Source organism: Enhydra lutris, unplaced genomic scaffold (genome assembly GCF_002288905.1).
Source record: "Enhydra lutris kenyoni isolate GAN:26980312 unplaced genomic scaffold, ASM228890v2 scaffoldscaffold21, whole genome shotgun sequence".
Taxonomy (NCBI): domain Eukaryota; kingdom Metazoa; phylum Chordata; class Mammalia; order Carnivora; family Mustelidae; genus Enhydra; species Enhydra lutris.
Window position 1 is genome coordinate 28,862,815 of NW_019154105.1, and position 144,179 is coordinate 29,006,993.

The following is a 144,179-nucleotide window of genomic DNA, read 5'->3' on the forward strand; positions in this document are numbered from 1 at the left end:
CTTCTGTTAAGGTCTAGAAATCATGTTAAGGTCTAGAAATCCTGGGGATCAATACTGAAGCCAAGCCTAAACTTTGTCCGAAAGCCCAATATTACGAAAAGGGGACCGGAAAAGAGCGAAATGTGCCCTTTCCTGTATTCTCCGTTGCATTCGAATTGCTTCTTCCTCCCCTTTTTGCACCTGACAAACGTCTATTTGTCTTATGAGGCCTCGCTCAAAACTCACACCTTGGGAAGCTACTTTTCGCTCCCCCTCCAGCAGGCCGTAATCCCTCATTCCTCTGACGACTCCTTTGTGTACTGGCCCTTGGACCTGGCTTTCAAGTAGAGTTATGCTTCTTACCCAAGCAGACTTTTGGTCACTCAGAGACAAAAAATCCTGTCTCCGTCATCTTCATAGATCCTACAGACTCTAGCAAAGAGTAAATGCCAAGCAATTATTTGGCTTAAATCTTAATCTGGAAGTATAGAGATGCTGACCTGTACACGTCCTGTTTTGTTTTTTTAAGTGCTAGTTACATTTATTTTTATTGACAATGTCTCTCAGTATACGGAATTCCCAAGTTACCATGTGCCCCTTTCCCATTCTCCTCTCTGAAGAGCCTTTTTTTTTTTTTTTTTGAAGAGCCTTCTTTTTTGAGAGGCAACATAGGTCCCATTTGAATCACTCTCTGGCATAATAAACAGCTCAATGTCAGTCAGCATCTTAGCATTCCTTTTATATGAGGGGAGGTGAAAAAAATCGTGGAATATGTCTAATAAAATGTTTTTAGTAAATTTTGCTTTTAAAAACTCAACTAGGCTTTCAGGCACTCATTCAACCCCTTCTGAGGACCATCATTATTTAGGCTTATGGCGTTGGTCAGCCATACACATAAAGATGGCTGTTTCCACAGAGGCACACAGCACAGTCAAAAATCTCATTTTGCTCGAATAGCGGTGGTATCTTCTCACACTTCTGAGAGGAGAGCCCAGTAGTTACAGAGTCAGAGTCACGGTCATGGACCGCGTGGGTCTAATTCGAGCACTGCCCATGAACAGGGTACACACCTGTGCCGCAGTCTCATCACATGGATATTGTAATAATTCTTAGCAACTCATAGGGATCTCCTGAGCAGTAAATGAGCAAATCCAAGGGAAAGTGTTTAGAGGAGCATTGATAAACCTAATTACCATTTTTCTCCAACATGACCAGGGGGACAAGACCAGCTATGGAATTCCAAGTTTGACATCCTTATAGGGCAGGAGTCTGTGTAAATTCCCACCATGAATTCATATACTTACTTCCTTATTTTTCTAGGCTATCGATCCCTCTCTTTTGAGGCCATGCGGAACACACCTAATCTCTGATCTTTTCAGATGTAACCAATATTCATGCTTAGAATGCTGAAGGGTCTCACTGCTTATCCCATGTGGGCGAAAGAACAGCCCGCCTGAAATGTCAAGAATGAAAATCTCCGTGCACATGAGATAGAACCAGAGGTGACAAAGAGAATACTTTGCTGTAAATAGTTCGATGTGCTCTTTAACATTCACGTGCACTAACTGAAAAAAATCCCAAGAACTGTTAAGAAACGCAGCAAGTTGCCAGTGTCTTTTACTAAATGCACTCATTCACAAAGCAAGAATCTTGAAAACAAAGTTATTCTGGAATATTTTTCTAGTACTATTGTGTGGAGAAAAGAAAATCTTTGATTTGAATGTTCCATTTTGGGTACTTTCAACATTCATAAAGTGGCGCAGTTAGAAGAATGAGATCAATTAGGAGAGAATTTGTTCTGATACACTAAATTTAAAAAAAATTATGACCTATTTTGATAAGCACAGGAAATGGCTGAGAAGTCTGATTTCATGGAAATAAGAATGTAGTCCTTTTCCAAGGGACCCCCATTCTTTTAAAGATCGGGGTTTAAAATGTGCATTTGAACGTTCATCTATGTAGTGGAAAGCGTACTCCCTCCAGTTGGCAATGAAAACTTTGGTTAAACTTTCCAAGAAGTTGGCTAAGCTGGGTTTGGTTTCATTGTATCCCAGGCAGGCTCTAACATACCAGTGACTAATGTCCACTGCTGTTCATTACAGGGTGACAGCGGTGGGCCCCTCGTTTGCGAGCGGTCTGGAGGACAGTGGACATTATTTGGTTTAACGTCGTGGGGCTCCATCTGCTTTTCCAAAGTCCTGGGGCCTGGAGTTTATAGCAATGTGTCCTACTTCATCGAATGGATTGAAAGACAAATATACATCCACACCTTTCTCCTGAACTAATTCCAAAGATGATGCGAGACTTTTGCCAGCTGCACTCAAAGAAAATGGCCTTGTCGACTGTGGAGAGCTTCCTGCAGAGAGCTGTCCAGAAGCACTTTTCACGGACAGGGATGCTCAGCGGTACACTGCAAATGTTCATATTTGTTTTGGTCTAATTTTATTCAGTTTTTTTCAACTTCAGTTTTCTCTTGTTTCAAGTTTAATGACAGTCTTTAAAAAAAAAAAAAAAAAAAGCAGATTTTGTTCTTTTGCCAAACCTAATCTTGACCATAGCACAAAATAATCAGCTCTGGAATAAGGCAGGTGGCAGGGTAGGAGGTTCTAGAAAATTCTCTTTATTCCAGTGACAAAGAGGACATCGAGATCCAGGCTGACTAATCTTTGCCAGCTTTTGTTTCTCAAGCACAACAGCATAGTGGCAAATTTCAATATTAATATTGGAGACTTGCTTCTGATTAAGAGCCAAGACAATTTACATGCTTAAATTATTTACTATTACTCAAGTCTGCATAATTCTGAAAACCAATGAAAGACAGTCCGAGGTAGAAGACGAGCAGCATCCATTTAGGTGGCTAAAATGGTTAAGACGTACTGAACACAATGCTGCTTAGATACCAGCACTAGCATTTAAGATGATAGGACTGCACGTTCTGAACTTAACTCAAGGATGTAACTTTACAGAGGAGTCTTTGTAGAACCTTCCCTATAGCTGGGATTCCTTCAGCGTGTATCACTTGGCTGACTGAGACCTCAGTAGCTAGAATATTCCTGGGAAGCATTTTGTTTCACCTGTGTGACAATGAATGGAGATTGAACTTTGCCCAAGGAGAACTTGCTTTAGTCTGGAGAGATTCAATTTTTGAAAACAAAAATTAAATTGCACCCAACCTCCAATTCAGTATTTTCCAACTTTCCTGTGTTCGCCCATAATGATAAAGTCACGGAAATGCCTCTCAAAGCGCAGTTCAAGCTGGCATGGAGTAAAACATTTTATAATTTGCCTTGAAATGTGTTTAATGTCTGATGTTCTCACATGCTTTTAAGCGCTAGGCCTCTTTATGCCCAACAATTTCCGATGGGCATTCCATAAAAGTGGTTAAAAGTATTTTCCTTCCCACTAAAAAGCTTCAAAATATAACTTGTCGCACTAGGTAATTTAATTAGGCATCCATTTTGCAACATCTAAATGCCTTGGGAACAAGGAGGATTCCCCACTTAACTTCACCAGCACCGGGGACTGCCTCAGCATCCCACACAGAGACTTACTGCAATTTTATACCTGTGTTTTTGTACTCTTTTCTATGTTTGCACATATTTCAAATTCGAGAAGTTGCCTTGACACTTCCCATGTTCTTCATCTCCTGTTCTGGAGTTTGTATAAGCCTCCTAAGAATGTGAAATCCAGCAATGGAATTAGGGTCAGGATTGTGTGAAAGTGTAAGAACACATGTCCGTTCTGTTATAGTTCTGTTAAGTCTGTACCCATACTTCACGTAAAACTGTCAGCCTTGCTCCACTTATGTTCAGGCAAGTATACCTACTGTACTTATTCTAAATAACCCTAATACAGGGTGCCTGGGTGGCTCAGTTGGTCAAGCGACTGCCTTCGGCTCAGGTCATGATCCCGGGGTCCTGGGATCGAGTCCCATATCCGGCTCTCCCTGCTCTGCGGGAAGCCTGCTTCTCCTTCTCTCTCTGCCTGCCGCCGCTCCCCCTGCTTGTGCTCTCTCTCTGTCAAATAAATAAATAAAATCTTTAAAAAAAAAACAACCCCTTAATAAAAATAAAATGGTACAGTCCTTTTTTTTTTTTTTTTTTTTTTAATGGACATGGAGCATGGATAATAGCAAGTCCCAGAAAACCAGGCCTCCCCCTCTAATAGCTGGCTGGCCTCCAGCCACCGACCAATCCAAATTTACCTGTCGTGTCTCACTGTCACAGGAACACGCTCTTTTACTTTAGGTGATGGACGGCTCTCTGAATGAGAGGTTCCTAATAGTTTCAAGTCCCTTAAGTGTCCAAAGAAGACTTTAATCCTGGTAAGAATGCAAGGAATCTTTCATGTCTAGAGTACATTTTGGGAGCCTGATACAATAATTCTTTCACAGGTCTTTTGGGGTAAAATTACGGCAAAATGTAAACTATTAATCAACAAATATAATCAATCAATAAAATGTAAACTATTAATAAACCATGAATCAATAGGAACAATGATACTATGCTTGTCCCCCAAAATTCGGTAAAATACACGGAATACCAAAACACTATAGACCCCATCAGCTTGGGTAACTGCGTAAAAGTTATTTACTTGTGAATGAGATCATTTAAAGGCTTGATACAGATCTCAAATCTCTTTCACCCAAGGGCCAGATATGTTTCAGAATCCAGAATATTTCAGAGTTTAAAAAATACAATTTAGCACCCAGTAATAAAATACATTTTTATAGCAAAATATCTGGATAATTACATTAAATAAATTGTTTTACATCTGTTTAGGACATTGAATTTGTGCCTAATTTATGAACAATTTTTCAGTTTCAGAGCTCTTGGGATTTTGGAATTGTGGATAAGAGACTGCGGACTCATGACATAAACACTCAAGACTTCCTTCTACTTTTACGTATGGGTACTTGACATCTGGGAGATTGACTTTTCCCCTCGGTCCTCTTGGCTTATTCTTTTTACCTTTAGATTCTGACCCTTTATTTACATTCAGGGAATGAATGTCAGCTGCTATGGGGATAACAGATGACAGGACATGACTGACTTTTCCATATAAGAAAAGGCCATTACAATATTCTGGGAAAGGGTGGGCTTTGGGATTTTCCTTCTAAGCTCTGGTACCAATTACTGTTGGGCTCAGTCATATGTATAGAAGTAATGACAGTTTTTTGTACACATGATTTATTAAACAGTTTATCTTAAAAAATCATTAAAGAGAGCAGAAAGCAACCTCCAACAGCCATGTGGGATTTTGAAAGTTCTAAAAATCAGTCTCTATGAAAGACTATTTGTGGTAATATCAGACAGTTAGAAAAAAAATGTCAGACCAGGACAAAGAGGCAGGAGGAGAAGATGAAGCCCTGAGGATAAGAGATAAGAGGATAAGAAATGAATAGTCATAAGACCTTGATACAGACATAGAACATCAGCATGGAGATTTCGGGAAGGAGATTCTGGGTGGTTAGTGGCTGACAATTTTCAGATGAATAGATACTGAATTTTAAAAGAACTCAACAAAAATAGATGATCTTGTAACATCTGGGCTTAGTTGGTAAACTAGTCTCTCTGTTCTAACCAAAGCCAACACACATGATTTGCAACAGCAGCTAGCTTGCTATCGACATTCCTGTCCTAAAAAGTGTTTAAAAACAAAGTTTTCTAAGAACCTCATGGAATTCTGAGAATCACCTGTATTAGTCTCAATGCATAATATCTCATTTTTAAAGATTACAACTCTGGAGACCTAGTAGGGTAATGTAAAGACTATGAACCCTCAAAATGGTCTCTTGAAGATTGTTTTCAAATTGATTGTCTCATTTTGATCAGGCTATTTTAAGTTTCAGAATACAGGAAATTGCCAAGTGGCTACAGTAGGCTGATTGTGTCTACCCTACCAATGGCCTATGTTTCCCAGTGGACATCTGCACAGAGACAGACCTCATAAAAAGTCTTCTCTTGCCTGAAAGCTGAGAGAGAAACATATTCCTGTCGAACCCTGGCACCCATCTGCCCCCTCCCCATGAAGACCCTGCCTCAAGGAACACCAAAATGAGCAGAGAGGTCTGCCTTACATGGGCAGTCAGATGACCAAAGGCATCTTCCTGGAGGAAATAAAAAGCTATTAATAATCACCACATTTTCAACAGTACAGTTATTACTCTATTTTAGGTACATTGTCATTTAAAAGGCTCTTTGGAGTTTTTCCTCTAGAAATTAACCATTTATAACATTTTTATTTCCATGTGGAAATCTCTTCTGCGTTCCAATGGATCTAAAAACTAGTTTTTGTTCATGAGAGAAAATTCAGATTGGAGTCTGCTCACTGAAAGCGTTTCCCTAGAATCTGAGATCTCTCAATAAAATAAATATATCTCAAATGAATCCCTTAAGAATGTCTGCACGCCTAAGACAATTAAAATGCTTCTACAAAATCCAAAAAGTTTCATAAAAGCATTTGATTCGGAATGGAATATTTCACCTCCCTAAACTCAGTTCAGGCCCAACTGCAACCTCTCAAATGTATCTACAAACATACAAGAAAGGTCATCACATTGGCTTTTCTGGGCACAGAAGAATCTTCGGGTCCCTTAGGGAAAAAGCCACCTGGTTCTTGCTTGATAGAGGTGCCTCTTCAAAGTCCCTCTTCCAGATTTGAAGGGAGACTTGTCACCCCAAGGAGGATACCCTGCTTTTTTTTTTTTTTTTTTTTTTTTTTTTAGCCCTCTGAGGTCCCCGCCATCCCTGAGGTCTTAGTTTCACAGAAGTCTGAGTCCAAGGGAGTTTCATGTACAGAGAAGCTTCCCCGCTTGACAGCACAGGACGGTGCTGACATCATCGCCAAGGCAGCAGACGGGCCAGACGTGGCTCTCTTCTCTGACTTGGCAGCGGAGTGGTCAGCACACTGGGATGGCGCGCGGCCCAGCGTTCCGGCCCCTCTCCACTTCTTGAGAGCTTCAGTCCTCTCTTCTGGAGTCAGTCTGTCCAAGTGCTGAGCCCTCCGAACTGGAGACGGAAACAGGGATCCCTGAAGAACTCGGTATGTAAACCTAGGTTCCAAAAAGCATCACAGAATTAGAGTCACCGCAAACGCAGCATGGGACACAGCAAGTACTCACCAGCTGGGAAAAGTGGAAGTTTTCTAGGGCTACTGGGACACGTCACTGCACGCTTGTCCCTTTCGGTCCCTGTGGGCAGCGCGGACGCTGGACAGCACCGCCATCCACCCTGTGGGTCTCCCACTCCTCTAGGCCATTAGATGGGGTCCTCCATGGGGCTTCCCGACACAATCCCATCTCTTTCCCTGGTAGCCGCTGAGGTGGCTGAAGGGATCCATGTCACAGACCTAATCTCCTCCGCCTTTGGCTGTCCAGCCACAGGGCTGTCCTTCTCTCTAGAGCATATTCCCAAAGCCAATCTCTTCGTTTTCACAACTTTTGAAATCTACATAGGCAGAGAATTTCTCAAATCTAATTTCTGGGTTTAATAGGCTTTCCCTCAATCTTTTTTTTTTTTTTTTTTTTAACTCTAAGCAGCAAGAAGAGACGGGGCCAGACTTTCAGCACTAAATATCCAAGGTCATAGTTTCCAAAGTCTGCTTTCCACATAACGGGAAAACCCACTTTGGCTAAGTTTTCTGCCACTATAGTGTCCAAATCCCCCTTCCCTCAAATTTTCAGCAACAGCCTGTTTAAGGCCATGTATGGATTTTCTAAGAAGATAAGGTTTTCTCCACCTGTGCTGCTTCTCACTTCCTCTTGAATCTCCACCAGCAGGAACATCGATATCCGTGATCATTCTAGAATTTTTCCATCATGTACCTTTACACCCTTCCAGTCCCTGCCCATTACCCAGTTTTAAAGCCACCTTCACATTTTCCAGCATTTGTTAGAACATTGTGGGTGACAATCTTTCTCCCAGTGGCCCAGACAGTAATATTTCAAGCTAAGCGAGCCAGATCGTCTCTCGGTTGGAACCGTTCAACTCTGTTGCTGTAGTGAAACTCAGCCAGAGATAATACATGAATGAGTGTGTCTATAGCCCAATAGAACTTTATTACTCTTAAAAACGGGCAGTAGGCCAGAGGTGGCCTGTGAGTCAGTTCATCAACTCTGTTCGAGAATAATCTAAAATCACCATTTTGACTCTCATATCCAGTTTTAGAAGGTAGAACAACTATGTGGCACAGTGTTTCCAGCTAAAAAGATAAATGTTACGAGAGCTACAGATGAAAAAAACCATGCATACCTCTTAGCCATCTCCATCCCATACAACACTAGAAATTCAAGTTAAACTAAAATGGGAAAGATAGACAGAGGAGGGACGTTTTCAGTGCTGCCAGGCTGTACAGAGACCACAACTTGTCTCTCAGTACACATCCTCCCGTTTCTCTTTTTAGAAACCCTCAGATTTTCGCCACTCTGACTCGACATACCGAGGTCCCAGTTAATGGGATATGGCAATGACATGCAGCTTCTGGGTCATGCCATTACAAAGAAAAAGAAAAAAAATCCACACAGGAGGAAATCTGCTCGCGTTCCGTTTTCTCTCCTCCTCCCTCCTGCAGGCAGGGATGCGGGGGAGCTGGGTGAGTCATTCATCTCCAATCATGCCAACGAGGGCAGCACCCGTGGGAGTTGGCGGAACAAAAAGTCAGAGGAAAGGATCCTCAGATAACCCCGTGGGTGAAGCCTGTGCTATCTCTGGGGAATGGCAACCCGATGAGAATTTTCCATGAGCAAGAAATCTCTCTTCTGGGCTGCCTTAACTCTGCTGAAAGAGTTAAAACCCATGTCCTCACGAGGATGCAGACTGACTTCGCTGGTGAATGGGATGGTCTGCCATCTGTTCCTAGCAGTCACCGAAGCCCCCCAAGCCTCTGACCTCACTGCCTCTCTCGTGGATAAAACCCCGTACCTGGGCAGAAGGGCGACGCAGGTTGTGAGGACACAAACCAGGTAGAACACGGGGTCCAGCATGTGCTCCTGCATAACCCAGTAGGGGTTGGACGGCGGATTGCATGTGACGCACAGGGCTCCGAAAACCAAGGCAAAGGAAAAATAAGACAAGAGGCTGCCCGCAAAGACCAGCATGTGGATCCAGGTCTGCAAGACAGGAGAGGCGGGGAAATGAACACTCTCATCCACAGGGCTCTGCGTCCCCACCGAGTCTGCTCTGCTGAAGAGACCACGAGTCTGAGCGATGAGTGAATGGTGTCACAACCCTCAGTGAGCAAAACACAAAACAGCGAGGAGATTCGAGCACCTTCCGTCGAGAGTTCACACCTCTGTTTCGATTTTGTAAAACAAAGTCCAACACCAAAAGGTTTACTTTTGATGATGATTCTATTTTATATTGTTCAATGCACCATGAGCTGTTTGGATTCTTTTTTTTTTTTTTTTTTAATACTATCACTGATTGCCCTGTATCTTCATTTAGGTAGTATTCCAATCCTCAAATGTTACCCATTCACGTGGCTGGTAGCCATTACTGTTGTTCACCGATATTCTAATTTCCTCCCACTGTAAACATCTGGAAGGATCGCATTTCCTCGCCCCCTTGAAATTAAGCATGGCCATGCACCCTGCTTTGACCAGTGAAATATGAGTGGAAGGGACATTAAAAAAAGTTCACGTTATGGGGTGCTTGGGCGGCTGAGTGGGTTAAAGCCTCTGCCTTCAGCTCAGGTCATGGTCCCAGGGTCCTGGGATCGAGCCCCGCATCGGGCTCTCTGCTTGGTAGGGAGCCTGCTTCCTCCTCTCTCTCTGCCTGCCTCTCTGCTTACTTGTGATCTTTGTCTGTCAAATAAATAAATAAAATCTTTAAAAAAAAAAAAAAGAGTTCACGTTAGACATGCAGAGGAGCTGGTGCACAATTTTTCATGCTGTCTCCTTTCTTTCCATGATGACCAAGGAGCTCCTCCTTGGGGATAATTCCAGACGGTAGAGCTACAAGACACTGCCTAGGGCACTGAGCTGCCCCCTCAGAGGACAATTGCCCTGGGGCTCTGTGGAACCTTGGCCAACTTTATACGAGCAAGAAACAAATCTTCGTGTATTACACCTTAACCTAGTTACCTTCGTTATCTACGTACAGCTTGGAATTTTTCTTAACATTTTTCTGAAACTGGCTTCCTATTTGAGTAACTTCATTGAGAAGGAAAAGCAGATCACTACCTTAAATGTGGTATCCCCATTACCTGTCATCAGAGTGCTGAGTCTAGAGTCTGATCTGTGTGACAGAGGGAAACGGACATAATCCGAGGTACGAGGGAGAATCACGTTCACACGACACAGTAGTCAGTGCTCTTTAGTGGAGGGAAAGTACCACCTAAAATCGTAATGTATTCCCTAGGAGAGTATGTTATGCTTTTGGGGGGAAGCACTGCCTTTATCATTTTCTAAGGCTAGAATTTTCAAACGAGATCCGATGTTCTCCTTTTCCCTCTTCACTTGCGAAGTACTTCCCCTCGGTAGGTCTCTTCACAAGTGACACCAAAAACACTGCTCATTTTTTTTTTTTGATAAAATGTACAAACTGCCCAGAAAATGTGGGCTAACTCCTGATAATCATCATGCCTCTAAAACGAGGATCTGTTATTTTTTCTTTCTTCCTCAAATGTCTTTCCTTCTCATTGAACCCTACTGCCTGATTTTTTTTTTTTTCCCTTAAAATGGATTTTTGGCAAGGAAGATAGCAACTTGCTGGAGCTGAGCATTTCCATAAACTGATACAGTCACAATCAGGAGGCTCCGGGTGCGAGAAGACAGGGAGGTGGGAGGCACAGATGAGATGAGGAGCCGGAGCATGAGGGAAGCCGCCTCACATCCTCAGAGTGGCTGACTCTTCCTGACAAGGGACGTTCAGAGGCTGTGAGCATTAGCCTCCCTGGGCATGAGAAAAAGGGCTTAATGATGCGACCTTGACATAACAGACACTGTTCTCCTGGACACCTGGCTCTCATGCTCCTGCTTCCTAGTGAGGCTCCCCGGTACCGTGCACGACATCGCCACCACTGCCCTCCTCTAACCAAAGCCCGGCCCTGAAGCTAAGGAGACAGAATTCTGTCCCCAGGGACGAAACTTGGGGCACAACGAGGCAAGGGCAGAAAGAAAAGGACTTCAACCAAATCTGAGCAGAGCAGGGCAAGCCTGGCCACTACTTTGTTCCCCGGATGTCTGGAACCACTCTGGTTCCTCAGGATGGTTTGATTTGATGATGGTTCTTCAAAATATTTTAAATAACTTTCCTATTTGCTCAGGTTGCTGTTGCTCATAACCAGTGAATCTAAACCGACACATTTTATGTGCTAGACCCTTTGGAACACTACTAAATGTCAGAACCCATGACACTTCCTTAGGTAGTGACCCAAAGTGCCTATGAAACTGTTTAAAATTAAATCAAATAGATGTTTAAACAATGCCAAATAATTTAGTTCTAGAGTTCCCTTTACTCTCCCTAGCTGGTATTTCCAGATTTTTAACCTTTTACTGCACTTTAAGCTGGTACACTTTGATTACAGCAGGTTATAAGCAAGGCAAGTAGTGCCAAAAATATTCTTTAGAAACTATGACGCTTTAGAAATTATTATAATTTTATAATATAACTGCACCTAACATTTAAACTATAACCTCATTCAGCTATTTCTGTTTGAACTGCATTCACCACCAGGACGGTAAATATACCCCAAAGACTGGTTAGTCATTTAATCATTTGTTTATCTATTCAAATATTTTTGAGTACCTACTGTGTGTCAGTCCGGTCCTAGATTCTGGAATATTGTGATTAACAAATATGAACCCTGCCCATCACAGAGATTATAGTCTAATGCAGAAAACATGAGTCAGATACTCACATAACTGATGAATAATAATAAATTATTATCAGGGCTATATAGAAAAACAAGAGGATGTTATGAAAAAATTAGGTTAGGGAAGGGCTCTTGGAGCCATTCTTGCTGAGACCAAAAAGTATAAGTAAGCTGGGTCAAGTGCAAAGAACCAAGGGAAGAGGAAGAATACGTCCCTCAGAAGATATGATAAATGCTAAGGGTCTGATGTGTCCACGAGCTCACTGTATCTGAATCGCTCAAGGAAGGACAGTGGGGCTCCAGCCCATGAAAAAGTGGAAATGTGACTGGAGAGAAAAGTAGAGGCATCACTGCATGAAGTCTTGAAGGCCAATTTAGGGCTTTTTCATTTTACCCCAAGTACAATGAGAAATCACTGAAGGGTCTTACCCAAAGGACAGCAACAAGGTAAGATTTATGTTTCAAAAGGATGATTCTGGTTGTTTTGTAGAGGATGGCTGGAGGAGTCTAGAGTAGAGGTGGGCGGGAGGTCTAGGGCTGTTGCAATGGTCCCGGAAGTGGCTATAGCAAAGGCAATGGGTATAGCAAAGGCAATGGCAATGGAAATGAGTGATGGACATAAATAATCACAGAAGTGGTTCATTCTCCAGAGATGGGTGGAATGTTCTTCATCTGCAAAGGAAGGTTTACAACAAAGCTTTCACTATCTGAATCCTACACATTAGCTTTGCTGCAGAGAGCTACCAAACAATCATTTTGATTAAAAGAATTAACTATCATTAAGTTAGCATCAAGGTAAAAAAAAAAAAAAAAGACCTAGATTTAAATGAGTGGTAAAAACTCTGGAGGGAAGAAAACATAGTTTCTTTTTGTAACATGAGACATTTTATTATGATAAAACCATCACTGACTCATATCAGTATACAAGGATCATGGCACAATGTCTCTCTTTAGTTGAGTTGAAAGACATCAGCATGATCTCGAAGAATGTTGGTCATTGAAAGGTAATTGTTTCTCCAGCTTGACTCATGCCTCCCTGAACCATCCACCAAGGATACCACCAAGGAGCCGGGTATTTTCCACTTTCCCTGGCTATACATCAATCTCAACATAATGGCACTCAACAGTTAGCAAGAGAGCCGCCATGAATCACTCTTCATATTTGGCGTCATTACTCCTCTCATTACCATGTGTCTTCTAGGCATTTAGGGTTTAGCACAGTCACTGCTAATAGAAGGCATTTCCCCAAGCACTTTCAGGCTATTTCAGAGGCAGGAAAACCACTCACCAAGCTCTTGCTCTCAATCACCAGGTGGAGGATAATGATGAACAGAGCAGCTGTGTTCAGGGGGTTTCCAAATGCAAAGATGTCAATGTCTGAGCCCTGGTAGGTCTACGAAGAGAGGACAACGGGCGGAGATCTTGGAGAGCTGTCACACTCAGTGGTTTGAGTATCATCCCTTTACTTTATAGCTCAACTGAGGATGGGGTCCCTTCTTCAGTGTTGCTAATAAGGGGTCACTTAGGATACACTTGAACATTTCTGAAAGAGAGACCGACTCTTGGGCCATCCCATGTTTGAACTTTTCAGTTGGAACGCCTCTTTATCCTGAGCCATAATCCATCTTCCTGGAAACTTTTACTTACACTTCTGGCTCTTTGAGGTAGAGAAAAATATCAAATATTTCCCATTTAATAGAGCTGCAAAACCCTGACGTGGCTATTCCGACTATCCTGAGGGCCGCTGGGTGGCTCAGCTGGTTGAGCGTCTCTTTTTTCTCAGCTCAAGTCGTGATCTTGGGGTCCTAGTATCGAGCCCTGAGTTGGGCTCCGTGCTCAGCACAGCCTGCGTGGGATTCTCTCTCCCTCTCCCTCTGCTTGTGCATGTGCTCATTCTCTCTCACTCTCTCAAAAAAAGGGCTATCTTAAGTGTATATCTCTGCTAAGTAAATATCCCCTCCTCTCCTATGTGTATGTCCTCAAGTCCTTAAAGTTTTCTTCCAAGGACACAGTTTTCTACTCGCTCTCTTCTGCTTACCTTCAGATTGCCTTATCTGCATTTCTCTTGAAATGCAGTATGCCCAGAATACTCTAGTGAGCAAATTCAAGTCATTTTATTTAAATAAAGAACTAAAGAACAGAGGTTATTAACTTAGAAATTATCAGTTTTTCACCCATCATGATCAAACCAGTGTTTTCTTCTGGGTAAGGGGTATATGGGTGGGCAGTTAGATTATGCTGCTTTGTGTCTGGTTTTTGCCTGAATTTTAAAATTCATTTTTAATACGTTTTGTTTAGTCAAATTTCGTCTATTTTTCACCTATAAAACAGGTTTTTTTAGTTTTAGAGAGACTATTTATAAGAACTTATATTTAATACTACAAAGATCATCCTAGTGGATTTAGCCCAGCACTCCCTAATAACTGATTTCATATTCTGACTTGGCCTCTCTGATTTTGACTCTTCTCATTACATGCCTGGACTCTCAATTTTATCCAGGTCCTTTACAAAAACTATCAAGCAGCCCAGGGCTAAAAAGGAGACTCATGAGGAGTCAGCTATGTACTTCTCTCCAAATTTAATCCATGATCTAACATATTTGGGGGAGGACATTATAATTTAGTAGGTTAATGATCCATTTGACTATATGAACAAGATACCCTAAAATATATCCATTCTATATGCTGATACCAGCAACAAAGAAGCATCACCGATTCATTAATAACACACATTTTGAGTGAATAAGGACTCACGTAGTAAGGCACAAAAAAGCAGACCAGGCTTTGATAAAAGGCATCCAGCAAGGTGATCCAGAAGGTAAGGGGTAAATATGCCTAAAAATGAAAAGAGACATTGTGGAAGGATTAACAAGAGTCAAAGCAAAGTCAAGGAACAACAGAAGCCAATAATTATTTTTGCTTCTCTGAGAAGATTATATTCCTTTATTCTCTCACTCACAAAATAGGTGGGATTTGTAAACAGTGGTAGAAGAATATGGTATGATGTTGAATAATAGGTTAAAAAAAAAAAAAAAAAAAGTCCATGGAGGACTTCTCTTCAACTCATGTCACTTTTATCACTGGATCAACCTTAAATCTACTTGAAATAGGGATAGTAGTACTGAGTTTCCATTTCCTATTGATCAGAAAGTACGGTTTAAAAAACTACTCCAAACCCATCCACTTCTGTCTCCCATTCTCCTTCACCAACAACTCTCTTTATGAATGACCGCATAACCACCTGACTTCTTTGCTTCTTCTCCTATGCCTAATCCAGTCTTCTACAGCAGTCAGAAGGTTCTTAAAGGTTATAAATCAGGTTGTGCCATCTCCCTAATTAATCAAACTGACCCTCTCCAATGCCTCCAATGATGTCCCACTGCATTCCAACACAATTTAAGTTCCTTCCCACGGCTAGTAAGGTCTTGGAGGATCTGCCTGCTGGAGTCCCTGCTCTCCAGGGTCCTACCCTCCCATTTTTACCCTCATCCACTATGATCCTACCACAGGCACCTTCAGTTCTTCACACTTGCCAGACCCGTTCTTTCCCCGGGGCTTCCCCTGTGCTCTCTCTCTGCCTGGATTCTTTGCCCTGGACCTCCCATGTGACCCACTCTTTATTCACATGCCAGCTTCATCTCATCCCAGACCGGTCTAAGAGTGATGCCCATCCCTCTACTTACTACCATGGCATCTGTAGAAATCTCTCATCCCCATCGGAAATGGTTTTATTTGTTTATCTAATGATTTTCCAGTTCTTTTAACAGAATGCACACTTCATAGAGTGGGGGTTTGATTTTTTTTATTCAAGTGATTAAAACAGTACCTGGTACATAACAAGTACTCAATACATATTTGTTGGATTAATTAACTATTCCTATGTAACTTTTCACATGCTGAACTGCTTCTAACCAAAAGCATATAGAAGAAAAGAGAAAAGTTCAAGTAGAGACATTAATCAAGTGATGGAAAACAGGTTTTCTTTATTCTTTTGGTAATCAGTAAATATTTATTGAATGAATGCATATTTTAGAATAATGTTTGTTACTTGGGTTGTATTTGTTAACGTCAATTTCAAAAACAGTTATTGGTACACTTTCTTTTGTGTTCCTTAAGTCTTATATTACTGCTTTCCTCTGAGTTCACATCTTAAGACAAGGGAGAAGGGAAGGATGGAGGAAAGATTTAGGTACCAGATGGGAGCATTTCCACTCTTGATAAAAATGGCTCACAGTTTTTAGCAACTGCTATTAAAACTACTGTTCAAATAAAGACTTAGTATACATAGTAATTCCTGAGATCCTTTTGGAGATTCCAACTGCCATAAGAAGTCAAACTCTCTCTCTCTTCACAGATGACGTGATACTTTATGTGGAAAACCCAACAGACTCCACCCCTAAACTACTAGAACTCACACAGCAATTCAGCAAGGTGGCAGGATACAGAATCAATGCACAGAAATCAGCTGCTTTTCCATATACTAACGATATAAGTGTAGAAAGAGAAATTAAGGAATCAGTTCCATTCACAATAGTAACAAAAACCGTAAGATACCTAAGAATAAACCTAACTAAAGAGGTAAAGGCTCTGTACTCTAGAAACTACAGAACACTTATGAAAAAAATTGAGGAACACACAAAAAGATGGAAAAACATTTTATGCATGGAGTGGAAGAATAAACAGTTAAAATGTCTATCCTCCCCAGAGCAATTTACACTTTCAATGCCATCCCTATTAAAATACCATTGGCGTTTTTCAAAGAGCTGGAACAAAGAAATCCTAAATTTATATAGAACCAGAAAAGACCCCGAATCACCAAGGGAAGGATGAAAAAGAAAAACAAAGCAGGGGGCATCATGTTGCCTGATTTCAAGCTATATTACAAAGCTGTGATCACCAAGACAGCATGGTATTGGCACAAAAACAGAATAGAGACTCCAGAAATGGACCCTCAACTCTATGGTCAACTAATATTGGACAAAGCAGGAAAAAATGTCCAATGGAAAAAAGACAGTCTCTTCAATAAGTGGTGCTGGGAAACTTGGACAGATACATAGAGAATGAAACTGGACCATTCCCCTGCACCATAAACAAAGATAAACTCAAAATGGATGAAAGACCTCAACGTGAGACAGGAATCCATCAACATCCTATGACTTCTTCGCTGACACTGGAAAACAGGTTTTCAAACAAAAGCCACCTCTGCCTGAATGTTGACATGTGTGCACAAGGATTCTGAGGTTGCTTTCAGACCCAGGAGGAATAACAGAGGGCTATGGTTTACTAGTGATATTTGCCATGGACAAAAATGGCAACACATGTATTATAACCTTAAGCTAGTCTTCTATTTTCGTAACATGTTCTCAGTCTTATTTCCTTCCAAATGTGCAATGGGATGACATTTCCTTGGAAATAGCCAATTGCCTTCTAAATAACAAAGTTTTATAAATACACAAATTCTCCACATATGTTTTTCTATTCTTCAATAGACTGCACTTAGAATTTTAAAATCTATTCCTTAAAAAAAAAACAAAAACTCTTCATCCTCTGGAAAATCAAAGCAATGAGGATTTGTTGATTCTAATATTGTTACTGTTACTGTTCCTTTCCCCTCTATTTTCTTTTACTATTTCCTCCTTAAAAATGATGGGACATTTTATCTTTCTTCATCCAAAGGTTCATAAAAATCTACGCAGAAGAATGATCCAATGACAGAAGACAATGCGGAAGAATCAAAGGGGCAATCAAAATGCCACTGGACAGGAGAGAACAACGTGGGGATAAGCTAAAATTTAACTTCATGCTTCTGGAGGAATGGTAGTTGCTCAAAAAACCTACAGCAAAAATGGCAAAAGCGCAATTAATCTCCAGTCATGTGAGTAAGGGGACTCTGGAAGCAAAGGAGAGGAAAAGATAAATGAGAGTGGAGAGATGAGCTCATGGGATCTCATGGAATCTGAAAGGGAAAATGTGGACACAAAGTCCAAGCCAGGAAAGGCAACTGTGGGTGAGGAGAGATGGCTAAAAGGTGATTGCTTCTCGGGAGGGAGGCCTCTGCTGCAACCTTCTCCTTAGGGGAGAGGTTCTGTAACCCTGGAGAATATATTTCATGACCCTGAAGGCAGGAAATGGCACAAGCATAAAACAGAATTTGTTTGAAGGCCAAGTTCAAAGAAAGGACAACTCTTCTGGAAGGTAAACTCAATGAAACCCATGACCTTTTATCAATAGCCACATGCTGGGAATCCACCCGCTACTATCATGTATTACGAAACTGGCTGGCTCGGTAGAACAGTGTATGCAAAGGATTGATAACAGGACTCAACAAAAGGAAACAGTGACCTCAAGTCTTCCAAGGGTAAGAACCAATCATGGTCTGTACAAATGGGTTTTTAAAAACAAGCTCTAAAAACTTTGAAGGGCCCCCCTCACCTCTCTATCCCCAACAGACTTGGAATTTAATTTAGGTCAGGGGTACAAGACAACCTTCATTAATATTAATACCATTCCTTCATCCTGGCCTTGAACTTTAAGTCAGACTGGATTCCTCTAGAAAAACCCTATTTAGCTCCTTGATCTGAATGGACTGGATGATATTAAAGGATCATGAGAATTTCTTCTTCCCTGAAAGTTGGACGTGTGACTTCTCTGTGTTGGCTGTGGCAGGTAGCCTGCAGACATTAAGTTACTCCCCAGCCTGGAAAGGAAGTTCAAGTCAGAATAAAGTTAGACTGATAAAAATAAACACATTTTGAGTTTGGGATTTCCTCAAATTTCTGGTTAATTTGGGGGAAGGAGTAAAAATAACAATATTGAGAGCTTAATATGGCTGGAACTTTTATCTTACTTGATCCTCCCACCATCTCCTTAAAGAAATAAAAGTACAGGGAAGTTAAATCATTTACCAAGGTCACACACGGCAGGCCGAGAATTTAAACTCAGGCTAAACCCGTTATTTCTAACTGATCTGGGTCAGTGTCTTTACAACAGTGAGTGCAGCAGAACACACTATGGCAGGTCTGATTTTTGCCTGCCCTGTATTTCTCCCCAATCCTTCTCCTTCTTCCCAGTGCTATCCATGGGATTGAGCTCTGTCCTCAGGAACAATAAATGTCCCAGGCCTGGTCAATGACAAAATGATCTTTTTCATCAAGCCAATTTGAGCTGGTTTCTGTCACTTGCTGCTGAAAGGGCCCTGACTAACGGAGTCCTCCTCTCGAGACTAGAGCATCTGATTACAATTTGGGGATACCTCAGCTTTGCTCACTTACAGGTGTCTACAGGGTCCTGGCCTTCCTTAGTCCCTGTGATCCTGACCATGCACTTGGGAGAGCACTTTGAATTTCAGGCCATGGCATAGTGGAGGCAGGAGGAGACTGAGGGACTGAACACAGGGCCAGTGCTCTTTCCGCAACCCCGCGTAATGGTGGAGAGCGTGGGCTAGAGATCCAGAGCTCCCCCACACCGCCCACGAACTCTGTGACACGGGCTCATTCCTGAAGGCTCCTTTCTGTGCCTGCCTGTCCTCATCTACTAGGTGGATAACGATAGCACTTACTAGCAGGGTCGTTCTGAGGATTAGATTTATGTATATCAAGCACTTAGAAGAGTGCCTGGCATATAGGAGACATTACATAAATGTTCATAAGTGCTCTATTAATTATTATTAATTCTGTAGGAGATAAATTAGAAAGAAAAGAGTTGTGAGACAGCCAGCCAAGTAATCAGCCATCACAATACTCTAGGTAGGAGAAAATGAGAAAACGGGGACAGATATCAGTGATCTATCAGAGGTAGACTGATAGTGTGAAGATCAATTAAGCAGAGGCAGGGCCTTGCTTTGGCTTCAGGGCGAGGAAGCCACGCAGATCACGCCACTGTGCTGCAGGAAGAGTAGAACCTGGAGAATTTAATTTTGGCTTTAGAACCAGACTAAGCAGGATTCATATCCTGCCTCTGCGGTTTTTTCTTTTTTAGCTGTGAAATTTTTGGAAAAATTACGAGCCCCTTTGAAATTCTGATTCTTGGGCACCCGGGTGGCTCAGTGGGTTAAGCCTCTGCCTTCAGCTCAGGTCATGATCTCAGGGTCCTGGGATCGAGTCCCACATCGGGCTCTCTGCTCAGCAGGGAGCCTGCTTCCCTCTCTCTCTCTCTCTGCCTGCTTCTCTACTTGTGATCTCTCTCTCTCAAAAAAAAAAAAAAAAAAGAAATTCTGATTCTTTGTCTTAGAATGGGTACAATACCAAGTTCTCCCTCAAAAAGTTTTGTGGAGATAAATGAGGCAGGGAAGATTTAGTAGCTCGCACAAGAGATGGCACAGTAAGGTTTAGCAAATCCTAGACATTATGAATTGTAGGGTTGAAACGCCCGATTTCTTCAGGTAAGTACCTAAGACCTTTCAGAGTCGTACCTATGTTCACCTCAGAGGCAAGTAACTTCATATCTGCCCTGTTGGCAGAGGTGTTCCAAAACAGCCACAGTAACTTTAAGCAGCCCCGCACGTACCACACTATTTGAACTGGGCTCACTGGAACGTGCTCCGGCTTGGACAGCGAATGCGTTTCGGTCCAAGCACTTCTGCCTCGGTACCTACCTCTGATTTCTGGCCACTCTTGTAAAGTTCCGGCAGCTGTAGGAGGGTCTCTGCAGACACATCTTTCTCCAAGACACCATAAATGACAGGAGGAGCAGAAGTGAAAAGGAGGTTGAACAAGATCAAAACCCAGTAGTCAGTCATGGAGGTTCCTGAAAATCCACAAAAGAACTGGAACCAGAAAAGGAGGTTCACATAGGCCTAGGGACACAAGAGGGAACATTTGCATCTTAGAAACAAACAGCCACACGTGTGTCACGAGCACACAAGCCACCTGCTGCCACTGTCAGCTGTGTGATCCCGGCTTCTCTCTCTCCCTTAGCAAAATGGAAGACCACAACTTACCTTGCCGTCTTTTGAGGATACGTGTTTTATTAAAGGAAAACATGACATACATATACACACATATGTACACACATGCACGCAAGCCCCTTCCTGTGGAGTGCGGGCCCGGTTCTCACCCTCTTAACTCGGGAATTACTGTGGCCCCATTTCACAGATGAGGAAACTGAGGCACAGACGGGCTAAAGAACTTGCCCTAAGTCATCTGGTTCATCAGTAACAGTTGTGAGACAGCTAGTTACACACTAACAGAGCCAGTATTCAAACCGAGGCACGGAGCGCCAGTATTCAAACCGCTTCTGCATGGAGCGATCCTAGACCCGTGCCTGGTACGTAGCAGGCACACAACAGATTTTCATCCTCCTGCTTTCTAGGTTCAAGATTACTTTTGAGTGGTGCCAGCAGGGTAGCCAACCATCCCACTGAGCTTGGGGGTGAGGAGCTTCCCAGGACATGGGCTCTCCCAGCTAATACTGGGACAGTCCCAGGCAAACCAGCACGAGGGTCGCCCTAGAGGCTAGAAACCTACATCCTCCAGGGTTTCCTCCAGTGTTTTGCCTCATATGAACGGGGTCCGTGACTGCTAAAGCTCTGTGCCCTCAAGCAAGGCAGGCCCCAGGAAAGGCCCCTGGACTTAAGTTTGGGAGTCGTATTCAGGGCCTGAAGACACTTCCTACTGCTTTTTTTCACTTTAGGCCATTTTCCTAACCTCTCTGAATTTTGAGTTCCTTGTCTGAAAATGAAAATTATACCACCTCCGAGCTTACTATCAGGATCCAGTTAGAAGGTGCTCACGACCTGTAAAGTGCCTTACAAATAGGAAGATGGTACTGTTGGCATTCCAGACGCAGAGGCGTACTTCAGGATAACAGCTACAATCCTCAGGACGGGGTTTCTTAAATCTAGGGACTATGGACACACCCCGTGCCCCGCTCCTGGAAACGTATCAATTTGGGGTACATGTGTTTTGCGGAATGAATTCATAGTCTTCATCAGTATCTCAAAAGTCTTCTAAGACCTGAGAACCACAGTCTCAGAAAGACAAGTTACCTGAATGGCTTCTGGTACTGGCCTTTTCCTCCATAGTTTACAAAACATTTACTATTTTGCTAGGTAAATAAGAGGCAGAAGTGAGTCAGGAGAGTATCAGTGTGAACGGCCACCGACGGTGTCACAGCAGGAGACCCAGAGTCCCTGATCCCTGGTCATGGAGTATCTCCTGATACACACTGGCCCACTCTCCAAGGGTACATGACACCCCTCATCCTAATACGAGTGTTCCTTACTCTTTGGGTTTAATCTGGGCTTAAAAGGAAAGGGGTGGGGGTGGGATACACCACAAGAGGAACAGGTAGAAAAAGGCAAAAGCATTTAAAAAAAAAAAAAATTGGGAAAGAGAATCCTCCCTAAAAGTCAGTGACCACTACCAAGTCCTGGAATTTAAAAAAAAAAGCTCATTGTGCTGCAGGACAAAAAAAGCAAAATGTTCTCCTCTCCGAGACACACACACACACGCGTGCAGATCTAAATGACACATTTTGGAATACATGTAGAATGACCTATTAAGAAGTTATTTTTTTTCCTAAAGGTGGTATTTCGAGAGAGTGATATAAATTGATGTTCACTATTAACACACTACCTATGGACCTAAATCTAAGAAATTTGGTCTAAAAAATCATGACATATTTACATAATCACTTGCTAGAAGGAAATTTAGTTAAACAATCTAAGGTCAACATGACCTCGTAAAAGAGGAGACTGAAACTTAAATGGCATGCCAAAGATCAGACGCTAGGACTTCTCATCGAATTCTGCCCCTTGAGGAATGACACAAAATTAAGTTCTCTGGCCACCAAATAACTCCCAAGCGCAAATACATTTTACAGGCTTGCTAGAGAATTCCTCATTTGTGAGTGTCAGCCAGCTACGGGCTAAGGCGTGAGCCTGGGTTTTCAGCGGCATCCGTGTCTTCAATATACAACACAGACACCAGTCTGGGGACAGCAGATAGTTTTGGATAGCTCCTGGAAAATGGAAGCAAACCTTTTCATTCTCTACTGACAGAGAGCATTAAACATTTCATAATTCTGCTTGTCACCACCTCTCCATGGAAGGTCAAAACCCGGGTCTTACATGAACCAGACAGGACTTAATGGGATGGAGAAGCACAGGGAACAGGAAATGCCAGCAGAGGGACAAGCCCAGCAATTTGCTGTCATCGGCTGAACCAGCATAAGCACATTCCCAGCAGGAGCGCTCTTGCTGCTCCCGGAACATCAGTAAGCCAGGTGGCCTCACCCAGGGCACGTCCTCTCCATCCCTTCTGCAAGCAGGATACGAAAGTGAGGAGGGGGAAGGGACAAATTTTCTGGGGCTACGTACCACATTCTTGTAGAAAAAATAGAGAATCATATTGGAGAGTCGCGTGTAACACCAGTGCCCGTGGACCAGGAGGAGCTTGCCCAGATGCTTAAACTGAGCGATGGCAAAGTCGCTGGCCATCACCGCCTGCAGGGGCAACGGGGAGAGGACACGTTCACGATCAGACACATTCACACAGAAGCAGCTCTGCAGCCTGACCACCAGCGGGCTCCCACCGGCCAAACTGTTGTTTAAACCAGCACAAAACAGAGCAACCCCAAACAGAAACTCATGAACACAGAGTGGTAGTCAGCTTTCCAGCATGGCCCCAGGAAACAACAGCTCTCTTTGGCCACCACTGGTGACAGAATTTCAGCACATGCACTTTCCTGGAAAGCGGCTCTCTTAGCGAGAACGCCGCAGGTTACCCTCAGCATCCACTTCTCCTTGGGGAGAAGAACGTTGAAAGTATTGTAGTCATGACTTTATGTAACTGTAGAATGTACCAGGGAAAGAGGTAATTGAATTTCTTAAGTTTTGCAGAAATGTCCTAATTTACAATTCTCTGAAAACCCTAAGCCTCACGTCCTGTCTTCCTCCAATGGCATGTGCTCCGTACATGAAAAGCAGTTTTTGGACAAGCTTTTATCTGACTTTTGTGCCTAAAAAACTATCCAGTATACACACGACACATGACAAACCACACACACACACACACACACACAAATAGGACACTCCCCTCTCCCTCATTCTCAAATATCATCTTCTTCCCTCCCTCTTTAGGTCTTTAGGTCTTTATTCAAATCCTTAGTAGCTTTCTTCAGTGTCTAAAGTCACACAGTTACATCAGGGCTAAATATATATTATTATGATCTAGAGGAGCTATATATTTTAAACTGAAGGAGCACACACTCCAAATTACCCAGGAAAACACCCCAATACCCACAAAGTAAATAATAGACACACTTCCTGCCTCCCACTCCTGATCTAGCCACGGCCGGCCTCACTTTACCACCGAGATTTCCCTGTGGGAATGCTGCCCTTGGATAGGCAGGTCAAGTTCATGGTACTTGAGCGCATGAAATCCACTCACCTGCATGCCTTCTTGACCTGAGATCCCAATCCCGATGTCTGCCACTTGAATCATGCTGACATCATTGGCACCATCGCCTTCAGGAGGCCAAAGAAAAGGCAAGAAACATAGGAAGGGTAAAGAACAGAGGCAAACTTTGCAAAGCAACAGTGACCACTCAGGCAAACAAATCCTTCAACATTTATCCCAAGTCTGCAAGTTACCTGGAAGCTCATGAAACGGACATTGCACACATCCCACTGGCACCAGGAAGAATTCTAAACTTAATAACGCCTGAAAATCCTTCACGCGAAGGCACCTATCTGATCTCCCCCATTTCGGTGCCGTTCGCTCTACTTTCAATTTTCCAGATACCTCTGCTCCTTCGGGCCACCGCGCCTGTGGTTTCCGCAGCCTCGGACACCAGCCTCATGGGGCTGAACTTCCCTTGCCCTTGCCCTCAGCTCAGATGTCACTTCCTCTGGGAAATCTTTCTCATAGTCCCATTATATTAGATGCCTCTTCCTGAGATCCCTGTGCCATATCATATGCACCATATGATATTATGGTTGTTATATATTTCTCGGTCTCCCCAACACAATGGAAGCTTTTTAAGGGGAAGTATTACATTCCTGTTAGTAATGAACACTTATTCCCAATAGCCACCAACCATTCACCTGTTTTCAGTGCCCTGATTTTCCCTGGGAACTTTGAGGCCATGTGGTTTGTTAGGATGAACCCAAAGCCCCAGATTTAAGGTGGCAACTAACCCAGTTAGCACCATCTGTTCCCTGGCTCAGAGATGGGTACAAGACTCAACTGATGTAACTGACATGTCCAGGGGTTCTAGTCCCGGGAACATCTGGATCTAGGGGCTTGAACAATTCATTCATTTATATGTCTATTCAAGAAGCCAAACAAAATTCCTTATTCTGATACTTTACTCCAGCAACGTGAAAAGAGCTGCTATCTTTTCACTCAGGTTGCTAATAGGGTAGGATGTAAACCTAGGAATTTGGGGGGCTGTATCAGCATGCTGAAGGGAGATGGTACCTGAGACTAAAAACAATCCAGGTGAAAGCAGAGACTGTAAGAGATGGCTGAGCCCTCATCTTGCCATTTTCCAAACTCTAGAGTAGCTCAGAGCTTACTGTTAGACTGGTTCTCTCCTCCACGTATACTCATTTACTGTCTAAAATCAAGATCTTAAGTATCACCCAGATTTATAATTCCCAAATTTATATCTCCTCCACGTATACTCATTTACTGTCTAAAATCAAGATCTTAAGTATCACCCAGATTTATAATTCCCAAATTTGTATCTCCAGTCAGCCCCCCATTGCTACATTCCAGACTTTGTATCCAGCTGCCTGACACATCCCTGCTTAGATTTCTAATGGACTTTTTCATACTTAACATGCCTAAGACCCAGCTCCTGATTCCCCTGGCTCCATCTTTCAGAGACAAAACCTTACTTCCCTTAACTCCTTCTATTATATAACATTCAAATTCATCAGCAAACGTCACCAGCTCTTTCCATGACCTGACCATGTTTCCCCACCTCTTCTGCTCCCATCTGGGCTCAAGTCACTGCCAGCTCTTGCCTCAATTATTCCAGTAGCCTCCTCTCAACTGGTCTCCTTACTTATGTCCTTGCACTTGATCCTTACTCTTCAACACAGCAGCCCTGTGATCCTCTGAAAAGTAAAGCAGATCATGTTTCTTCGCTGTTCAGAGTCCTCCAAAGACTCCTTATCTCATCAGATAAAAGCCAAACACTGGGGCATCTGGGTGGCTCAGTTGGTTGAGCATCCATCTCCTGATCTGGGCTCAGGTCATGATCTTGGGGCTTGAGAGTCTGAGCCCCAGGTCAGGCTCCGTGCTGGGTGTGGAGCCTGCTTAGGATTCTCCCTCTCCCTCTGCCCCACTCCCCTTAAAAAAGAAAGGCCAAAATTTATAATGGACTCCAGGACCCTACATGATCTGTCCACCTGTCATCTTTGCCCATCACTAACCTACAGAAAACCCTTCCCTTTGCTCCAACTGCTTTGGCTTTGAACATAATAACTTGGCCCATGGACTTCACTTTCCCTGTCCTCACCAGGAATGTCCTCCCCTCAGATCTCCCATGGCTCCCTTATCATTCTCTTCAAGTCTCTGCCCACACACAGATTACTCAGAGATACTGTCTCTGAAAAACACTGAAGTTAGCAGCCCTCCTCCTGTCCCCCCAGTGCTCTACATCCCCTGGCTCTGCTTTCTAAAAAAAAAAAAAAAAAAATAGTATTTGTCACTACCTGATTTATATTTATGCCTTTTTCGTTTTGTTTCATTTTTTTACTCTATGCCTCCTACTGAATGTAAGCTCAAGGAAAAAGTACTTTGTCAATTGTATACACTCTTTTATCTCCACTGCCTAGCAAAATGTCTGATAAATAGAAGGCACTCAATAAATATTTGTTGAATGAATACTTAAATGATTTGTTCATGCCCCTGAATTTAAGTTTTCTGAAGGTGGCACTCTTAGACTTTGCAGTTCTAGGATTCAGTACATTTATTCTCCTTGACTTGGTTGATTTGGTGATCTGACAAGCAACCCAAGGCCCTACCTTATTGCTTTTTTTTTTTTTTATAGACTTTACTTATTTATTTGACAGAAACACAGCAAGAAAGGGAACGCAAGCAGGGGGAGTGGGAGAGGGAGAAGCAGGCTTCCCACAGAGTAGGGAGCCCGATGGGGGGCTTGATCTCAGGACCCTGGGATCGCGACCTGAGCTGAAGGCAGAAGCTTAATGGACTCAGCCACCCAGGCGCCCCCTGTATTGTTTTCCATGTCACATTCCTACTACGTGGTTCACAGCAGGTGGTCAAATAGGCAAGGAAGAGAAAGGGGGGAAGGAGTAGAGGGCAGAGAGTAAGAAGGGAGAAAAGGGAGAAGGAACATGGGTGTGGAAAAGGACAGACAGAAGGGTAAACAGGGCTATGGAAGGAAGGACAGACAGAAAGCAGCCCCGGGTGTGGCAGGAAAGAGAGCAGCATGCGGCAGGATCCCCTCCCCTCTCACCGATGGCCAACGTCATCACCCGGAGATGGTTGCGAACCAGTTTCACCACCTCGCTCTTCTGCAGGGGGGTGGCTCGGCAGCAGACCACGGCCTGACAGCAGGCCGTCAGCTCTAGGAACTGCCTCTGCAGACTCTCCTGCAGAGCAAACTCCAGGGCCTTCCCGGTGATGATGAGGCCAGCCCGCAGTCTGGAGTCCTGTGTGGCCGGAAGCTGGGGCAAACCCTCCCGCGGTGACGCTCGCTCTGGAGAGGCTGGATTCTTCTCCTGAAGTTCTTTCAGAATTGTGCTCATCAGCCTCTCACAGGCATCCTAGAGACAAGAGGCCAAGACAGTTAGCCCTAGGGCTCCCTTGATGGCGATATCCGGGTAATTTATCATTGTCATTCTTCAGCAACTGCTGTGTCACGGCAACCCCAGGAAGTAAATAATCAGTTACTTCCGAAGCCCTCCCAGCTCTTCCGCAGAGATTTCCGTGTCTCTGTGGGCACCAGTTCATAGGACAGAAGACATCTCACCCACAGTGCGACGACTAAAAATAACTTAGGATTTCTTTATTTGTACAATTTCCCTTCTCAGATAGGCACCCTTGAGAGTCCTCTGATCTTTTTCTACCACTATCTGCTTGATTTTAGGCAAATTATGTCACCTCTGGGAGCCTCAACTTTCTCACGAGAAAGGTGCAAATGTCGGGGCACCTGGGTGGCTCAGTGGGTTAAAGCCTCTGCCTTCAGCTCAGGTCATGATCCCAGGGTCCTGGAATCGAGCCCCGCATCGGGCTGTCTGCTCCGCAGGGAGCCTGCTTCCCCCTCTCTCTCTGCCTGCCTCTCTGCCTACTTGTGATCTCTCTCTCTGTCAAATAAATAAATAAAATCTTTAAAAAAAAATGCAAATGTCGTAAGGTCATTGGGTAGAATGGGTGAGAGTACACGTGCAAAGCTCCTTGTGTAGGCAAGGCACAGAATTTAAAGCAACAGTTAGCATTGTTACCTTCTTTTGGATTCAACATTCATTCATTCATTCATTCACTAAGTATTTATTGAGAAATCACTTTATACTAGAAAACATTCTAGGCCCTGGGGATTGGTCAACGAGTGCAAAAAAAAAAAAAAAAATCCATGCTCTCATGGAGCTTACGTTCTGGTTGAGATTTTGTCAGTGGTGCTGGTCATGTTTGGTTTGAATGCATCTCTCTACTCTCCACACCCCCACAAAGTCAGAAGTACTATGAAGGTGGGTATCACTTTTTAATTTACTTTTGAAGCCTTCACAATGCCTAAAAGAGAGTCACATCAGTCACTGAATACTTACTGGATGGATTCTACTCAAGAAGACTAACAATAAAATTATCCAGAAATTACTGTGTCAAGGGACCACCAACGACAGAACCTAACAAAATCCAGGATCCCTGAATTTAAGTTTAGATGTTAAGACTGAAAGAAAAGAAAAGAAAAGAAAACACCAAAAACTGAAAGTTTATTCATAAGAGAACCCCTCACTCGGAGGTCATTCATTCTTATTTCAAATGCTGCTTAATTAAGCATTTCTCAGCCCACGACAAAATCAGATGGATTGGGAAGAAGTAGATATGGATACATAGCATGACACAAGAAAGATTTCATAACTACAGAAGCTACACACAAGACCTCCAACTTTGTTTTTTAAGATTTTATTTATTTATTTGACAGAGAGAGCACAAGCAGGGGGAGGGGGAGAGGGAGAAGCAGGCTCCCCACTGAGCAGAGAGCCCAACACGGAGCTCAATCCCAGGATCCTGAGATCCTGACCTGAGAAGGCAGACGCTTAGTCAACTGAGCCACCCAGCCACCCCAGAGCTTCAGCTTTAAAATGGAGCTACCCAGCAACCTGGACGTTAGGAACAAATCTGACCCTATACAACTCAAAAACCTGCCAGGGAAAGCGTATGAAGACAAAGAAAACAAGCCCTTTATAGGCTCAATATATAATAGGAAAAAATTATTTTTGAAAACCTTCTAGAGTTTGGTTACATTAAAATGATACATTTAGAAGGTAACACACCCTGAAGTCATTGAAAATCAGTGTATCAACATGAGATGATACTGAAGGGATAAGTTAAGTGAAAAAATACAATACTATAAATACAACCTTTACATACTCGAAGTGCATAGAATAAAGTCTTGAGTGGTTGCCTTCCAAAATGTAAACCTAAATTATCTGTAGTTTTATGATTCTAGATGCTTTTATCCTTTTGAATATATATTTAGTTTATAAATTACATTTTCATTATAGAAATATGTACAAATACACACACATACACACACACACACTCAATATCCTTATTTGCAGATTCTATATGTGTGAATTCACCTACTTGCTAAAATTGATCTGGAATCCTGTAATCAGTACTTGTAGTGCTTTTGTGGTCATTTGTGGACATGCACAGAGAGAAAAATTTGAGTCATGTGATAGGACCTCTGCTGAAATCGAATGAGGAGATGCTCCATCTTCTTACGTCAGCTCCCATACTGTACATAAGTACCCTTTCCACTGTTAGGTGACACCTTTTCTTTTCTCTTTTCTTCTTTTCTTAAGATTTTATTTATTTATTTGATACAGAGAGAGAAAGTGAGCACAAGCAGGGGGAACAGCAGGCAGAGGGAGAAACAAACCCCCCACCAAGCAGGGAGCCCGACAGGGGACTCGATCCCAGGATCCCGGGATCATGACCTGAGCAGAAGGCAGACACTTAACTGACTGAGCCACCCAGGTGCTCATACAAACATTTTCTGTATGTTCCTTTTTCTTCATTTCATCGTTTAAAATGGCCTCCAAGCCTAGCGCAGAAGTGCCATCGAGTTGTCCTATATATAAGAAGGTTATGACGTGCCTTGCAGAAAGAGGAGGCATGTTAGAGAAGCCTCACACGGGCCTGAAGCCTCACACGGGCCTGAGTTATAGTCCTGTTGGCCATGAATTCAATGTTACTGAATCAACCATACATATATAGTAAGTTGTTGTTAAACAGAAACACACGTAACAAGGTTATATACTGATTGGTTGACAAAACAAAATGTTGCAACCAAAGGCTTATGGGAACCTATACTTCCTCCAAGGGTAATAGTTCCATATTCACTAATTCAGTGTTTAGGGCAACTTTATAGAATTTAACTCCACGAATAATGAGAATAACTACAGATAGATAAATACAGGTTACGTAATACATAATACAATACAAAACACACATGACACATTTTCAGCTGGGGGTACTTAGACAAGTCACAACCTTTTGGAGTTTCAGCCTATAAAAATGAGGATAATTTTATCTGATCTGTCTACTTGTTATAACTGCCAAGGAAGATCTCATATGAGAAAGTCTTTTATAATATGAAAATAAAGAGTTATTATCTCAAGAGAAATTATAAAAATAAAACTCAAAAAAATTAAATGATGGATCCTGAAAGGGCTTTAAGTATCACAAGGCAGTAAATGATCCATGATATGGGGGCCGCCTGCATGGCTCAGTTAGTTAAGCATCTGCCTTAGGCTCAGGGTCCTGGGATCGAGTCCCATGTCCGGCTCCTGGCTTAGCCAGGAGCCTGCTTCTCTCTTCCTCTGCCCCCTCCCACCCCCGGCTCATGCTTGCGCTCTCTCTCACACATGCTAACTCAAATAAATAAATAAAATCTTAATAAACAAATTATCCAAGACAGGATTCTATTAACCCCCATCCTGATAAAACCCCAAAACTTTTAGGAAAATGGAAACTGTGTGAAGTTTATAAGTGGCTACATTTATTGTAAACCAACTTTCAAATTTAGGAATAGGAGTTGATGGAAATTCATAAAGCTGAGTGACTACACTAAAAAAATGACCAGATGTTCTACTAGTTTCCAGGTGGCCCACTTAGAATGTCACAGATGTAATTTCTTCACTAAGTGACAAACCGGGTTCAATAATCTTTCTTTTTTTAATTCTTAGCATCTCCTGATGGAGGAATGGAGAAAATAATAATAATAATAATAATAATAATAGTCACTGAGCCCCTACTATGTGCCTGGCATTTTATATACCTGGACTTGAGTCACCACAAAACTAAATTATGTTCACTGTGTACTGTTTTAATTATTTGGAAAATTCACACAAGGTGGAATAGCTTTCGATAGTAAAAAAATTTATTTTTTGCACTTAGAATAGCCCATAGTGGATACTCCATAAAGACTTCTTGAATTGTTAAGTTTTAAATGCCTCTAACTATAAATTATATGTTTACCGATAAGGTCTGCAATCCTAATGACTTTACTATTCACAAAAGCATCAAAATCAAACATCAAGAATTGACTTTTCTTTTTTAATGTTCATTGAGCCCCTTTTCTCTTCCAGGCACTACATGTTTAATTTATAATCTATATTTTCTCATTTCATGCCCACAATGACCCTATGAGATGGGCATTACTCTTACATCACAGGTTAAGTAAAAGGCCCAGAAGAAAATTCCCCAAGGTCACATATCTGATCACAGACAGGCCAAGCACATGAACCAGGGGCCTACGAATCTTATGGCACAGTCATTTTATTTATTTTTTTATTTTGTAAGATTTTATTTATTTTTTTGACAGAGAGAGAACACAAGCAGGAGCAGTGGAAGAGGGAGAAACAGGCTTCCCACCGAGCAGGAAGCCCGATGCGGGGCTCGATCCCAGGACCCTGGGATCATGACCTGAGCCGAAGGCAGACGCCTAATGACTGAGCCACCCAGGCACCCCTAGCACAGCCATTTTAGTGACCAAAATGACTAATGACAATTTTCTTGTGTTCAGCCCCTGCTGGTACTGGGCGCTACCTGGTGGTTTTGGTTATGGCTCTCTGGTCCACAGACAACTGCCAAGGAGACCTCATTCTGTGTTGAATAAGGAAAATTCTCTTTCCTTAAAATGTATGATCTGGTTAGGTACTGGCTGAGGCCCGACCTTAAAAACATGGCAGCCCGTGACAGAGCCCCAAGATGGGATCCAGAAGGGAAACTCCAGAGGATTTCTGAGAGGCAGGTTGCTGCCAGAGAATGGATGTCATTGATTAAGTCTGACTATCGAGGAAGGAGGGAGGAAGGTTCTCCAAGCTAATTAAATAACATGCACAAATCTCAGAGAATATTACCATACTAGAAAAACTTTTTTAAAATGCCTGTTTAACTGATTAGAACATTTGTGTTAGAGATTAATGGGGGTGAGGCAGGGATAATTTAAAAAATAAGGTGGATCCAAACCTTTTAAATTCCTTCTTAAGGAAAAAAAAAAATTCCCTTCCCTTACAACAGTTTGAAACGCCATATTCTCAACAGCACTATACCTAGGAATTACCACTAGAGGGCATAATTATCCCGAGAGTCCATTTTGTAATTAACATAAAGACATTAAAGTGTTCACCTGATTTTGATAGAAATCACCACCTCAACTTGAAAGTTGAAGTCCTGTACCAGAACTTGATATATTTTGCCGTTATGGGCTAAATCTTAAATCTCTGGAAACTGAATATGGGGGAGGGGAGGCAAATAAAAAATAAAAGGCAACTTTCTTTAGCAATAATTCTTTTGAATCATATTTAACCATGAAGCCTTTAGAAGGACTACGGTACCTTCCCAAGCACAAGGTAGGCTGCTAAAGAGAAGACATAATTATCAAGCTAAGGGTTACTGGGGTTTTTTTTCCTCCCTACATTCATCTAATCACAAACACTCCCCTGGCTAAGAAAAAGCAAAAGGACGGATTCAGTCTCATTATACCTACTTTACTCTGGGTATTGAGGATAAAGAGCTTGTCATCCGCCTCCAGGAGTTTGCACGCATAAGCTATATTGACAGCTGTCTCCTGCTTGTCCCCTGTAAGCATCCAGATTTTGATGCCGGCTTTCTGAAGGGCCTCAATGGACTCGGGGACTCCCTCCTGGAGACGGTCTTCAATGCCTGTAGCACCTAAAAGACAGCCGGATGCAAAGGGCTTGTGAGAAATCAAAGCCAGCAGAAGCTTATTTGGGCTATAATGGAACTCTGTTAGCGCCATCCTGAGCTACACACTGTTCCAGTAGCTTCCGGGCATTCAAAGGAAGTGTGAGGACCCAGCCCCAAATCATAGACAATATCATATCTGGGGAAGGAAACCTTAGGAATCACTGAGCTTATTAAACTTACTTGTTCTCCTTTTGGCTAGCTTTCCTCTCTGTGAATTGAGGGAAACTTGTGGTTTCAGTTACTTGTGTAACCTTGCTCTATAATTTTATAATTCTGTGGTACTCCTGAGGGTAAGGCAGGCATTTGAGGAATGCCCTTGCCAATAAGTTGCTTATGTTATGAAAGAGCATTGAAAATAGATATTACAAGTCTGCAAATACCTTTTCTAAACCAACAGGGGCCAGAAAAGCTTTGGAATTTGAAAGTTTTTCAGATTTTAGAAAGGTAATGTAGTATATTTAGGTTTTGAAATATCCACTAATGAAGCATATTAAGATTTCTGTAGCAAAACTTATAATGTTTGTACTAATTAGGATAATAAAGACTCATAAAATCTTATCAAATCAGGCCTGATTTTATAGCCAAATGCATTCTGGCATTAAACCCACAGAGCACTTTTGAGTTTGGAATTTCAGAGGAAATGTGGACCCGTACTACGGACGCTGTCACAGAGAAATGACATAGATTAGGTATCATCACTCTTCCCACTCCTTACAAAGTGAGATCCTTGTTCTTCTGTGAACCAGAGCAATGGAACTCAGAGACTGGTCTCCCGGTAGGTGAGCACTCAGATTAGAGTCTAGATCTCCAGACTCTTGAGACAGTGGGGATTCTCAACCCTGGCTGCCTCTTAGCATTCCTTGGGGAGCTTTTAAATATACAAACGCCCCAGCCACATGTCAGATCGATGGAATCAGAACCCCTGAGAAGAGTTTAAAGTGCTCCAGATGATTTCAGGATGCAGCTCAGTCTGGACAAGAGGTGTCCACTGTGCAAACTTTAGCTGCAATCAGGACATAAAAGAGAGAGAAACAAATTTCATTGGTCCGGTTGTAGGTACAGAATAAAGAACATCGGCCCTGGAACTAGGTAGCTCTGAGTCTCCTTCTAGCTCTGTCAGCTACTAGCACGTGACTTTGAATGAGTCAACGAACCACTCCGTGCTCTAAGTTTCCTCTAAATAAGAGAGATTTGACGTGCAGATTCAAAAGACCACACGTTTCATGTACCTTAACCAACACCTGGCAAGAAACTTCAACTGGATAGCCTCTGGAACCAGGATATTTATTTGAATTGGTAGTCTATGTTAAGTGATAAGGTTTTAAATGATCTTCTTAAGGATGACCACCCTGATCCCACCAAAAATGAAGTCTAGTTCACTAGAGTGGAAAGCAGAATGAAAAGAATTAGAAACGGGGTACAGATAAGACTGGACAGGGTGGAGACAACTATTTGCTCTGTTAGATCAAAGTGGTGGTGTGTTTGGGGCAAACCACTGGTGAATAATTTTAAACTTAGAGATATCCAGTGTTTTCCAAAGTTCTCTATTTTGACTGTACAACATAGTCTACCTACCAAGTAAAGTGAGCTTGTTCTCCAACCTCATGGCAGATTCAAGGAGTAATTCTTCCCTATGGTCAATGCTGGTTTCAGCTAAAAAATGGTTCCTCAGCCACTCCGCGTATTCAGCGTCACTCATGACCTGCAGTGTGGGGGAGAAAAGAGCTATGAGAAAGGCCATATCATCTTGCAGGATCCTGCCAGGACCCCGACCACTAGGTAATCCAAGCTTAGACGGATTCAAGCTAGGTAATCCTGTCTTCATTCCTCATGCCACAAGCTTTCTGAGATCAGACTACTGTAACACTGATGATGGATGGACCCACTAGCTCAGTACCTCTTGGAAATCCTAGGCATCATATATGATGAATTTAATTTATTTAATTAAATTTATTTAATTAATCTATTTAATTAATTAAATCTATTTAATTAAGTCAGGGACTATGCAGTTGGAAGACGTCTCCACTTGGTAGTTAAATCTAGAAAGATCTTAATGGCGCAGTTGAGAAAGTGGTGTCAGGATTGCTCAGTTCCAAGTATTAGGGAGGCAGCAGCACCGCTGGTATCTTCTGATGATTAGTTTATGGGGCAGTTATTTGTAAAGGTGAAAAGAGGGAGGAAACCATAGACGTGAAACAAGGAAGGACTCTTCCAGAAGAAATTAAATGGAATTCCTGAAGAAGGAACCAATGGTACATTTTCCTTCTTCTTTAGGTTGCCATAGAGAGAGAAATCTATATTACAAGTTTCCTAAAGCAACATGAAATAGAGGGAGGAAGGCAATTTCTCTATCTACTTATTCTTACCCACAGGGTTAGTGGACCTAGGACGAATCTGACATCTACTGGGCTGCATTTTTATCAGGGGCAGGATCATTCCACTTGAAAAGGTAGAACTCTCTCTCCTTTTCCTTTGATCTTGAAACTTTCCAGTTAGCTGCCTGACTAAGTGTTGACTAGGAGTCTGCAACAGATCCCAGTTGCCCTAAGGCAGATCGTAAGAACTAGAATTTGGCTAAGAAACAAGAGATCCCTATGTTTGCCTTAGGTCCTAGTAGAGTCTCCAATTCAGGCTTCCAGGAGGAAATCATAATGAATGGCAATTCATGCACCGAGACTTTGAATTGCATGTATCTGCCTGTCTTTTATACTCATTGGAGCCCAGAATGACAGAGTGAAATCAATACTCTGGCTTCTAACACAGCAAAAATTAACCACAGGGTTTAGAGGGAGAGAAAGTGGGGCAGGGGAGTGTTTATATGGAGAAGAGGCAAAGAGGTGGCAAGATGAATTTCTTGGTTCTTTTCTAGTAGTTCCCCTACATGGACTTGTCATTCTTTGTTTCATGTTCTTCAGTGTTCATCAAAGTCTCTGTTACACCTCTACAACTAACTCCCTTCCCTCCCCCGTAAGACAGCCTTCTCTTGTCTCAACCCCTACTCGACTCCCTCTCATTGCAGCTGAGAAGCTTGACTTGGTCAATACCCAAGCCACATCCTACTGGCATAAAAACGTGACCAATTCACTTGAAAAGGGCTCCAGGTCTGTTTCCCCCATGTCCCCAGGGGAGGGTCTGGTAATATCACCCCTCAACTTCTTGGAGTTCTGTCTTCTTCCTTATTACTTCAGTGTCTTAGAAAGCATACACAACATCTCAGTATTATTCTCAACAAGAGAATAATCCATACTGACATAACATTTAATAAAATTACTTGGATTGATAGATAAAGACTTATGAGCATGTAAGGAAAAATTGTGAGAACTTTAGGGGAAAATTAAGGTCAGTCTCTGGCCTCATTCTTTCCAAAGAACATTTAATGCAGAGATGATAATTACAAAGGACTGAGGGAAAAGAAAGTAGGTCCAGGGACTTTTAGATTTTTATTTCCAGGCAAACTGCAGCTAACATACTAAAGCACTCACAGACACACTTAAACAGGGGAGAACTCTGAAAACAGAATTTTCAGGTGTTCTTTTGGCAAAACACTGAGAACAAACTGCAACCAATCAATGCATATGGAAGATAGACACTGTGAATAGAGAGCCCACGATCCAAGACCTTCCCAACCGTGTGGATCAGAGTTTGACGCACGCTCGACCCCGAACAGTGAGGGCCACCCAAGTGAAAGAATGAACACGATGGGCCCAACACAGCAGCCTCACCTTCTTTGCTATACATAAAGTGCGTAGGCCCCGTCTGGCATAGTCATCCAAGTGTTTCTGGGTTTTCTCCCTTATTATCATCTGCTGTTTCTCCAGACTTGCTCCATCTGAAATAATTAACAAAACAAGTATTCCCACCAGTCCGCCCAATTACAGAGATGTTTTTACAAACAATGGTATAGTTTCCAACCCACAACAGACAAAAGACCTTGTAGTTCTGAATCCCAAATGCACATTTATAAAAGGGACTCTAAATAAATCTTTCCCTTGTTCCCTTCCTTCTAGGAAGAGGGAAAGTACCAAGAACTTAATACGAACACCGTTCCCACACCGTCAATAACAATAGTAACAAGAACTATCATCATTCTAGCTGCCTCCATTGGGGAGGCACTGGGCAGAGGCTCTATGCATAGTGCACACAGTATGCCATTAAACCTCCAAGGAACCTATAAAACAGGTATGACACTCCCCACTTGTTGAACACAGAATAGGTAGGTAACTTTACCAAGACACCACCGATGACAGAGGCCAGATGTGCACCCAGGTCTGTGCACCACCAAAACTTACATGCATTCTCACCAAATCCTAGGCAGCTTCCCCCATTTACAAAGTGCAGCTGATCCCCAAATATACACGTGTTTCTCTTTATAGAACCATCGAGATTGGCCTTTCAATCTCTGAACCACGCATATACCCTCCACGCTCTGCGCAGTATGAACTCACCCGGGGAAGCCAGCGAGAGCAACTCCATGATGACCGAGTCAGCACCCTTTGTATACACCACGACTTGGTTGGAAAGGGGGTGCCGAACAACCACAGACATTCTTTTTCTTACAGAGTCGAAGGGCAGGATGTGTAGGAGTTGAAATGTTAATGGCCCCAGAGTGGCGAAGTCCACTACGACCTGCTCTGGGGTCCGGGAGCGTAAAGTGCACTGGTAAGCCCTGGCCGCATACACCAAGGCCGCCTCATCCGGGCTCTCCGCCTCGTAACACAGGGTGGAGGTGGAGGGCTGTCCCGTCGCCTCCGGGAGGCCAGGATCACTGTTCTGTTTCTCCGTATCTGGAGGGCAAGGAGAGTCCCCAGAGCCCTGGGGGCACTCGCTCCCAGGGGAGGCCTCTTCCTCCACTGAGGAAGCCAGTTTCATTCGACTAAAGAGGGAGAGTCTGCTCACAAAGGCATTTGGGACCCCAGGAGAGGGCTCTTTCCCACCGGCAAGCGATGGCGAACTTGATCTTCGGACAGACAATCTCTGGAAGAGGTTTTTAATCTCTTCCAAGGACTTGATAGGCATTCCACTCAGGGACGAGAGCCCAATCTAGGAGAGAAGATGCCACAGGGTCTCAGTAATAGAATAAAAAAGGCAGTAGATGACAACGTTAAAGTCAAACTAGGAAATAATTAGATAAGGAAAGAGTTACCACTCCTTAAACAGCCAGCAGCCTGCTTCATACATAAGACTGCCCCCAGAAAATACAAGCAAAAATAAAAATGGCCATAATGAAAAATATGTGCTAATGTTGATGGCATTATAATTTCTACAACCATTCAGAAAGAGATGTGACAAATGATAGCAAAACATAAAATGCCACTATTGCTACCAGTGGGCATACGATAGCAGTGTTTCCTAATGAATAACTTAAAATATAGATAGATAATCCATAATATGTATTATGTACATCCTAGCAGTAGCAATTTAAAAATAATAAGCAAATTAAGTATTCAAAAATAGTAAAACAGCAATATCTTCTTGAATATTTTAAAAATAAAGTTTAGAAAGCCTATGGGGTGAAACTGGAAAACCTGTAAAAATGTAAAAATTGTGTGAACAATATAAAAATTTTTTAAAACTGTGTGAACAACATAAGAAACAAGTTGAGTAATAATATACATTCAAAACATTGGAAGAAAGTTAAGTCAAACAATTAGCAAGATGGGACGCCTGGGTGGCTCAGTGGGTTAGGCCTCTGCCTTCAGCTCAGGTCATGATCTCAGGGTCCTGGGATGGAGCCCCGCATCAGGCTCTTTGCTTGGAGCCTGCTTCCCCTTTCTCTCTCTGCCTGCCTCTCTGCATGCTTGTGATCTCTCTCTCTGTCAAATAAATAAATAAACAAACAAACAAACAAGATGGGCTTTTTTCCCTTTCCCCCACCAGATTCTATAAAAGGTTGTTACTATGACTTTTTCTGTTGTCTTAAAAAGGCCAGTAAAGAAACTGACCTACAGAAGAGTTATCAGTAGAAATTATCACCTTATCAGCAGAAATTCACAATGAATGTGAGTCTCTATTGTAATTTATATTACAGAATTTTTAATAATTTTTAGCCTGATGTTTTTCTAGCTCGTAACATTTATGTGATTAAATGTAGAATTTAATATTAATTATGAAGGCCAATTAATTGGATCCTAAAACTCTGTCATTCAGAAATGCCCAAGATATTAAAAAGTTTTTTTCCTAAAAATTATTAATCTTCTGACAGTTGGAGAAACACATGTTGGTCGATTTCCACACTTACTGGAACTCGGAAATGAAAAGAAACCATCACAGGTGAGGTTTCATCTTCTTTGTAGATTCTGTTTAGCTCCTTATTATTCACTGTCTCAGTCATTACCTCAAAATATCATGAGGCTTAGGCTCTTCTACCTGTAGAGACCTTCTTTCAGACCACAGGGTATTATATTCTTTGGGGATAAGGCGACAGTATTTTTCAAACAAGAAACACCAAGAGGTGCCTACTTTGGAAACAGATGTATGAGAAAAATTGTCACATGAGGAGAAAAAAAGAACATCCAGTGATTTATTCTCTAATTACATAATCACTTTCTAAAGAGAAACTCTCTAGCCGAAAGTCTTACAAAAACAGTTTTCTGATCAAATAAAAGCTTAATTGGATGTAAATTATTTTTATGTTAAAGTTGACCACCTCTGAAGTTGCTAAAAGAAAATGATCTGATGGAAAATTAAAATTTAATTGGGTTGCATCGCAAATTGAATTTTAAGTGGATATGTGCAAAAGGGAAGAAAGTTATACACAAGGAAGCTAGCACAGCATGTGGTGAATCACCGGTCTTTTAAACTAGTTTTTCTTTTTAATTGAAAATGAATTTTTCCATAAATTCTAAACTATAAATTGACTTTTTCAATCTAGCTTTTATGGGAACTGTAGCATCTTGATACATTATAAATATTTGGATTTTTAAATTGGGTTAGAACTAATTAGAACTAACCCAACTGGTACAGGAAAATGGTACATTATCATTAAACATGATAATGAATCCAATACTTTTTATTTCGCTTGACATAATGCATATGATGTGGGAAGTCTCAGAAGCCTCAAAGAAGTTTCAATTTGGTAAAGAAACTATGCAAAATGAACACAGCCGCATTCTACCAGAGCTATTCTCATCAGCTATCCTTCTAGAGGCAAAACAGTAGAACAGCACTGAGCCATACTTCATGGGTTCAAATCTCACTTCCCCCACAAATTGGCCCTGTGACCCCAGGAAAATTACTTACCCTCAATTATAAAATGGGGAATAGTGGAGTAATATTACCTGATTTATGAGGTCATTGGAAGGGTAACATGTTAATATCAATAAATCACTTAGAATATCGTAGTTACAGGGGCACCTGGGTGGCTCAGTGGGTTAAGCCTCTGCCTTCGGCTCAGGTCATGATCCCGGGGTTCTGGGATCGAGCCCCACATTGGGCTCTCTGCTCAGCAGGGAGTCTGCTTCCCCTCTCTCTCTGCCTGCCTCTCTGCCTACTTGTGATCTCTCTCTCTCTGTCAAATAAATTAAAAAAAAAGAATATCGTAGTTACAGAGCAGAGATTAAGTGATGTATGTTAGCTGGTATTGTTATTATCATTTAGCATTAATTATTATCTACATAACAAGACCAGTATAAGTACATTTAAACCCGAAGTTCTCTTCTGGAAAGTAACCCTCATTTGTATTAGAGATCTTACCTTTTGTCGTGGTTGGTTGGGAGCAGAAACCACTACTGTGTTGCAAATTGCCAAAGCAATAAAGAAGTCCATGATGTACAAGGTCTCCAGTAGTGGATCTGGGATAGTCTCATCTAGTGGGGTAAAAAGCTGCGGTGTAATCTGACTAAATTTATCCAAAAGCCTGGTGTCTGGTACCACATCTGTTTCCTGAAAACCCAAGAAGACAAAGTGTTATTACAGTAAGTATCTAAAACTGTGAGCTTTAAATTTACAGGAGAAGTAGTTTTATAAGCAGAATCTATGAACCTGTGATAGTAAACTTTATTCTCCTAAAAAAGATTTAATATATATGGTACCATGGAAGTGAGAATAGGAAAATAACAGACAAAAAAAAAAAAAGGGAAAATCCAGAATGTATAATTCTGATGGAGAGTACCCTATTAATTTAAACTCGTCAAGAGACAGGAACAACGCCTTCCACCAAAATCTAGCTGAAATACACAGTTGCCACAGCATCCAAAAGCAACTGGCAATTCATCCAACAACCGAGGAGTACCAACTGTCTTTGAAGTCAGGACATTATTCATACCATGTTATTTTAACAAAATATCTTATGGTTCAAATCACTACTATTATAAAAATGAAAGCAGAAACAAGAGGAGAACCTCCCTGAGAAATACAAGAGGAGTAGGGGAACACATTCAAAGATCATTACTAGTAACATACTATAAGACACTAATGAGGGTTCCTCTAAGAGATTTCTGATCATCAAATACATTCGGCAACTGTGCCCTGTGCCCTCCTTTTAAAGATCCTGAGCACAAATTAGCTCTCAGAAGTTCTGCTGTTGAACAAAAATATATCCATTTTGTTTAACACAGTGCTTCTCATGCCTACTGAAGAGTACTGGTTTTAACAAAAGAATGTTGTAGTAGAAATCTGTTTATAATCCGGTAACGTGTAGACAACTGCTTTAGAAATTTTTCAGATGAGCCAAAACAGGGACCATCTGCTACAAATCAAGTTTTCACAAAAGCCAACACTGTATTCTAGAGGAGCCGTGGATATAGTTGGTTGGCAGAGCGAACTGACTGCCGGAAAGCCAGGAGAGGTGATTTAGAACCAGGAGTAAAATGGGGAGATGTGAGACATGTGAGTTTAGACTCAAAAGACTACGGCTTGTATTTCACGCTTAGCAGTTTGGTGAGAACTAGCACAGGCTTAATAAGAGCATGGGATGAAAATCGTGTGGGCTTGGGTTCAGGCCCTAGACCCACTGGACACTAGCTGGTGGCCTCAGGCAGCTTGTTCAACCCTCCAAGCTTCATTTCCCTCTTCTGAGTAATACTAAAAATAACACCTATATTACAAGGCGGCTGTATAAAGTGAGTGAGATATTGAGGTGATAACCAGCACAGCAGGAATCTTCAGGCAGGTTACCAGACTCACGATGGGTCCACACTATCTGCTGCGACAAAGCATTTTTTTTTAAGATTTTCTTTATTTGAGAGAGAGAGAGAGAGAAAGAAACAGAGAGCATGCATGAGTTGGGGGAGGGGAAAGGCGGAGGGAGAAGCAGACACCTTGCTGAGCAGGGAGCCCGATGCGGGGCTCAATCCCAGGACCCTGAGATCATGACCTGAGTCAAAGACAGACACTTAACTGACTGAGCCACCCAGGTGTCCCTGTCACAAAGCATTCTTAAAATATCTAAATACATCAATATCCACCATAGTATGATGTTTGACTTGGCAAAATTTGAATTTTATCACAGTTTGGTGGAGTTTATCATAGGCCCCAATAATCTGATGGCTGTTCTCTAATGAGTCCACCACAATAACCTCATGAATCTCACGTACACAGTAATACTGAGCCAGTGCCTGGGCCCTCAGTTCTTCGGAGAACAATCCTTTCCTCAACAACCTCCTTGCCAGGGTGAATAAGTCTGAGAGACTTCTTTCTTACTCAGTGCTTAGTCAGCCAAGGGATGACTGGGAAACTCGTTACATGATATTTATCAAGGTCTCTGATTATACTGTCATCTGGTGCTTGTGAGATTCCATGGGCTGGAAAATGTTTCCAGAAACATGTGTCTCAGAATGCTAATATACAGTAAGCCAAAAAAACCAAACAATAAAAACACCCAACTTATTTCAGAATGAAACTCTAAGAAATATTTAAATCAAACAGGTTTCTTTACTGCAGCTCTTCTCAGAGAGGTTAATAGGTACTGGGACTCTTCCCAAATTAAATTTTTGGGAAGCCTTCCCAAATTAAATTTTTTAGAGACATCTGCTCTGTGGAACACATCTGGGATTGCCTTAGAGACCTTATAAGCTTATAGTGATTTCATTGTCTCAATGAAATCTTTACTGACTAATGACTCACTTCAGGACATAAGGAGTCCCCTGAATTCCAAAATCAATCTAAGACAATTGAAAGGTTTCTACCTTCCACTTTCGTGGTAAACACTATTGACATAAGCCAGTCTCACATGCCAGTTGGGAAATGTGACGACTGCCTGAACCGAGAAGCTGGACCATGAGCCTAAGAAGAGAAGAAATACTAGACCCTTTCAAAAGCGGGGCTCTTGTCAGCAAAACTGTGTTTACAAGAAGTACTCTTAAATGTGGGAAAACCCCAGAAACTCAGGACCACACAAGACAACCATAACACAATACATGAAAGGAGAGCCCCTGAGATTTAAGAAAAGATCTGTATCATACTGAGCTGCAGGCACATAACATTCTTTCACTTAAGTTGGTCTCTCTAAATAAATTAATCCCTAGTAACTAAGATACTTAGCTGCTGAACTGAAGAGAAGGTACAGAGCTATCACATGCAATTCTGATCTCTATGACGATATCTAGAGGATACAAAAGGAAAAAAAAAGATAGGATCTTTTCTGAGATCCAAATCTTCCTCACTGAGACCCTGTATTACAAAATTGGATTTTGCTCTTTTTTTCTGTGATGGACAGCTTCTGTCTTCTCGGAACTCCGATTACCCCAAGAGCAAGGCCCACATCATGCTGCTTTAAATGATTCCAGGCACATGTCGTTCTTAGAGTTTGTAAGTTCCTTTAATGGAAGGACCATCCTGTATTGATCTTTGGATCCTTAACTCAATACCCAGCACATGGAGAAGAATAAAAGTTTATTGTACACGATTACCAAACACTTGCTGCTTTTATATTATATAAGTAGGCGCTGGAGAAACAGAATAAAAAGATGCCACTCAGGCGCCTGGGTGGCTCAGTGGGTTAAGCTTCTGCTTTTGGCTCAGGTCATGATCCCAGGGTTCTGGGATCGAGGCCTGCGTCTGGCTCTCTGCTCGGCGGGGAGCCTGATTCCTCTCTCTCTCTGCCTGCCTCTCTGCCTACTTGTGATCTGTCTGTCAAATGAATTAAAAAAAAAAATCTTAAAAAAAAAAAAAGATGCCACTCTTTAGAAAACATACATAAACCCCTCCCACTTTGCCTCAAATAGACATTTTTTTTTTAAACGCAGAGAAAAGTTATCCTCCTAATTAAAGAATTTAAGCACAATGTGGATAGTTTCCTACAGTTAAACAAAGCCTTATCTAGTTTCATGTTGGGAGTCCTGAATCTTTGTCCGAATCTTATATAACATCTGACTATTTAAAATTTTAGATTTTCATGATTCACATTATGCCTTCCTACCAGGTTGCAGGTCTCATTAAACAAGCAAATGTTGGCCAAGACCTCTCTTTGCCCTCTAACAGTGCTGGCTGAAGCTTTACGACGGCCTTAATAGTGCTCCCCATTCCTCCCCCAGTTCTACCAGTGGCCATGGCTCTTATTTCATTTTCCACTGCCATCCTACTCCAGCTTTAGGGGCTCACTGGCCCACCTAACATGGCTGAAGTATGGACACACGAGCCTTCTTCTGGCTTCCTCAGATTCCTGACCACCACAGACCTGAAGGAAAAAGACGAGTTCCCACAACCACACATGGTCATTCCTCCCTTACACCACGTTCGTCCACAGCCCCTTGTCTCTGAGCCCCCGCAGTTGCCTCACAGTCTGCCCTACATGCTCTTCCTTTTCTCCTCTGCAAACCCCTACTCATTAGTTTGATCCCAACTCAAGTTTTACGTCTCTTCTGTGGCCCTTCTCGATCCCTCTTCATCCCCTGAGAGTCGATCACTCCCCTCTTTGCGCCCTCACTCTACTCTGGTTTAACCCACCATTACGGCATCTATAACACAGGATGGTATGTATTTATTGATATGTCTGTCTCCTCTACCTAGAATAAAACCGAAGGACAGGGACATGTCATATTCATTTTATATCCCAGTGTCTAGTATTTTGCCACTGTTTTTCACTAAGCCATTCATTCATTCATTCACTGATCCCATCAATATTTTGCTGATCTATGGTGTCAGGCACTCCTTAGGGAAAGAGAGGTGCCTAGGGCAGAGAGGATCCTAGCTTGCATGGAGCTCACATTCTAATGAGAGGAGATATCAGATCCAAACACTAACCTGTGAGCAAGTAAGATGCTTCTAGAATGAGACAGAGAGACACAGGGTGGGGATGGGGGTGGAAAGAACTTTGGATTAGGTAGTAGGGATGGTTTACTGACAAGGTGATTCTAAGCTAAGGCCTCAATGACAGAAAGGAGATCATACAGGGCTCTAACAGCTACCTAGGCTGAATGAACAGTGGTCTCACTGAATGAAAGCAGAGAGAGGATGAAAGAAGCACAGAAACACTGGCCTACAAAGAAAAGGTTTCTATTTCAAATAGGTAAAATGAACCCAGGACTCAGGGGTCTCAGTGACATTTTAATTCCCAAAGGTTGGCATATTTTTGCCAGTACCCTGCCTAGTATCCTCACCCCTGGCTCTCAACTCGCCTCCCCGTCCAAGGTGCCATCTTAACCATCTTCCGTTTCTACACATCATGGCTCTCGATGTGCTCTCAAGTTGGTATTCTTTTTTTAATTAAATTGATTCTTTTTTTATTATGTTGTGTTAGTCACCATACAGGACATCATTAGTTTTTGATGTAGTGTTCCATGATTCATTGTTTGCCTGTAACACCCAGTGCTCCATGTAATCCGTGCCCTCCTTAATGCCCACCACCAGGCTAACCCAATCCCCTACCCCCATTCCTTCTAAAATCCTCCGTTTGCTTCCCAGAGTCCATAGTCTCTCATGGTTCATCTCCCCCTCCAATTTCTCCCCCTTCATTTTTCCCTTCTCCTAATGTCCTCCGTGCGATTCCTTACATTCGTATTCTTAACCTGGGCTCCACGGACAGGCTTCTGCAATTGTATGCAAAACTTTTATAGATGCTAATTTTTCAGGACAAAGAATTTATAGCTTTCTCAAAATAATCTCACGTCTACAAAAAGGGTAAAATGAACTTGTCTAGGGCAAGAGTGAAATGATCTCGTATCTCAAGGAACACCTACCTCTTTACCCTATATATAACGGTGTGGTTTTGAAAACACAAAACCAAACAACAACCCCAGTGTGTCTACACAATGAGAATGACACATGGCCTTGAAGTATAGGACAAGTGCTTGCTTCAGCTGTATAGGACAAGTAAGAAAAAAAAATTAGACTGAATGGGGAGACTGAGCGTGGTAATCAGCTTTATTTAACAACCTTCAAAACTACTTCTCGGGGCGCCTGGGTGGCTCAGTGGGTTAAGCCTTTGCCTTCGGCTCAGGTCATGATCTCAGGGTCCTGGGATCGAGTCCCACATCGGGCTCTCTGCTCAGCAGGGAGCCTGCTTCCCTCTCTCTCTCTCTCTCTCTGCCTGCCTCTCCGTCTACTTGTGATCTCTCTCTGTCAAATAAATAAATAAAATCTTAAAAAAAAACAAAAAACAAAAAACTACTTCTCGAGGGGCACCTGGGTGGCTCAGTCAGTTAAGCATTTGCCTTCAGCTCGGGCCATGATCCCAGGATCCTGGGATTGCGGCCCTGCATCAGGCTCCCTGCTTAGTGGGGAGTCTGCTGCTCTTTCTCCCTCTGCCTGCTGCTTCCCTTGCTGGTGTGCTCACTCTCTCTCACTCTCCCTCTCTCTCTCATGAGTAAAAAAAATCTTAAAAAACAAAACAAAACCAAAAAACCTACTTGTCAAGAATGGGCACACAAGTCACTGCACTGGATGCTGAGGAGTCAAGATGAGAGTTCTTGCTCTCAAGGAGTTAATGGTGTACGTCAGAGGCAGAAATAAGAAATGAGAACCAAGGAAGGGAGGGAATATGTACAGAGAGTTCAGGATCTGAGAAGAGTCTGAGAAGTCTTCAGAAGGAAGAATATTTAGGGGCACCTGGGGGGCTCAGTCCGATAAGCAACTGACTCTTGGATTCAGCTCAGGTCATGATCTCAGGGTTGTGAGATCAAGCCCTAAGTGGGGCTCTGCAGGGTCTGCTTGGGATTCCTTCCCTCTTGCTCTCCCCCTCCTTCTTAAGCCCTCCCACCGCTTGCGTGCAGGCTCTTTTTCTCCCTCAAATTAAAAAAAAAAATGTATAATAAAAAAAAAAAGAAGGAAGAATATTTGAAGTAAGAACTAAGTATTATAAGAAGTAAGTATTTCATCAGGTTTGGTAGACAGAGGTAGGTTGCCAATAGGGGAGAGTACATTTTGGATGGAGGAAATGTTACAGATGAAAGAATAGGCTAAGAAATATCATTTTTTTCTAAGAAGACAATGAGACTAAATCAGGAAACTGAGAGCGTGGGTGGGGCACAGGCCCTCTGGGTAGCCAGGCCCTACTACTTCCAAGGAAACATGAGTCAACAGGTGGTAACTTCATGTACATGAAAAATGTAAAAGCTTAGTAGAGGAATAGGTGAAAAGAGAGGAAAATAGATATTTATTCCAGATACAGCCTTTTTAAAAAAGATTTTACTTTCAAGTAATCTCTACACCCAATATGGGGCTCGAACCCACAACCCCACACGAGATCAAAAGTCATGCGCTCTCCTAACCCAGCCAGCCATGTGCCCCTTTTCCTGATACGGCCTTAGAGTGCACAGAAGATGCTAGATGCATTCTTCCCCTATTTCTCTTTCAGAAGTTGGGAGGAAAATTAAGGCTACATGTTTGGAATGGTCTGATCTATGTCCAAGATCCACTAGGCCAGGTTTTATAGCTTAGTGCCACAGAAATTAACGAAATGAGTCGTACTGAAATATCACCCTTGTGGCTGCAATTTTCACTGGCAACTTTGAAAAGAGCCAAGAGAGTCCCCTCAAGGCCTTTCTAGGACAAGTGAGCTCACTGGGGTCTACTCAGATCACATCGCTACTATGAAAACCATACAATTTAATTTAATTCAATGCAGAAACCCAAAGATTCCCCCAAAGTAGATTCGTTCTTGTTAGGCTGCCTATTTTAGAGATCAACCAGTTACTGGTCTCACGGCTGGGGAATCCTCTCATCTTGGGAAAACACAAGTATTAATGAACTGTGGAGGGCAGAAATCAGGCAGCTGAATTTTTACTGAAGCAATGTTAAGTATGGCAAAACTTGTGACCTCTAGCTCTTTCATGGAAGTATCTATCGTCTGTCTTTCCTATCTTCCACACGGAGCTCTCTATTTTCTGGCAGCAAAACGGGTTCATCAGTAAGTGTGACTAAACACTGTTCAAAACTTCCCTCTGGGAATCAAGCAACAACACCCAGCTGAGCTTTAAAATGGAAATATGAGAAAATGTCATCCTGAGGACTGGGAAAGGGGAAGAGGACACAGGTATGGTGGGATGTGGGGGAGGAATGCAGAAAGATAAAAAGGCCTTGGGAGGGTACTTTAATTTGCCTGTGATTCAGACATCCTTCTCTGTCTGTGAGATAACCCTGCCAAGCTTTGGGGCTCTGAGAGTGAGCCAAGTGCCTTAAACCCCAGCAGCCTTCTTCAGGCTCAGACATGACTGGTCCCGATCAGAAACACCATGCTTTTTCAGAAATGATATATTATCTCTCAACACTGAATCATCCCACAGATCAGGAAGTTGCGATAGTGTTTGCTTATATTTCTAATGATGTGTGGCAATTACACTAAACGGCAATTACGTAGTCTCTTCTCAGGTAGGAAAGATAACAGTGTTGGGCTCTGTCATAATTACGGAATGTTCTTTCATTATTCATGATGGATGTGCAAAATTCAAGTCACGTATTCACACTTACAATGGGGCTACTGAAAGCAGCCTGTCTGGAGTGAGGCACTTCACTGGCTCCTTCTCTACTTCCCAGAGCTGAACAGCTCCCAGCAAGATGGTTTGAGGATTTACTTCCCAAGGGCCCATTATGAACCGTCCTGCAGCTGGGGGCCCTGGGTTTTGCCATATTGCTGAGGGAGTCGATCGGAGTGTCAGTGGAATCTTCATCTTCAGAGATTGCTTCCTGGTAGGACTCTAACCTCTTGGCTGAAAGAGAAAAATCACATGGGGTCATTACCTGAGAAGAACCGCTTGCTGGTTGAGTATGTCAGGCGTTTACTTCAACAGCTATCACACATCATCTCCTCCCTTTTCAAATCTGCCCTCCAAAATCCCCTCCCCAGATTCCCTTAATGAACTTACCTTGCTAAGAAAAGTAGAAGCAATTAGGAAGCAACTCCCTTCTTATCCCATCAGCAAATCTACCAACCTCTCCACACCCGTATCCAAACTGTTTTTACTACTACTACTACTACTACTACTACTACTACTACTACTATTGATAAAGTTTCAATTGTCAAGCTTTCTCTATTTGTAATCTGTCTCCCACCCCGCCAGCCTTCTCAAGGACTTCACCCTTACAATTCTCCCCTTATGCTGACACCAATCTCTCCTCAACCAATCTCATGGCTTTCTGTCCCTGTCTGCCCACCGACACTACACCTGGCAAGGTCACGCATGAGCTCCACATTATCAAATCCAATTATCGCATCTGTCCATATCTTATCTGCACTCTTAGTAACATCCAACAGAGCTAACCATTCTCTCTGAATGGCTCTTTTGGCTTCTCTGACACCATGCCTACCTGTTTTTCCTCCTACTTTAATGGCTGTTCCTTCTTAGTTTCTCCTGCTGTCTTCTCTTCAGCCCTCAAACACCAGGATGCTGCAGGAACTCTTTCCCTTCTCCACCTATATACTCTTCCTTGGTCATGTCACCTGGCCTTATATTTGAAATATCATTTCATATGCACCTGACTTCCAAACCTGTAACTTCAACTCCAATTTCTAATTGGAATCCAGACTCCTATATAAATCTAACTCTCTACTTGATACTTCCAGCTGGATGTCTAGTGGACTCTTCAAGCAGATATCCACAGAGCTCACTCTCTTACCTTTCTCAAGTCTCTTATCACATCCCTTGACAGCAAAAGTTTGCCAGATACAACAACCACACTATTATAAATCCTACTGCAGCACTTAACACCATTTAAACACTATAGATAGATCTATAGATCTTGTTTTTATTTTTTTTGAAACATCCACTAGAATAAAAAGGCAGAGTTTTGTCTATTTTGTTAATATGATATTAACATGTTAATATGATATTCCCAGAGCTGTATTTACTAATACTCAGTAAATATTTGTTGACTAAATAGATATTAGATACCTGAAATTTGATATGGCCAAAGAAGAACTCTTCCTCACTTCTCCCTCAAACTTACTCTTCCTCTGGCCTTCCCCATCTTTGTAGACAGGACCTAACTATTTATCTAGCTACTTATGCCGAAAATCTAGGAGTCTCCTTGATTCTCCTGGTCTTCCCCCGTCCCCATATGCAAAGCATCACCAACAGCTATCTATTATTTATCCAAAATACATCTCAAATATCTCAGACTCTCTCCATCTTCATTACCTTAGTCCAAGCCACCATCACCTCCCAACTGGGCCAGTGCAAATAGCCTCATAACTGGTCTCCTTGCCCCTTTGCATTCCATTCCTCAACCAGTAGCTAGAGTGATCTTCCTAAAACATAAAGCAGAGCAGATTACTCATTCACAAAACTTCCCTTATGTTGGCTTCCATAGCTCAAAATGATCTGATCTCAGCTGACTTCTTTAACATTCCTGCCCCTTCTTCTTCCACACTTCTCCACAGTCCAGCCTCGCTGGCCTTCTTTTCTTACTTTGAAAACTGCCAAGCTCATTTTAACCTGAGGGCCTCTATACCAACTGCTGCCTCTCACTGGTAGGTTTTTGCACCTGAACTTCAAGCGTGTTATTTAGATCTAAGCTCTAAATATTAGAGAGGCCTTGCCCCCCTACCCAATCCAAAGTGCCTTCCGATCATTCTGTATCATAACAACCCATTTTAATTCACTGGAAAGCACTTTTCATTATTTTTTTCTTGATTTAAGAATTAATTTATTTGCATCTATTTTCTCCAATAGAAGCTCTTTGAGAACAGGGTCCTTGTCTGTCTTGTTTATCATGATAACCAGTGTCTGGAATACAGAGTAGACAATCAGTAAATATGTACTTGTTGAATTGCTAGCTGTCTGTATGCAGGCCAAGTCTAGTTACTAAATATAAAGTATGGCTTTGGCAAGTTAATTTATAAAATAAAGAATATCTGCATATCCTGTTTAATAATCTCTATCTGGGATCAAGGGAAAGTTGTGGGGTAGGGACTTAACATTTATTGAGGACCTCCTTTCCATCAGGCGTCTGTCTAGGTTCCTTTACAAATGTCTACATCTTCCTTTTTCATCTTAAACATAATGCTACCAGGTAGGAACCATCACTGCTCCACTTTATAGCTAAGAGAGGCTAAAATCCAGACAGATCTTTGACCAGGGACATGATCTTCTGACCATGGTTAGATAAATAGCTAGCTGGGGGCAGATCTGGGATATGAATTTAGATCTTCCTGACTCCAAAGCCAGTACATGTATCCACTACTTCTATCTCTTTAGCAGTTATTGGTAGATGATAGATTAGTTCAGAGATTCTCAATAAGGGGTGAATCTATTCCCCCAAACATTTCACAATGCCTGTACACACTTTGTTTGTCACAACTTGGGCAGGAGTGCTACTAGAATTCAGTGGGCAGAGCCCAAGGAGGCATCTAAACATCTTAGAAGGCACAGGACAGACCCCATGATGAAGAATAATGCAGCCCAAAATGTCAATAGTGCTGAGGTTGATAAGTCCTTGAACAGCTAAAGAAATTTACTGATATGTGATACCATTTTTAAAATAAATAATTACAGGGGCGCCTGGGTGGCTCAGTGGGTTAAGCCTCTGCCTTCAGCTCAGGTCATGATCTCAGGGTCCTGGGATGGAGCCCCGCATCGGGCTCTCTGCTCAAAGGGGAGCCTGCTTCCCTCTCGCTCTCTCTGCCTGTCTCTCTGCCTACTTGTGATCTCTCTCTGTCAAATAAATAAATAAAATCTTTTAAAAATAAAAATAAATAAAATTACAGTATTACAAAACCTATAGAAACATAAGGGCTATACAGGAAGTTCTTCTAGCCATCATTAGGGAAATCAGTCACTATGCAACTGTGTAATTACTATAATGCCAGAGAGCTCAGCCCTTAGGACAGGACAAACTTGTTCAATAAATAGCATAGAACACATGGGGTAATCTTTAATCATTTCATAAAAAAACTATGAGAAGGAAATAGACCAGTAAAGTTACAATTTGATTCAGAAAACAAAGCTACTGGAGTAATACTTGTAGACTCTGAAAATTTCTCAACAATTGGACATGAGAAGGAAAAGCATATTACCATATTGGTAAACAAAATCTACCCAAATGATCATGAAGATTTTCATATGTCTCTTAAAGCTGGTTCTAATTAGTTCCATGAATGCCTCAGAGTGGGGCAGGAATCCTTGCCTTCCAACTCAAAGGAGAAAATACAAAGTATGTAGTCTTTCCTTTGACTCAAGGTAGGTATTGGATTAGATACTAGGTCAACTACTTTATTTCTCCTTCTTATTTAATCCCTCATCTTCTCTTCCGACTCCCCCTTCAAATAGCTAATAACCTGTTCATGCCCCATTATTTATATTTATTTGCTATCTGGAAGAAGTCAGCAAGAGTCTATGGAACAAAAAGTTTATACACTTCTCAATGTGCTCCCCAAAGGGCCAAAACCAAAAATGAACAGCACAGCATGCTCACGGATTTCTCCCAACTATATCATCCCCATATCCGCCAAACATTTTGCTATGAACTAATCCCCCAAACATTTCCAGCATCCCAACTTTGACCCGTTATAAACAGCATGCCCAGCTAAGCTTCGTCCAACTGTATCATCCACATATCCTTGATACACAAATCTTTTTTTCTAAACTAACTCCCTGTGCATTTCCAGCATTCCAAAAATTTCTTTGCCCGATATCCTCTAGGCTCCAAATCTCGATCAGTGCTAAATTCGCCTCCTACACTGACTGCTGAAAATCAAAACAGTATGCAACAAGAACACCAGACTTTAATCTTAATGACACTCACATATTTTTACATTTCCATGTCTGTCTTCCACACTGGACCATGAGCTCCGCAAAAGATCAATCTATTTATTTTATTTATATTTCTGTATATATAATTACAACCACAATAGCAGCTCTTACTGATAAAGAACTTATTCTGTGCCATGCTCCAAGTGGCTTTTCATGAATTATCTTCATGAATAATACTGATCCTTTTTATTGAGGCCCAGAGAAAATAGGTAACTTGCCCAGAGTCACTCAGCTTGTAGGCAGTAAAGACGGGAATCAGACTCAGGAGGCCGGATTCCAAAATCCTTGTTCTTGGAAACTGCTATGGGCTACCACTGTAGAGATCACATTCACAAATCGTGCATCATAAAGGCACTCCCTAGACAAACTGAAAGTGAGAAACATTGTACAAAATCCCTAAATAGCGCCCTTCAGAACTAGGGTCATCCAAAAACAGAAAGCTTGAAAAGCTGTCAAATCTAAGTGTCCCAAGGTCTCCTGGATGGGATCCTTGAAGATAAGGTAAAAATGAAGAAACCTGACTAAAGTATGGATTTCAGTTAATAATTCCATGTCAATATTATTTCATTACTTAGGACAAATGTACTATACGACTAATATAAGACATTAACGACAAAGGAAACTGGATGGGGGGGGCACAACGGAACCCTTAATAGCGTCTGTAAATCTAATAATATTCTACACTAAAAAATTATTTTAAAAAAGACATCCTCTTTCAGTAATCTTTTAAAGAAATACCTTTTAAAATTTTAAGATGCACACAAATTACCTGGGAATATTGTTAAATGAAGATTTTAATTGAAGCTTTAAAGAGGGGCTGGAGAATCTGCATTATTTTTAATACACACCCAGGTGCTACTGCTGCTGCTGAGTCCACGGACCAAATTTCTAAGTTGCAATTTATTTTATTTTATTTTTTTAAAGTTTATTGATTTTATTTTTTTTCAAGTTTATTGATTTACATAATCTCTATACCAAATGCGGGGCTCAAATTCACAACCTTGAAATCAAAAGCCAAACGCTCTTCCAGCTGAGCCAGCCAGGTGCCCCTATGTTGCAAGGTTTTAAAACATCAAAAGGTGTTGTCAGATGCGTTTAGTTCAAATGCATACGTGCACGGGGCTCTTTCCTAGCAGCAATGTTCTTTACGGAAAGATCGCCTACGCAAATCTTTTGCCCGCAAATCCTAAAGAGTTAACTAGCTTTCTTTTCAGTGAACATAGTATGTCTCAGCATTAAATTCTGGAGAGAAGTAGCCCCTACTATTCCCTCCTTTATCAATCAGAGTATGTATGTACATGTCCTTGTTTTTAAACCATTACAGAAAGGAGACCCGGAACTCTGGATGTATCTATGGCAGAGATCTGCTCCCAGGCAAAGCTGGAACCTTCTTGAAGGAGTGCAATACCCATGGAGCACAAACAGTTCAGTCAGGGTAGCATAGGATTTTCAGTCACTTGGTACCTTCTCTGCCTAAGGGGCTACGGAGGAGATGCACTTGCTGAGCCAAATGTGCAGGCTCAGGGACTGGGATGGGAAAGGATGGTACTAGCCCTCTTAAATACTCCTAATACAAAAAACAAGGCAGTGCTTTCCATTGTACATTTTGTGAAACATTACTACTATATGATACTTCTTCAAAACAGGGATCTAGAGTCAAACATTATGGAGGACACAAATCTCACAAATGGGTGTGAAAGTTCAGCTACACTGAGGTGGATTATTTATATAAATTTTGGCAATTATTATAGTGCAATATAGCATAGCCTCTAGAAGTGCAACACCCATGTGTACAAAAAAAGACTCAAAAGAAATGTACAAAAGTGTTAACAGTGGTCCACTCTGGTGGGCGTTATTAAATTTTCTTCTTTTAGCTTATCAGAAATTTTCTACAATATTGCTTTTGTAACAAAAATGCACTGAAGAAGATGAAACAATGCAGAGTATCATCATATCCAATATGAATAGCTATTTTTTATATTTCTATAGTGATTATGCAATAAATATCCAACATTTTATCCCTCGCGTTCACAGGTAACAAAACCTGGCTTAAAAAATACATGTGCCTAGGAAGGTGCCTGTGTGGCTCAGTCAGTTAAACCTCTGCCTTAGGCTCAGGTCATGATCCCAGGGTCCCCTGCTTATATTTGCGCTCTCTGACAAATAAATAAATACCATCTTTAAAAAAAGAAGATTCTGGGGCGCCTGGGTGGCTCAGTGGGTTAAAGCCTCTGCTTTCGGCTCAGGTCATGATCCCAGGGTCCTGGGATCGAGCCCCGCATCGGGCTCTCTGCTCGGCAGGGAGCCTGCTTCCTCCTCTCTCTGCCTGCCTCTGCCTACTTGTGATCTCTGTCTGTCAAATGAAATGAATAAAATCTTTAAAAAAAAAAAAAAAAAAGAAGATTCTTCTTCTCCATCTACCCCTGCCCCAACTCATGTGCAAGTGCTCCCCACCATGAATAAAATCTTAAAAATACATATACACATATATGTATGTATGTATGTATGTATGTATATCTAGGAGAAAATACAGTTATATTTTTCAAATTTTGGGCCGGGTTTAACACTACTGACAGGAATTATAATATTCGTAATCTTATTAATATTCATAATAGCTGACAAGATTTAATAAACATAAAAATTCTGACAAGTAGAAACACCCTAAGAGACCATGCTAGACAGAATTCTAAGATGGGCACCAAGTTTCTGGTCCCCCTGACCGGAACATACCTTCTGGGTACTATGGGGTTTCGCTTCTTTGATTCTTTGATTCACTTATGTTATATGGAAACCTTGGAAAGATTTTGGAGATGTGACCAAGCAGCTAACCAGCTGAATCTGAGTTAATCTAAAAGAAGACTATCCTAGGTAGATCTGATCTCATAAGGTAAAAAGAAGAGTGACAGTACTTCCCTGAAGTCAGAGAAATTCAAAGCTAGAGATTATGCTGCGGCCTTGAGGAAGCAAACTAGGATGCTACGGAGAGGCTACGTGTTAAGAAACAGTGGGCCACCTCTAGGAGCTTGGAACAGTCCCAGCTGACACTAAATTTCAGCTTGGTGACATACCCTAAGGGGGGATGCCACCATCCCACACCCAGGCTCCAAGCCCCACAAAAGCCATGAGACAGTATATTTGTGTTGTTTAAGGTCACTAAATTTGTCGTAATTTGTTATGTGACAGTAGAAAACTAATACAGCGATAAATGAAGAAGCAGGAAAATACTCATCACACATAGAAGGATAATATCACAGGGACAAATTATTTAACATTCAGTTCAATACAAGTGCCCAAACGAACAGGGACAGTGGCCACAGACAACCTGGACTGAACAACGAGCTGAACGCCAGCCCTGCCTTAATAGATACAAAATAGGAAAAGGAAATGATCACTTTACCAAGGAAATTCAAAAGACCAACGAACACATAAAAAGTTAAGCATCTCATTGCTAATCAGAGACAAATTAAGGCAATGAAGTGCTGAGTAGACAAAAATCACACAGATTAAGAGTAACTTCATCCCATTATGGCCGGTGTGAAAAGCGGGTATTGTTTTTCTGGGTGGTAGAAATGTAAATCAGCACAATATTTTAGAGGTAAATTTTGCAGGATCTATAAAAATTTTATATGTGCATTCCTCTGGAGCCAATAATACCACTCTAGAAAGGTATCTCATAAAAATAAGATAGGAACAAACATGTATGTACAAAAATGCATACTACTTGATGAATTTTCTTTTACATATCATAATCTTTAATTATGTTTCCTTGCCTTAAACTCTAAAAGCTACATGAGATCAAGGGACTTGTGCCACATATTAGGGGCTCACAAAATTTATGTTGAATAAGTAAGTGATAATTGAGTAAGTTCATTGAAAGTATTGTTACAATAGCAAAGTAAGCCTGACCACATACAGTGCAATACCATGCACTTGATGTTAAGTTATGAGCTCACTCAGAAAAAAAAATCCATGAGATAGTGTTGAATAAAAGAAGCAAACCACAAAAAGAAATATTGTAACTGTTCTAACTTATAAAAGGGAAAATGTGCAAATACGTATGTTCACATATAAAAGAATATGGAGAGTTACATATTCATCAAATTGTTAATGGTGGTTAACCTCTAGAGAGTAAGGTTTTTAATTAGTTATGGATAGTTCTCAGAAATATTTTCATAGGAGTGCATATTACTCTTGTAAATAACAAAATTAATGTAATTCAATTCTTTAAAGAAAGTTTGCCATTTGTATTATTTACTTCCTTAGCCTCAGAAGTTTAGCTCATTATATTTATTCTTAAACTATGTGTTCTTAACCAAGAATCGATGGATATCTATGGCTAAAGGATGATGTGATGGTTTAGGGAGAAGATGTACCCCTCCCTTTGGAATTATTTTCAAAATATTTCTCATGGAGATTCAGTTGTTTCATTAGATTCAAAATATTTCTTAGGGAGATGGTCATAGTTTCATTAGATTCTCAAAGTATCTATAATACTCTATTCTCACTGTATCTCATCTCCCACCTCCTACTGCTATTAGTAATTTCCTTCCCTTTTGAAGAAACTATGGCAGTAGACCCCTTGACTCTGACCTACTAGCTTTTGAAAGCACAATGAAGCTTAATGCCTTTTTTGATGAGGTATAGCACCCGTATGCTAGAATTATCAAAGCTTTAACTGGGTGCCAGAAACAACCAATCTTAGGGTTGGTTTTCACAGAAACCCAATACTCACCATTTTCTTCATGGCAGTAATCGAAGCCTGCCACACTACATCTTCGGAAAACCATCTTATTCTCAGTAAGAGTTCCTGTCTTATCAGAAAAGAGATACTGAATCTGTCCAAGATCCTCAGTGATGTTAAGGGCTCGGCACTGAACAGTGGAATCCATTTTCTCATTGTAGAAATCCACATCACTTTGAATAAAATATATCTGTCCTAGCTTCACGATTTCAATGGAAACATAGAGTGAAATGGGAATCAAGACCTAAGAGGAACCAAATAATTTAAACAATGTTAGAGGGAAAAGGAAGTTTGAGAAACCAAACATAGTTGGGTAAGTAACAAAGATCTTAAAATTCTATGATGACCTCAACAGAAATTACCTGTAACAAAATGATCATGGTCCAAAACATATAGAATCCTGCCAACACTGGTGATATGACATGTCCATCAGGCTCAGGGATATTAAAAAACATTATGTTTTCATATCTACTCAACCAGATTCCATGACCTTTCAAAAAACACACAGACATGAAAAGCATGGTACATATGTATTATGTAAATATAGAACTTCATTCCTAAAGAGGAATAAGAGTATTTATTTTGGATGAACACCAATTACTTATTTCTGAAAACAAAATGAAAAGCAAAAGGCTCCACATTCTCCTGTCTTGGTCTCTCTTCAAATCTCTTCCCAGGTCCCTTTCCTACTGTGGCCACGTGTAACTGGCTATAATCAACATTAATGCCTTTCAGATCACAGAATGAGAAAGATAAAGATGTGAGGGAAACTATTATTGGCAAATAAAAATCTCCTTTGCAAAAGTCAAATATTCATAAATATTTTGAAAATAAAATACCTTCAAATAAAGATCTTGCTGAAAAGAGGTCAGTATACAAAAATCTTATTTTACTTACCCAATGCACCAGTTAAACACATCACAACCAAAAGTAGGACACACCAGAGGACATCTGTATTTGCTCTTCTTTCTAATTTGCTGCGCTTATACCTTGGGCCACTGTTGTTCAGCATTGCTTTGGTTTCATGGCCTACACAGGTAACATGTCAGAAAATATGCAAATTAAAGCCAGATAGCAAGTATCATGTTTTTAAGTCTCTGTGACAGATGATTTAATAAAGAGTAGTTGCATAATATATTTTGCTAATTTAGTTTGCTTTTGCGATCCATTTAGAAAAACAGGAGCAAGGATTAAGCTTATCAAGACAAAATTTCCTTTCTGCTTTTGTAGACTGCATTCTGAATAAACGGAAAATGTTAACTTGAAGAAAAACACAGAGGAGACAACCGTGAAAATGAGGAGTGTCACTAACCTGCGTAAACTACAATGCCCGCCACAGCCTCTGTGTTTCTAATGGTACATCCTCTAAGTAGTAAATTTTCTTTACTGAGACCCACGCGTTCTTTGTTGGAATGTTCTCTATGAGAGAGCACAGAGATTTATTTTTACATAGTAAAACTGGGGGGAAAATAAATAGCAAACATGAGGATGCAAAAATTAAAATCGTGGATTTTGAGTTTTCTTGACAAAGTATTCAGTCGAGCAGTTCACAGAAAAGGTTTCAAATCTCTGGGCCATTTGTTTTTGTTATTTTGCTTTGGCTCAGAGAAAGATGCAAAAAGTTTCAATTACCATTGTTTTCCATTATTCACCGATTGTCAACTTCTACAAAAACTCAGAAATATTCCAAATAAGTAACTGTTACTCAAGTACAAACTATATTTCAGGTAACTTAGTAACAGACAAGGGAAAAGTTCTTGATAGGATTAGGAAATTGCCATTTTTGGCCCGGATGGAATTAAGGATTGTTCTAGGCCATGGTAACCTGTGGCTGCTAAAATCATTAGATAACAGACTGATAAGAGGAATTTTATAATGAAAGGATAAGGTAGAGAACACCAATCTTAACAGAACTACCAATGAGACAAGGGACATCACAAGCCTCCATATGGTATGGAACAGATGTCTCCAAAGGGTCCTAATCAAGCCTCTGTAACAGAAAATCAACCTAGAGTCTGTGGCATCAAGAGATCTGTGAAGACTTTGAAATTGTATGCAATATTTCCTGCGTGCATGTATATGTGTATATCTACGTCTATCTCTGTAGAAATAGAAACTATTTCTTTCATCAGATTTGAAAGTGCCCCTGGAACCCTCTTACCTCTTGGTGGGAATGCAAATTGGTGCAGCCACTTTAGAAAACAGTGTGGAGATTCCTTAAGAAAGTAAAAATAGAGCTACCCTATGACCCTGCAATTGCATTACTGGGTATTTACCCCAAAGATACAGATGTAGTGAAAAGAAGGGCCATCTGTACCCCAATGTTCATAACATCAATGGCCACAGTCGCCAAACTGAAAAGAGACAAGACGCCCTTCAACAGACGAATGGATAAAGAGGATATAGTCCATATATACTATGGAGTATGATGCCGCCACCAGAAAGGACGAATACCCAACTTTTGTATCAACATGGATGGGACTGGAGGAGATTATGCTGAGTGAAATAAGTCAAGCAGAGAGAGTCAATTATCATATGATTTCACTTACTTGTGGAGCATAAGGAATAACACAGCGGACATTGGAAGAAGGAGAGGAAAAGGGAGTTGGGGGAAATCAGAGGAGAAGAAGAACCATGAGAGACTGTGGACTCTGAGAAACAAACTGAGGGTTTTGGAGGGGAGGGAGGTGGGAAGTTGGGTGAACCTAGTGGTGGGTATTTGTGGAGGGCACGTATTACATGGAGCACTGGGTGTGGTGCATAAACAATGAATCTTGGAACACCGAAAAAATAAAATTAAATTAAAAAAAAAGAAAAAACAAAAGGAAAGAAAGAAAGTGCCCCTAGACAGTTTATAGGAAGTCAGAGGGCCAGAAAACAATGTTCACCACCACCACAAGGATGCAGTCTGCAAAATCTAAGTGCAGTAAACCACAGGCGAAATGACCTGACTTATTCAACAAATGGATGGCAAGGGGGCACAGGGAGAAGCAGGGAGGACTCAACTCAGGAAGAAGGCAAGCAGCTCAGTCTAGAAAAGGATACATTCTACAAGCTAACTGGCCTAATTTCTTGGGAGGAAAAATTTAGAGACATGTCAACCAAATAAAATGGGCAGACCTTGTTCAGATCCTGGTTAGGATATCTAACAAAAAATTTTGATATCTAGGATATCAATGAAAAATTTTTTGAGATACCTGGAAAAGTCTAAACAAAAACTAAGTATTAAATGATAACAAGAAATTTTTCTTTATGTAGTTAGGTGTGATGATGATGTTACGGCTCTGGTCCTTAACTGCTATGTATTCATAGTGAAGTATTTACAATGAAATGCAAAGAGGGAAGAAATAGGAAGATAATTAGAACAAAGTTGGCAAAATTATGAAATAGTTAAAACCGGGTGAGAGACTTGGGGTGTTCATTATATTTTTCTTCCGGCTTCTGCATGCTTGAAATGTTCTGCAATAAACAATTTAAAAATTATCAAAGTAATTAGTTGATTAAGTTATAACAGTGGCAAAGATACACAGAAAAATAACTGGAAATTTTTTTTAAATAAGCAAGAAGTAATGTATTTCACCTATTTTGAAAATGCCCTCTTAATTTCAGCATTAAAATTAGACTGTTTTCTAAACAATATACTTCAGTCAGTAAGTTGTTTCTTTTTTCTTACATATAGGAAAATTGCTATCTGGAATTACAAGGAAAAGGAAATAACTCTTCAAAGAAGGTTTCACACCACAAAGGACAAAGAAAATTGATTTGTCCCTTCACTCCTGTAATTTGTAAACATCTTATTCTAAGAGATGTTTACATTCTTTCGTGTATATGGTTTTATGTACAAACAGACAACCACAGAGTCATAGTCAGGGTCAGCAGTGTCCTTGGGCTTAATTTAATTCTACTTCCTGGTTTTACAGATGAAGAATTTAAGTCCCAACATTCACATTTCCATGTAGTATTCCCAGGCAAGAACCACACAATCCTTATCAATCTAGGATTCATTATCCCCAGAAACTTCATAGGAACTGATTTAACATACACAAGCATTTCCAAAGTTTCTCAGTAAGATTTTAGATTTTTTTTTCCCCCTGGGATCTTTATTTTTCCCCATTACATCACTCTAGGTTACTGTCATTAGATCAAAGCCCAACTCCTATCCTAACTGTGTCTGCCCAGCATTAAACAGGTCCTGCCCTTGACAGGTATATACCTGGCACTTATGATGTGGGACCTTTGGACTCTATATGAAGCACGGACTGTCCACACAGAGCTCTCATCCATTGAAGAAGCTACGTTATATCTGCCACATGCCCAGCACTCCAACTCAGATGCTGGGGACAGAAAACCATACATAGTCTTGGTTCCCGTAGTCTAAGGGGAGGTGATTGATAGAGAAATATGTAAATGTAATACAATTATTATAGATATTATTATGACAAAAACCTGATATTCAGTATGTACTGTGGGCACAAATAGGGAGAATGTCAGTTCTGCCTGGAAGTAAGACTAGAAAAGTCACCATATGAAAGTGAGCATCTCAATTTTGGTTGATTTTAGAAAACAGACCACAGAGCTGGTAAGGGATAAGAAGCTAGTCTGGTAGATAAAAATAATTCCACATAAAATCATTGTATCTACCTGGGCTGACTCATTCAATGCTTCCCTGCAGGTTGCAGAAGCCAGCTCTCAACAGAGGTGTTAACAGAGCCGACCCAGGGAAGTCCAATCACTGAGGGAGGGAGAGGAAGCAGGGAGCCATCTTTTGGATGTGGATTCTAAGAGGAAGGCAATTCCAGTGGTCAGACCAGGCTAATCAGAAAGTAAGGCACCACACCTGAAGCAGACACATCTCAGAGGAGCCCATCACTAATGGAAAAACCAAAGAGCAGGCAAACACGGCATCAGGGAATCTGGAGGCAAGTGATAACTGGAGAGTCAGGAGGTTACTGGGGCCCTAGAACTAGGTAAGGGTTCTGTGGCAAGACTGAGTACCCACAACAGCGAATGATGTTCCAATGTGTCTTGTAAGAAAAAAATCATGTCCAACGTGGATGAAGAAAGAGGCTGACAAGGTAGACCAGGACTCCAATTTCAGAAATTTGGTTAAGACGCTCACTCACTCATCTGCTTCCCATCACTATAAATTAGCTTTTATTTTTAAGAAATTATATAAATCAAATCACATAGTATATATTCTTTTCCACCTGGCTTCTTTCACGGATGAGCGTGATATTCTGAGATGCACCTATGTTGTTGCGTGTATCACCAGTGAATTCCTTTTTGCTGAGTAGTATTACATGGTATGGATATCCAATTCGTTTATCCATGCACCTGCTGATGGGCATTTGGGTTGTTTCCAGTTCTGGACTCTCACAAATAAAGCTGCTATGAATATTTGTGTGCAGGTTTTTATATGAAGAAATGTTTTATTTTCTCTTAGCTAACTCCCTAGGAGTGGAATGGCCAGATAATACAGTGGGCATAAGTTTAACTTTTTAAGAAACTTCCATTGTTTCTTAAAATGGCTGTACTTTATATGGTCCCACAAGTGGTATATGGGTGTTCTGGATCCTCTACATTCTCACCAGTACTTCTATACTTGGGTCTTTTTAACTGTAGCAGTTGTAGCCTTGTGGTTTTAACATGTATCTTTTCACATAGCTATTTGTCATCTACATACCTTTTCTAGTGAAGTGCCTGTTCAAACTTTTTTTAACCATTTAAAAGACTGTAGTGTTTGTTTTCTTATTACTTAGTTTTGAGATGTCTTTACATATTCTGAACACAAGTCCTACATCTGATGCATGCATTACGAATATTCTCCTCTAGTCTGTGATTTATCTTTTCATTCACTTAACAGTGTCATTGAAGAGAAAACGGTTTTAATTTTGATGAAGTTCTTTTTCGTATTTTTTGTCCTTTTCTGGATTGCGCTTTGGGTCTTGTATCCAAAAAATCTTTGCCTAACCTAAGGTTTCAAAGATTTCCCTTATGTCTCCTCTTTGTGTAAGTAGTTACTGATCTTAGGGTTACATTTAACCATAGGCTCCATTTTTGGTTAAGTTTTTTATACAGTGAGAGGTAGGGCTTGAAGTTTATTTGTTATAATGTGGACATCCAATTGTTACAGCATGATTTGTTGAAAATAGTAATCTTTCTTTACTAAATTGCTTGTGTACGTTTGTCAAAGGCACATTAATGGATAACAAAAACCAGTTGCCTGTAAATGTGTGGATCAATTTCTGGACTCTATACTCTTCCAATGTCTTCTGATCTACTGGTCTGTCTTTATGCCAAATGACACTAACTTGATTATTGTACCTTTATAAGAAGCCTCGAAATCAAGTGGTGTTAGCCCTCCCACTCTGTTCTTTTCAAAGTTGTTTTAAGTTAACATAGGTCCTTTGCATCCCCATAAAAATATTCAGAATAAACTTGTCAATTTCTTTTATTTTTACTTCTGTTTTTTATTATGTGATGTTAGTCACCATATAGCACTTCATTAGCTCCCGAAGTAGTGCTCCACGATTCATCGTTTACATACAACACCCAGGGCTCCTTGCAATCCTTGCCCTCCTTAATACCCATCTCTGGGCTAAACAACCCCCCCCACCTTTCTCCCCTCTGAAACCCTCAGTTTGTTTTCCAGGGTCCACAGTCCCTCATGATTCATCTTTTCCTCTGGTTCCCCCGCCCTTCATTTTTCCCTTCCTAATGTCCTCCATGCTATTCCTTATATTCCACATATAAGTGAAACTATATAATTGGCTTTCTCTGCTTGATTTATTTCATTTTGCATAATCCCCTCCAGTTCCATCCATGTCCATGCAAATGGTGGGTATTCGTCCTTTCTGATGGCTGAGTAATATTCCATTGTATATATGAACCACATCTTCTTTATCCATTCATCTGTTGAAGGGCATCTTGGCTCCTTCTGTGGTTTGCCTATTGTGGACATTGCTGCTATGAACATTAGGGTGCACATGCCCCTTTTCATTACATCTGTATCCTTGGGGTAAATACCCGGTAGTGCAATTGCTGGGTCATAGGGCAGCTCATTTTTATCTTTTTGAGGAACCTTGATACTGTTTTCCAAAGTGGCTGCACCAACTTGCATTCCCACCAACAACAGGGTTCCCCTTTCTCTACATCCTCTCCAACATTTGTTGTTTCCTGCCTTGTTAATTTTTGCCATTGTAGCTGGTGTAAGGTGGTATCTTAACGTGGTTTTGATTTGAATTTTCCTGATGTTGAACATTTTTTCATGTGTCTGTTAGCCATGTGTATGTTTTCTTTGGAGAAGTGTCTGTTCATGTCTTTTGCCCTTCTTTAAAAAAAAAAAAAAGACCAAAAAACACAACAACAACAAAAAACACCCCAAAACCATGTTGGGATTACACTGAATCTACAGATCAATTTGAAGACAAACTGACACCCTAATATATTGAGTCTTTCAACCCATGAACAACATATATCTTTCCAACTATTTACGTCTTTAATTTCTCCCAGCAATGTTCCGTGGTTTTGAAGGTGCAGGTCTTTTACATCTTTTGTCAGAATTATCCTCAGGGATTTCATTTTTTCTGATGCTATTATAAGTTGTATTTTGAAAAATTTCAATATATGGTTGTTTATTGCTAATATATAGAAATACAATTGATTTCTATATATTGATGTTTCCTACAACACTGTTAAATTCACTTATTTTTTAAAATATTTATTTATTTATTTGATAGAGATCACAAGCAGGCAGAGAGGCAGGCGGGGGTGGGGGGAAGCAGGCTCCCCGCTGAGCAGAGAGCCCAATGCGGGGCTCAATCCCAGGACCCTGGGATCATAACCTGAGCGGAAGGCAGAGGCTTTATCCCATTGAGCCACCCAGGCACCCCTAAATTCACTTATTAAATTCTTATACATTTTATCAGATTTTCCACAAAGAACATAAAACCATCTATAAATAAAAGACAGTTTTACTTCTTTCTTATTTGATAGCTTGTATTGCCTTTCCTTGCCTGACGGCACCAGCTAGAACAAGCAGTGCAATCTTGAATAAAAGTGTTAAGAGTAAATATCCACGTCTTCCTCCTGATCTAAGGGGAAAAACATTTAAAAGCCTTTAGTCTTGCACCATTAAGGATGACTCTAACTGTAGGTTCTTCATAGATGCCTTTATCAGGTTGAGAAAGTTCCTTTCTATTTCCAGTTTGCAAGAACAGAAGTTAGATTTTGTCAAATGCTTTGTCTACATCTATGAGATGATCAGAAAGATGGTCTTTCTTTTTCAATTTGTTAATTATGGTTTATTAATATGGTAGATTACATCATGAGATTTTCTAATATTAAACCAACCCTGCATTTTTGGGATAGGTCCCACTGGGTAACAATGTGTTATCCTTTTGATATTGTTGGATGCGATTTGCTCTAATTTTGTGCAGAATTTCTACATCTATGTTCATGCAGAATACTGATCTTTCTTTAAATGTCTTTGTCTGCTTTAGTATCAGGATAACTCTGGTGTTGGAAATTTTCTCTACCATTTTCTCTTAAGATCACCACTATAAAGCAGGTCTAATTGTCTCCTCTTAAATTGTTTCCTCTCAGGAAACTGAAGCTTGAAAAGAGTAAATAACTTGGTTCAAGGCATAAAGCACTTAAGTAGTCAAAGCTATACTGAAATTAGGTAAGACCTCAAATTCTAGCATACAAGGGACATACATGCCACGAGATATCTTCAAAATGAACACTGTTGTGACTTCCCATACTTTTTCTTATACATGTTCCAAACCCTTGGCTAACTTTTGCCAACCAGAAATATCCACCTGGTACTCTAATTCTGCAGAAGGACACTATCCTGTCACCTAGATTGCCAGTTCTTTCCAGACACCTCCTTCCAAACACCATGTCTTGGGCTTACTACAGAGATTGTGGAAAACATTCTCACACTACTGACAGAGACTTTACAATTATTTTAAGAACAAGATTTTCTTATTGTTTTTAAATCATACATAAGTAAATATTTAACTAAACAATTAAGATAAAGCTAAATTAATAGATGGCTAAACACATGGCCTTTGGTGATTTAACTTGGATATACGGACACAAAAATTTTACTGAGTTAATTAATTATAATTGCAATACACAATTTCACTCACACCAAGGAGGGTAAGTCATGTATCACTCACAGATAGCCTCGGAATCTGCTGAGGTCATTGTTTGGACTTTCACATTCTATCTTACTGGAAAATTTCTCTGGATCAACTTCAGAGTCCTAAAAAAAAAAGGTAAGTAACTATTTATACATGTAAAATCACAACACAAGAAGTCAATGTCAAAAAGATGACATTTTTATGTATACCACTTCATTTGCATTAACCATATATGTGAACATTCTGAGCACATATACATTTAATCCCTGAAATTTTTACTTAAAAATTTAAAAATAAGCTAGACATCAGCATCTTACAAAATTGATATTTAAGTGTTTAATCCTCCCACCAGCTCTTTAAGATAAAACTAATTCATTCTTGCCACAAAATTTATGTCACGAATTACCCAAATGAAGAAAAGTACAGGCATAATCACAAACGACTGAGTGGGACTGGGCCGGTCCCAGAACATTCATAGGCATCTACCGGTAATGAGAAAGTCTGAACCATACACTGGAATCCACGCAGGACTCTGCAAAGGGGACCTTCTACTCCTACAGCAAACACTCTGTTACATAGAAAGCACTGAAAAGCTGAAGATACTCTGTTGTTATTCTTTAATCATGCAGGAAGTGTCTGAGATTAAGCAAATAAACATTTAATCCCAGCATACTTTATTCAAAAATTTAAAAATAACCTGGACAACAGCATCTTACAAAATTCTCTAATGGACTGAATGATAATTTTAGAAGGCTTGATAAAACCAGTGAGCAAATAAGCAAAGTGTGTTTCTAGAACACAGGCATGGATTCGAGAAGAATAAGCCATGGGAACTTTATCTCATTTCCTTGTTTTTCCATGAAATGTTTGCCTAATAAAAGAAATACTACTGATATAGCTTGTAATGTATTAACATATTACAGCAAATGTATGAAAAATCTGAGTTATATAATCATATGATTTGATTTGTTAATCAGTTTTTGAGTTTTTCTGATGTACTAGAATCTCAATTATGTACTTTAAATGTATTAATTTCTTCTTTAAACCCCCACGAGGTAGGTGTTATAGTTAGGTCTAATTAACAGATAAAGACAGAGAGGCACAAAGAAGAACAATGATTTGCTATAGGTTTCCACACAAGGCAGTGTTCAGAAACAGGACTGAAAAACAGGTCATGGGATTCCAGAGCACTGACCCTGAGCTGAACCCAGCTGACCCTAACTGAACCCAAAGAGTGATGATTAATCAAAGACGTCACCCTCAAAGCTGGTATTTAGTGGTATACAAGAGAATCTCAAATTGTGTAAGATTTTTACCAATGTTTTAGTGACACAAATGCTCACAAAAGTGACAATGACAACTGAGAGGCGTATCAATCACAGGATCTAAATTAAATCCAGACACAGAGACATGGCCCACTGTTCCATCAGAGTATGAAATTTACTGAAGATCAGGGCATTTATGCAGCTAAAACACTTTTTAGTTTACTAGACGAAGGAAACCTGACTTAACAGTTGAGTTTTAAAAAGATCATTAAATTTTAAAATAATACTTCATCTCAAGTGTTTCCAGAGAAAGGGAAAGGAAACTGGCATGTAAGCAGTATCCACGCATGACATTTTTACGTATATTACTTCATTTACCTCTCATAGCAAAGCTATGAGGCAGACATCATTATTTCTATTTTAAGATAAGCTGATAAATTGAATAAGTGATTTGCCCAAGGTCACACAGTAATTAAACAGCAGAGCAGGAATTCATTCAAACTCATGTTAACATAACTTTCAAATTCTTGTTTCGCTCATCACAGCAGGATTTAGAAAGGTCTAGAAGCTCTGTGGCACGAGAAGCTACACAAATCTCAAAAGGTCCAGGTATAGTTGCAATTACAGATTTTAGGAACAGAAGGTGATTATTTCCACTGCAAAATAACTCTCCAAATTGCAAAATAATTCCATTTCCTTTCATTCAGTTCCAAAAAATATAGGATTGCCAGACTAAAATATGTGAACTTCAAAGTCATTCCATTCTATTATCTATAAAACACTTCCACAGATAGCTGGAAATGGATTAAGTCCTCTGGGATTCTATTTTGTAATTGTAAACATGAATTTAAAAATTTCCTTATATGTACCTGTGAAAATCTTCTGGAAAGAAAAATGTTAATAAGTCACCAGCTGAGAACACATTATTTACCTGCTCTGCATATCCCCGAACCACCTGCCTCTGTTTTAAATTGCTCTCTCCATCAAGCCCAGAAGTCTCAATGTGACAGATTCCATCTGGATCGGTAGAAAAAAGTAAGACCATGTCTGCAGGAATAACCTCATTACAGGAAAGGCGAATAAAGTCCCCAACAGCAACATCTTTCCAGCATTGGTCGACATATTTTTTCTCTTTCCTAACATCGGGGGAAACAAAAGCGTAAAGAGGATATGAAGACAGAAACATATGTAATCTTATTTTTTAAGTTTTGTGTGTAATTTAAAACATGGTTAAAGAATTAGGGTGAATTTTAATCCACTAAATGTTTAAAGGGAAGCCAGAGAAAACCTAAATTCCAGAATTTGCTTCACCTGAAAATTTAGTTATTCAGCTAATGAAACCTATTTCTCAGCTCTTTTGTCCCAGGAGACTTTGAATTATTATGCTGTTTGAGTGTAATTGGAATAAAATGAACATCTGCTGGGTTAATTCACATATATCTCAACTCCTGGGCGCTCACTCTTCTTGCAGGTATCAAGGATCCGGAAACGTACGAGACACATCTACTCTCAGGGCGCTTCCTGTCTGTCTGGTAGAATGAATTAAACAAAACACCAAAGAAGTAAAATAAAAACAAAATGAATAAAATACTCGACATTCTAAAAATCATTATACTACCATGAACACCTCTAATTATCACTTAATAGAACTACTGGTAAAACAGTCCTGAGTCTGCCACAGCTGGTCGCTAGAAAGAAGGATGGAAAACGTTAATCCTTTTCAAAAGCGTAGTTTCCCCCATATATATTCAATTTTAAAGGAAAGATACATCATTCGAGGTTGTCTTGCTTTAAATACCCTGTTCTATGTTAAAGTTTTTGCCATACTTCTCATGCCTTTTCATACTAACTTGCCTGAACTGTGCTTCCCAAAGCATTTTCCTTAGAGTAGAACAAGGAAATCTGTATCACAGAATATCCTATCAACAAGTTAAACAGCATTTCACATACAATGTCACCAACCAATATCAGGAAGGCTGTACCATTCCCCTACTGCCTACCAAATAACCATAAAGAACTGGTATTTGTGACAAAAATACACTTATTTCAAAAGTAAAGATTTAGTTCCAATTATATTTATGGAGCTAAATATTCAAACTCATTGTCAAAGATGTCTGGGAGATAGCTATATTCTAAATTATGCATCAGAATAAATAGAAATGCCACCTTAGGCCAACCCTTGTATACTTTCTGCTCTATAGAATTGTATTAGTTATTTCAAGAAATATCTAGCTTCAGGGGCTACTGAAGAAATACATTTTCAGGGCTTATTTTCCCAAAATATCTAATGCACCAGATTGAATCCAACTCAAGGAAACCTTGATTACCTAAAGAGTTGGTTAGTTCATGGAGAAAGGTAAGATCAATGATTTTGTCCTTATTCTTTTTTCTAGAGTTTGTACAGACCAGTTCACTCTTCATGGAAGAAAGTAGAAGAGAACATCCAAAAACACAAGTATGGGTCATATTTCAAAGGTTCAGTTCTAATGAGTAGTGATTCAGTTCTATGAGTAGTGATTTCATTCCATAGAAAATGGGGAGTCACAAGGTTCACCTGAAGAAGAAGGATGTGATACTACTTCTGTTTACTAACTCCTGTAACAGAATAATGAGTGGACTTTGGGTGTCCAGCTAGTTTGATGTAGGAATGGCCAAAACCAATGTAAAATTATTTAAATAATTGAGGAGAAGGAGGAGGATGGTCAGAATTGAGCAGGTAGCAGCAGGGATAAACAGAAGAGTAATTCAAGACATATTTGGGTTTTTTGACTTACTACATGTTTTAGGACTTACTACACCACATTTTATGACTGGACTACATGCAAAGGTGTTATCAAGCATGACTCTACAGTTTCTAACTTATATGATGGGATGACGAATGGTGCCTTTCACCACATCTCAAATTTCGAAGCAACTGATGCATGAGAAGGCAGATAATAAACAGAGATTGGAAAGCTTTTATCTGAAGCAAGATGTGAAACCAAGGATGTGCAGCAATTTGAGGGTTCTGATCTTATGCTCATGGGTCCAGACAGAAATGTGGTAATCCTAGGTACACAGAGGGCAGGTGACACCAGGTAAGGACATGATATTCCTTACAGAAGGAGACTTTAAGGTAATAAAGGAATGGAAGGACACCCAAGAGAAAGTAATACCAGAGAAATCTAGGGAGAAAGAAACTTTAGATAGGGAGTAATCATAGTGAAGTTGTAAAGGCGCCAAGCCTATGGCATTCAGTGATTAGGATGTCTGTTGACTATGGAAAAGGCTGATAGAGTGAAATTGTTGCTGGAAGTGTGAAGAAGGAAGTGAGACCTCCATGAATCAGAGAGTGAATAGAAGTTAAATATTTAAGAAGTAGAATATTTCATGTTTCTCTATGAAAGGAAGTAAAGGGTAAAGGTAGTCACTGCAATGAAAGATAAGACAAAGGATAAAGGATGAGATTAACTGGACATGAACATGAGCTGTAGGGAAGGAGTCCATGGAATAGGCAAGGTAGAAGACAGAGCACTGAGTGGGGGATGCTGGTGGAGGCTATGACAAAATAAGGAATGGGATTAACAATAGAGGAAAGGACTCCTATTGCAATAAAGGGAGTAGTTGCCTCTTCATGTGAGGTCAGAAAAAAGTTGGTGAAAATGTGAACGATGCAGAGGGAATGCGGGGTAACATAAGTCATGCTTCATGACCTCTATTTTTTCTATGAGGAAAGCTAGAAGGAAAATTTGCCAAGAATTTGTAGGAGAAGACAGACTTGACTCTTAGGGTTAGGAATTTTATTTTTCTTTCAAACATAAGAAGTACAATTCCTCTCAAGGACAAGTTTATTTATTCTACATTGGAACAAAATTTAAATGACGTCAATTTCATAACTTCATTTTTCCCTATTTGGAGTCTACACCAGGATTTCAAAAAAATACCTAATTTGCCCAACAGCTAGCTAGTTCAGGTCAATAAACATCTACAGACCTTAATTTTTTTTTTAATTTTATTTATTTATTTGACAGAGAGAGATCACAAGCAGGCAGAGAGGCAGGCAGAAAGACAGGAGGAAGCAGGCTCCCTGCTGAGCAGAGAGCCTGATGCGGGACTCGATCCCAGGACTCCGAGAACATGACCTGAGCCGAAGGCAGCGGCTTAACCCACTGAGCCACCCAGGCGCCCAACAGACCTTAATTTATGCCAGTTACTATGTTAGGTGCTAAGAAGACACAAATGGCTAATATACCATCCCCACCCTACACAAGTTATGGTTGAAATTAGAAAAAGACACACAAGAAGTACTTTCATAAAAGAGAGCTAAGGATGCCCAGTTTACTACGGAGCCAATAGTTAGGGTGTTTAGGTGGTGAGGAGGTGAGTTCTGAAGGATGACAAAGAATGACTCAGGTGAAGAAAGGTGGGACAGTGTATCAGTCAGGGCACAAAGACATAGGGCAAGGGAGAGCACATGTGTGAAAGCAACTGCCAACCAGTGACAATGCTCACTGCCACATTTAACTAGCTCTGAAGATTTCTCATTGCGGTAGACTCAAAATGAGACTATATTTCCTTGTCCAATAAAGAATTAAAACTAGTAAGCAGACCTTCTTCTCCCACAGCCTGAATGTTCAGCTAGAATTTCTTGCATCTGCTTGATTGTTTGTGCTTCTGAACTACTCTCATTGGACAGAACATGGCTCTCACAATCCCTCCTTCAGGCAAACTTCCAGACCCATTTCACTTCTTTAAGAGTTCAAGATCACACAGCTCTGCTGCATAAGCCTTGGGAAACATTGGGAAGGGCACGCTGGACTATTAACAGTGATTCCACTGGAGTGGGAGGTGGGAGGTAGGGGAGGGGTAAGAAGGAAGGGCGGAGAATGTAAACTTCTACTTCTTGCTTTAACAAACTTAAAGAGACAAAGGGTAGAATTATGAACAAATTTTTCTCTTTGATTTTTTTTTAGCATTTCCCATAAAATGCTAAAAAAATTATAATAAGCAGGGGCGCCTGGGTGGCTCAGTTGGTTAAGCAGCTGCCTTCGGCTCAGGTCATGATCCCAGCGTCCTGGGATCGAGTCCCACATCGGGCTCCTTGCTCATCGGGGAGCCTGCTTCTCCCTCTGCCTCTGCCTGCCATTCTGTCTGCCTGTGCTTGCTCTCTCTCCCTCTCTCTCTCTGACAAATAATTAAATAAAATCTTTAAAAAAAAAAAAAAAATTATAATAAGCAAATAATGAATAATCATTGCATATAACAGCAGACTTATCAGATGCTTGACATTCACCAGCTGATTTAATTTTTGTATCAATGTTATGTGGTTGGTCCTATAAATGAACTATGATCCCTGACCCCCCTTGCCTTTACAAATGAGAAAAATTGGTTTTGGCAAGTTAAGTAACTTGCTCAAGGTCAAGCTTCTAAGTGGTCCTGGGATTTAAAACAACGCTGGTGGCTCCAGAACCCATCTCTCAAGAAGTAGACTTTACTTCAGCTATAGTTACTTACTACTGACCACCAAATAAAAAATGTTTTAGTGGTATATTGGAAAGCGAACTTGAAGAACCATCACTTTCGAAAACATCACACAAAAGGTTGATTACCTTAGAAGGCCACTGATATTTAGTCTTATTTTAAGCAGCATGAAATTCTATGAATTTATGAGATTCATGAATTTATGAGATAACCCTAAAAGGTTAACATTCACCAGTATTTTGAAACTCCTAAAATCAACACAGTGATTTTTAAAGATCAAAAAATAATGTAGGGTCCTGGACGGAAGGCACTGTATCTATTTTTTTAAAATCCATTTTTCCTTTAAATCTCAAGCTCTCAGTGCCTACAACACAGTAAGGCACTCAAATCTGTTAAGTGATTAATAGTCTTGTTTTCAACACACTTCTATTATCCTTGCAACAGAACTTAAAACTTTATAAATGGCTACCATTTGAAAAGCAATATTGAGAAAGTTGGGTTTTCCATAATAGCTCATCCCAACTTAATTGAGGTATAATAAAGTTTAAATGTTTAATTCCTATATTAGTGTTTGTTATTTCCCAAGATATTTGCCCAAAGACAAGCACCGTGTGAAAGACCACATATTACAAATAAGAATCAAATTATCTGCACAGAAATGTTAATATGCTTCTTCCAAAAGCTTGCAAAATTTAATGGCTTCATACTTTCACCTTAATTTTGTTGAGGAATAATTTGTTCTCTGAAGTGATGGCTTTGTATTTCACAGGAATTTAAGTTAGTATATTTAAATCAACACGGCATAATCTTATAACATACCTTTATTTCCTTTTATCCTTGTAATTTGTTCCAAGAACAAATTCTTGTTCTTGGAGAAAGGTATTATTTATTCTGCAATACCAAACAAAAGCAAATTACATAGACTAACAGATAAAAGGACAAAGAGTTATGAGATTCTATTATGAAATGCAATTATGAAGTGGTATCTTGGGAGAGACCTTAAACAATTGAACAGAATGTTGCATCTTATCTGTAAGTTTATATGCTAATCATCTAAAATAGATCTGGACTATGTCCAAAAGGACACCTGAGAAAAAAATGATGCCGGGTCTCCCACTATGCAATTTTAATCTTTAAAAAATCATGCAGTATATCCTAAAGAGTTCTCAAATATTGATTAAATAACTTGATAATGTGGCAAACTCCAGCTAACAGTTACTATTAACCTTTCACTTAGCACTTAGAAAGGGCTAGATTCTATTGCTTACTGTTTTATTACTATTATATTCATAATGAAGGGAAGTGGGGTTTATGAAATTTGCCGAAGGCTAAATATAGCTACTGACTAAGAAAATCAGGATTAGAACTTATTTAGAACTTAGAAAAGCAAACAAACACACATGACCAACTTTAAACTAGCAATAAAGGTCAACAATCATTTATAGACAAAAACCTGTATTTAAAAATATATATAAGAAGCATTCTTCCCATTGGCTCAATTTGGTATTGCTGGGTAATTTTCAAATTGGTCAAAATCTGGACTTTAAAATAGTATTTCCTACAGCTATTTTGGGGGGGTGAGACTACCAATCACACCTCTCTATCTCTGGCATATGATGAAGACATAAATGTCATCAAATGATTCATAGCAGCGTTTTAGTAAAATGCTCATGACTTTAAAACGAAAACCATGAGCTTTTCCTATTATTTTTAGTTTTCTACATAATACATCAGTTTTTCTGGTTAGCTTTAGATCAGACATGAGTATCAGAAAATAAAACAGACCCAATTTTTCCTTGTCTGAGTACCATCATCTTATAAAGGAGAAAAAAAAGTTAGTTTTGTTTCTAGATCTTTAAAATGGATATTGACAAAGTCACTGAAGAATTCTAGTAATGAACAGAATTCAGAATCCTTCAGGTTTCAGCTTAAGTATCTCTTTACAGAGAGCAGCGTGCCCCAACCATTTCCTCTGTGGCTCACATAAAATGGAAGACAATTCTACTATCAGGATAAGACTCTGAGTTACTTTTCTCCCTAAAGTAAATAAAACAAAAATTCCATCATCTAGTAGAACTCTTGGTCAGTCAAAAGAGCCTTAAATTTGTTCAAGATATACTTTTTTTTAAAAGATTTTATTCATTTATTTGACAGACAGAGATCTCAAGTAGGCAGAGAGACAGAGAGAGAAGAAGAAGGGAAGAAGGGCTCCCCACTGAGCAGAGAACCCGATGTGGGGCTCGATCCCAGGACCCCGGGATCATGACCTGAGCCGAAGGCAGAGGCCCTGAGCCACCCAGGCACCCAAGATATACTTGTTATTAGAAAACTAGACTTTTGAACCTAAATGTCTTTTGTTCAGACTTGGTAACTAGAATAGAAGAAAATCTCTAGTCTGACCAATTTAGAATTACAATCTTAAGAATGTAGTTTACACAAGAACACTAAAGTCGATCCAAGAAATGTATCAAGTAGTCTTGAGATGTCAGAAGAAAGAGGGGCAGCATCTGTCTAAGGGAACCTGTCAAGTCAACTCAGAGGCTGAAGAAGGTGTTTGCCATCCTCTGGGTTCAAAGCTCTGGCTTCTAGCTCTTCCCACTTTCTCCCTTGGGGATTTAAGTCAAACTCCTCACTTCAAAATCACCTCTAACCAGACTGATGACTTCAAAATTTCTTACTATAGCCTTTCCATCCAACTAGAACTCCCGTAGCATGTTCCTATTTGCCTGTGAGGCATTTCCACTGGATGCCTGTCTCGCTCTCATTTCCAATTCATCCTGCCTGAGGTGAATTTAATGCTCCCTATTTCTATCAGTGGTACTTTTATTCTCCAAGGCGCAAAAGTCAAGAAAGTTCACCAAATTTAATTGGGTTCTTCTTCACAGCATCTCTTCTATGAACCCCCTCCTGTCCCTTGCATCTACTCCCAGTAATGCCCTGGACTGATTAGCAGAGGTAGATCTACCCCATTTGTAGAGGCCACTCCCAAGACTCGAGCAGAACAATATTCTTAAAGCACAGTTTTCACCACATTCCTTCTCTGCTCAAAAGATGGAAAGGAGCAAAGGGTGGGGGAGAGGGTGTGGAGAGAGAGAGAGACAGATACACACCCAAACCAAGAAATAGACTCTTCACTACAGAGAACAAACTGATGGTTACCAGAAGGGAGGTGGGTGAGGGATGGGGGAAATCGGTGTTAGGAATTAAGGAGGGCACTTGTGATGAGCACTGGGTGATGCACGGAAGTGTTAATTCACTACTGCACAACGGAAATTAGTATTACACTGTGTATTAACTAACTGAATTTAAATAAAAAGTAAAAAAAAAAAAAAGATAGATTCTGTAAAGGGCTGCTTTTTTTTTTTAATTTTATTTTTTATAAACATATATTTTTATCCCCAGGGGTACAGGTCTGTGAATCGCCAGGTTTACACACTTCACAGCACTCACCATAGCATATCCCTCCCCAATGTCCATAACCCCACCCCCTCTCTCCCAACCCCCCTCCCCCCATCAACCCTCAGTTTGTTTTGTGAGATTAAGAGTCACTTATGGTTTGTCTCCCTCCCAATCCCATCTTGTTTCATTTACTCTTCTCCTACCCCCTTAACCCCCCATGTTGCATCTCCTCTCCCTCATATCAGGGAGATCATATGATAGTTGTCTTTCTCCGACTGACTTATTTCACTAAGCATGATACCCTCTAGTTCTATCCACGTCGTCACAAATGGCAAGATTTCTTTTCTTTTGATGGCTGCATAGTATTCCATTGTGTATATATACCACATCTTCTTTATCCATTCGTCTGTTGATGGACATCTAGGTTCTTTCCATAGTTTGGCTATTGTAGACATTGCTGCTATAAACATTCGGGTGCATGTGCCCCTACAGATCACTACGTTTGTATCTTTAGGGTAAATACCCAGCAGTGCAATTGCTGGGTCATAGGGTAGTTCTATTTTCAACATTTTGAGGAACCTCCATGCTGTTTCCCAGAGTGGTTGCACCAGCTTGCATTCCCACCAACAGTGTAGGAGGGTTCCCCTTTCTCCACATCCTTGCCAGCATCTGTCATTTCCTGACTTGTTAATTTTAGCCATTCTGACTGGTGTGAGGTGGTATCTCATTGTGGTTTTGATTTCTATTTCCCTGATGCTGAGTGATGTGGAGCACTTTTTCATGTGTCTGTTGGCCATCTGAATGTCTTCTTTGCAGAAATGTCTGTTCATGTCTTCTGCCCATTTCTTGATTGGATTATTTGTTCTTTGGGTGTTGAGTTTGCTAAGTTCTTTATAGATTTTGGACACTAGCCTAAAGGGCTGCTTTTAAGGAACAGGCTTGAGCGATAGGGAAACTTGATCCCGGCAAAAGGGCTCACAGTAACCCCCAGGCTGAATACAGACAGGCCCAACAGGCAACCCACCTCAAAATATCCATAAGCCTTAACTGAACAATGAGCTACTTAAAACCAGGTCTAATTACCAAAAAAGGGAGAAACTGCATATGTCCCCAGATCTCCTCACCTTCCCCCTTTAAAAACAACTCCCACCCGCTGCTGCCTCGTGGCAGACAGTCTCCTCTGCTGTCCAGCCCGCCGCTCCCTGTGGTGTATTCAATAAACTTCAGTCTCCTTTGTTCTGCCTCAGATGAGTTCTTTCACTGCCCACACCACACTCCACATTTGGGGGTCCCCGTCGGATCCGGGAGACACTGCGGATTCTCTACTACTAAAGGAAAAAATCTGTGATGGTTAATTTTAAGGGTCCACTTGACTAGGGATGCCCTGACACTGGTTAAACATTACTTCTGGGTGTGTCTGGGAGTTCGTTTCTGGGAGAAATTAGCCTCAAATTGAACTGAGTAAAGCACAGGGCCTTCCTCAGTGTGGGTGGGTATCATCCAATCCCTTGAGAAAGAAAAGGCAGAGAAAAGTTGAATTTACTCTCTGCCTTCCTGATGCTTGAGCTGGGACACTGATCTCCTCACCTCAGCCTCCCCAGCAATCCGGCCTTCAGACCGGGACTGGAATCTAGACCATCAGCTCTGCGGCTCTCGGGCCTTCACACCACACTGCTGGCCTTCCCGAGACTTCAGCTTGTGGACACTGGGGCTTCTTAGCCTCCATTATCACGGGAGCTGATTCCTGATTATAAATCTCATTCCTGTTGGTTCTATTTCTCTGGACAACCCTGATTAATACACTGTTCAAGGAATGGCCTGGTGTTGGAAGTCCCTCAGGAGGCCTCAAACTCCTTCTCTCTTCATTTCTCACTCCTGCTCCTATAGCTCCTTGCCTGCTCAGGCCAAGTCAGTACACTCAGTATCCTCAGAACACTGCACAAGCCTGCTACCCCCAATACAGGGCGGTGGGGAGAGACATCATAAACTTGTTTGCAAAGCAAATAACATCTTAGATTCAGAATTTCACACAACTGTCCTAATGATGACTTTCTAAAAAGCAGATACATTTCTCATGAAAGGGGACACCAATTAATATCACAAACTTTGGGGACGCCTGGGTGGCTCAGTCGTTAACCGTTTGCTTTCGTTTCAGGTCATCATTCTGGGGTCCTAGGATGGAGCACCGAACTGGGCTTCCTGCTCAGCGGGAAGCCTGCTTTTCCTTCTCCCATCCCCCCCTCCTTGTGTTCCCTCTCTCACTGTGTCTCTATCATATAAATAAATAAAATCTTGAAAAAAAAATGACAAACTTTGTAATTCGTTTTCATAAAAGTATGAAAAGTGAAAATTTCATTTCCATAAAGACATGGGAAATGTTTGTGGTGCAATATTAGGCTAAAACAATCAGAATAAAAATATATGGAGTACAATCTAAACTTTGTAAAATAAACACAATGCGCACAGAACTTAGAGGAAGAATACAGCAGTGTGATAGTTAGTCGTCTCTGAATACTACTGTCGTATGTATAACTTGTAAATGTAGATTTACAATATATGACACAGTTCAAAACTCACCTCTATAGACTATTCTTATCTACACAGTCTTTCTGTTTAATAAATACTGGAGATATAAGTGTCTGTGATAAGCAAATATGCTTCAGAAAAGACCTCCTATTATGAATGTTTTCTACTGCTGCAATGGGAAGGGTTTTATTATAAGCTGCTAATTTTGTGTACAAAAAAGAACACTCTTCCCCACTTTTCAGTATCCTTTTCCTCCACTGATAGATGTTATGTTTTTCTTCATATTCTATCTTGTTTTACATATCCATTCATATTTTTCATACCCCATCCTCTTCTTAATCCCGAATTTTAACATCCAGGATTAAAAACTACCTGCTTGCTTTCCTTCTTATGAAGTTTAATTCTTTCACATCCACTTATATGTAAATTACAGATGCTTTTGCTTTATCAGCTCCTGGACTGACAATGGCTAACAGAGATCTTTCTTGACTTATAAAAGGGTTACATCCCAATAATCTCATTGCAAGTTGAATACACACGTGGAACACACACGTAATACACCTAACCTAGCGAACATCATAGCTTAGCGCCCCCTCCTTAAACATGCTCAGAATGCTTACAGAAGCCTACAGTTGGGTAAAGTCATCCAACACAAATCCTGTTTTTATCATAAAGTGTTGACTGTCTCATGTAATTTATTGACTACTGTACTGAAATAAAAACAAACAAACAAACAAACAAAAAAACCAGAGTGGTTCTATGGGTACAAAATGATTCATTGTTTACCCTCATGATCACTGGGCTGACTGTATGAGGTTCCCTGCTGCCACCCAGCATCATGAGAATATCTTACCATACCGTTAGCCCAGGAAAAGGTCAAAATTCAAATTCTGAAGTAAGGTTTCCATTGAATGCATACTGCCTTTGAAACACCGTAAAGTCAAAGAATCCTAAATCAGACCATCATTAATCAGGACCATCTGTACATTGTGGTTCTACTAGGACCCCTGAATTAAATTCACTGCAGATCCTTAATAAATACTAGTTGTAAACATCACCACCATCACCATCCCCAAAAAGGATCCTGATCGCATGTAAGGGGGAAGAAAGCAGCCTTCTGCATGTTTCTAAAGGACACAGGTGTACTCCCCAGCTCCCAGTACACTTACCTACTGTAAACTTTAGTTACTAAATTGTTGATCTGTTTGTCAATTTTGTATTTTCGGTAATCTTCCAAACCATCCTTAATTGCAATAATTGTCAGGACCACCACCAGAGGCAGCATCGTGATTTCCTTTTGGAAGGCTTCTACCAAAGGCACCCAGTTCAAGACAGCGAGAAACAGGAAATATAAATTGGCAGCCCTGTGACCCAAACACAGACGAGAAATGTTAATGAATCACAGCAAAGCCTAAAGCAAAAGGGGCAGAAATATCTTAGGGTATTTTCCTACATTTCCTATTCATCGATTTTCGATGCTACGGAGCAGAGAACTAGCTAAACCTAACACATCTGAACAACCTGTACCTCCAGTAGACATCCAGCTCATGGCTTTACTATAATAAATGCGAGGTAGTCTTTATTAAATACATAATAGTAAATACGAGTATGACAGTCTCGAGTCGTGTAAAACATCATGAGAAGCATCACAGGAAACACTATTTTCTTTTTAAAAATTCAAAAAAACTTAGAGGAAATTCAATGTGAACACACTGTAGAGATAAATTTTTCAAAACCCCAACTCTCTAGCCTTCAGAAGCTAATTTGCATGTCCAAACACTAGATTCAAACAAGCCTCAGGATAAACAGAGAAACCTGGGAGTTTTTTTCCCACTTGGGACCAACCCTTCTATTTCAGCTTTTATGAGATGAACTCCTTCAGGAACTTCTTCCACTCCTTTACTTTATATATTGAAATACTCCTCCAGTGGCCCCTAAGGTAAATCCAAGTAGCCCATTTCCTTCAAAGAAATATAATCTCAATCCTGTATAGCTCCTTGAGTTTTTATTACATATTTTCCACATTAACCATTAAACTTCTCAAAATTAATTTACCCCCATTTCTCCTTCCTCACCTCCAACTCCTTCTATTCTGAAAATTTCTTTCTTAACCCTTTTTGCTACTTTTTTGGCCTCAATTATTACCATGTGGGCTGTACCTAAACCAACAGCACTGACCCTGAATTCTGTTTAAGTTTCAGATTCTAATTCCATGAACTGCACAAGATTGCAAACTTCATAAAAGGCAGAATCATGCATAGCATGCCATTAATGCAGGAAATTCATATCTATATTTTAAACATACCCATCATTCCATTAATGTATGTGGAACCTATTTTACAGTGAATAATGAGAATGAAGATATGCAGAATGAATAATGAATATTGAAAATCTGTATATTCACATGAGCATCTCAAAACAAAATCATCTAGCCAAGTCTCTTTATTCCTGTCTTTACTTTTTCTGCTAATCCTCCTGGTCATTCTCAGGTCAATATGTTCATACCATCTTCTTCCTTACTTCCCTGCATCTAATCCATTATAGCTGTAATCGATAACCCTTCTTTTCATTTCCAAATTTTTCTAAGCTCAGGTCTTACCACTCACCTGGGTACATACAGCATCTCCCTGAAAGTTCTCTCTGCCTTAGCTTTGTTTCTAATTATGCCGGGCAGAGGGCTCTGCCTCCAGACCTCAAGCAACGTATGCTATTGCCTTTCTGCTTTTACTTATCCTACTCCTTCCTCCATCTGAAATGTGCTTTGCCCACACCCCTGCCTTATAAATCTGACCTGCTCACCATAATTACGTTCAGTGACATTTCCTCTTCTCTTGCTCCACTATTTCTCTTCTGTGACTTCCAACCTACTTGGGAGCAGTTTTTAACACTCATCACGTGCACTGTGTCTTCTCATTGTATACACACCTTGTTGTCCTTGCTAAACAGTAAACTCCATTAGGAAAGGCGCACCATTAAGATGTGCATTTCCTTCGATGCCTCATCTCATAGGAGAGCGTCAATAAATACATATTAAATGGAATTATGTCATCGCTTCACCTGGTGAAGAGCTCTATTTCCCCATACTATCAAGTAAGGAAAAGCTCAAATGGTCTAATGGAAAGAACATGGAAGCAAGAGTGAAAAAACTCAAGGCTATGGATCCCGGTCTGCTCCTTATCACTAGCATAACATTGGGTAAACCACAGTAACAAACTTCATTTCTTAATCTATAATAGGAAAATAGCAGTTATCTTCTCTGGTCAAGACAAAGCATCTTACCCATTGTAAAGTGCCATGTGAACATAAGGACTCATCACTTCACAACAAACTCTACTAGAATCGTCAAAGAAAATGTCCCAAGTCTATGTTTAGGTAGCATATAATGTTATAGAAATGAAAAATCGTATGTTAACTAGAATAACAAAGAACATGTTAAGTTTTTTTTTTAAATAAATAAGTAAATAAAAGTACCTGTGAAATTGTTCAAATAAATTTCTTGGCACAAAATTTAGAAGTGTGTACTTTGTTGTTCGTATTCGGTTATTCACGTAAGTGCCAGAGAACTTGTCATACTCATCCTTGAAGGGCCGGAGGTGGGGAACAACAACCCGGTGCCTTCCTGCCAGTTTGGGAGTCTGAGAGGACTTGCCCCCGCAGGCAAGCAGAGAGGAGTAGCTGTATGGCCTCTCATCGTCGTCTCTGTTTCTACTGCCCATCAGCCGTTGCCAGTGATACCTGGCCCATTGTAGACACTCAGTCATGTCCAAAATGCGGGCAGATCCAGGATATGCAGGTGCTCTGCCAAAACAAACAAAAACTCACTAAAACACTCCTCATACGCTTCTGGAAAGTCTTGAAGGATAGTAAGATTAAAAATTGTTTCCATATCAATTAAACACATGACTCAATGGTTCAATGGGTATAAAGGAAAACTTGTTTTTGGAACTCCATTTTAACCTAATTTTCATTAAATAAAACACACACTTTCTGCCTCAAAAGCCAACCATCTGACCATTTAAGCAACAAGAGACAGCACCGAAAGGCCACCCCATAACTTGAAGCAAATAATCTGGGTTTAATGTGTACACGTCTCTTAATTCATCTGATAATTAGTTTTCTCACCTTTGAAATGGGAACGCCACCCATGTCAGGAAATTTTTATAAGGATTTAATGAGTAACATGTAAATTATCCAGGATAAAGCCTGATGCAGAATAAGTAGTCAATAAAATCCATTCTGTGCAGATTACAAAAATGGCCACAAATTCTTTCCATCCCTGTATGTATAACCCTTCACCCATCAAGTGGTGGAACCCGATGAATCTGGGCTTGGGCATGTGCTTTTCTTTGGGTAGTGAAAACACTAGTCAACATGACACAAGCAGAGGCTTGCATGCAAGAGAAATGCTTGCTCATGGAACTCCCTCTCTCTCCCTCCCTCTTAAAAACTCTATGGTCACTACCAGGGGTCTGAGTATAGGCCAGACTACTAGATGATGGGTCATGACCCACTTACCACCATTGCTCCTGTCAAAATATGAGTAAGACCAATGACTAACAGCTGACCATTAACCCATGTGTGTCCCCAGTGACCTAATCTAGAACAGAGATGAGTTGTCCCACCTGAGCTCAATCCAAATTGCCAACCTGCCAAATTTTGAGTCAATAAAAATTACACCACCATGTTTTGGAGTAGTAATAAAACAAAATCTCTTACATGTTCTCTTTCTTATTTTCCTTATTTCCAAGTTTTCCTTATTTTCTAAGAAACTCGGCCCTGCTTAGAATGTGAGTTCACTAATTGAAAAGAAAACAAAAGATAAGAGCCTACCATATTCCAAGCATCTTGCAAAGCACTTTACAGGCAGTATCTTATTTAACATTTACATCAATTTTATGATACAGGTATTATTTCTACTTTACAAAAGAGGAAACAGGCTTAGAGAATAAAGTAACTTGCTAAAGTTTATATGGTTAGTAAGTAGGTAAGGCTGATTCAGACTAACTCTTTCTCACGACAGTTTCTGCTTTAAGTGGTAACGTGCTTCGTTGATCTTTGTATCCAGAGTAGCTGGCACTTAGTAGATGCTCAATAGAAGTTCATACTTGGTAACAAGCACGTCCCCAAGCGTGTAGAGGACAAGGTCTGGAGGCCTCGGTTTCTATCTTTGCTTTATCAATGTCAATTATTTATCTCCTTCCACTGGAGTTTACCTCTGGAGATTCTTATTTAGTTAATCAGTAAGTATGTTAACAAAACTCCCCAGACCTCATCTGGAGAAAAAATGAGGTTATGTGCTGGAACCTAGAGTAGGCTAGGAATACTGAGATTATCTAAGGCTTCGATCCCCTTTCTCCAAACACTCAGGCTCTAGGTGAGGTGATAGGCACGTAAATACATAAATGCAACCCCAGATGTAAAATGCTGTTTGAGGCACTGATGTAGCTGGGGCAAATTATTTAAGCTGGCTTCTTTCCTAAGCTTCATTCTAAGTTTACAACATCTCTACTGATTATTTTCTCTAAAATGTTATATTAATCAGAAATTAATAGTTTTCCCCTAAGAACATTAAAACTGTATCCAGCTTTCATGGATCTGAAAACACAGATCATCACCTAGTAACACTGAAGATCTGGTCCAATTACATTCTAGTAATTCTAGTGAGTTGGTATTTTTAATAATCCCTTCTTGGTAGCACACTTAACTTACTATACACTGGTCCTTCAGCAATCCAACCGATTACAGTTGAACAGCACTGTATTTATAGAGAGTTAGTTGAATTACAAATAATAATCTAAAACTCCATCAGATCTTTAAAACATATATGATCTAATAAAGCAAAATAATAAAAACAAGTAAGACCGGAGAGTCCTGTTAAGGGGAAGAATACAATAGCCTCCAAGTATGTGTATCTGTGCATGGATACTGAACCCACAAATATAACCTTTATGACCACTGAGAGAAAATATTCATAAAGTTAGTCTTATCAGGTTTTTTTAAAGATTTGATTTATTGATTTGACAGAGAAAGAGAGCATGAGTGGTGGGAAGAGGCAAAGGGAGAGGGAGAAATTGACTCCCCACTGAGCAGAGAGCCCGATGCGGGGCTTGATGTCAGGACCCAGAGATCATGACCTGAGCCGAAGGCAGACACTTAACCATCTGAGCCACCCAGGCACCCCAGTCTTACCAGTTTTAATGAGAAAAAAAATCTATCCTTACCAGGTCTCGGTCCTTTGGAGTTTGCTCTCTAAAATATCTGTACATAAAGAGCTGAATCAGTAAACATTGACTGGCCAAAATAATTCTTTCTTTTAACATAACTTTTTAAAAGCCCACATATGAAGTAATATGAAAAGTCCGGTTTTCACTTCAGTGTATAAAAATAGCTTCTTAACCTATAATTAGTAATGACAGTTTGAGTTATTAGTTTATAACATATCCAGAAATCTCCTGCAGATTAAGGATGTAAGAAAGTGCTTTATAAATGATTCAGTAGATAATGTAAAAACACCAAACATAAGAACCAAGTGCTTTTCGTGCATTTCACCCCCTGCACATCAGGGACTGACGACAAACCTCATATTCTTTAGAGGGCTGAAATTTTATAGTATTTCTAGAAACTTTGACTTTCCACTTGCAATTAAATTCTTGTTAAGACACAGGAGTGGGGGCACCTGGGTGGCTCAGTGGGTTAAGCCTCTGCCTTCGGCTCAGGTCATGATCCTGGGGTCCTGGGATCGAGCCTCGCATCAGGCTCTCTGCTCAGCAGGGAGCCTAATTCCCTTCCTCTCTCTCTGCCTGCCTCTCTGCCTACTTGTGATCTCTCTCTGTCAAATAAATAAATAAATATCTTAAAAAAAAAAAAAAAAAAAGACACAGGAGTCTGTATCCCTCTGGTGTCCACAATCTCAACAGTAATATAGACTCTACTTAAATTTTTAAATTTTAAAGTAGAATTTCTTGAGAATGCAAACAAAAATAACTAAACAAATACGACCCGTGGGAGGTGTTAACTTTTGGTAATTCATGGCGTATCTAACAAATAATCCCACCCTAGCAAAAACACTTACTGGTTCACAAAAACAATCAGCTTTCCATTCCATGGATCTATTCCAGAACCTTCTCTCTCCCCATTCACTCAGTTCCAAAGAGACAAAACTATGGCTGGAGAGCACTTCATGACAAAGTATCCCCACGTCCACCATCCTGTGGGCCTTTTCAATGCCCTTCAACTTTTGTTAGGTGCTCTACTTACTCAAATATTGTCTCCCCCTCTCCCCGCCCTTCTTATTCCCAAGGAATTTTAGTGAGGATAGAATTGGGCCTGGTTTATTGCCCTCCTCAGCCATCAAATCTCTGTCCTTGCCTCCAAGACCAGGCGGCTCATCAACTGGCAATGTCTTCCCCTAGGTACCGCCATTCTCTCCTGAAAAGTGATTACGGGATCAAAGGACTGATCTACACAAGACAGAGATGTTGTCAGTGTTTTCATGGGATTGAAGGAAAAAAGACCAGATGTGGAGGTAATTAGCCTGTGGTAAAAATCCTTTCAAATTTCCAGTTTAGAATTTAAACCATTTTATATTGAGCAGGAATGACCAAGGATCTACTTAGTCCTTCTAATTCAAGTGTTTTCATAATTTGCCAACTGCCAGTTCAGTGAGAAATACTTTCTTTGAGGTAATCTAAAACCCACGCCCACATACATATACAGCTGAAACAAAAATTATACTTCTGGTGCTTTTTACTTGCAATGCATCCATTTTCTGTTCTGCTCTATTCTCTTTCTTGCCGAGTCTCTCATTTTAATACTGGTCAAGATGCTTGAATTGGTTTCAAGGGCTACTAATATGGTGCTATAACACACTTCGGAAAGACACTACACGATGTTCCACATGGGTTGAAAGTGTACAAGGAAGTGAACAGATCCACTTTTAGCTCCTGTTCTGATAGAAAGGCAGGGGGAAAACAGTGGCTGGAGTAGAAGGTTCAGGGAAGGCAACACTTTTCCCACCACAGTCAGGAGCAAGGAGCCTTTTCATCTTTCTCTATCTGCCCCCCCGCAAAGCTAAAAATGTATTAATATGCAGAGTTGGATCTGTTGTTAATAATGCTCACATAAATATTCAGCAAAATTTCTTTAGGACATGAAAGAAAAGCAAATCGGAGTCATACCTCATTAAGAATCAGCATGAAGCATGTTATTTTAAAGTTCAGACCAGAAATTACTTAACCTAGAGGTCACAAACCAGTGGTCCTTAAGCAAAATTCTATTCAATGATGTATCTTGTATCATGATGTTAGCAAACACATTGGAATAATTTTTTTGAATATAGGACTGACATTTTAAAATAGAGATAAATTCACATAAAATATTGATATTTAGTTTCTCTTAAAAAGAAAAAAAAAATCACAGAATACTGGGCATTTATTTTCATACAGTAACAAATATGAGAAGCCTTCTGACTATAGTCCCTCACCTAACCCTTAATATTCCAGTTCACCTGTCTTAACTGAGTAAATGAACACTCTGTTCAGAACTTTTTTTTTTTAAGATTTTATTTATTTATTTGACAGAGAGAGAGAGAGATCACAAGCAGGCAGAGAGGCAGGCAGAGAGAGGGAGAAGCAGGCTCCCCGCTGAGACTCGATCCCAGGACTGTGAGATCATGACCTGAGCTGAAGGCAGAGGCCTAACCCACTGAGCCACCCAGGCACCCTGTTCAGCACTTTTTGACAAATCAAATTCTTCCTGCTCTATGGACTCTGGCTCGAATATCAGTTGTATCACTTATTAGGTATGTGACCTACGTAATTAACCCTCATGCCTCAGCTTGCTAATGAAAAAAAATGAGACACCGTGAAGAGTCATGGGACACACGGAAAACAAACAATATTCGTTCTGTTCCCCATTCTCATGCTCCTCTTTGGCATTTCTCAGGTCATACAGAAGTCAAGGTTGGTAACCCTGTAGATTGGGTTGAGGTACAAACTTTCAATATATTGCTTTTCAAATTAAAAGAAGTTGTCCAACTCTAAGTATATATCTGTTGATACATGGAAAGTAACCAGCATTAAGTAGGATACAAATAGAAGATCAAACAGTCACAAAAGATAGACATGACATAAAATGACCTTTGCACCACCCGATCTCATCCTCAACCATTCTCTCTGAAATTCACCCCAACTATGTCCATGAACAAACTGTATGCCACTCATCTAGTGTTTTCTAAGCGTACCTCAATAACAGTCCCCTAGGCCCCTCCCCTGGAGATCCTGATTAAGAGGATCTAGAATAGGGCCCATGAGTGTGGAATTTAATTAGGACCCAGGTGACTTAAGAAGGTTGCAAAGCACAGCTTATACTCTGAATCTCCGCAAATGCTGCCTTCTGGAAGGCGAGTCAATCCTATTACCCACTCACCCCACCAGCCCCTATTCATCCTTTAGACTGTTGGAGTTTGGCCATGGAGTCGGGGGAACTGAGGAGGATCCACACAGAAGACACAGTAAGGCATTCCCTGCTCTGCATCCATTATGGTCCTGAGCTTGGCTCAATCACGGCACCTGCTTCAGTGCTCTTTGTTGGCTTTGTTCTTCAAAGTCAAGAAACACATCTCACTGCTTGCCAAACTCCACACCAAACTCTAATGCTTGGCCGAAGTTGGATCGTCAACAAGTAACTGTTGATCATTGACTTTTACAGAAAGGAGGTAGCAAGCGGAAAGGACACAAAACACCCCATTTCCTCTGTCATGATTCAGCCTGGCTTTCCTTCCATTAGAAGCAGGAGTAATAAGATCGAAGTTTGAGAAAACAGAAGTAGTCAGCTTGTGTTGCATTCATTCCACCTTTATTAATAGAAGGAATCTGCTTCTCCAAGCCTAGAAGACTCTTCTTACAGAAAATCACTGTTTTCCTTCCTACTGGATTTATAAGACCAGTAAGCAGTACAGCAGTGATTAAGAGCATAGACTCTGTAGCCAGACTCTGACATCAATTCCTGGCACCTCCACCTGCCAGCTAACCTTGACCAAAGGGTTGATGTGAGGATTAAGTGAGTTAATATATGTAAAGCCCCTAGAATAGTGTGTGAACCATAGTCAAGTGTTAAGTAAAGTTAACAAATGTGACTATCTGGGAAATGTTCTCTCAATTAGAGTACTTATTCATATATATTAAGAATTTGTATGCACAGTAGTGACCCCAACAACTATATCCATGTACCTCTCTATATTTAATTTCTTAAGCTGAATATAACTTTGCTTTTCATTTAACTGAAGAGTCTGCCAGGCAACCAACCACCTGAGGATAGCAATACCTTCTAGTCAACTGTTCCCAGGGGTAAACAGAGCAACCTAGCAGACAAAACTTCAATGTACAAGTTAGGATGAAGCATTTTAGGATTTTTTAAAAGATTTTATTTATTTATTTGACAGAGACAGAGACAGTGAGAGATGGAACACAAGCAGCAGGAGTGGGAGAGGGAGAAGCAGGCTTCCCGCCAAGCAGGGAATTCGATGCGTGGCTCGATCCCAGGACCCTGGGATCATGACCTGAGCTGAAGGAAGATGCTTAATGACTGAGCCACCCAGGTGTCCTGCATTTTAGGATTTTTCAAGAGCATTCATAATTTTAAGATTCAGTCCACTCCAAAAAGAGCTGATTTGTCCTGGGGTTCTGCTAATACACAAAATGGACTCATGCTTTATTTGATCTAATACTCTGCCACTGATTGGAACACTGCCTTCAGAATTAACAGCAAGTTTTTTTAAACACAAAGAAGCAAATGTATAAAGTTCAGTTATCATCACTAGGAACCGAAAAGAATTTTCAGATCTAGATACTTTATTCCTAAGTGAGCTACTGTCCTTAAAGGTAGAGAGGTTCAGTATTTCGTTAAAAAAGAAAAAAAAAAAACAAACCCTACAATTTACCTAGGTTTTACTAAAGTCTCCGTTCCTATTTTCAGTTTAAGAGCAAACTACTACTTGTGAAAATCTGGATTACAACAAACTTGATGCTGGTTAGTGGTAGAAAAATACCATTAAAGATTAACTATATGAAAAGGCCTGCATGTTCGTGGGCTGAGTATGGAAACTTGAAGCCCAACATCACCTAGATACGCAGTGTCAAAAACATCTGACTTTGGGCACTTTGCTTTAACTAACATTAGCATTTTACCTAGAATTTAAAAATTAATTAATATGGCCACACAGCTTATGAGATTAACATAAACCAAATGCTGTATACACCCAACTAGCAATATTCCTTATACAGCAAGGCAATTATACAGGTGAAAAAGTTTCATTGCAAGTAATCTTTCGTCACCACCGTATAAATATGTATGTGCATTAAAAACATGTGTTCACTTTTTTATAATTGCCACAAAAATGTATAAACCCATGTCACTTATGAATATTGATGGAAAAACGCAAGAAAATCCAGCAAATTAAAGACAATGCAAAAGAATGGCTACTGGGTGTCTCCAGGGTTGAGAGCAGCCTTCTAGAGACAGCCAGCAAGAAAATGGAGACTTAGGTCCAACCACTGCAAGGAACAGAGTTCTGCCAACAACCTGGAAGGTAGGAAGTAGATTCTTCCCCAGAGTTTTCAGAAAAGAACTCAGCTTGGATAACATCCTTATTTCAGCTTTTGAGGACCTGAGCAAAGAACCAAGTCACACTGTACTGGGACTTCCGATCTGCAGAACTGTACTCATGAACGGGGGTTGTTCTAAGCCACTAACTTGTGATTGCTATAATGGCAAGAGAAAATTAACACCGAGGGCCTAAAAGTGGATCCCTGTGTAAACAGAAACTTAGTTGGCAAACACAGAATTTCAAATCAGTGAAAAAACGGTGACTTAACATGCCTAGAATAAATGGTTCCATCTTGAAAACCAGAAAGCTACATTCCTACTTTACAGCACATTAAAAAAAATAGATTTTTATTTAAAAATATTTTAATAAATTTTTAATTCAAAAAATAAATCTCCAGGTAGACTGAAAACTGAAATGTAAAAATTATAGTAAATATAGTTTAAGAAAATTCAGGATATTTTTTATTATTATTAGCTGGGCAAAACTATAACTTCTCTCTTGTTCAGACAAGTTTTCTTATAGTCCGTGCTAGTGAGGATGGGGGGAAACCAACCCTCTGGCAGTGGAAAGTGAATTGTTACAATCTCCCCACCACCATCGCCAAAAAAATTTATGGTAATATTTATGAAAACTGAAAATACATATAACTATGGGCATAGCAGCTCCATTTTGGGGAATCTTATCTATTGGTATGGGTACATGTACAAGAATGCATACTGTATTTGGGGATTCCTTTATTTATTTATTTACTTTTTTGGTTTGGTTTTTGTAGTAACAATCTTGGAAATATCATGAAAGTCCTTCAGTTGTGGAACAGTCGACTACACTGTGACATTTCCACATTACAGAATATTATAGACCTATTAAAAATATGTATTCATACCTTGACCTGGATCAATGACTATTGTGTATATTGAGGGGGAAAAAAAGGAAATGACAGAGAAATATGCATATGAATGATCAAGCATTTCTAAAAACGAATGAGGTAAGACCAAATGACTGATCTGGGTTCAAAGAGTGGTGAGAATGACAACTTGAGCACGGCTGAAGTTTCACTTTAACTACCTACCGAAATACGCAAAGGCATACACAAGATCTAGGACACACATGAGCGGAAGTGTGTGTGTATCACCTTTCCAGTCCCTCAGGAAGACTGTACCAGTTAGTAGTGTTGTCAGTTGTGAGGAATGTGGAAACTTCCAGTTCACAAGATTCTGGAACAAAAGCCCACTGCCTTTTCAAATTCTTAGGCTGGAAGTGGGGCCCTGTGAGCACACAAGGGCACACAGGTCACTAACCAAGCACTATCCAGAGGCTTAGGCTCTAATTCCTACTGTGCTGTTGAATCCGCACCTGGCCTGGCCTGGATTTGCTTCACATAACAACACAAACTGCCTGGGTGTGTGCCATGTTCACAACCATTTGCAAGAAATACAAGTACAGAATAATTCGCACAAGGCTATGAATATTGATTATGGTAAGAATACGAAAGGAGTAAAAGATGAACTTTTCTTTCTTTGTCACAATGAAGATGCACTGATAATTTTCAAAAAATAAAGTTTTTGAAGGGAGAATCTGTAATTCTGTAAAACAGCTCCATGTTGCCCTAAGCATTAGCTCTGCATGATGCTACATGAGCCAATATTCCATTCAAGCTAAAGAACAAAAAACAAAACAAAAAAAACATGAAGTTCTAAAATCTACAAGAGATCAATTTGAGTCACAAAATCAATTAAGGTCAGAAATAAAGAAATATAAACAAAGCACTGCTTATAAAATAAGTACTGGGGCACCTGGGTGGCTCAGTTGGTTAAGCATCTGACTCTTGATTTTCAGCTCAGGTCATGCTCTCAGGGTCAGAAGACTGAGGCTTGTGTCAGGCTCCACACTGGGCATGGAGCCTGCTTAAGATTCTCTCTCTCCCTCTCCCTCTGCCCCGCCCCACACATGCTCCCTCTCTCTCAAAAATAAATAAACACATACATAAGTACATAAATAAAATAAGTACTAACACTTCTATAATGATTACTGTTCATGAAATACACTCCCCATGTCATTTATGACTTCCACTTTTCAGAGTAAGAAATAAAAGGCCAAAGGTTTTATAACTCAAGGCATGCAATGTTTTACTCCAAAGTCATGCCTTTCCAATTGTAAAATACTACTTCTTTTTTTTTTTTAATATTTTATTTATTTATTTGACATAGAGAGAGAAGCAAGAGCGAGCACAGGCAGACAGAGTAGCAGGTAGAGGCAGAGGGAGAAGCAGGCTCCCTGCCAAGCAAGGAGCCCGATGTGGGACTCGATCCCAGGACGCTGGGATCATGACCTGAGCTGAAGGCAGCCGCTTAGCCAACTGAGCCACCCAGGCGTCCCAAAATACTACTTCTTTAGAAAATTTAAAAACAAATATGATCATTTAAAACCACATTATTTCTAATTAGTGTTTATTTTTTCTAGAAGATATCAAAAAACCAAAATACTTCAATAACAGAGTATACCTAAAATAACATATCACACTCTGCTCCTTCTTGAACACAAATGTACTTGAAAGCAAACCGTTCTCAAAATCCCTGTTTCCCTTAATGAATACTTAATGAAAAGTTCGTAGCAAGGCAGATGACCAAAGGTAAATATGGGGTAATGAATTCCCTGAGGCCCAGTTAGTATTTGAAAATTTCTGAGGTCATCACCAACCAACAACTAACTTGAAATATACACATGAGCTCACTTGTCTGAAGGAGAAAAACATTCTTATGTACAGTCATTTCAGGATGCTGTATTTGTGGCCGTCAGACTCCAGCATGCATTGGAGTGTCCTGAGCCACACCCCTGACTTTCTGATAACACAGGTCTGGGGTTGGGGGAGGCGGCTCAAGAATTTGCATGTCTAGGGGTGTCTGGGTGGTTCAGTTGGTTGGGTGTCTACCTTCAGCTTAGCTTGTGATCCCAGAGTCCTGGGATCGAGCCTTGCACCGGGCTCCCTGCTCAGCAGAGAGCCTGCTTCTCCCTCTACCCTCTGCTCGTGCTCTCTCTCACTCGCTCTCTCTCTCAAATAAATAAAATCTTAAAAAAAAAAAAAAAAAAAAAAGAATTTGTGTTTCTAACACAGTTCCAGGTGGTGCTGGTGCTGGTCCTGGTCCTAAACCATACTTTGAGAACCACTACTCTTACTAAATCACTTTATTTCAAAATGTAAAGTGAAATTAAGAGTGAACACTTTATTAGGTACTCCTCCTGTCACTGGCGAGCCCATCTCCTCCAAGTACACAGAGCAAGGCCATGTACCAATGACTTGACAGCCCATGCAAGCAGATACTCTCATCCAAGGCTAGAATTAACTAAAATTGTGAAGGTCTAAGTTTACACGAAAACCCCCAGAAGTTGGGGACGAGACCTGCAGCACTGACTCTTTCTATGGATTTAATACTGTTACGGTCATCTTCAGCCAACATTTCCATAGGCTCAGCAAGGGAGAACAATAGGTCTTGACCTTGACACTTTCAATCTTCTTCTCAATCAAGATGAGAAAAATGAGAAAACCCTAACAAAATATCAAAAGTTGTTATACACTTGAGACCTTGGAAGAAAGACAAGTAATCTAACAGGGTCAGTTAAAAAAAAAAAAAAATGGGCACTGTTTCATAGCAGACTCAGTAGACTCAAGACAGGAAGGTCTCCTTGACCTAAATGTCCGAGGTAGCTCTCCCTGAGGGAAAGTGAGCCCTGATAAAATTTGGGGTTTATTCCACTCTGGGTCCTCTCTGCCCAATGCTCTATTATAGGCTTATTGCCTTCAAGGAGACCAATTCCTTATCCGACAGGTAATAATGATGACAAAAATGATGCATCACTTGATATCACCGCTGGTTTCTTCGTTGCATCAGTTGCCAAAGGGACATGCTGGCATAGTTCCTTTACTAACTACTCTCCTTTGATTGAAAAGGAGAAAAAATTTTCTTTTTTTTTTTTTTTTAAGATTTTTATTTATTTATTTATTTGACAGACAGAGATTACAAGTAGGCAGAGGAGATAGGCAGAGAGAGAGGAGGAAGCGGGCTCCCTGTCGAGCAGACAGCCGGATGTGGGGCTCAATCCCAGGACCCTGGGACCATGACCTGAGCTGAAGGCAGAGGCTTTAACCCACTGAGCCACCCAGGCACCCCGGAGAAAGGATTTTCATCACCCCACATAATCTTTGGGAAAATATGAACAGTTATAGATATACCTACTAGGGTTTGGTGATGACAAAGGTCAATTTATTTAGTGGGAAAACTGGATTTTGAATAACAAAGTCTCATAATCCTCAGCGCTCTCCAGCGGGCGGGAGGAATCAGATTTGCCAAATAAAGTCCTCTTGGAGTTCTGTGTGCTCTTTAATAGTTTCTATTAATTGTAACTTCTTGAACTAAAACCCCAGTAGAAGTTCATGTTCTTTATTTCAGATGTACACGAGAGCCAAAACATTGAACTGAAGTCATTAACTTTGGATGATTGCCGATTGTTATCATGAAAGGAGGTGCTGTATAGGATACAAAAAATGAACCCATAGTATCTTTCATTTTTACCATGAATGAAGACATTGTTGTGATAGTTTTGTCATTCTTAGGGCCCTAAATGGGAAAAGACCAACTCTAACCAAGCATGTAGCCCTTATGTATCTCTAGAAAACACGGCTTAAGCCAAGTTCATTCATTCAACGTGACCTGAAAAGCAGACATGGAGGCTGATGCTGGGGAGACAGAAACAAAAGATACCGTTCTACATCACAGCAGCAGCTTCTCACTGAGACCAAGGGAAGGAACCCTCCACAGCAACGAGTGATGTGATTGATATCACTGCAGCTGAAGAGTCAAATTGGAAGTTTCAAATACATCATGTTTATTTTGAATGAAGAGAGACATATAAAATATGAGTGTGGTACCTAGATGCATGGTCTTATCCTGGGAAGAGTTACCCATTCTTAATGTTTCCAAACACATTAAATACAAAGACATTCTTCAATCCTCTCATGTAAAAATAAAACATACATGGACACACTTTCAGACACGGAAATCTTTACCACTTTCTTCAATGTATCTCAGCTTTCCCTTGAAGGGACAACACCTCCAAATGAGTTTACCTCTTGCTGATGTTTCGGCTTCAAACTGGTTTAAGCTAGCAAAAAGGCAGGGAAAATGGTGCAGTTGTATAAATGTCCCTTTGCTACTGGAAACGTAAAAAGCTAACCCATACTCACAGCAAGTTCCCAATATGTCTCTATTCTTAAAGTGGAAAAATCACACACGCATGAAACATTAATGATAACGATCTTTAATACTGTGTCTTGATATTGGTTATTCTAGATAGTATTCCTAAAATATATGTCACTGAAATGACACAATAGCGTGTTTTTGAGATTTGATTATTCAACGCTAACAAAATATTCCTCCAATAAACCTAAGATCATAACACTGTCTACCATTTATAAAGACAAGCTGAGCTCTGAGCTGGGAATAAATATATGATGACTTTAATCTTTACAACAAAGTATATTATTATGATCCCCATAGAGGGCTGAAAACACAGAGGCTCAGAGTGGTTGAGAAACTCACCCAAGGGACAGAGCTTGGTGAGTGGCTGACTACCCCAGCCTAATCCAAGTACTGCGATGGACTGAGAGCCCTGGTGGCTATTGTAGCTCTGACAAAGGACACAGACAATTGAGCAGTAAATTGGCAGAAGGCACATAGCTCTGGCTGTCTACCAAAGAACACAAGAATGGGAAGAAAGAAGAGGACTAGTATTAAAAAATGTGAGATGACGTCATTTAAGGGAAAAAAGAGCTGAAGATGTACTTCATATGAAGAACTTACGTTAACAAATCAAATACTTGTATTTCATTTAAAAAATACTCATTTGATGCATTCAACAGAAAGCTCTTCACATTTTCTGAAATATGACTCAGCATACACAAATAAAAGTTGCTGTTAAATGATTCCTTTTTAACCTGAGTTCAGAACTCTCTGACCCCACAGGGACCTGTAAGCAACTAAACCACGACCCTTCACTGGCCCCCTTCATGCACAGCCTCACTTCCCTTTACTCGGTTTCAATTTTACGGTCAACTCTGTTACCACTTCCATATATACTCTCTCAACCCCTTAACTCTGCTCTCCTTTCTTGGCAAGACTCTCACCCTAGCTGTATCCAAATCAGTTATATTTAAATCCCTCTTATACTCTGTGGCAGTACCTACAGGTGGGAAGTACCTGGAGACAGACATATAACCTCCCTGATCAGTGTCACTTTCAATTACTGACCATGAATCAGGAACTGGCCACACATGCTAACTGCAAGCACACAGCATTTCCACTCTTGTCATTTTTCCGCTGTCACAGACAAGTATGTCACACCTCCTTCTCTCGCCTGCCCTATCTCCCTCCTGACTTACTTCCGGCCGATGACCTTGTTTCCTTTGTACTAAGGAAACCAAAGCCATCAAACCAGAACTTCTACAGGTTCCCCCCCATGTAACTGTCCTTGAGCTCAGACATCCCGAAACCCCAGACCCGTGCATCTGCCAAAGAGGCAGCCCATCATGTCCATAACATGGACAGAACTGTGCTCCTCCCCCCAAACCTGCTTCCTCCACAGATCAGCCCTATCAGGTGATGGCCATCCCACTGTTCCACATCCTCAGTCCTCAGTCACCCACCAGATCCTCCGATTCAGCCTGGGGTCCTGTCCTTTCCTCAAAACCCACATCTATGGGTGCCTGAGTGGCTCAGCCAATTAAGCGTCTGGCCCTTGATTTTGGCTCAGGTCATGATCTCGAGTCGTGAGATGGAGCCCTGAGTCAGGCTCCATGTTCAGCTTGGAGTCTGCTTAAGGTTCTCTCCCTTTCCCGCTGCTCCCCCTCACCCCGGCTCATGCTTGCTCTCTCCCTCAGAAAAACAAAAACAAAAAACAAAAAACAAAAAACCCGCATACAGTCAGTCAGCAAATTCTCTTGGCTCTTCCTTTAAAATATATCCAGAATCTCACCACTTGGCATCACCACTGCCGCCCTTACCTAGTCCAGTTCAAACCCAAGTTACATCCCGAATTTTCCACAATCTAAAACTCTCCAGACGTTTTCATCTTAATTATGAGAACAGCCGTCAGTGTCACATGATTCTGCCTCCCAAAGTCCTCTCCAGTCTATTACTCTCCCCTCCTTCACTCCTCCCCCTACAGCCTCCCCCCAGCAATCCCTGTCCTCCTTCCCAGTTTTATTTTTCATAGGACTTTTGCATCACTGTTTAACATCACAAAATTATTTTTGTATTTTGGCTCTTGTTGTCTCTCCTCTTCATTAGAGAAGGAATTTCTATCTTTTTTGTTCACTGATGCAACTAGGCCTAAAAAGTTATCAGGCACAGAGTAGACTTTCAATATTTGTGGAATGAACATATGAATGGAGCAACTCCCCTCGGATACGCAGCAAAAACCGGAATACCCATAACAATCCTGTATATACCAGCTCCACAAATTATAAAAACTTAGTTATTTCATGATCTCACTATATCTTTTATTGAAAGTTATTAGAGTTTCATATTAAGATTTATAGCATGTAGAGGTACCTGGGTGGCTCATTCGGTTAAGCATCTGAGTCTTGATTTCAGCTCAGGTCATGATCTCATGGTGGTGAGACTGAGCCCTACACTGGGTTCTGCGCTGAGTGTGGAGCCTGCTTAAGATTCTCTCTCACTCTCTCCCTCTGTCCCTCCCTCCTGCTCGCACACACTCTCTCCCTCTCTCTCAAAAAAAAAAAAAAGATCTATAGCATGGAACCCTAAAATGACCACTAATAAGATTATGCAACAAGAAGACATGAAAAGGGAAATAAAGGGGCACCTGGGTGGCACAGTCAGTTAAGTGTGTGACTCTTGGTTTCAGCTCAGGTTGTGACCTCAGGGTGGTGGGATCAAGCCCCACTTTGGACTCCCCCACTCAGCGTGGTCGGCTTAACATTTTTCTCCTTCTCCCTTTGCCCCTCCCCACTGCATTCTAGTTCTCTCTAAGATAAATAAATTTTAAAAATATTTTTAAAAATGAACATTTAAAAAAGGGAACTAAAACAAATAGACCCTAAGAAAAATAGCTGAGGTATTTGAATCTCACGGTCATAAAACTCTTAAGGAGGAAGTTCTCTGAAAACTATTTAAAGTAAAAGCATTTAAAGAGGATAAGGCTTAGCAACTTGAATAGAAAATTCATGATTTTAAAGCTGGAAAAAAATCGTAAAAATCCAACTAAATACTTTACACACAAGAAAACTGAGGTTCAGAGACATCGACTCACTCATTATTATACATCAATTAGTCACATAAAATAACCCACCTGTTCTCTCCACTCCATTTTATTACTCATTCATACATACGTAGGCTTTTATTAATTCCTAAACTGCACATTATTTACAAACGTGTCATAAATGAATTAAGTCATAGTTTGAATACAAGATTTTATGCTTGCTAAAATTGTGTATGATAGCGTGCTTAGACTATATTTAACTAAGATTTATTCAAATGTGTACTATCTTAAAATTTTTACAGCTCATTTGGAGGATCTACCCTCCTGTGTCATTTTTATCCTAACTAGTCCTATTATCACTCACAATAGCCTACTTTTTACATTGATATCTTATAAAAGCAATATCAGAAAAAAAACTTCACCACTTCACCAGTAACCTAAACTTCCAACTTCACCAGTAACCTAAAAAAAGCAATTAAAGCAGAGTTAATTTTTTTTTTTTTGGTACTAAATACAGCAAAGAATTTCTTTATTCATGATGTTCAATGAAAGCAAGCTTTCATTCCATGCTGGGGTAATCTAGACTGCTTCTTCACTTCTTTGGAGCCAAAAGGTACTATGCCTTAAAATGTTCCTCCTCTTTGGCCCTGAGCAGAAAGATGATTAATTCAGCACTAGAAGGGGCACTAATCCAAGTGTCAGGAAAAAGAGAAATTGTTAAATTGTGGTATATCAATGGCAATGTTTCTAGGAAGAAGTTGCTGTGGCTCAGGTCAAAGAGGTTGTTGCCTGCGTTCACCTCAAGGATTTAGATGGATTCCTGTCTCACATTGAGGTCTTTCATCCATTTTGAGTCTATTTTTGTGTGTGATGTAAGGAAATGGGGAAGCAGGGGGCAAAAATGAACTACTGGTACTTCATCAAGATCAAAGATTTTGCACAGCAAAGGAAACAGTGAACAAAACCAAAGACAACCGACAGAATGGGAGAAGATATTTGCAAATGACATACAGATAAAGGGTTAATATCCAAAATCTATAAAGAACTTATCAAACTCAATACCCAAAAAACAAATAATCCAATCAAAAAATGGGCAGAAGACATGAACAGACATTTCTGCAAAGAAGATATCCAGAGGGCCAACAGACACATGAAAAAGTGCTCAACATCACTGGGCATCAGGGAAATACAAATCAAAACCACAGTGAGATACCACCTTTCACCAGTCAGAATGGCTAAAATTAACAAGTCAGGAAACAACAGATGTTGGCAAGGATGTGGAGAAACAGGAACCCTCCTACACTGTTGGTGGGAATGAAAGCTAGTGCAGCCACTCTGGAAAACAGTACAGAGGTTCCCCAAAAAGTTGAAAATAGAGCTACCCTATGACCCAGTAATTGCACTGCTGGGTATTTACCCCAAAGATACAAATGTAGTGATCTAAAGGGGCAAGTGTGCCCAAATGTTTATAGTAGCAGTGTCCACAATAGCCAAACTATGGAAAGAACCTAGATGTCCATAACAGATGAATGGATAAAGAAGATGTGGTGTATATACATACAATGGAATACTATGCAGCCATCAAATCTTGCCATTTGCAACCATGTGGACAGGACTAGAGGGTATTATGCTAAGCGAAGTAAGTCAATCAGAGAAAGACAATTATCATACAATCGCTCAGATAGGAGGAATTTGAGAGGCAGGTGGGGGTTGTGAGGGGTAGGGAGGGAAAAAAATAAAACAAGATGGGACTGAGGAGGGAGACAAACCATAAGAGATTCTTAATCTCAGGAAATGAACTGAGGGTTGCTGGTGGGTGGAGGGGGAGGGATAGGGTGGCTGGGTTATGTGCTATGGGGAGTGCTGTGAATTGTGTAAGACAGATGCTTCACAGACCTGTACTTCTGAAGCAAATAATACATTATATGTTAATTTAAAAAATTGTGGTATATCTAAATGGAAATAAAACAGAGCTGTTTAAAAAGTATTCAAATGAATTTTTATTAAAAAAATGTCTGGGGGTGGGATGCCTGGGTGGCTCAATTGGTTAAGCATCTGCCTTTGGCTCAGGTCATGATCCCACAGTCCTGGGATTGAGCCCTGTGTTGGGCTCCCTGCTCAGTAGGGGAGTCTGCTTCTCCCTCTCCCTCTGCCCTACCCCCAACTCATGAGCTCTTGCTCAATCTCTCTCAAATAAATAAAATCTTGGAAAAATTGGGTTTCTAAGGTTTTAATCCATGATTAAGACCTATATACCAGCATGAACTCATCTAGACTATATTAAAAAAAAAAAAAATATATATATATATATATATGATAAATTTTTAAACCACTAACACTGGTTATTTTGCAGTGGTAATTAATAGATAACTTTTAAATATTTTTTTATACCTGTCCATACTTTTTACTATGAAAATACGTTTTTACTTTATCATTAAGAAAGAGATCACTATTTTAGTGAAAAATTATTCTGAAACTAATCCTACTAAACATGTCCAACGTTAATCACAAAGCCAAATGCTTCTGGTAGAGAAAAGGATACATGGAAATTAGTGTATTGCTTCTACATTTAAGATTCAGCGAAAAGATACAATCTTCTAAGTTTCTGTTTTAAGAACAACCTTATAAAATGCAAGACAAGCATGCTGCTTCAACGCTGAAAAAGATATTCACGTCCAAGTCCACAAGCAGCACATGTATCATACTAATAATACTTGATATTATGTCAGGGACAACAGAAACATAAGTGAGAATATAAGCTTCATCATAAAGCCAAATATGTGTGTCCCTGCCAAGAAATCTTGAACGTAATTAAAAATGTTGCAAAGCCACCTCAAGCATTCAGGTTTCCTTTAGATAAAAGACCAATACTAAAAATCTCATAGATGGAGGTGGCTAAATTTTAAGATAGCTTACTTAAATGCCCAGGTAGCTATGGGACACTGTCTTCTTTATGAAAATTAGGTGAAATAGAATTTAAATAATTTTCTGCAAAAAGTTTAATTGGGTGGGGAGGAGCAGCACCTGGCTGGCTCAGTTGGTATAGCATGATTGATTGATTGATTGGTACTCATGGTACTCTTAATTGATTCTTGATCTTGCAGTTGTGAGTTCAAGTCCCATGTTGGGTATAGAGATTACAGAAAAAAATATAAATCTTCTGCAAAAAGTTTAGATAATCATTGAAGTAAAACACATTATACTTAAGTAGGGCATATACATTTTCAGACATAAAAGGAATCTTAACCTCAAAAACAAGTCATTATACTTTTCAAATATCACCTTCATTGCTCTATATCTCAGAAAATTAAAGCCAGTGAGGAGGAAAAAAGAATTGAAGGTCAGGTTTTGAAATTCTTTTTTTTTTTAAGATTTTAATTATTTATCTGACAGTGAGAGAGAGTGTGCACGCACAAGCAGGACGAGCTACCAATAGCCAGAGGGAGAGGGAGAAGCAGACTCCCCGGTGAGCAGAAAGCCCCACCGACATGGGGCTTGATCCCGGGACCCCAGGATCATGACCTCAGCTGAAGGCAGCCGCTTAACCAATTGAGCTACCCAGGTGGCCCCCAAATCATTTTTAATGAAGTGACAACTAATATTAACCACTAAAACAAACAAAAATCTCTTCCTCCTAGGAGCTTACCTTCTAGTGTTCATTTATTTTACCTTCTCTTGGGCACCATGCTGGGTATGTCAAAAAAGAATAAAAGTGCCCAGCACAGATCAACATACTCAATTCAACAACAAAAAGGTAACACTGGTGTAATCGTACAGTATCAAAATTTAGAAAGCAGTGGGACACCTGGGTGGCTCCGTCAGTTAAGCCGCTGCCTTTGGCTCAGGTCATGATCCCAGGGTCCTGGAATCAAGTTCCACATCCGCTCCTTGCTCAGCAGGAAGCCTGCTTCTCTCTCTGCCTCTGCCTGCCTCCTCTGCCTACTTATGCCCGCTCTCGCTCTCTCTGACAAACAAATAAATAAATTCTTAAAAAAAATTTAGAAAGCAGAAAGACCTATGAGAAGACATGACTGAGGTTGGAAGACAGAAAGGGAGTGGAGGGTAGGCTTCTGGGGAGAGAGAGCGTGTTAAATGAGCTTTGGGAAAGGTCTACAATCTGAGAGTAGAGATTTGCAGATGAAAAACTGATTTTTACCTTTTCATTGATGAAGAATTTATACTTAGTTTGAAGGAAATAGGAAATGATCAAAGACATTTGTGAGGGTGTGATAATGGGCATTGAAAGGATTTCTTTGCAAGAAGTTGAAAGACACATTGGAATGGAGGGGAAAGGGTAGGGAGACTAGACTGGAAAAAGGGAGCAATGTGCTTCAGAACACAGTTGACCAGTAACCTAACAAGGAGAGGTATGGTTAGAGATTTCCAAAGGTACCTCTGAGTGCACCCCTGTGAGAACAGCAGCACCAACAGGGGGCAAGGGCAACAGGGTAACAACCTGGCCAGAACCACCCTCTGATTCCCCACAATACCTCCTGTCCTCTGCCCAGTACCAATCCTGCATCCTTAACTGCCCAGTATCAATACTGCATCTTTAACACCAATACTGCATCTGTCCACACATCCCTAGCAACACCCCGTCCCCCTCGACCATGACCTAAATCCAGCAGGCGAAAGTGTGACAAATTGGGCACTGGGGGCCACGATATTCCGTCTTTTGCACTAGATTAGCTTAAATGAAATGTTACAATAGGAGAGAGGGAAGACAGTACAGGACTCTGAGTAAGAAGTATTTTTTAAAATTCTATTTTCCCGGGGTGTCTGGGTGGCTCAACGGGTTAAGCATCAGACTCCTGGTTTCAGCTCAGATCATGATCTCAGAGTTCTGAAATGGAGCCGCCCCCCCCCCCCACCCCCCGCTTCTGGTGCCACACTCATTAGGAGGCTGCTGGAGATTCTCTCTCTCCCTCTGCACACGCCCCTGACCACCCCCAAACCCCCTCCCCCCACCCCACTCACTCTCTAAAATAAACAAGCAAACAAACAAACAAATGGGAAAATGAAATTCTATTGCCCTGTTGAAAATATTTCACTTTCTCTCAGTCCCTGGTTTAGGAACCTTAAAGGTACAGTATTAGCCCAGAATCAGGCATTTTTTTAACCTGGCAAAGCAGAAATGTTGTTTTGTTAGCTGAAGGGCATTACGGGTAAGTAGACAGAATCTTTGAGATAAACATATGACAATACCTCTTTAGGAAAGACTTCAGTGAAGAAAGGATTTATAAATTAAGATTTTTTACTATAACTTTCAGTGTATTGTTATAGCCTGTAAGGCAAATGAGAATGTTTTTAAATAGTGCAAATTATGAGAACAATAACTTGAAGTAAAAGAGTTCACAATATTTTCAGATAATTTTTTAAAATCTGAGGTGGGGGGGTGAAGAAAGAGCACAAATGGGATGAGGGGCTGAGGGAGAAGCAGACTCCCTGCCGAGCAGAGCCAAAGAGACATGGGGCTCCATCCTGGGACTCTGGGATCACGACCTGAGCCAAAGGCAGACATTTAACTGACTGAGCCACTCAGGCACCCCAACATTTTTGGATAATTTAAAACTGATTTTCACCTTCTTTCTCATAAGTAACTCTGATTTTCTTATTACCCTTCCTACATAAAGAGCCGAAATTTTACAAATTTGTTTTGCTAACAGAAATACAGTCGTAGGGGGCGTGGGTGGCTCAGGAGGTTGAGCATCTGCCTTTGGCTCAGGTCATGATCTCCAGGTCCTGGGATGGAGCCCCATGTCAGGCTCCCGCCTCAGTGGGGAGTCTGCTTCTCCCTCTCCCTCTGCAGCTCCCCCTGCTTGTGCTCTCTCTCTCTCCATCTCTGTCTCTGTATTTCTCTCAAATGAATAAATAAAATCTTTTAAAAAAGAAAAGAAAAGGGGCGCCTGGGTGGCTCAGTGGGTTAAGCCGCTGCCTTCAGCTCAGGTCATGATCCCAGGTCCTGGGTTCAAGCCCCACATCGGGCTTTCTGCTCAGCAGGGAGCCTGCTTCCTCCTCTCTCTCTGCCTGCCTCTCTGCCTACTTGTGATTTCTCTCTGTCAAATAAATAAATAAAATCTTTAAAAAAAAAAAAGAAAAGAAAAGAAAAACAGTCGTATTACCCTCCTCTTCCTCATTCAGAAAGGCCTTAAATGGAGTAAGTAGATTTTAGAAAAAGAAATTAGGGAGTGTTTAATTAAAGCCTAGTGGCTTGGGCCCCAAGCAGATGTGATCAACAGGAAATGAAAAGGAATAAATCTTTCATCAGTCCAACACTGCTTATTATTTCAGAAAACAGCTGGGGGTAGAAGAGTGAATGTGACTAGAGTAAGTTCTATCTTGGCATTTTCCCTATAATCCAAATGTTTTCACCAGTTAATATAATCCGTGACAACATACCTGACATGGGATTACCCACACAGAGACTACAGAGGCTTTATGCAAGAAAGGAAAACGAGTATCATCTATGTGTTCTTTATTTATATTTATTTATTTATATTTATTTATTTTTATACATTTATTTATAAAGAATTGCTTTATTAGGATAGTGACTTGTTTTTCCTGATAACGAAAATATATCGTAGAAATTTTAGAAACTACAGATTAATACCATGAGAAAAAACAGAAACCACCCAGAACCCCGCTACCCACACATAAGTAACATTAACATTTGGTTTATTCTCCACCAATAAAGTAGTTCCTGTGCATACATAGGACTTTTTTTTTTCAAAAGTAAGATTTTATAACTTTTCATTCCTCCTATCACAAACATTTTTCCATGTCATGAAAAAGTCTGCCTTCCCAACAACTTCACACATTTTGATTGGCTTTCCATGTTTGTCAATGTGATGTGTAAAAATGTGGTAACTTATTGCTTTGCTGAGTATTCTTCCAATACAGGGAAGAAACATCCCTCTGCTCCCAACCTTAAAAAAAAAGTCCATTTTTCCCTTTTGTGCTTGCCCATTTATACTTATTTTTCATTGGGCATAATTTTTCCCGTGGGTGTCTATCTCTCACTGTGTTTTATCCTATCTTTTGAAAAGGTTTACTAGTATATAAAATGTAGACCTTAGAGTTTTTAATTTGTTTTGGTATTTCTTGGCAATATTTTTCAAAACAGCATTTTTGTGATTATAAAAATAATTGTTATTGTAGGAGATTTGGGAATATGAGGAAAAATATTTTTAAAAAGCTGTAACTCTACCACCTCAAAATCCAATTTCTTTTTCATATATGTCAGTGAATATATCCATTGATACAAACAGGAACTTATAGGCAAACAGGAAGTACAACAATCTTGTTCAGTGTTGTCCAAGACTTGTTAATTAAAAAAAAGCCTGACATGTAGTAAGGACTTAACATTTGAAAGAATGGTATATTTCAAAATTATATTTTACAAATTCAAGATAATAGTGTTAAATTTTGCTTTTTTACTCAATATGCAAGGAACTTTCAAAATCATTTAATTTTTTCAAAACTATTTCTGAAACTGAATTTTATCAACATAGATATACAATACATTAATTTAAGAACTCTGCTACAGGGGCTTTATTATGTGTTTTTTTTTTCATATTACAGACACACTGTAATGAACATATTCATAAATCTTCCTATAAAATTCAGATGATTACCTTGGTATATATTTCTAGACCCAGGATTATTGAGTCAAAGCTAACAAAGATGTACAGGTTTTAATACATTTTCCAATATTACTGCAAATCGTTATACGAATATACCTTTCACTTAGAAGCATAAAGAAAGATTCCATGGAGGCCACAACTCTTCTACAAAACTAGTACCACTATTACATCCTACTCTAATAGCGCTATATTTCCATGAAAAGTGTTGTTTCTATGGCTATGATGATTTCTGAAATGAAGTAATAAGTCCGTCTTAGATAATAGAAGGGAATAATGTCTTCAAGCAAATACACTCACTTCAACCCTCTCCTGGAGCTTTAAGGAAAGCTGTTCAACTATGGCCCAGGAATGGTGACAGCACCCAGCATGCACGTTATTAGCCCAAGATTTGATCAACAGATTCTCCATTTTTTTCAAGCATGGACAAGAGATTAAATTTATCTTCACCAATGCCCTGGGTTTTGGGAGCATGTCCTTTGATTTTCCTTCATTAAAAAGACTACTTCTAACTAGATCAGACAATGACTAAATCATGTACTGAAGCCTTCAATATGCGAACATTTTTTAACCTCTTATTTTAAAAACCGATTGTAAAAAGTTTGTCTAACCAATGAGTCATTTCCTTCATTTTAATGACATCAAAATAAAAAATATCCTACTCCATTTCTAGTTAGATTCACTAAGTAATTGTATTGAAAAGTATTTGGTTCTTGCTATGGAAAGGTCAAGCATTCCTTAAATCTGGGGGATTTTTTAAACAATTTTGAGAGAGAGAGGGAGAGAAAGAGAGAGCCCATGCGCATGCACCCGCACAGGAGCAGTGGGAGGGGCAGAGGGAAGGGAGAAGCAGACTCCAAACTCAGCAAGGAGCCTGACCCAGGGCTCAATCCCAGAATCCCAGGGATCAAGACCTCAGCTGAAGGCAGAAGAGGCAGAAGCCACCCAGGCGCCTCTGAAATCCCGTTTTAGACTGCTTAGCTGCTCCATTTCTTAATATAATTTAGCAGGCATTAAATTCACAGTTAGTGTCATTTTTTAAACTCCCTAAAACTTTGTGAATGTTGCCTAGTTGTTTTTCAATATATGCAGTATGATCTCATTTTGATAAAAACAAGCTATTTCCATGTAGGTATGTAATATGTATTCGTAATGAGACTAGCGAAGAGTCCAGAAGGAGCAGACATTATCTCTTGGGGGTAGGCTGGAGTGCAGGCTCACTCTGGGGCACTGAATGAATTTACGGTGTTACAGTGATGATGTTTCACATGTCGGCTCTTAACAAACCAAAGTGTTTTGTTGTTGTTTTGTTTTGTTTTTATGATGAGACTCTTCACAGAAATTTGACCTAGCCCAGTATAAAAATTCCTATCTCCTCTGGAGCTTTCTGATACAGCAATCATTTGATGGATAAGGCGCCCCTATTCTTGTGGATCGATCTCTCCAGGCTGATTAGAGTCAGAGGCTTGCTTTCAGGGTATAGAACTGTTTTCTCCTTGCCAAGAACTAGCATGGAAGGAAGCAGGAAGAAACTTTGTGGTCTTATTGAGGGAACACTCTGTAGAACAGCTGACTTCGCATGCCTTTATAATTAAGGGTAGTTTAAATATATTCTTGTTAAAGTCACAGAGGTTCGATGTTCCAAACCGGAGGGTTTCACTAATCAACCCGATGTCTCTCTGCTGTACGTCTAAAGTATGACTATGTTTTACAACGTAAGAGGAAGGATGCTCCAAACTAAATCTGCCAAGTTAGTGTGTGCGGGGAAGAACGCGGGGTTTTTTGCAGCACTCCTTTGAAAACTATTTCAGAGCAAACTTCAGCACAAACACCTTTTCCTTCCTAAGGAACAAACCCTTTTATTTACCGGGTTAAAAAACTTCAACCCCCATGCTCTTCGTTACCTTTGAGACAAAGCCAAAACTGCCCTAAACTGCTTCATTTCACCAGGAGGTGACAAAAGTGTGTATGCGCGCGCATAATCTGCCTTTTCACAAATCCCAGCACTCAGAAGAGATAAAATAATTCCTCTTTTGAAATAAAAATCGAGAGACTGAAAATGGTGTGTTTCTCTCTCTCTCTCTTTTCAAATTCAACAACAGCCCTAAAATCTACCTTTGAGACCCTACACCAAACCTGAAAGCAGTTACTGGGGAAGAGGGAGAGGAACAGGGGAAGGGAGCGAGGAGTAGGGTGAGAAGTGAAACGGAAGACAGTGCCAGCGGCTGGCTCGCTCACCCTTACCAATTCCTCCTCCCTCGGCACACATCACCGCATGACGATCGCGACTCTCAAGGTGCAAGAGAAAAACCAAGCACTAATCCGAAGAGTGCCAGCGGGTTACGCTTCTACGCCAGCCATTTGCTTTTGCGGAGGCGGGTGGGGGAGGGCGGCGGGGGGGACGAAAATCAATTCTCGGAAGACAGCCCCCAAACTCCCTTGCCCAAGCCGGAGGCAAACCACGACCGCCTGCTCCTCCCCTCCCGGCACCGCTCCGGAGCCGCAGTGCTTCCGCGAACTGCCAATCGCCCGTCGCCCCGCCTCCCGTGGCGTAGGAGGCGTGGCCTGGAGGAGGCTGGCTTCCTCCCTGGGTGCTGGAGCGCACTGCTCTCTCTCTCTCTCTGACTGTCCAGGAGATGCCCCGGTGGTCAGGGGCTTTTATAGTTCCACCCCAGCCACTTACACTACCTTGAAATGATTGGCAGTTATTTTGTGGAGGCTAAAGGGATCAAATCTAAACGTGTAATGTTACCGTTTTATAACTGGGAAAGAAATTGAGAAGACCACAATTTTGATTTGGTCTTTTTCCCCCTCGCTCTCTCCCTCATTCAGTGAAATGTGCTCTGTCCGTATACCTGCCATGGTCTGTTAGCTGAAAACTCAGGGCTTTCAACAATTTTTTTTCCTCCAAAATAAATTTCCAACAACCCATTTGGTCTCTCAAAACTTCTGACCACTCAGTGCTTTGAGAAAGGAAAGAGAACTGGGAAAAGACAGAACCAATAATGGCGAGAATTCAGATCGAAACCTAATCATCTCTGGCTGCCAGTTGTATCCCGCTGAAACAGACCTCCACAACTCTTTTGTACATCTTACTTTCTCAAATGTTTCTCAGATGTGTAGCGAAAAATGAAGGAAACTCAAGGATGATACAAATGTTTCACTCACAGTGAAGGGCTCTTCAGGGCGGACTCATGCATCCGCTTGGGAGGCTGGCAAACTCTCCCAGACCCAGACCGGGCTGGAGAGGCCAAACAAGTTCCTGCACCCACTGAGAAGGTGCGTCTCCCAGAGGCAAGAAGCAAGTTCTGGGTGTGGCTTCCTGTGATGGCTGAATCTGGAAACCTCCTTCAGCAGGCAAGGGCAAATCTCGAGTTTAGTCAGCTCTGGGAATCGATCCAACTTCATTGAGCAGACTGTCATTTAGGTGGCCTCTGAATTCCAGGCCTTGGTCGCATTTCTTGCAGTCATGAGAGTGTCCCTAACGTGATTTAAGACTAAACAAATCTTCTAGAAAATTGAACAAATTTTCTAACTGACAGCCAGTTAGGAGACTTTTAAATTTAAGATAAGCTCCCTAGAGTCTCCCCAGTCAGCACTGATGCTGTAATCTCAGTGGAGGGCCTCCTGGGAGGATGCATACCACAACCATTCAGGCAGGCACCAGGTATTTGCAGCCTGTTTGGATTGCTTAAATCAGTGGTTCTAACTAGGTACACATCAGAGTCAAGTGGGGAACTTGATGCCAAGACTCCACCCAGGTCAGTTAAGCTGGAATCTCTGGGAGTGGGGTGCTGGCAATTTTTTTCTCTCAAGTTCTTCAAGTAATTCTAATCTGCAAGGGCTGAGAATCTCTGGCTAAGATTTCAATTATTGTCTTAGAGAAAAATCTGTATAATTTATGAGTTAAAAAATGCATTAGCAGAGTAATGTGAAACATATTAGAATGTAACTTATCCTTATATAGTCTTTACATATTTGCATATTTTGATATAAAAATAGAAAATAATGTAGTAAGAGACACATCAAAATTGTTTACTCAGAGGGGAAGGATGGAGGAGTGAGGGGACATTATTAGCTTTATATTCATGTCTGTATCATTTGACAAGGAGAAGAGTGTGTACTCAATTTATGATTTAAATATATCAAGTTTTAAAAATTAATACTTATGAATGTCATTGCAAATAGCCACCATTAAAGTGTCCTTCAGTTTGTTTTTGCAAATGTTCCTCTGATATCTAACTTTTCTCCTAAGGGTTATTGCCACTTTATTTAAAAAAGGAAAGAAAGAAAAGAAAATATCCATAAAATTTTTTATTTAACACATTAGCTACCAAAATGTGATTATTAATGTATACAGTCATTGCCAAACGTAGTATATTTACTTCCATGTAATTCATATAATGTACTTAGCATCTGATTAATTTTTTAAACTAATATTCAAGTATATAATATAGATGTAAGGAAATTTCACCTTTTCCAACTGGAAAATTATTTATAATTAGTGTCACAATACTATGGCTTCATAATTAATTCCCAGTAGGAAGCATGGCCAAGTAGTCAAGTGCCTAGTTTGACCCGGCTTTAAATCTTAGCTCTGGGGACGCCTGGGTGGCTCAGTTGGTTAAACATCTGTGTTTGGCTCAGGTCATGATCCCAGGGTCCTGGGGTTGAGTCCTGCATCAGGCTCCCTGCTCAGTGGGAAGCCTGCTTCTCCCTCTGCCTCTGACTGCCACTCCCCTGCTTGTGCTCTCTCTCTTTCTTTCTCTGACAAAAAAAAAAAAAAAATTCTTAGCTCTGTGTATTTTTTAGATAAATGATCTAGGGTACTATCTCTAAGCCCCACAGGTAAGATGATCCAATAATATCTACCATAGTGTTATTAAAATTACACCAAGTCATATAGCTGCTTTACACAGTGCTTATCAGTGTGTTAAGTAAATACTGGATGCTTAAAAAGTGATAGTTTATTTAATCCACTGAATTCTATTTTCCTATCTTTTCTTAAAGATACTCAAAGATTGGCATGACAGCAATGGATTAAGAATTTATCAGGAAACTTTTTTTTAAAGATTTTATTTATTTATTTGACAGAGATCATAAGTAGGCGGGGGGGGGGGGGGGGCGGCCCCCCCCCCGCTGAGCCCCGCCAGTGCCTCCAGGTCACTTCTTTCGCATAGAACATATAAAATAAATTTTTTTGCTTGCCTCAAAATATTTTACATACAACAGTGTTTCTTAAAGGGACACACAAGCTGACTTTTTATGATTCATAAACAACCATTTCTTTTTCTCTGTACTTATTAACAGAGTGTGACTCAAGCACAGATTAGGATGTTTCCCAGGACTGGCTTCCTGACTGCTTTCTGGACAACAAATGCCTCAAGCAAGGAGGGCTTATCTCTTATAGATGAACACTGATTTTAGTAATATCATCCCGCGTGGGTTTTTTTTTTTTTTCTCTCTTTTTCTTTCCTTGACATTTACTGAGTGTTAGTAAGACATTCCTGTTAGGCACGCTTCTAAGTAGTTTTTCATTATATCACTTGATCCTCTTCTCAGCTACAGTTGTAGCAAACTGAGGTATGAAGGATGAGAAGTCAGCCAAATGAAGGGGAATCAAGGTAAGACTGTTACGATGGAGGAAACATTATGGAGGTGGGACAGCGATCACATTTGGAATTTATAGGTCATATTCATGGGACTAACATGGAGATTCTCACAGGACACTGGAGGCTTCGATCTGATTGGGTTGGCCAACTCTACAATGGTTTGACGCTTCTGGCTCCGTATTTCATGTGCGTCTTGCGTGATCATAGTCAACTCTCTATCCCTTGCCCTGCCACCAGCCCACCTAGTCAATTCCCAACCCTGCAGAGACTCTCCCATGTGTTTCTGCCCCTTAGGTTTCCAGACTGTGTTAGCAGGAGAATGTTATATAAGCTACTTGATAACTTAAGTTCATGGAGTCCACACTCTTGGTAAGCCAACTTTCTATTTATTGCTGGGTGATTTCTTATCATTCTCAGCCAAGCCCTCCTCTTCTGACAAACACTTACCTCGCGAGCACCCACCAGGTGCCAGAACCAAACAATCTCAGGCTGGACTCACCACCTTCACTCACTAGAAGTGAGTACCCAGCATGCTGAGATGGATTCAAGCACGGTGATGTGTACATCTCATTATTGACTACCCCCCACTCTCTCTCCATCCCTGCATTTCTATGTAAGTGGTCCTCCCTTACGGAAAGAAGTTCATTTCTCTCTGGAGTTGAGATCTCTGGCCACCTGCTCTTGCCCCTTCCACGGCCTTATGTTATCAGTTATGGCCTCTTTATATCATCACTTCGTTTCTCTCCACTAGTTCTTCCCCTCAACCTACAAATATTTAATTTAGAGGGGAATATGTATGTTCTCCCCACCAAGAAGAAGGAGGAGGAGAAAGAAAGTAAGGAGGGAGGAGAAAGAGAAGAAAGGATGTTCATGAAAAGAAAGAAGGGAAAATGATAGAGAAGGCTTTCTTTTGATCCTGCTGTTGTTTCAGATCAAACTATGGCTTTCTTGCTCTCTTTACCACATTACCAAAATTCACTGGAACGTATCTTAATCACTTGCTGACTCTGTAAGCCCCTGCAATCTCATTTCAGTCTTTTTTCTCCCCTGAACTTTTCACTGGTCCCAATCCCAATTGTCAAATTCAATGATTTCTCTCCCATTGTCCATTGTCGCAGCTGACTTCGATGACCACTCCCAGTTACCTGGAACTCCTCTCTTGGGGAATGCTGAGGTTCTTCTGGTTCTCTTCTTCTTCTTCTTTTAATTTTTTAAATTAAAAAAAAGAGGATTTTTGGGGGGGTTCATCTTTCTTCTTTACCTTAGGTATATGTAATCTTCCAAGGACTGCTCATTCGTTGTCATGATTTAGTTATGGTCTCTAGCCTGAGGACTTCTGAACTCTTCTGCCTTCTACTGAGCTAGTGGCAGGTGTGCATTTCCAATTGTCTGCCAACCACCGCCTCCTCCTGATAGCAATGTCATCTTGACACTTCCAATGTAACATGCCCTTCTCTATACACTTGCTCCTCCCAGTTCTCCTTCCAGTTTCCCTACCAGGCTCTGCTGTGGCCAGAGCTGGGATTCAGCCATGACTAGGTAGGTCTGGCAAGCTAGTGGGGCAGCCCACCGGGAGCTTACTGGCATGGGAGACCCAGGAAGAACTTGGGATTTCGTTATTTTAAGAGGAAATACCAGGCCAGTTTGATTGGCCTCACAAAAATCTTAATCCTCTTTGGGGTTGGATGACTCTAAGGATAACATGCTTTTCATTTAGAATTATTTTCCCCCCTCTCCCTTTAAGTATCACCACAAAACCTTAAGGCCACTTTTGTGAAATGCTAATATGACAGTGTTTACTATAGAGGTATAAAACAGGTGTTATGAAGTATAAAAGACAGAGAATTCATTTTTCTCATGGGACAGGAGAGTTAGCAAAAGTTCCATGTGGTGTTGTCACTTGAGTGGGGCTTCTGATATGGGTAGAAATGCTCTGGTGGAAAAATAAAGGAAAAGCCTCTGGGCAAATACAAAGCAACAGATAAAGAAGAAGAAAAACACAAATACACTGGAGTATATGGCACATTTAAGATTGGTTACTTTTTTGATACCCGTGCAGAGTAGAGATGGAGAGGAAGAGTATTAGGGCTCCACTGTGAAGGTTTTAAGCAAAAGAGTTGTGGTCAGTCCTGTGCCATAATAAAGTAAAGACACTGGATGGGATAGACACTGCAGTGTGAGAGAGATGGAAGAAAGGCCTGAAGCAGGGATCCGGCAGTGGCATGGAAAGGAAGGGATGCGTTCAAAGTCTCTGCAAGGTCAGATCTTCCCTGTTAAGAGAAATGAGAAGGAACAGAGCTCCATCCCACAATGGAGGTTGTGTGGCTGGTAGGAATGTTATTGCTCTGCAGTGATGGGGTCACTCACAGGGTCCTGAGCTCTCTGGAAGAGCCTTGACCTGGGCAGGCTAATTAGCAGAATCCTGGGTGCTGTATTTTTGGTCCGATAGAGGATACATGACTTCAATGGCGTCAGGACCTGTCATTACGCCATTGAGTTAGGAGCTTCATGAAGCCTAGTGCAAGTTTCCATGCCGAATGTAGTGACATTCCTGCCATCTACTGGGTGAAGTGCCAAATCTCTTCTGGGAATGATTTTCTCGACCTCCCCTTCCTTATCTGGGGGATGTGTTCTGAGCCTCTGGAAATGCCAATAGTATTGAAGCCCACGTATACCATGTTTTCCTTTATATACACAGACCTACAATAAAGTTTAATGTATACATTAGGCACAATAAGAGGTTAACGACCATAACTGATAACAAAATAGAATTATACAAGTTGTGAATGTGGTCTCACTCTCACAGTCTTCTTATACAGACTCACTCACGCTTTTTCTTCCTGTGATGATGTGAGATGATAAAATGCCTACCTGAGGAGATGGACTGAGGTGAATGACACAGGGCAGGCTACTATTGACCTTCTGACCATATATTAGGAGGATCTTCTGCTACCAGACCACGGTTAACAACACAGGTCACTGAAACCACGGAAAGCAAAATCTCAGTTAAGGGGCGATTATTGTACCAGGAAAAGAAAATCACAATAGACAGTCAGTGTGACTGGGGAGGAACACACAGTAGACTTCAAAGGTGTTGGGGATGTTTCTCATTCAGCTCAAGGGTGGTATTACAGCCAGGAGTCTACAGAGAACAGAACCAATATGGTGTATATAAATATATATTGGGAGAAAGAGAGACACTTGAAGGAAATGGCTTACACAGTTGGGGTGGTAGATCCCAACCCTGTAGCAGGTTGGAGACCCAGGGAAGAATCGACATCGCAGTGTGAGGCCTAAGGCAGTCTCCTGCCAGAACTCGCCCTCTCCTGAAGGAGCTCAGGCTTTTTCTGTTGCTGTCAACTGATTGAATGAGACCCACCTACATTATGGTGGTCAATTTTCTTTAATCAAAATCTGTCGATTTAAAGTTAATCTCATTTTAAAAATACCTTTTCAGAAACATTAAGAGTCACATTTGACTAAACATCTGGGTACCATGGCATAACCAAATTGGCACACAAAATTTACCATCACCGGTGGGAGCTTCCTTTTATATGGTTTTTATTTTTAATTTTTATTTTTTTAAAGATTTTATTTATTTATGTGACACAGAGAGAGAGAGACAGAGAGAGAGGGAATTCAAGCAGAGGAAGCCAGAGAGAGAGAAGCAGGCTTTCCTGGGAGCAGGGAGCCTGATGTGGGGCTCCATCCCAGGATGCTGGGATAATGACCTGAGCCTAAGGCAGACGCTTAAAGACTGAGCCACCCAGACGCCCCTTATTGTTGTTTTTAGATGTTTAATATACACTAAAAATTTTGGGAACGATCAGTACCTTCCTCTTGGAGGTTGAGATACAGTTTGAATTTTGAGATCCCAAGGTTAGCCAAGGCAGTTGTGAAAGCCCTGGTAAGCGAGTATTTAATAAAATAGACTTAAAAACAAACAAAGAAAGAAAGAAACAGCCAAACAAAGGCCCTTTGGAATGCAAGGGAATCAAAGCTTTAAGAAGCATGACCAAAACAGAAGGGCAAAGATAGGCTGGCCTTTCCTGTTCTCACCCACTTGGTCCTAGCCCCGCATTATCAATCCCCCACAGATTCAGAAGGTTATTAATAAGCTCTCAATTGGAGGTTTTGCTGAAATCATTAGTTGAGATCTGAAGGGAAGAATCTAGAACATATCCTAAAGGTTGCTTTGTCAAGCCAACAGAATTGAGAGGCAGGAAAGAAGGCTGGTTTGAAACCCCCATGGGCTGCCTTCCTTGCTGTGCCTGAAACAGCTTCTGAGCCACACGCCGGCATTCACTATTTCTCTGAAAACTGTTATTGCTTCAATCCACCCAGGGCATAATGTTTAATGTTCGGATTAATTTGGACCATCTGTCATCTAGGAAACACATTTACTCAATCCACAGTGAGTATGGAGCAAGACAAATATTTATTTCTTTGTTTACTAAAGTGATGTTTCTTAAAAATTGTGTATTTATCAAAGTTCCATAAACCAAGCTTTATTTCAAATGCCCTAGAGAAATTTTTGATTAAAGGAGCCGGGTAGAGCGTCCTTTTAAAATGTCAGATTTTGTTATGTTTGTTTTCTTTTTTTTTTTTTTTTAAAGACTTTATTTATTTATTTGACAGACAGAGATCACAAGTAGGCAGAGGCAGGCAGAGAGAGAGAGGGAAGAACGCTCCCCAATGAGCAGAAAGCCTGACGCGGGGCTGGATCCCAGGTCCCTGAGATCGTGACCTGAGCCGAACGCAGAGGCTCAACCCAATGAGCCAACCAGGCGCCCCCTGTTATGTTTGTTTTCTTAAAAGAGAGCACTAATGGCGTTCAGTGTGCTACACAGTCCTGTCAGGTTCTGAGCGCTCCCTCCTCCCCCTCCCGCCCCCTCCATAGTTTTTTATTGATTGCATAAAATTCGTTTGCTATTATTGCCATAGGGATTTTATGAGAATTCTTAATAATGTTTTGTGTGTATACATTCTGTTAAGCCAGCTTTTCCAGGTGTTAAAACGGTTTTTTACGCTGTTCTTTTATATACTCTCAATTTACATCCCTTAACCTAGGCTAAAACGTCTTTGATTTTTTTAAAATAAACTTTATTTGCATAAAGTAGATTAAAATAAAATAGAGTTAACAAAATTGAATTTACGAAAGTATCAGTTTTATCTATAAATTTTAAAAACTGTCTAGAGCAGACATTAGAGTTTCTATGTATCATTTTTCTTACATTTCAGCATGTGAAGTGGATAAGTCTGTTTTACTACAGCAGAGAAAAATCAAGACCTGATTGGTCTTATTCAATTGTGTTCTGATGGCATTGATATTATGGCCAGAATCTAGACTGAACTTGACCACTGGTGACTGTAACTTCTGGGCCTCAGTTTCCTATTTTGTAAGAGGAAATGGAATTAGATGCTTTCTAGGTTAGTTCGGCTTCTATCCCTATAATTGTCTGACCAAGTTCTTGTTTCCTCTTGATCTGTTCCATAACAACAATGCCAACAGAAGAGCAAACTTAGAAAAATCTACCCACTTCACTCTGGATTTGAATATTCCCATAATGCTATATATAGAAATTTCTTCTTAGCCTCAAGTTTTTATTTAAAAATGTACTTATTTTGGACATATCCTGAATTTCGAATTTTTGAATTTTATTATCTCCCGTTTTGATTTGTGTGACTCCGTCCCTCTAAATTGCTATTCAGGGGCGCCTGGGTGGCTCAGCGGGTTAAAGCCTCTGCCTTCTGCTCGGGTCATGATCCCAGGGTTCTGGGATCGAGCCCCACAGCGGGCTCTCTGCTCAGCGGGGGGCCTGCTTCCCTTCCTCTTTCTGCCTGCCTCTCTGCCTGCCTCTGCCTGCCTGTGATCTCTGTCTGTCAAATAAATAAATAAAATCTTAAAAAAAAAATTGCTATTCACATTCATTTCTGCCATGGGTGTTCAACCCAACTCCCAAACCCTTCTTATTTCCTTACCAGAATGACTCTGGTCACCCTGATAGTGAGTTCCTTTTCTTCTGAACTCCTGGCTTGGACCTATCACGTGATCTTCGTCTTTATTATTCCTTTATTTTTGCAATTTTAAATGATCTAGACCAGTACAAAGAACATAAAGCAAACTTACGATATCCTACTATCAGAATCACAGTTAGAATTTTGGATTATGAATCTCCAATTTCTTATTTCTTTAATGAAATATTACAGATCTCGCTAAAGTCCCCTTGAATACTACTTCACATCCTGTTTCCAGAGGCTATATGTATATGTTGTATAAGCTTCTAAGAGCCATTAAAAAAATACATATATTTGCTGCCCTGTTACTTTTTTATTTTAACTAATGTACATGACTATTATATGGTATGCCAATATTTAGTTTCATATCTTGTTTTTTAACTGAACATTATATGTATATGTTCATTTTAATTCCAGTATAGTCAACACAGTATTATATTAGTTTCAAGTGTACCCTGTGGTGATGCAACAGCTCCATATATTAGTGCTCATGAAGATAATTGTACTCCTAATCCCCTGCACTTGGTTCACCACTCCCCTCCCTTCCACCTCCCCTCTCGTAACCATCAGTTTGCTCTGTAGTTAAGAGTCTGTTTCTTGGTTTGTCTTTTTTTTTCTTTGTTTGTTTTGTTACTTAAATTTCACATTTAAGTGAAATCATCTGTTATTTGTGTTTAGCTTATTTTGCTTAGCATTCTCCTCTCCGGATCCATCCATGTTGTTGCAAATGGGCAATATTTCATTCTTTTTTATGGCGGAATACCATTCATATATCTCACATCTTCTTTATCCATTCACCTATCGATGGACACAAGGGCTGCTTCCATAGTTTAGCTATTATAGATAATGCTGCTGTAAACATCAGGGTGCATGTGTCCCTTCAAATTCATGTTTTCATATTCTTTGGGTATCGCAGGGTGTTTCTATTTGTAATTTTTTGAGGAACCTCCATACTGTCTTCCACAGCGTCTGCACCAGCTTGCCTTCCCACCAGTAGTGCGAGAAGGTTCCATTTTCCCTGAATCCTCGCCAACACTTGTTGCTTCTTCGAACATTGTATTTTTAAGATCTAGCTCTATTCTCATAGATGAAGTAAATAAGTTCATTTCTTTAAAGAGCATGCAGCACTCCATTATATGACTGTACCTTATTCCATTTATAATTCTTTTACTGATAGACTGCTACAATATGGATGCCTTCTATATTGTGGTAATTGGTTCATAAAATAAATCTCTCCTATGACATCGTAAGTCCTAGAGTTTCAAAGATATTTTAAAAATAATCCTTTTCCCAGGAAGAGCAAAAAGATAGAATAAAATGAGAAAATATCTTTAACTGCCAAGGAAAAGAATGATAAATTTTGGAGAAACCAGAAAATACATACCTGAAGACATAGGTCTGAGGTTGAGAATCACTGAGTTGAGCTGATTAAAGGTTAAAAATCAAGTGCTGAAGCAGGAAAGAGTAGGAGCCATGAAGAAGGGGGAACTGCCAGATAGAAGGTGAAAAAGAATCATAATGTGCAGAAAAGAAAAAAAAAAGAGTACTCCTATGATTCCATGATAAAACCAAAAGAATTCTCCCCAAATTTGAACACACGCTCTAAATCACACTGCTTGTTGAAACACGTGCAGGGCAAAAGTCTCTGTGGCTTCCTCTATTGTCATAACTGGCTTGGGATAATATACGAAGAGGGTTTGGGGCCAGAAGTTACATTTGATTGGATCTCACGCAGCAGAGCAAGGGCTAGTTAGCAGGACCTTTCCAGGCCAGCTGGGGATTACAGCTGCTGTGAGTATTTTCCTCAGGAGCTGAAGGTTAGGGTGGAATGTGGGACCCAAGCAGTCCTTCAGGAAGAAGAATGTGCTGAAGGACGTATTTTCCATCTCATGTGCTGAAGGACGTATTTTCCATCTCATGTGCTGGGTATCAAGGAGGCTCTGCAGGGAAAGCTACAAAATAGTCTAACCATCTCCAGAAGTTCCTCAAGCCCTTTGCTAGCTTTCCTCTCCAATCCCCTCATGCTAAACTTCGCCGCTGAAAGCCCTTTGCTGAAGCACTTCTTTGACAGTTCCTCTGGACCTGACCTTATATACTGCTCTCTGGGGTTCAAAATTACCTATGTATTTGACTTTGACTGAGACTTCCTTCACATTTCCCACCTGGACTAAACTTTAGAGAGGCTGCTTCCTGACTGAACACCCGACCTCCACTTTCCTAGAACATTTTCTTTAGAAAACTTACAATTATAATTTTCCCCTTGGAGATGGAAATCTTTTTAAAATTCTCTTGCCAGTTTTACAATTTGGGAACATGTTTCTGAAGAATTTGTGATTCATGCTCCTGAAATATAATCACAAAAGAGAAAACAGCCCTCTCTCCATTAACCATGGAAGGACAAGAGCTAATTCTGGTAAGTGACTTCCTTCATATCACAAACATGTCTCCTGTTACAAAGACATAAGAAAGTTTAGTTTTCTTTGCATAAAGCCAATGAGCAGATACAGATGTCCTGTGTTCTTACACACACACCAGCCCTTAAAAATGCCCTGACTCGGGGCGCCTGGGTGGCTCAGTGGGTTGAGGCCTCTGCCTTCGGCTCAGGTCATGATCTCAGGGTCCTGGGATCGAGCCCCATATCAGGCTCTCTGCTCAGCAGGGAGCCTGCTTCCCTTCCTCTCTCTCTGCCTGCCTCTCTGCCTTCTTGTGATCTCTCTCTGTCAAATAAGTAAATAAAATATTAAAAAAAAAAAAATGCCCTGACTCTTCGTTTCAGTGTGGTGGAATTTGATCTCTCCCCTACTTGAGAGACCTCCTTACCTATTTAACCCTGTTCAGTGCAACTTTTGCTTTGATGCTCCCAATTTTCTATCCAAATTCAGATTCCTATTTTATGTGAGATATCAGGAGGAAAGTAATCAGGCTTCACTAATTTATGCTGTCTGAATTGCCATTACTCTTCCTTGAGACTTAGGGGCTTTGTATATATTTTAAATAGATATTTGTCAATAATCCACAGTGTTTCTGAGCCCTTTTCAGGCAAAAAGATAAGAAATAATTTATATATTTTAGACATCGGGGCAGAGCTCTTTTTGGTCAAGGAGGTAATTTGGGACCATCCTCTAAGTCTTTAATCTCATAGTTCTCAAGTTCAGTTATATCTTAGAATCACCAGGGGAGTTGGAAAAAAGTATTGCTGGCTTGTATCCCTAGAAATTCTGACTTAAGTGTTCTAGGTGTGATTTGGTCGTAGGGATTTGGGAAAACTCCTCAGTTGATTCTCATTTGTAGTCAAGGCTGTGAATCACTGACCAAGCTTCCCACAGTGTTTGTTGTTGTTGTTTTGTATTTTTTTTTAATCACTTGTCTTTCTGAATTCAACAAACACTTATGGGGAATCTTCTTCATGCTGGACACTGTCAAGAATACTAAAATGAATGTATCATGGCCTCTGCTTTTCAAGGAGCTCTTAGAACAATTGAAGACATAGAATATAAACATAGCTGCCACACAGTGCTGTAAGGACTAAGATCGCCGTTTGTTCAAAGAGTTGTGGAGACACAAGTGAGACAGCAATGAACATTCTTTGGGGATGTGTTGGGAGTTCATTAGGCCAATGAGGTGTGCATGGAGGGAGCTGCAGGAGAAAGAAGAGAAGATTCTAGGTAGAGGAAAAAATGGGAATTGCAGAGTGATCAAAAAACCACCATCCTCTAGATGTCCTAAAGGTCTTTGTTGCTGTGCTGGTGTTGTGACAACATTGATCTCAATTGATCAGATCCCTTGGTTAGTAAGGGGTTACATCTACACTTTCCAAATCCTCACCTTCTGCAAAGTTTTGTCCAAATCAGTGGATATCAATGCTAGTTTATATTAAGTCATGTGGGGTATTGTGTCAAATAAAATAATGTTGGTGTTTTACCCTTGACAAGACTCTGATATTATTGGTCTAGGGGGTGAAGTCTGGCTATTTTTTTTTTTTTTAAATTCTCAAACTAAATTGTGGGAATGGTCGTGCAACTGTATAAATTCAGAAAATGCCACTGAACTATATTTCAAGTGGTGGGATTTTTGGTATGTAAATTACAAAGCTTTTACAAAAACAAAACAAAATACAAGTGTAGCACATTGAAAGTGAAGAATCAACCACTCAGATATTCCCTGGAGTGACTCTAATGTGCTGTCTTGATTAAGAACCACTGGCTGAAATTCTAAGCACTCACAGATGTGGAGAATTTTCTGTACAGTGATTAAAAGAGGTGGCGACTGAGAATAGAGGTCTTACAGGCATAGAATCTTCATCAGGAAGACTAATTGAGCACTTGACATGCCGTTCTAAAAGACAGCCAACTCCTGAGGGTGTACTGTGGATTACGGTATGTTCCAGTTAAGTTCCAAAATTGCAGTTCACTTAAGTACTTCACTTTAACAGAGCAATTTCCGAGCTTTTAATATATTGTGTTCTTTATTGCTACACTGAAATCACTGTTATGTATGATCTCTGTTGCTCCTTTTAAATCAAAATGTCATGTGTTTCAAAGATCACTTTAATGGAGAACTCAGATGGCTTAAGCTACAAGAATATTTTCTGGTAAAGAAAATAATGGAATAAGGAAGTATTAAATGCATTTCTTGGGGTGTCTGGGTGGCTAAGTTGGTTAAGCAACTGCCTTCGGCTCAGGCATGATTCTGGAATTCCGGGATGGAGTCCTTGCATCGGGCTCCCAACTCTATGAGGAGTCTGTTTCTCCCTCTGACCTTCTCCCCTCTCATGCTCTTTCTCACTCTCTCTCTCTCAAATAAATAAATAAAATCTTAAAAAAAGCATTTCTTAATTACATATAAAACTCAAAAAGAAAAAGACTTCCAGTTTATCAAGTTTACTCACCAGGATGAAATGAGACATTTATCCAAGTGACTTCTAAGAAGCTGTTTCTCTAGGCAGCCAAATCTGAGTTGATTCAGACAAGATTGAACGCTGAACCTACCCAGTATTTACAAATTAACTATTCGTAACTTCTTTCAAGGCAATGGAATCAATGCCAATATAACATTTAAAGGTTTCCTGTATGGCTATAAGATGATAATTAAACTCATTTAAACTTGAAGGCTCTTTCCTCTCAACAATTTATGGACAAGAATAATTTTAAATAGACTGCAATGCAAATCACTAAGCACATCTGTGTTGCAACACATCCAATTATGATGAACAAATTAGTCAACTTCACGTCATAGAATAACCTGAAAAGCAGGTTTGAACTGAGGAAATAGATGTGGAAAGCTACAATTTCTTTTATTAAAGGGTGCCGTAAACTCTGAATAATGAGTTAATAGCTTTTGATTCCTAGAACATTTGTCAGAAATTGTACTTACTGAAACTTATATAGTCAGTTCCTGGGTAGCAAAAGTAGGGAGCCTCAGAATTTAGGGACGAGAAAAGGTAATCATCTGAAATTAACTAGTAAGATCCAACCTACAAGAATGGGGAATAGAAATTCCCAGAGTAATCCTCTGGAACAGAAGTATTTCCTAAATCTTGGTCAAGAGTCTATGTGAAGGAATTATAAGGGTATGGTAGCTAGTAAAAAGGAGAGTCAAAGAAACAAAGTTTTTAGTTCAGGCAAAAGGAAAGGATGCTTTGTCTTTTTTTCCTTTTTTAAAGATTTTATTTATTTTTTTGGCAGAGAGACGAAAGAGAATGAGCTGGGGGGAGGTGCAGAAGGACAAGCAGACTCCCCACTGAGCAGGGAATGCAACACTGGGCTCAATCCCAGGATCCAGACCCAAGATCATGACTTGAGCCTAAGGCAGACACTTAACTGAGCCACCCAGGTGCCCCTGGGATGCTTTGTCTTTTCTTTACCCAGAATTGTTCCTGGAATGAAAAAGGACTATAGTCCATTACAATTCCAAGGAAACATTTTAGATCTATTCCATTTTCTTTCATTTAGTCTTATATTCATTGAGCAAGTTTCTTTTTTTTTTTTCCTAGTATTTTTTTTAATTTTTAAGTTTATTTTCAGCGTAACAGTATTCATTGTTTTTGCACCACACCCAGTGCTCCATGCAATCCGTGCCCTCTCCAATACCCACCACCTGGTTCCCCCAACCTCCCACCCCCCGCCCCTTCAAAACCCTCAGATTATTTTTCAGAGTCCATAGTCTCTCATGGTTCACCTCTCCTTCCAATTTCCCTCAACTCTCTTCTCCTCTCTAACTCCCCTTGTCCTCCATGTTATTTGTTATGCTCCACAAATAAGTGAAACCATATGATAATTGACTCTCTCTGCTTGACTTATTCCACTCAGCATAATCTCTTCCAGTCCCGTCCATGTCTGAGCAAGTTTCTAATCCCTGATTGGTTAAAGGAATTTACGGGGCAAGAGAGAATGCCCTAGGATGAAACAATTCTTACCCTGTGACACTCTGGTTTATCAATCAGTCTCTTGAGAGGTGGCTTACAAAACAGAGATTTATTCTCACAGATCTAAGGGCTAGAAATTAAAAATTCAGTTGTTGGCAGGTTGGTTCATTCTGAGTGCTGTGAGAGAAGGATCTGTTCCAAGCCTCTCTCCTTAGCTTGGAGAGCCAAGCTATCTTCCTGAATCTCTTCACATAGCCTTCCCTCCATATGTATTGGTGTCCAAATTCCCCCTTTTCATAAGGGCGTTAGTCATACTGCATTATGATGTACCATAATAACCTCAATTTAACTTGATTATCTCTCTATATAGAGGCCTATCTCCAAATACAGTCACATTCTGATGTACTGGGGCTTAGGACTTCAACGTATGAATTTTAAGGGGGACACAATTTACCTCATAACAGAGGAGAGATATAGGGGGACAAACAGCCATCTCTGCTATAATGCCCATCTTGTGTCTGAATGATTGGCACAATCTATCTCTCTCCTGCCCAAGTCAGTTACTTATGGGAGTTCACAGGGATGAATCAGCTCCATATTTCTCTTAACTTTCCTTATCAAGGCACTTCACCAGACTCATTACCACAGGGCATGTGCGTTTGTGTGTGAACGTATCTTACTTTGTTCCCAGGGCTACATGCTATTTATACTTACTTGTAATATTAATACTGGAGAAAGATAACCTTTCCTATGGGCAAACTACATTCTAGATGCCACGTTAACATATTGTATGCGTTACTTCGTTTTAGCTTCATGCAACTTTGCTATGTGGGCAGTAGTTTTGTCCCTATCTTCTGTCAAGGAAACCGAAGTACAGTGAATTTAAGCAATTTTTCTGAAGTCACATGGCTAGTGACAGGGATATAAATGGCCTCTGACTCTAGAGCTACTATAGCACACTTTTCCTCCAAAAGTTTTCACTAACACAGTGGCTATGGTTTATGACTCTGTCTCTTGGCCAGAGCCCTAAACCTCCAACTGTCTGGGAGGACAGATGCTTTATCTTGTCTTATAGCTTGCATTTTATTTCTATATTCTCTTTCAAAAACATCCAACCCCCCATAAATTCCATTGATCTCAGTTCCGTAGTTCCAGAATGTCTTTCTTTTGAGATTTTAAACAAGTTCATTGTTTGTTTGTTTGTTTGTTTTTTAGTGAACTATAATTAACACTCAGTGTTAGTTTCAGGTATACAATATAATGATTCAAAACTTCTACGTTACCCAAAATATATTTTGAGTCTTTCCATTTGTATCTGGTTCGCACTCCCACCACTCATCATCTAGGTCCCTAGATTTCTACAGCCTGTGCATGCAACTTAGGTCATATTAACTTTAATGCCTACTTTAGTTAGGATTAATCTGGAATGGCCCCCAAATGGAGTCTCCTGATTTCACACTTCTACCCAAGAGCTGGTTTCCCAAAGTCTAACTGCTTTCCAGAGTAAAACATTTAAACATGCAGACTAGTGCATATCAATTTGCTGAAAGCCGGGTGGCTCAGTTGGTTAAGTGTCTGCCTTCAGTTCAGGTTATGATCCTAGAGTCCTGGAATCGAGTCCCACATGGGACTCCTTGCTCAGTGAGGAGCCTGTTTCTCCCTCTGCCTGCTGCTCCCCCTGCTTGTGTGGCTCTCTCTCACAAATAAATAAAGCCTTAAAAAAAATAAAATAAAATCCCTGCTTGCAACTCTGATATCATTTCCACAACACTTGCCTTGCTCGCTATGTACAGTCTGGCCAAACATGACCTTTGGTTATTATCTTGAGTAAGGCAGGCTTTCTCCTGCTTCAGGGTCTCTGCATTCTTTTTTTTTTTTTTTTAAGATTTTATTTATTTATTTGACAGAGAGAGATCACAAGTAGGCAGAGAAGCAGGCAGAGAGAGAGAGAGAGAGAGGGAAGCAGGTCCCTGCTGAGCAGAGAGCCCGATACGGGACTCGATCCCAGGACCCTGAGATCATGACCTGAGCCGAAGGCAGTGGCTTAACCCACTGAGCCACCCAGGCGCCCGGGTCTCTGCATTCTAATCCCAACTCTCGTTCCCCAGATGTTTGCCTTCATGGCTTCAACTCCTCCTTTATGCCTTAGTATAAATGCCACTTCTTGGCAATGTATTCCTTGACCAATCTAAGTATATTTCCACCATCCCTCTCTATTACATCACCCTGTTTCATTTTCTTTAGGATGCTTCTCCATAGCTGACATGCTCTTATTTGCTTACTTGTTTGTTATCTGAGGCCTTGCCAAACACGACTAGAAGGTAAGTTGTTGTTCACTGTCTGCAATACTGGAGCTGTTCGGGTATCTAAAGCAAGGTAGATGTTTAACCAGTAATTGTTAAAGAATGAGTGAATGAATCAATCTCCCAGGGAATGATGTACAAAATACTTTCTTGCTCCTTCCACTTCAAAAAGAAAAAATTCCAATCAAATAACCTCAAGAAAAAGCAACAAATTAACTCTTCCAGAACTGCAAGTTCAGCTCCACAAGCACATTTCAGTGAGGTTTATCTGAGATCTTTTTTACACCACCGACTTACATTGCCTCTACTGCACTATATAACAGCCAAGGTGGGTTTTGGAGGCAAATCACATTCCCAAGGCAGAGAGACTCTCCAACCCTATATCTAGGATGGTAAAGAAGGAGGAGACATTCTGCTTTCTGGAACCCACTAAACTTTGGCTAGATAACAGGTGAGAAAAGGTCACTTACAAAGGAATGTAATAATTTTTCTTTTATGTTCCAGACTAGACTTCATTTCAAGAACTTTACATATACGAACTTATGACTCTGTAAATTCTGTGCTAACCTTATAACCAATTACAGGTGAGGAATCCTAAGCACGGAGAAGTGAACACAGCTTGCCTAATATTACACATCTACTAATTTGCCTAAGTGGGGTTTGAATTTAAGAAGTTTAGCTCCAGGGGTGCCTGGGTGGCTCAGTGGGTTAAGCCTCTGCCTTTGGCTCAGGTCATGATCCCAGGGTCCTGCGATTGAGCCCCACATCGGGCTCTCTGCTCAGCGGGAAGCCTGCTTCCCCCTCTCTCTGCCTGCCTCTCTGCCTACCTGTGATCTCTCTCTCTCTCTGTCAAATAAATAAGTAAAATCTTAAAAAAAAAAATAAGTTTAGCTCCAGAGTCCACGTTTCTAAATGCCACTATGAGTAAGATTTGGAACATGGAAACTAGAGCACACTTAGTAAAAATGGGACTGTAAGAGACAGAAATATGTTTTGAAAACCTCTTGTATTACACACATAAGAAGATCCTCTTACTTATCAAAAGGCAAATATTAAGCACTCTCAACTTGTGAACTATATTAGAAGCCATGTTTTTTGGAGCTCCTGGGTGGCTCAGTCGGTTGAGTGTCTGCCTTTGGCTCAGGTCATGATCCCGGGGTTCTGAGACAGAGCCCCGCATCACTATCTGTCTGTCTGTCTGTCTCTCTCTCTCAAATAAATAAAATCTTAAAAAAAAAGAAGCTGTGTTTGTTAAAGGTTGAGTTTTTTGTGTGTGTACTACTGTTACTTATTTATTTTTAAATTTTAATTCCAGTTAGTTAAAACACAGTGTTGTATTAGTTTCAGGCATATAATACAGTGATTCAACAATTAAAGGTTAAGTTTTGTCACAACCAAATTCCAAAGGAAAGACCAAGTTTTTCCTAATATCTAGTGTTGCTTGAGAGAGAAATCAGGACCTAATTCTGTATCCTCTGACTAAATCTTGGGCCCTGCTTTATTTAGTAACCTGTTTTATGACCTTAGGAAGTCATACAACCTCAGAATGCCTTTCTTTCCTCATTAGGGCCAGTGAAACACAGACTCAGTACAGTGACTTTGCAACTAACACCTATATGACCTTGGACAAAGTCGATACTGCTTCACCAAATTTGTTTCCACATCTATAAAAGTTGTGGTAACACCCACAACACAAGGTTATATGGAGAATTAATAAGATAAAATATATAAACAGTTTGGCATATAGTAGATGCTCGATAAATATCTTTACCCCATTTTTTACAATATATAAAATCTACCTTTTTCTTAGAAACAGACTCTACCTCCAGTAGTCTTATGAACAGATATAGATTAGCTAGGAAGTTTCCAGATTCCATGTTTATTAACTATTACTTGAGAAGCTCCTATGCACAAAGTGTCTTAAGATAATTATGCTTTAGTTGGGGCAGTGATTGTTGTTAAGTAACTGTCTTTATTAAGAACTATAAAGTGGTAAATATTTTAAGTGAGGGACAGTCATGAAAATTCAGAGTTGGAAAAAATTGCTTTCACCTCCAAGAGATAGGGAACAGAGTAGAGAAAGGGTATTTGAGCTAAACATTCGAGGATGTCATTAATAAATAGTATTTCTTTGCATAGCCCACACAATTACTTTCTCCTCTGTGGTATGCTTCCTCAGTTTTCACCACTTTTATTATTAAATTTATATTAGACTGTAATTTCTGTTTCTCTTACCTATTGTGCAATTCTGGATAGCAGAACTGTCTTATTCCACTAGATTCTCCAGCACCTGATCAAAGTAACAGTTATAATGAGGAGAGAAATCACAGAAAAGCTGTTTGGCTTTTTTTGTTAGTTCAGTGTTAGCAGTGTGGCTGTTGAGTCTGGCTTTGTTAAACTTTAGACTGTGCCTCTTAGCCCTTGTGACTTCTAGGGTTGACATAAAATACAGACTGTCCAGTTAGGTTTGACTTACAGATAAACAAGGAATAATGTTTTCGTATAATTATGCCTCATGCAATATTTAGGGCACACATATAAGAAAATATTGTTTGTTGTTTATCTGAAATTTCGGATTTAACTGGGCACTCCCATCTTTTTATTTGCTAAATCTGACAATCCTCCTGACTTCTCTGATCGTGTTTGTTATTTGGAAAGGGGCACAAGAACAGTACCTTCTTCTTAAAATAATATATATGAAGAATATTGCACACAGGTAAACCCTTACTTAACCTTCCAAACCAGGATACTTTAGTAGGAGACGTATGCCAAAACTCAGGGACAATGGCCCTGAGCTCAAAACACGGTTAGTTTTTGTTTTTGTTTTTCTTAAAGATATTATTTATTTCAATCTCAAGTAGGTGGAGAGGCAGGCAGAGAGAGAGAGAGAGGAGGAAGCAGGCTCCCTACTGAGCAGAGAGCCCGATGCGGGTCTCGATCCCAGGACCTAGAGATCATGACCTGAGCCGAAGGCAGAGGTTTAACCCACTGAGCCATCCAGGCGCCCCAAAACACGATTAGTTTTATTAGTTGGCTTTCAACGGAGTGCAAGGAAAGTTCTATAGAACTCTGAACAAAGTTGCAAACTGCTCTAAGGATCTGCAAATTTGCCTTCATCGTAACAACGGTGTTCAGAAAAGTCACTCCCGGGAGAAAAGGGGATTTTCCTCAGTTATAGGGAAAGCGGTAGCTGTGCCTCTGCGCATGCGCACAAGGGCTCCAGCGTCTCCACGCCCAGCCCCGCCCACCCGAGAGAGTCACGTGGGTGAGCCGTAGCTCTAAGGCGCGACCCGGCCGTGTCATGTGACCGAGGTTTCTGCTCCGTACTAGGATGGAGCCGGAAGAGGGGACGCCCTTGTGGCAGCTGCAGAAGCTTCCAGCCGAGCTGGGCCCGCAGGTGAGGAGAGTGCAGGCGGTGTGGCAGGCGAGGCTCTGGGATGGCCTGGCCTGCAGGGCCGGCCCGGTCTGTTCGCGAAGTCTTCGCAGGGCTCACCCAGGCTTGCCCAGGGCAGGGATCCGGGAATGGGTGTGATGACGGGTGTCCGGCCCCCTGCTTCCCCTGGAGAGCTGAGGAGGCCGAGGCTTTTAGCGGCATCTCCGCGCCCCTGCTCGGAGCTGACCTTCGAGGGGCTTTTCGACCTGACTTGCGGCGGGCCTTGCTCGACCCGGGTGGGGACGGCTGGTCAGCTCCCTCCCAAGCGCGGCCCGCGACTCTGTGACTCTGGGCTGGGGAGCGAAGTCACCACCATAGTATTTAAAATCTTACATCGTGGAGCCTGTAAATTTATTCATTCATACACTACACACCTTCACTCTCCCTGTGCACCAGGCACAGTGCTAGGTCCTGGGGACAAGCTGGTGACCTAGCGAAGCATACCCTGCGACAGAAAAAAAAAAATTGGTAAGTGCCACCAATAACTGGGCGACTTACTTTAGGTAACGTGGTATAAGGTAGCCTTTCCCTCAAGTGGTAACATAGACACTGACACCCTGGGCCTGAGAAGGAACCTGACTGTGCGGATCTGGGAGAAACAGCCTTGTTCATTCATCGGGCCAGCTTTGCACTGAAGTCTGCCTTGTGCTGAGTGCCCATATGGCTGGTGTAAGATGAAATGGTGAATGAGATACAGCCTGTGCCCCTGTGGAGCTTGCTATCTAATAAGGAAACCAAACTGAATTAACCAGCAGTGAGCTTGTGGGACAGGTAGTACTCCAGATTTGAGGGGGCAGGGAGAAGCTTTGCAGAAAAGGAACATCTAAATTTCTAGGTTGAGTTCTGAAGGATGAGTAGGAACCAGACAGGCTAGAAGGAAAGTGTTCTAGGCAGAGGAATAGCAGCTACAAGTCTAGGGCAAGGAAACCAGCCTCCATAGGTTTGAGGACCTGCTGTAATTTTTTTAGAGGCTGAAATTTGGAGTGAGCAGAGCAGGGAGACTAAGACTGGACAGGTGAGCAGGAAGTCAGGTGGCTCAAGTCTTTATGTATGCCATGCTTTTGTGTTTAGCCTCAATAGGCATTGGCAGTATTGAGTTTGAAAAATCAAATGTGGAGAGAGTAGTTATGTCTAACAAGTATTGTGACTGAATGGTGAAAGGAAGAGAAAACCCAGTGGTTTCTCTAAGAGGAAAATCTGACTGAGAAGTGGGTTTTTCCCCCTCAAAAAGAAGGAAAGACCTGAAGGAAATCTGCCTGTCCCTAAAAGAAAGCAATATATGCAAAATTGAGCTTCAGCATTAGCTCTGGGAGCTGTTTCTGTTTGTCCTGAGAAGTCAGCCTACTGATTCATTGTGTTGTAATTAATACGTAAATATGTTTACTCCTTCTCCTCTGTCCCATAGCGATGCAGGTCTCATCACACAACTTCTTGATTGGTTGGCTTGCTCTCTGGTCTCTCTTATTCTGAACTCCTTCAGGGTAGTTACTTCATTTTATATCCCTAGTGCTTGAGAGTTCTGTTTGGCCCAAGGTTGGTTCTTGATCAGTGTTTACCGAGGGAAGGAATTAATGCATGCTAAAATCTGCTTAACCATGGGGGCAGTTACCTGGGTGCCAAGCTTTGGTGGGATGGCCTTCAGTGTCAGCGATAGGCACCACTGAGTAAGTCCCAATTCTCATCCAGTCACAGTGGGCGAAGTGTGGGTATGGGGGCTTTGCCTACATAATATGATAGAGGGGTATGTGGTAGGTGGCTTTTATAAGCCCCACATATAGGTCTTCTTTTTTCCTCTATTCCATTTATAGTGGGAAAGTGTGGGGGAGATAGAAGGGAAGAAACTTAATTCTTATCAGGATCAAAAAAACCCCGTCTTAACTCTCTTCTGTGTTTTTATGAGTGCGGAAACTGAAATGTCAGCAGAGAGTTGGAGTAATGTGCCCGAGGCTGTCAAACTAGTAAGTGGTAAAGGTGGAACTTGTGTTCAGATCGGTTGACTGTGAGCCTTTGTGTTAGCCTTCTGCCCCTGTCTTCATTCTACCTACTTCTTAGATAAGGTCCATAACCTTTCCCACCGCGTAGGTTGATGACACCTAGATCTCTGCATCCAGCCAAAGATCTCTTCCCTGAGTGTCAGGCTTCTGCTGAGATAACACCCCACGTATCTCAAATTCAGTGTGTCCTGGGCTGAACTCCTCGTCCCCCCCTCCCCCCACAACTACTCTTCCTCTGGTTATAGCTTCATTTTTCATTTTTGGTTTGGGGCACCACCATTCACCCGGCCACTCAACCTAAAATTCTGAGTATCATCCTTGGTTGGTTCTGCCTCCTTTTTGTGTCTCTTTCACCTCTGTACTGCCTCCATTTTGAGTGTCCTCAATTATTTAGGGACCCCTGATTTCTTCCTGATAAACTGAAGGCAGGGGGCCTTGGTCTCACCATCTCTCTTTCCTTTTCTTTCCTAACTTGTTGGCAAATTTTTGGAAAAATAAGGCAAATATGTGAGTAGGTTGCTTTCCTGTGGAAATAATTAAAGAGCCTGGACACTGTAAACAGGGCCCTTTATGATTTGGCTTCCACTCACCTCTCCAGTCTTGTATCCTGTCTTTTTTCAAATTGAACAAGTGATTTTACATTTCCATTCTATGCATATGCTGTTGCTTGGGACTAGAAATGTCCCAAGAAATGGACTCTTCCATTTAGGACTCATCGTTTTAAAACAACCCTTTCCGTGTTTCCTCTCTCTGCTCCTTTGTAGCCTTTATAAACTTATAATATACCTCCAGTCATTCTAAATTGCATTTATGTAGTTGTATGTTTGCCTTTCTCTAATGGACTAAAACTCTGATATGGTAGAACCTTACTTTTGTTTATCTGCAGTTTCTCATTTGTAAAATGACAGTACTTACCTCATGGGGTTGTAAGGATGAGCACAGTGCTTGGTACTCAAGGCTCCATAAATGATAGTTATTAATGGCTGTTCTTGCTTTGTATGTCTATTAACTTATCTAACAATTGAATAAAGTGCTCATTACATATTTGTATATATGAATACAAACATATATAAGTGAATGAATGAATGAAGACATTTGTATTCCAAAAAGATAGCACTTTTATTTTTTAGTTAGAGTTCTGGGTTTTGCTTTAGCCTGGGAGCAGTTTGGGATAACACGGGGCATGTGTAGAGAATTTTGACTGAATTTCAAATTAAGAATGTTCATTGATTTATGGTATTTAAAAAATCTGCTCATATAGTGCATTAGCCATCACTTGGAAGTGGGTTACCAGTTTCTTATTTCTATTCTGATATCTGTGGTGTTATAGAGAAAGAGTTATTGCTTAAAATGGAGTAGAATGTGGTTCAGGGGAAAAGAGTTATAAGACTTGTTGCTTAAATTTATTTCCAAATTATTTGGGTTCAGATACTCTTTTACAAGACACAAATATCCCCTGGGAAAGAAAACCATACCAATCATTTATCTGGAATAGTGCTGGCATAGTAGGTGCTCAGTGAATATATGTTAAAGACATGGAACATGATACCAGTAGTAGTGGTGGTGGTAATAGTGATAATAGTAATAAGAAGAAATATGACAATGGCTGGCAAAATGTTTAAGTGTTTTATACACGCCAGGAATGTGCCAAGTGATTTGCATGTACTCATTTAATCCTTACAACATTATGGGGGTAGGTGATATTCTCATTTTATACAGGAGGAAACAGGCACAGAACATGTAAATAACTTGATCAAACTAGTTAAGTGGTGGAACTAGGATTCAAACTAGACAGTTTTATTCCAAAATTCAGTGTTAATAACTATCTTCAGTTATATATATGTTAGGATTTCCATTGCTGATGCTATGGTAGTGTAGAGATAAAGGAATGTAAAAAAGAAAAAGAAAGGTACTGACCACTGTCTTGGAATAGACCAAAAGAAGTGAGTATGAATGCTGTAAAAATGGAGGTAAAGGGAAATGACATTTATTGATCTATGCTAAAAAAAACTTCAGACTGAAAGTCATACTTTTTTTAGATTATTGGTATAAATACAATGTCTAATACCAAGCTGAAACCTTTATATTCGCCATCTTCTTTCATGAATATTGGGGAAATAACAGTGTATCTATGAAATTATTTTAGCCTCTGAAGGTGGACAAAATTATAGAAAGTCTGTGATTTTTATTGGAGCCTTAATTTTTAATTAAAATAATGTTAAAAATAGTTATATTTCAACCTCAAGCTGCTTTGCAGATAACATGAGCTTGTCCCAACTATATTTGTTTCCTATAAGGAAGATAAATCTTTTTTATAAGTTTACTAGTAATTCATTTATTTCCTTTTCTCTCTAGCTTCTTCACAAAATAATTGATGGCATTTGTGGCCGAGCTTATCCTCTCCATCAGGATTATCACAGTTTTTGGGATTCAACAGAATGGAAGAATGTTCTAGAAGATATTACCAAATTTTTCAAAGCTGTAGTTGGTAAAAATTTATCTGATGAAGAGGTAACTTCACTCCAATTTTCTATACCTTATAATAAATAATAGTTTTCAGGTTTTTCTAAACTCGTCTTGAAGGCACTATATTATACAAGAGTCATCATCAGTAAGTGTATATTTATACCTTTTTAAAAAAATTTTATTCATTTGTTTGAGCGAGAGAGAGAACATGAGAGATCAGGAGTGGGGTGGGGGTGGAGGAGGAAAAGAGAAGAGGGAGAGGGAGAAGCAGACTGCTGGTTGAGCAGGTAGCTTGATTTGGCCGAATCCCAGGACCATGGGATCATGACCAGAGCTGAAGGCAGATACTTAAACTGACTGAGATCCCCAGGTGCCACCAGTAATTATATATTACGTTACAACAAGAAACCTTATAATTGTGAATAGGCAAATCTGATTGTGGAAGTACTTTTTTTTTTTTTTTTATAGTTTTGGTTGTTTGTATTTTTAAAATTGTGACAGCATTTAAATCATGTAGAAAAAAACCTAAAAGTTACATAACTGACACCTACACTCCCATTATCACAATTAAACAGTTGTTAACATCTTTATGCCTTACAGGTTTGTGTGTTTGTTTTAGAAACAAGGCATTACAGATAAACCTAAATACCACCTGGGCATGGCACCCCAAGAGATGATTCCCCAAGAGATCACCACTTGTGAAGTTGGTGAACATGTTCTGTATTCTATATTGTATGAATATTTGCATTGTAAGCAATATATACAATTATTTGAGCTGTTTAGACGTGTAATTTGTAATTGATAACATGTATCCCTTTGTAATTTTTTTATGGAATGTTGTGTTTTAGACTTATCAGTGTTGGTAAATGTAGATCTGGTTCATATATTTTAACTCTTATAGTATTTGATGATAGGAATTAGCAGAACTTATTTTTCTGGCCCCCTCCTGATGAACTATTAGATCATTGCCTCTTCAATGCATAGTACTTCTACAGACATTTTGTACATGTCTCCTTATCACATATTTGCCAACTTTTCTTGGCAAGACATCTTGACATGAAATTACAGGTCATAGAGTATCCTTTTATTGAATTGCTTTTGTACCTTGGTCAAAAATTATTTTGGCATGTTTGTATAGGTTGCCTACTCTTAAAAAAATGTAGTTATGTATGTTCATTTGATTTGGATGATATTCTGGGTGGGAGTTCTTTGTTAGATATATTTAAGTATCTAATCCCATTATGTGGCCTGCCTTTTCACTCTTAATGGTATCTTTCTGTGAAGAGAAGTTCTGAATTTTAATCAAGTCCAGCTTTGTCAGTATTTATTTTGGTGCTTAGTGCTATTAAGGTCCTGTTTAAGAAGTGTTTGTGCCAAAGTCATGAAGGTGTGTGTGTTAGTTTTCTTGTAGAAGCTCTCACATTTATGTTACTGATGCATTTTGAATTAATACTTGTGTGTGGAGTAAGGGTCAAGTTCACATTTTTTCACATCAGTAGCCAGTTGACACAGTACTGTTTATTGAAATGACTCTCCTTGCTCCCACAGAGTTTCTGACCAACATTTGTTGTAAATCAGGTCACTGTATGTGTGTGTGTGTGTGTGTGTGTGTGTGTATATACACACACATATATACATACAGTGAATATACATTTATATATAGATACAGACACACACACACACTCACATACAGGCACCCCTGTATCTGGACTCTTTATTCTGCCTCATTTGTTTATTTGTGTATATTTCTCAGTACTACACTGTCTTAATTATTGTAGAATTAAAGCTGTGTTACATAAAGTCTTGTCTCTGGTAGTAGAAGACCTTCAACTTCATGTTTCTCCAAGATTGCTTTGGCTCTTCTGGCTTCTTTGTATTTTCATGTACATTTTAAAACCATCTTATCAATTTCAACCAAAAAACCTGCTGGGCTGCCATACCAAAATATTCTATATTCCATAGAACAAGAATTTACTTCTCACAATACTAGAGGCTGTTGAGTCCAAGATAAAGGTGCTGGCTGATTTGATTCCTGGTTGAGAGCCCTTTTCCTGGCTGCAGACTACCTGCTTGTTTTGTTTCTCACATTGGTGGGGGGAGGGACAGAAGCATGTTCTCCTCTTTTTATAGGGGTACTAATCCTATCATCACTAACTCCCACCCTTATGACCTATTAAACTATTTCTCAGAGGCCCCATCTTTAAATATCACAGTGAAGGTTAGGATTGCAGTGTAGAAATTTTGGAGTGACATAATTAAGTTCATAGCATGGGATTGCACTGAATCTCTAGATCATTTTGGGAAGAATTTACAGCTTAATATTAATACTCCCAATCCATGAACATGGTATAACATTCCATTTATTTGGATTACTTCAATTTCTCTAACATTTTGTAGCTTTTAGTATAGAGATCTTACAAATATTTGTTAGATTTATTTCTAAGTAATTGGTATTTTTGATGTTTTTAAATTTTGTTCTCCAGTTGTTTATTGCTATTATGTAGAAACACCACCAATTTTTATATCTTTACCCCATGCTTAACAGTTTTTAAAAATTTTATTATTTAATGGCTTATAAAACTTAAAAAATTTTTTTTGGTATACCATTAAAATGTGGTAAAAATTTAAAAAATTTTTTTTGGTTTAAATTTTCTTGGTATAAGAAAATACAGTTATTTTCTTTTTTACATTTTAATATCTTCTTTCCCTTACCTTATTGCACTGGCTAACACCTTTAAAACAGTGTTGAAAAACAAAAAAAAAAGCAGTTTTATTCCTGACCTTAGGGAGAATGTATTCACTATTTTATTATTTATTATGTTAGTTGTATGATTTTCTAGATATCAGCTATTAGATTAAAGAAGTTTCCTACAGTTCCTACTTTGCTGAGATTGTTACCATTGATAGGTATTGAATTTTATTTAAATGCTTTTTCTCTAAATTTGTTGTTTTTTTCCTCCTTTATTTTGTTGATGTGGTGTCTTTCATTGGATTTTTAAAAGCTAAACTAACCTTGCATTGCCAGAATAAATGCCACTTGGTCATGATGTATTATCTTTTTATGTATCTCTAAATTTGATTTGCCAGTATTTTATTTAGGATTTTTGTCTCTGTTTTTTTGCGATATTGGCCCATAGTTTTTCTTTTCTGTAATGTCCTTGTCATGCTGTCAAGGTTTTATTCTGGTCTAATAAAATGAATTAGGAAGTATTTTTTCTCTTATTCTCTGGAAGAGTTTATGTAAGATTGATTTTTATTTCTTTCATAGTACTGTGTTACTATGTTGCATAATTTTCAAATATTTGGAATTTTTTTTATCAGTTATGATTTAATTACACTGTGGTGAAAAAAACAAATAATTTGATTGCAGTCCTTTGAAATCTTGTGATTTGCTACATGGCTCATCATATGGTTCATTTTGGTGAATGTTTCATATACTTTTGAAATAATATGTATAATGTAGTTGTTGAACACAATGTTCCATATGTCAGTTAGGTTTAAGAAAGATAGTGTTTTTAAGTTTTTTATCTTTCCTGATTTTTTTGTCTTTTTTTGTCAGTTACTGGGAGATGTGTTAACATTCTAATTACGAAGGTAGATTTATCCATTTCTCCTTTTAGTTCTACCAAGTTGTGTTGCTTTATATATTTTGAAGCTTTGTTATTAGGTGCACACAAATTTATGATTGTTCTTTCTATTGAATGGCCCTTGGGCCATTCTTTATTTCTCATAACACTTTTTGCCTTAAAGGCTGCATTGTCTGATATTAAAATATCTATACCAGCTTTAGTGGTCTTTGCTTCTATGCTACTTCATCAGTCAGTCCTTTTTGCAAAAATTTGTTAAAATCTCGTTTGTTAGTTATGCATTCTCATCTTATTCTTTTCACAGAGATAGAAATATATATATATATATATATATATATATATATATATATATACACACATTTTTTTTAAACAGTCATTTTAAAGATTTTATGAAAGGGGAGAGGAGCTGTGTGTTTACATTTTAAACAAAAAGACACTTTCACTTATTTTCTGTTTATTTTTATTTTCATAGATATTTCAGCAGTTGAATCAGTTGAATTCATTTCATCAACAAGCTGTCATGAAATGCTTAAAAAGTAGGAAAGATGAAATCAAGCAGGCTCTGTTAGAAGAAATAGTTGATATTTCTTCTGCACAGCTACAGGATTTTGATTGGCAGTTAAAGGTGAGAATCTGTTTATGGGCATGATGTTTTTTACCTTATTTTTTGAATAGAAATGTTTATTCTTTTTTTATAATATACATCTAAAATTTCTGTTATTTTAAGAAAACATTATCAAAAAATTGCATTTTTACATTCCTTAATACAGTACAAACATCCATATAATATGTAAAAACATTACATTGGTAATAAATTTAATTTACTAGAGCTGTGAATCATTAAAAGTCTTGAGTAATGGAGTAGTATGTATTCAACATCTGTTTTTGGCTAGAACTTTCTAGACTTTATAGTCTTCCTGTAAATGCGATTCTGCCTCCAGGGTGAAAATATATAATGTGCTGTTAAAAGAGCACTTGATAAACATTTTGAAAAGAGACTCATGGTCAGTAGGATTCATAAAGAACAATTTCAGACCAGCTTTCCATGCTATATAGGTTACCTAGATCTAGATGAGGAGGTAGTGTTGAAACACATTGTCTTTCTTCATTTCAACATGTTAAGTGCCTCATATTGTTAGTGGAGAAAAATGTGGACAAATCACAGAGTTAAATGGGTCATAGCTGGATGAATAACGAAAACAGGTGAATTTGTGTTAGCCAGGAAGGAGGTCTCTGTGATTCTGGTGTTGGCCCAAACTTCTTCAACAAATATTCTTTCACGAATATTATGCTTATCAAATCTGAGATATGTTAAATATTAATATAATACAATCAAAGTTTAAAATTACTTTACAGCAAATTACAATGATAGACCAAATGAAGCAAAATAAACTGAGCAGAGATAACCTAGGTAGAGGATTTTTACTTAAGGAAAACCAATTTAATATAAAAGATATGAGAGATATGCCAAAAGTAATTTGTCTGAAAAATATTTAGTTGTTTTGATTTGCCAAATGTGGCCTGAGTCAGCAGTATAATGATTCAGTCTTCTGTTGGTAGAAATGTAGTGTTTGAAGCAATGGGTAGTTCTAATTCTGTTTACATTCATTAAATCTTTTTAGTTAATTTAATTTAGTAATACTTTTATTTTTGGCTGCCAAAGTAAGAGATACTTAAACAAATTGGAACCAAACCAAAAAAGAATGAACAGGAACTTAAAATCGTGGTACATGAAGGTTTTTTGAAACACTTGAGACCCTGTATCCAGAAAAGAGAAACTTTAGTGGAAAAATTACACTTATCTTTGAAGGACTAAAAGTTATCTCTATAGATGAGGAATTGATACATGCTGTGTGGCTTCAGAGGCTAAGGTCTAAGGTATATGGTTTCCAATAAGATGAGTTCACCTTCAGCTTAAGGAGAACTTTTTTACAGCTGTCAGTATCTGAAGATTTTTTTTAACCACTTCTTGAGGTAGCGTGTTCACCATTGGTTGTATTCAAGCATAGACTGAGAAAGCACTTACTGGACACACTGAGAAGGAGGATTATCTGTAAGGTAGACCATCTTTGGTACTTCCAAACCTCAGATATTGTGAGTCCTGGTTTGTTTTTTTTTTTTTTTAAAGATTTTATTTATTTATTTCACAGAGAGAAAGATCACAAGTAGGCAGAGAGGCAGGCAGAGAGAGAGGGGGAAGCAGGTTCCCCGCTGAGCAGAGAGCCTGATGCGGGGCTCAATCCCAGGACCCTGAGATCATGACCTGAGCCGAAGGCAGAGGCTTAACCCACTGAGCCACCCAGGCGCCCCATGAGTCCTGGTTTCTGAAGAGAGAATGAAGTAGGTATGTAAGGATTCGATTCTGTAGTGTGTGCACTCCGAGGACGTTTGTTAGGGAAGTGTAGTTCGTTATTAGTCATTATACAGGTAGTGAAGGTACAAGTAAATTTTTTCAAGTGGTAGCACTTTGAAGATTCAGGTATTGTGGTTTTTTACCTCAGATTCCAGGAAAATTGATTTTCGCTTTGCCATATGCCAATGAAGCTATGGTGTTTGTTTCAAAAATTATCAGTGTCATAAATACTTGGTTCTTTCGTTTCCTCTAGGATTCTCTTTAGACAGAAAATAGGAAGTGGAGTAAATGTTGAGTGTTTTTGCTGAGTGGCTGTAATTAAAAATGGTATCTTTTTTTTTTTTTAAAGATTTTATTTATTTATTTGACAGAGATCACAAGTAGGCAGAGGCAGTCAGAGAGAGAGGAAGGGAAGCAGGCTCCCTGCTGAGCAGAGAGCCTGATGCGGGGCTCGATCCCAGGACCCTGGGACCATGACCTGAGCTGAAGGCAGAGGCTTTAACCCACTGAGCCACCCAGGCGCCCCTAAAAATGGTATCTTGATAACATATTTATCAAGGTTAGCAGAAAATTGGCTGATTTTAAATTAAGTATCTTCATTGCACAAGGTTTACCAGTGTTTTTAGTTTTATCTTTGTTCATGGTCTTTCATCCTCTTGGTATCTCCACACTTCTTCAAGCTTTAAGAATTCTCGGTTTTCTGATGCACTGGGTCCATTCAGTACTTTCCTTCCCACCCATAACTGTGCTTCGGATTTCCGCTTCTACTACAGACTTTGCCCTGGTTGTCCTTTCCCTAGTTGTCTTCCCCTCTCATCATCCTTTCTCTGTCCGTTCTTTATATTTGTGCTGGTTTGGCGTGGGTTTCTTTATTTCTTCCACCTTTTCCTGTACTTGACAGCAAACAGAAGTATTCTTTTCTTTTCTTTTCTTTTTTAAAGATTTTATTTATTTATTTGACAGACAGAGATCACAAGTAAGCAGAGAGGCAGGCAGAGAGCTGGTTGCGGGGCTCGATCCCAGGACCGGAGATCATGACCTGAGTCGAAGGCAGAGGCTTTAACCCACTGAGCCACCCAGGCGCCCCCAGAAGTATTCTTTTCTTAAAATGTATTGTTAATAAGCTCTGATGCATATTTGATGTAGTCTTTTTTACTACTTATTAATTACTGTTTTCTTCATTTTAAATAGCTTGCACTGTCTAGTGACAAGATTGCTACTTTACAAATGCCGCTTTTAAACCTTCATCTAGACATAAAAGAAAATGGTGAAGTCAAACCATATTCTGTTGAAATGAGTAAAGAAGAGCTGCAGAATCTAATAAATTCCTTGGAAGCAGCTAATAAGGTATTTGTTTTAATTTTGTTGTGTGTTTAAAATGTTTGTTCGATTGATACTCTTCGAACAATAGAAGAAAAGCTCATAACTGACTTTTTATATTTCTTTTATTCCTGATGTGTTAAGCAGAGAAAATACCTTGTTATGTTCTGCATCTCTAGTTTTAGATATTATAATTTATAATTATAACTACTTAGTTTTGAGCATAATTTATCAAGTAGTTATTTTTGATAGAATAATGGTGGTGTTCTAACAGCTCTATTTTTTTTTTTTTTTTTGCCTTGGTGCTTATTAATGATTAAAATAAAATTTTTACCTTGGGGCTGTGAAATTAGTTGATTCTGAAGTTTTTTATGATTATTATAAGTAGTCATGATTTTAAAGAAAAGAGTATCTTATTTAAATGCACAAGTAAGAGATGCCTGGGTGGCTCAGTTGGTTGAGCATCTGCCTTCGGCTTGGGTCATGATCTCAGGTTCCTGGGATTGAGCCCTGCATCAGGCTTGCTGCTCAGTGGGAAGCCTGCTTCCCCCTCTGCTGCTCCCCCTGCTTGTGCTCTCTTTCTGTCAAATAAATAAATAAAATCTTTTTTAGAAAGTTTTAACTGCACAAATAGAATTGCTTTTATAATCTTCTAAGTAGGGAAGACAAAATGTGGCTTGTAGTTAGGACAAAATCAAGTAAAACTAATGAGTGACTAAAGATTTTACACATACAAAAGATTGACTAAATAACAGGAACCATTCTCAGTGTTTATTTAATGAGAAAAATCATATTTAAACAGTAGAAACTGCTGCTGTCAGAAAAAAAATAAAAATAACCGTGTCTGTACATGTGTGTTCCTTTCATGATTGCTCAGCATTGGGCACCTGAGAGTGGCTCAGTTGGTTAAGTGTCTGCCTTCAGGTTAGGTCATGATCCTGGAGTCCTGGGATCAAGCCCCACATCAGGCTCCCTGCTCAACGGAGAGTGTGCTTCTCCCTATCCCTCTGCCCTTCACCCTGCTCATGCTCTCACACTCTGTCCCTCAAAATAAATACATAAATAAATAAATCTTAAAAAAAAAAAAAAAAAAAAAGTAGAACCAGGGTGCCCAGGTAACTGAGTCACTTAAACATCCGACACTTGATCTCAGCTCAGGTCTTGATCTCAGGGTTGTGAGTTCAAGTCTTGCATTTAAAAAAAAAAGTATGGGGGCGCCTGGGTGGCTCAGTGGGTTAAGCCTCTGCCTTTGGCTCAGGTCATGATCTCGGGGTCCTGGGATCGAGTCCCGCATTGGGCTCTCTGCTCAGCACGGAGCCTGTTCCTCCTCTCTCTCGCT

The 144,179-nt window shown here is 40.2% G+C and overlaps 3 protein-coding genes across 3 annotated transcripts in view; 2 read left to right on the top strand and 1 right to left on the bottom strand.

Annotated features, from left to right (window-relative positions):
- Positions 1-2,264, top strand: part of LOC111149076 (corin, serine peptidase) — a 247,662-nt gene extending 245,398 nt beyond the window's left edge. The window contains exon 22 of the mRNA XM_022505983.1: positions 2,082-2,264. Coding sequence (XP_022361691.1) covers positions 2,082-2,264 — 183 coding nt within the window. The remainder of the gene's footprint in view (positions 1-2,081) is intronic.
- A 2,893-nt stretch (positions 2,265-5,157) lies between these two features.
- LOC111148903 (ATPase phospholipid transporting 10D (putative)) lies at positions 5,158-109,756 on the bottom strand. Its single transcript, XM_022505679.1, has 23 exons — positions 109,635-109,756; positions 83,343-83,669; positions 81,041-81,235; positions 69,418-69,622; positions 67,258-67,343; positions 59,385-59,491; positions 58,970-59,101; positions 58,435-58,562; positions 58,064-58,316; positions 49,052-49,290; positions 40,901-41,089; positions 37,654-38,248; positions 36,931-37,037; positions 34,784-34,910; positions 32,988-33,172; positions 27,225-27,534; positions 24,182-24,258; positions 23,110-23,235; positions 20,386-20,586; positions 14,547-14,627; positions 13,082-13,186; positions 8,901-9,088; positions 5,158-7,033 (listed from the first exon to the last, which is right to left on the bottom strand). Exons 2-23 carry the CDS (start codon positions 83,630-83,632, stop codon positions 6,703-6,705), a joined length of 4,257 nt encoding a protein of 1,418 aa, XP_022361387.1. The 5' UTR covers positions 83,633-83,669; positions 109,635-109,756; the 3' UTR covers positions 5,158-6,702.
- Positions 109,757-130,952: 21,196 nt separating this feature from the next.
- LOC111149269 (COMM domain containing 8) overlaps positions 130,953-144,179 on the top strand; it is a 15,120-nt gene continuing 1,893 nt past the window's right edge. Inside the window, exons 1-4 of the mRNA XM_022506238.1 lie at positions 130,953-131,084; positions 135,470-135,625; positions 139,640-139,792; positions 142,712-142,867. Coding sequence (XP_022361946.1) covers positions 131,019-131,084; positions 135,470-135,625; positions 139,640-139,792; positions 142,712-142,867 — 531 coding nt within the window. The 5' untranslated portion in view covers positions 130,953-131,018. The remainder of the gene's footprint in view (positions 131,085-135,469; positions 135,626-139,639; positions 139,793-142,711; positions 142,868-144,179) is intronic.

Bases quoted from the DNA above. Each gene is read 5' to 3' on its own strand.
- LOC111148903 (XM_022505679.1), bottom strand. From the start codon at position 83,632: ATGACTGAGTGTCTACAATGGGCCAGGTATCACTGGCAACGGCTGATG. The intron at 67,344-69,417 runs GTAAATAATGTG...TTTTTTTTTTAG, and splicing joins TTCGGGGATATGCAGAGCAG to GACTCTGAAGTTGATCCAGA. The intron at 38,249-40,900 runs GTAAGATCTCTA...CTTCTCTCCTAG, and splicing joins CCAACCAACCACGACAAAAG to ATTGGGCTCTCGTCCCTGAG.